We start from the raw sequence: 144,179 nt of genomic DNA on the forward strand, positions 1-144,179 counted from the left end.
TCAAGAGTCTCTATAGGAGCACAAGTATGCAGAGAAATTGAAGACCTTAAACTCCTCAAATGAAATGGTTTCCAGTTCTGGATAGAAACTGACAGAAAGTAAGGAAGAGAGGTAGGTGGTGAGCAAGAAGTCAGACTCGTTATCAGCAAAGCTTTTAAGTTGTGAGTTGGCACTGGGGAAGTCTCAATATGAACCCAGTGTTGTGAAGTATCTCCCCTCCACCAGTACTTTAACTGAGAGATCTGTGTATCTAAATAATAATGATGTAAGTTTGGTAAGCTCAGACCCCCAACCTTCTTGCCTTTGTTCAGTTATTCTAGCCGCAATACGGGGTTTACCTTTTTTCCAAATGTAAGAGTTAAGTAATTTATTGGCGGTAGTAAAGAAAGAGGAAGGTAGCTTTATCGGTAATGTGCGAAATAAATATAATAATTTAGGGAGTACAAGCATTTTAAAATGCTACTACTCTGCCTATCCATGAGACGCTAGACTGGACATATCCGGTTCCATTATCGATAGCATAGGGAAATAATTTGCCTGATACAGACCGGAGGTCTTGGAGGTAATATTAATCCCTAAATATTTAATTTGGTCTTGTTGCCAATCTAGAGAGAAGCGATTCTGCAAAGACCTCAAATCTACTGCAGAGCAATGTAAAGGCAAGGCCTGCGACTTACCCCAATTAACTTTGTATTGTGAGCGCTAAATTTCTCTGAGGGTAAAAGCCGCCAATGATTGTTCCGGATTCCCCACTATCAGTATTATATCATATGCATATAAAGATATGCAGTGGGAGCAATCTCCTATCCTAATACCATGTATCTCAGAATGTCTTCTAATGGCCTGTGCCAGCGGTTCTAAAGAAAGGACAAAAATTAAAGGGGATAGTGGGCAACCCTGTCTGGTCCCATTCGTTATTGAGAACTCATCTGAGATGGTCCCATTTACAAACACCTGTGCTGAGGGAGAAGCATATAGGGCTTTAATGGCATTTTTAATAGAACCTCCAAATCCCATCTCCTCTAGGACCGAGAATACAAACGACCAATTCATGCGGTCAAATGCCTTCTCGGCATCCAGCGTTACCACAACAGCCGGCATCTTACCAGCTATCAAATGATCTACAATATTAAGGATTCTCCTTGTGTTGTCCGGTGCTTGTCGACCCTTCACAAATCCCGCCTGATTTTGGTGCACGAGGAAAGGTATTATGGGTGCCAGGCGTCTGGCCAAAATGTTACCAAAAATTTTTGTCAGAATTAAGGAGGGATATTGGTCTGAAGTTTTGAGGTGAATCCGGTGTTTTGCCTGGTTTAGGGAGCGTTATTATGACTGCATTCAACATTTCTTTAGGGAAGGAACCCTTTACTATGGCATGTTGTAAGGTATTATATAAATGGGGCAAGAGAGACTCTTCAAAAGTCGTGTAGTATAATCCCGAAAAGGCCGTCTGGGCCAGGTGCTTTATGTAGCGGGAGAGAACGGATTGTCTCGGAAATTTCCGTTTCTGTAAGGGGAAGGTTTAAAGCATTTAATGGATCCGACGAGAGTCTTGGGAGATCTAAAGTAGTTAAGAAATCTTTAATGGACTGATGAAGGGCTTGTGTGTCTAAAGGTGAAGGTTGTAAGTTATAGAGGGAGTTATCATATTCCATGAATTTATTCGCTCTGTCTCTAGGGGCATAAAGTTTAGTGGGTGCGGGAGAATTAGTAAGGAATGGGATTTTACTCTCTACTGCCCTCTTCTTTACTCTCTGAGCCAAAAGTTTGCCGGCTTTGTCTGGAGAGTAATATTGCGCTTTGACAGATCTTAGGTTTTTCTCATATTTATACAATAAGCAATCTTTAATTTGAATACGAAGAATTCGTATTTTCTCTGTTAGCCAAAGAAACAGCGGATTTATTGATAGCTTCCAAAACACGAAGCTGTGTTATTAAGCCAAATCATTTTTATCAAAGCAGTTTGGCTGTGATCGAAAGTGGAAAGTCTTGAGTCGACTGCGCTATTGATGCCATCAAAACAACGGAACCCTTTCACAACAGTGAGAAACGGAAACCATTAGCAAAGTATCCGTCACCATTGAAATCAATGGTGATGCAAATGGAAGCTAAGGTTTCAGTTTGCCTTTCTGTTGAGGGGTCCCCCCCCCAGGAAAGCTCAGACTGAATCCCTCAACGGAAAGCAACGCTGATGTGAACACAGCCTAATTCTTTGGTATACTCAGTATACCAAAGTATTATTGCTTGTCAGTGTAAAATAGACAGGCAATCTATAAGGCAATGCCTCCTCAGGCATGGCCTAATAGGCATATAGCCAAGGCAAGACTGGGGGCCTTTGTTAGGCCTCCGGTTGCCTTGGCAACCGATCGTCTCGCGATCATGTCACAGGGAATCGATGGGGTGGCAAAGAGAGCCCAATAGCCCACAATTAGGGAGTAATGGTAAGCCGATTCGTGCGACTGTTTCAAAAACCAAAACCCCAATAAACCGCTACACATACTAGTTTGGTTTTGGATGTGTGGCTTGGTTTGCCCCTTGCTGACATTTGACGTATACTTCCGTCATAATCGCTAACATGTGGACCTCACAAATGCTCTTTTGGCTGAATGGGCACAAATTCCCACAGACACTCTGAAATCTTGTGGAAACCCTTCCAAGAAAAGTGGAAGCTGTTATATCCACAAAAGGGGACCCAACTCCATGTTTTTGTAATGGGATGTCCAGCAAGCTCCTATAATGTAGGGGTGGATTCACACGCAGATTTTGTTTCAGATATTTCTGCCACTGAAAATCTGTTCTTCTGATCTAAATGGAGCTTGCAGAAGAAATCTACATGCTTGCTGCAGAAAATCTCATTCAGATGAACAGAACAGATTTCTGCAACATAATTTGCCGCGTGTGATTGCTCCCTAGGTGTAATGGTCAGACGACCATGTACTTTTGCCTATAAAGTGGACCTCAAATGAGTGCTAGATGGTATGTTTCATCATAATAATAATAAATTAATTTAAAAAAATGGCATGTTGTCCCCCCTATTTTCAGATCCAGGAAAGGAAAACCAACAGCAGTAGTGTGATATCAGGATAGGAGGGTCCATTCCCGTCCTTAAAATACCAGCCTGCGGCCATCCCAGGGGCGTTCCATCGCATCAGGTGGGCTGCTCCTGATAGTTCCCGGCCCTCCTAGTGTGTGTTGGGTACCAAGGTAATCGTTTGAATGGTTTAGTGTCAGCGAGAGGTGTGCTATTTCACCTTTGGCAGACACCAAGCCCTAGCGATAGTAATGGAGGTGTCTGACCGAAACCTCCATTGCTAACGCTGTTATAGAGTAAAAAAAAAAGACAAAACACTTTTTGAAATAATGCCCCACTACAGCTTTCACCATTTTATTTCAAATAAATCCCACGACAATCCAACATAGTCCAACGCAAAAAGCCCTTTTTTTTTTAATATAAAAAAAGACAATAAAATATTGTAAATATACTTACAATGTACAATATACCTCCAGAAGAAGGTGGACGATATACTTACCTCCAGAAGAAGAGTCCTGATGTCCCAAGTGCTGTCTTCACTCCTCTCTCTTCACAGACACTTCTCTAGCCAGAACCCCTGCAAGGTAACCAGCAGGGGAAAACTCAGTAGCGATGGAAAATTTTGGATCATTGACCACATACCTATACATCGGAGGGGTGGGGATCGAGTCTTGAGACTCAAACGCAGGGCGCTTGAATGGATTTTCAAGTTAAACTCCCTATCCCCACAGGGTTTAAACATTGATTTTAAGGTTGGTGCGGCTATGAAGTGATGATATTACTTCTTGGACTGCTATTTTGTAGCCTTGCGGTATTTTGTTTGATCTATATGCGCCATCTCTGTTTGTATGTGAAATTTGAACACATTTTGAATATATTTATATTATAATATAAAACATATTTTTAACATATATAATTACTATCTTTCATGGTCATTTGTAGATACATTTTGCGGATTGGACTATCTCCTCGGTTTTTGGGGGCCTTCATACATCTATCCATGCAGAGTATATTCACTGCTTGGTTCATATCTCGTATGTTTTTTCCTCTTTGAAGTGGGATAATATTTTGGATACATGTGTACTTATACCATTTTATTGCTATAAAAAAAAGTATTTGGGGAATTGGTGCATGTATCTGGATGTTTATACATCAGTTTATATTCAGCATTCCTTGACCTATAGTCATGCAGTGTAGTGGTGGGATTCATTTAACCATTGTTCTTTCCTTCCCTGTATTCCCCTCCTCTTTTATTCTATGGTGTGAAATTGATCTTGTAGTGTGATTTTCCTTGGTGTTGCTTTGCAGCTAATCAGGGATAACGAGTTTGCCAACACTTGGATGATCCTTTTGCCATCTTTCAGGATGGTTGCCGCGAGAGTCATTGATTGGCCGCGCATGCGCGAGAATTACATAGCGTAATCTCGCGGGATTTCGGCACACTCACTGATTAGATATGTCTCTCACTCACATGTGGGACATACGCAGCTGATATACAGGGACGCCGAAACACACAAGGAGTTTGTCCTTCCGCCTTCTACAACTGACAGTATGTAATTCCTTTTTTAATATATACACCTGGGTGATCTAATAACAATGAATTCACTGTTTACATTTGGACTGCTTATTGTCAGTACCAGTCCCTGATTAAATTGTATGTATACACACAGTTTTCACCCTTATACATGCCTGTAACTTGTAAATGAACTATTTGATACACGTATTTAAAGAGGCTCTGTCACCAGATTTTGAAACCCCTATCTGCTATTGCAGCAGATAGGCGCTGCAATGTAGATTACAGTAACGTTTTTATTTTTAAAAAACGAGCATTTTTGGCCAAGTTATGACCATTTTTGTACTTATGCAAATGAGGCTTGCAAAAGTCCAAGTGGGTGTGTTTAAAAGTAAAAGTCCAAGTGGGCGTGTATTAGGTGCGTACATCGGGGCGTTTTTACTACTTTTACTAGCTGGGCGCTCTGATGAGAAGTATCATCCACTTCTCTTCAGAACGCCCAGCTTCTGGCAGTGCAGACACACAGCGTGTTCTCGAGAGATCACGCTGTGACGTCACTCACAGGTCCTGCATCGTGTCAGACGAGCGAGGACACCGGCACCAGAGGCTACAGTTTATTCCTCAGCAGCATCAGCGTTTGCAGGTAAGTAGCTACATCGACTTACCTGCAAACGCTGATGCTGCTGCAGAATCAACTGTAGCCTCTGGTGCCGGTGTGGCCGACACGATGCAGGACCTGTGAGTGACGTCACAGATCTGCACTGCCAGAAGCTGGGCGTTCTGAAGAGAAGTGGATGATACTTCTCATCAGAATGCCCAGCTAGTGAAAGTATTAAAAACGCCCCGATGTACGCACATAATACACGCCCACTTGGACTTTTACTTTTAAACACACCCACTTGGACTTTTGCAAGCCTCATTTGCATAAGTACAAAAATGGTCATAACTTGGCCAAAAATGCTCGTTTTTTAAAAATAAAAACGTTACTGTAATCTACATTGCAGCGCCTATCTGCTGCAATAGCAGATAGGGGTTGCAAAATCTGGTGACAGAGCCTCTTTAATGTTTTTTACTTGATCACTGCTTTTATTGTTAATTCACTCTGCGAGTCCTTAAATATTTCGATTTTGATGTGTTTTACTATGCTTGAGAAAGGTCCTGGTGGACTGAAACGTTGCATGGGTGATTAAAGGCTGTTACATTTTTGGAAGTGCTGCCTCCTTGTCCATTTTTGTTTGCCGGATCAGCGCTGATGTCATCAGCGCTGGTCCATCAGAGGACCATGAAGGAGGAGGGGCATGTCCCTTTGCAAGTCTGAGGCATCAATGGCCATTTTGGATAGAAGGTAACAGACAGAGAACAAGGCAACAGCGGAAGAAGAAAGAAAGAGATGGACACCAGGTAAATTAAAGGCTGTGTAAAGCTTTGAAAGTGAATTATTAATTTTTTTTTAAACAAAAACATGCATCAGTGTGTTTTGTGCAACCTTTAAGTTAGTTTTTATTAAAAATAATTTTTACTTTGAGATACAGCTGCTCTGTATTCTCTATACAGAGCAGCTGCATATTTCGAGAAGGCCTGAATCTGTCAGTCCTGGGAGATTGGCTGGTTCAATATCAGCGGCTCCTGCGTGTGATCCACCTGTAATCCATCACAAAGGTATGAACTTAGGCCTCATTCACATCTGCGTTGGGGTCCCGTTCTGACGTTCCGTCAGAACGGGACCAGAGGTTTCCGTTTCCATCACCATTGATTTTGCCTCTGTTGTGCACCAGACCCAACGGATCCGATGCACAACAGAGAAAAACGGAAACCATGTGCACCGGATCAGTCACCATTGAAATCAATGGTGATGGAAATGGAAACCTCTGGTTTCCGTTTGTGTCTGTTCAGGATCCCGTTCTGACGGAAAGCTCCGACGGAACGTCCGAACGGGACCCCAAAGCAGATGTGAACGAGGCCTTAGATGTGATAGATTACAGGTGGATCCCGCGTGCCAGAGACATGTAGGCCCTGTTTTCGCTGAATCAGTCAGTCCCGCAGACTTGACGGGTACAGGATTCAGCGGAGCTGTATCTCAAAGTAAAAATATTTTTTTTATATAAAAACTAAAATGTGAAAGTTGCACAAAACAGGCATTTTTATTAAAATTTTTCACTTTCAAAAGGTTTACATAACCAAATATTGTTTCTTAGAGGAAAGCATTATCTTCCTCACTTTCTAGCAGCTTTTAGTTTCCTTTTCCACGCATGCGGGCGCTCTATAAATATACATATATATCTTCAGTCACCAACAAAATCAATAGAAAAGTGCCTTCCTTAACCCCTTCAGGACCAAGCTCATTTTGGCCTTCAGGACCAGCCACGTTTTTTCAAATGTGACATGTCACTTTATGTGGTAATAACTTCGGAATGCTTTCACCTATCCAAGCGATTGAGATTGTTTTCACGTGACATATTGTACTTTGTTAGTGAAAAAAATTGTGTCGATAAATTCAATATTTGTGAAACACAAATTTTGAGAAAATGTGCATTTTTCTAAATTTAAAAGTATCTGCTTGTAAAACAGATAGTAACTATTTTGTGTGGTATTACTATTTCACATATCCCATATGTCTACTTTATGTTTGCATCGTTTTTTGAACATTTTATTTTTCTAGGACGTTACAAGGCTTAGAACTTGCGCAGCAATTTCTCACATTTTCAAGAAAAATTCAAAAGGCTATTTTTTCAGGGACCAGTTCAGTCCTGAAGTGGCTTTTAGGGCCTTATATATTAGAAAGTCCCCATAAATCACCCCATTTTGAAAACTGCACCCCTCAGTATTCGAAACAGCATTTAGAAAGTGTTTTAACCCCTTAGGTGTTTCTCAGGAATTAAAGCAAAGTAGAGATGAAACTCACAAATTTCTTTTTTTTTGCCAAAATTCATTTGTAATAAATTTTTTCTGTAACACAGAAGGTTTTACCCAAGAAATGCAACTCAATATTTATTGCCCAGATTCTGCAGTTTTTAAAAATATCCCACATGTAACCCTAGTTTCCTAATGGACCGAAATACTGGCCTCAGAAGCAAAAAGGAGCACCTGGTGGATTTTGGGGCCCCCGTTTTTAGAATATATTTTAGGCACCCTGTCAGGTTTGAAGAGATCTTATGGTGCCAAAAGAGTGGAAACACCCCAGAATTGACCCCATTTTGGAAACTACACCCCTCAAGGAATTTTTCTAGGGGTATAGTTAGCATTTTGACCCCACAGGTTTTTTGCTGAATTATTGGAATTAGTCTGTGAAGATGAAAATTTACTTTTTTCCTGCAAAAAAAATAAAATGCATTTTCTAATTTTTACAAGCAATAAAAAAGGAGAAAAAGCACCCCAACAATTGTAAAGTAAAGGAACCAAAACAGTAGAAACCCCCCAAAAGTGACCCCATTTTTGAAACTACACCCCTCAAAGAATTTTTCTAGGGGTGTGATCACTTTTTTTTAACCCAAGTGTTTTTGCAGAATTTTGTGGAAATCTGGCATGAAGAATAACATTTTTATTTTTTTTCACAAATGCGTTATTTCTAGGACATATTTTTCCAACATAGTACATGAAACACACTCCAATATTTATTACCTAGTTTCTCCTGTGTCCAGAAATACCCCCACTTAGGCCGTAATCTGCTGCATGCCCACACAGTGTGGCCCCAAAGCAAAGCAGCACCCTTTGGCTTTTCAGAACATAATTTTAGCTTGAATGAGTTGATAGACCCCACTCCATGCCTTTAAAGGATTTGATCTGGCAGAACGATCGGACACCCCTAGATGTGACCCCATTTTGAAAACTGCACCCCTATTCACCTAGTGGTTTAATGAGTGTTTGTACCACTAGGTTTTCATAGCCAGAATCATGGTATTTAGGTGGTCATTTTTTTTACCAAATCTATTATTTTTGGGGCAAGTGCATTTGCCAGTGTATGTAACTATGTTGTGCCAACAAAGCAGATGACCAACAAATGTGCCAGTCCATAGCTGTTAACAACAGTTAAAGCAGGGAGAATTAAAATTAGAACTGTATTGGACTGAAAAGGCAATATACTTGAGGACTGGAGGAAAAGTTTTAGAACTTGAGCACGTTCACAGGATGAAAGAACAGGGCTTTATAACGTCACTTCTTTTTTTCAAAGGGACTGGTCATACAACATCTATATATGAAAAGATTCAGTGTTCAGATCACTCCTCTTTATATATAAACTTAGAAAGAGACCTCCTGCTAGTTTTAGATAGACTATACTTATGGGCCTTGAAACCCTTCTCCCCAAATTCCACATGTTCTAGTGTTTTACTTAAAAGGTACTATTAGTGTGGCAAGATGTTAATGCCTCTTGTCCTCTTCTTTCTAAGACCTATCCACTAATGCCGCTGGGTCTTCGGCCCTATTTGATAGACCCTGTAAGGCCTCCTCAGTCTTCCTTTTGGAACCTCCTGAATGATACCTTGCTTTCATCCTTTTTCAATGTGGACATACAAACTGTAAAGGGAAGTGGTTATATATAGGAGTCCTTTTTCACAAACAAACTTCGCTTTATTACTTAGAAAGACGGGTTTAATCTTGAAGGACTTTATACAAATTTACGACTTTCAGACTATATGTTTTAAATATGTCGCCAGGTTTACCACCCCAACTTCCTTCTCACCCTTTGAAATTCAATTGCAAAGTCCAATGGTCCAGAAAGGTGCCTTAGCTAATTTATATGATTAAACGGTCTCTTGAGAGGAACTTCTTTCTAAATGGGAACGGGACTTGCAACTCTCATTCTCCGAGGAGGATCAAAGAATTATTTTGAAACACTCACATGGGTTTTCGCGTTGTATAAAAATAAGAGAAAATTCCTATAAGATTATGACACGCTGGTACAGAGTTCCCTCCTGATTGCACATGATTAATCCTGAAATTTGTTGGCGCTGCCATAGGGAAGAAGGCACCATGTTTCACATCTGGTGGCAATGCACTGAGACACAGGCCTATTGGCAGGACATTTTCACGGAGACAAATATTATATGTTCCTCTAAGGTTCCCTTTTCACCTCAAACTATCTTATTGTGGTTGCACTCTGATTCCTTCATACCCAAAAGGAATGACTTGGCAACTTTCTTCTAACGGCTGCGAAGTTATTGCTTCCTTTGTTTTGGAAATCAGATTCTATCCAAACTATGGATTTATGGGTTGCGAAGGTCCAGGAGATTTATAGACTGGAAGAATTGGTACATTGGGAACTCCGTACTAGGAATACATTTTTACGCATTTGGTCACCTTGGTTGTCTTATCTCAAGAGATCCCCTCCAAACTGTTGAATGGCTTCATAATGTGGAATCTGTTACTTGACCTGTTTTATATCTGTATTAGTCCTATATCTTTTTACATGGCATATCCAGATTGCTATATTTACATAATTGCTCCTGTGTACTTTGCTAATCCCACAGGATTATTTTTACCCCCCCCCCCCCCGGTTTTCCTTTTCTTTCCCTCCACTTTCTCTTTTCTAGTTTCTTTGTATATTATATGCATATATCAAGGTACTTATATGCGGTTTACGTATTTTCTTGTGTATACTGAAAAATCTGAGTGATATTTGCAAAATGTTTTGTTATTATTTTGCCAACTCAATAAAAATAGTTTGAAAAAATAAAAATTACTCCGTTTCAAAAATCTATTTAGAATGTCCAATTTGTAAAGTGAACGGGTGTATAAATAAAATAATCTAAAACTATGTGGAGGTATGGTCAAGTTTAAATCAATCATTGATGCATAGGCCTGGCATTGTGGGGCATGTCGCACACTGGTGGATAGTGTCTTTCCTAAAGCCTTTTTTGGAACACACTCGACAGTTTCTGGGGTCTTGTTTTCTTCAGTGGTGGGTATTACTGAGGGAAAGTGCTGGCCTGGGATTATACGGCAACTGTAATCTCCCAAAGAAGTGCCCTCCCCTTCTGGGTTGTCAAACAAAAGGGCCTTTATAATGGTCTCCGGAAATTGGAGAAATTTATTTCTATTGGCTGTGTATCTGGACACCACAAATGCGTTATACATTGCCATTTGGGTGAGTTGGACTGCCAGCTTCTTGTACCAGGTCTTACTTTTCCACATGGCACTATACAGATTTATGAATTGATCAGATAGATCCACCCCACCCATAAAGCGGTTATAATCCAGTACGCAGGCAGGCTTGGCAGTTGTGGTGCTGGAGCCACGAACTGGAACGTGGATGCTGCTATCCTTATGGATGCTGGTTAGAATGTGGACATCTTTCTTCTCCCTATATTTCACTAGTAACATTCTCGCTGCACATTGCTTTGCTTTCTCCGTTTGGAAATGTCTGGCCCAGGAGAGTTTTGTGCAGGCCCTTAGAATTTTTTTTTTTTATCGTGCCACAGGCCACGGTCGCTCTTGCCAATGTAATACACTCAGATGCTCTGTGGAACGAGTGAGCCGGCCGTAACATTATCAGTCTTACTTACAAAAGCCACCAGGGGACAGACAGTTGCGCCTGCTCAGTAGTGCAAAAGCGGGCCAGATGTCATAATAGACAAAACCCGCTAGAAGCTATGGAGAAGCCCCTATCCTGTTCCAGCATGATGGAGTCCAAATCTGATCCACTTTGCTGCTACTGTAATATTCTGCAGATTTTCCGCAATGAAACCTGTTGCGGAAAATTCGCAGCTAATCCACCCCCCGTGTGAACATACCCTTAGTGTGGTCTAAATACCAAATCAAAAACAGACCAATATTTTGTAGTTATTTACTCTACTTTAATACTCAATAAAAAGGTCATAAATTAAACATTTGCTGTACAATTTAATCTTAGCAGATAAAAACACATAACCAACCCAGTTAAAGTTAAAAATTATCTCAATGCAATCTAAGCATAAATGTATTGATCTTTATTCCCCTTCATACTTTGTATTATTTTATTAAATCCTTCTTCTTGGATTGATTTAAGCTACATTCACAGTTTATGGAAACAGTCACGTATGTAGGCTACGATATACATGGTGATTCAGGTAAATCACAGCACTGCACAGCAGTACTGTATAGATGTGATACCAAGGAACAGCAGAATTTAAAGATTATAAATTACCTTGTGCTCACGAGTTATCGGCTTCATATAGATGGAGTGCAATGGTTGACACAGTATGGCTGGGTTCACACGACCTATTTTCAGGCGTAAACGAGGTGTATTATGCCTCGATTTACGCCTGAAAATACGTCTCCAATACGTCGGCAAACATCTGCCCATTCATTTGAATGGGTTTGCCGACGTACTATGCAGACGACCTGTCATTTACGCGACGTCGTTTGACAGCTGTCAAACGACGACGCGTAAAATGACTGCCTCGTCAAAGAAGTGCAGGACACTTCTTTGGACGTAATTTGAGCCATTTTTCATTGAATTCAATGAAGAACATCTCTAAATTACGGCCGTCAATGATGCCTCGCAAAATGCGAGGACGAGCAATTACGTCTGAAATTACGGAGCCGTTTTCTCCTGAAAACAGCTCCGTAATTTCAGATGTAAATGCAGTTTACGTGTGCACATACCCTAAGGCTACGTCGGCATTGGAATTATTTGCGTGATTCACTATTCTGCATAGCAACAGAGTGGAAACTAAAATGGAGGCCGAACTGGTAGTTCGGTCATTAGAATCAAAGTCTCGTGCAGACAGCTGTATTACACCTCCACAGGCTCAGCTGTAATATGGCACCCATAGAATTCTATGGGTTTATACTGTACTTCCACATGACTCCAATTCTATACAGTGGCACACAGTTGTTTTCTGACGGATTTATTCGTGCCATACTCCATAGGATGCACATTACAGCAATAATCTCCCTGTAAGCATTTCTTCTAAGGGAGAATACTCCTATAATAAGGTGCCGTACAGAGTCCCATATACACATGGCTCTGCTGTGTGCATGAGCCCTGAAAAGCAGACGGATGGTGCAAAGCAAAACATAGAAGTAAATTTTGCCACATATTAAATTTTGCTTTATAATAAATCTTAGGCTATGTTCACACAGAGTTTTTTGACCCGGAAACCACGCCAAAAAAGGCCCGAAAATGCCTCCCATTTATTTCAATGGGAGGCGTCTTTTTCCCGCGAGCGGTAAAACCGCCTTGCGGGAAAAAGCGACATGCCCTATCTTCGGGCGTTTACGCCTCTGACCTCCCATCGACTTCAATGGGAAGCAGAGAAATCGTATTTCACGGCATTTGATGCCTGCGGCGCTCAATGGCGTGCAGGTAGAGGAAAATCTGCCTCAAACTTCCAAACGTAATTTTGAGGCAGAAATTCCGCCTGCAAAAAACTCTGTGTGAACATAGCCATGAGTGGCAAAAGGTCATAAATCTGCAGCTCTAGCTCTAACGAGTGACCAATTCTTTGTAAAATCACCAATTTAATAAATAGTTTCCAGACTTCTGACCAATGGTTTAGCCAAAAATGAAGCTGCAATGTTTACAGGACATGATCACTTCATAAAAACATGGAAGCAATGGGAACTGGAGTATGACTATTTTATGTGCACGCTTGCCCGGTCTTCAAAAAACATGGAAGAAGAAGAAATGATCAAATGTTCATCAGCATATTACCCACAGTCATACAGAGCAGACACTTCTCAGTCCAATGTTCAGCTATCGCCTCTACGTATCCATCTGAACGTGCTAAGGTCTCATAAGGCATTACACTCTTGCTGTGATTTATTATTCAGTCTCTAGTAAGGCTTTAAAATGTAGAACAACAAGGTTAAAAAAAAACAAAAAAAAACAGACAAGATTTAGAAAGAAAAAAAAAAAAGAAGAAGATGTAAAAAAGGGTCTTCAATTTTGCATCGGTGTGTTAAACCAATCTTCAGTTCTCTAATAGATCTGCGTTCTGGTCCATCTTAAGGCATCTTATGGTGAGAACCAATCCAAGTCTGGTAAATAGTTTAAAAGGCGGGGTCAGTACATTATTTTAGTAGTGGATCATCGACCTCCTCTGCCGGTTGGTCAATTGCAAGTTCATTCAATTCATTTCCACTTTTCACTCCTATGAAAGAGGGAAAAAAAGTCAGTGAAACATCCTGAATTATTAGAGAGAAGTACTAATAATCATGCTGGGCCAATCTGTTCATAAAAGCAAACGTGCAAGTTCTAGCCCCGAATATCACGTAGGAAGAGGAGGATTTGAAAGACTGGGTTCAGACAGGAGTTTTAAATAAAGATGAGAAATGCATCTAAAATGTAGGGTTTGTAAACATGTGCACGCAGTTTTGGTTAGAAGCTGAAAACGACAACTTCCTCAGGACTGATGCTTCGCCCTCATGCACTTCTTATGGATCAGTGTTGTACAGATCCAGGGGCGTAGCTAAAGGCTCATGGGCCCCGAAAAGTTCTTCTTGGGGTGGATAAGTATATGGTTACTGTAATAGGGGCCCGTGTAGTTTATTACACATGCCCCAGTTACTACAGTAAACGTAGGTACACGTGGTGCGGGGGGCATGGGCACTCCTGACTCCAGGGCCCAGCCTAAAGCCACTGTACAGATCTGTAATACAGCTGCCATAGCCTGCTATGGACCCATAGTGTACTACTAAGTTTACACAGGGGCACATGGAGGTTTCATACAGAAGGTATCCCAAAAAAATATTGCATGTCCCATTGCATTCCAGAGATATTCTTTCCTAGGAGAATTGCTTCAGAGAAAATATGGCACCTCATGGAACCGCTCTCTAAGGCCCCATGCACATGACCGTGCCCGCAATCACGGCCCGAGATTGCGGGCAAGGGCGGCCGCTGACTGACAGCCGCATTTTCGGGCCGTGCTCCCATACAAAGTATGGGAGCACGGCCCACAAAATGCAAAAGAACGGACATGTTCCATAATTCCCAGAACATTTCCACGGCACTGACACCCTTCCGTAGTGCTACGGAAAGGTGTCAGCGTTCAATGAAAGTGAATGGCTCCGTTTTTGCGGACCGCAGTTGCGGTCCGCAAAAACGGAGGTTTTTTGCTGACGTGTGCATGGGGCCTTACAGAGAGCTTCTATTACAACTTTTTTTTCTTTTGTGAGGAAAAAGTTAAACATTTTCTATTTTGCGATGTTTATAGGCTACTGTTTTTTGTTTCATGATTAAACTCCTCTTTAAAAAAGACAAATGTTAATAAAACACGTGCGCTTTCAGGTGTTCCAACACGTTCCAATTCTGCTGTAAATGACGCTGGCAAGAAGCAGTGAAGCCGGCAGCTCAGTGCATATGGCTGGCAAGTTCCTCAGCTCTGCTCCATGCGATTGGATTTACTCGGCAAATGATACACGAATAAGCAATCATTTCAGTTTGATTGAAAACACAGGAGAAAGACCCCGTGAGTGTAGACATTTATGAGGAGGCTGCAGAATACGGGCCTACCTCTCAGACTCTGATCATTAGCTCGCAGCTCCACTTGTTTATCCGTCTCAGACTCCGCTTCATTTGCTTCATCTCCATTGTAATCATTTGGTTTTTCTTCTACCTCGCTTTGTTTTGGAACTTAAAAAGGAAAAAAAAAAGTCCATTTACATTTTCTATACTGCACTTACATTATTTCTGTTGGGAATGAGACAAAATTGGTTTTCGAATACAATGCCAGTTTAGGACCAAGAGCAACGTAAACATTGGCTTCTTCCCGTATCCCAAAACAATGGCCCAACATTTATCAAAAGTAGCATCATTTTAGCCAATTTCTAAAGTTAAAGCTTGGCTACTTTATTGACGTATGTGGAGACTCCTTCCGGATAAATCTGCCACGACATACGTCACTTCCATTAACCCTTTCGTCTACCCCAGAGTCTGTGTGGAATAGGATGCAAGATTTTTCCTCATTTACAACTTTTTATTGCGACTTTAGATTAAGACACAATTGGGAAATACAATCTTTTCATAGTCAAGCAGTAAACCACGCACACTTTATACGCTGATTTTTCAAACTGACAAGCATGGCGCAAATTCTGGCACTAATCGTTAATAAATAGGTCACTCAAAAGATAAAGACACAATTTTGAAGTAAAATGCACCAAGAAAAAAAAAAGCGCAAATACATTGACAATTGTGGGCCAACGTGTGAGGCCGTTGGCGTTTGCACCCTTAGAGCTTACCAGCCAGCTTACATTTCAGTCACATATGACGTATTTGCCCCCTATTTCCAAAGCGTAAATATACACTGAGGAAAACTTTATAACGTAATCCTATCAGAAAAATATCCTGCAACTTAGACAAATTTCTCAATTGCATGAGATGCAGAATCGGTTTCCTTTCGGATTACATTGTAAAGTTTTCCAAAGTGTATTTTTACGCTGCAGAAATACGCCACGTGTGACTGTGCCAGATTAGTGCAGGAGCAAGAAATTAAAGGGTCCACCTGCAAACCCCATTTTACAGTTCATGTGTAGATACAACCAAAATGGAGTAACTTTGTACATTGACAAATACAATTGGACAATCCGGTCCAGTTGGTCAATTCATGCATAGGATAGATGTACTACCGTTCTAACCTCGCTCTTCTTCTGCCTGACCATCCATGTTTATAAGGTTTTCTCGCTCAACCTCCTCGTTTTCAGGTTGCTTATTAGGATCTTCAACATCTTCTACTTTGGGCTCATCATCCTCTACATCTGCATTTGCAAGGTTAGGTTTAACCTCATTGATGGCCTCCTCCTCCTCTTCCTCATCCTTCTCCTCTTTGGGCTGTGTAGGCGAAGGACTAGGTTTCTTTTCTTCCACAAAAACATCAACTTTCTTGGTTTGATCTGGAAATGAAGCACGTTATATCATCTCTATAGAAGATAGAAATGCAAACCGTTCTTGATCATAATAACCATGTTAAGAAATCGGGCCTGTAATTTAATATTCATCTGTCATTAGAGGGACACTGTAAAAATAATTTTTTTTAGTTTATCGTGCGGTATAAATAATATCTCCTGGCACGATCACCAGGAGATATTATGTCCCATTGCCGTTAGGAAGTAATCCTATGTTTGTTTATTTTTCCACCATTAACAGCAATTTACAGTTTACATATAGAATGAATCTACATAAAAAGTTGAGGAATGCTGTAAATATATTGTAAAGTGTATCTAGATTATGAATTATAAATTCTGAACTGTATTCAAAATTCTGCTGGATTCAGAGCTGAAATCTCGCAGCATGCATTTGATTCTCCTTGTCTGCACAGAGCTTCTCTGGAGTGTAGTCTTTTACACCAAACACTATACAGTAATCTGATGGAGGAAAAGCGAACGGTCTCACTGCATTATAGGAGCCCAGGTTAGCAGTCAGGGATGTGTCTGTGTTGTTCGACGGCTTCCAATAATAACCAGTAGAATTGTGAATGTGACCCTGGAAGAGGCTTCTGCACAAGGTATTTACAGATTCTTATCAAATTGTACATCGATTTTGCAGTGAAATGTTAAACAAAGATGCATTTTTACACTTCCTTGCTACAACCAATGAGGTCAAAAGGCTAGAGTTCCACAAAGAAGAAAATACGTCACTGGCAATGTGGATAGCTCAGAAAACTCCTTTCAATTATCTTCTAATAATCTTATAAATGACCAAAAGATTTACTGTGTCTTGCAGTAGAATACTTTCTAACTTTATATTGGCCTGAATAGATTTTATTCATGCCACTGCTGGCATCTGTCCCACGTGAGCCGGAGTAGTGCGAGGGAGAACCACTGGCCTCAGAGTACTTTGCAGATACGGCTTCCACTTACTACATCTACCTCGAATGGACCAGCATATTGAAACGTTCCCATATGAAACAGGTGTAGTAATGTTTGGATCCAGATAATCCAGATAGGAAGTATACAGATTTGTGGATTAATTTACTAATGTGTTGTCAGTCATAAAACCACAAGAGAAACTAGGTAAACAGAGTGTGACGTGACCAGCGCAACACTGTTTACTCTGGGATTCTGACATTTCGTACTTTGGTCATGTAACCTTCAGGCAGGCAGTTGTCCCCCAAGACAGCACTGTCACCTATCACGTATGCCTGATGCCTGCGGGCTGTTTGTTTGGTCTCCACTATCTGTGCAGTCCCAGGCACGTGTGCAGATAAAGACGAGATTCTACTTTTTTCTGTGCATGCAGAACTTTATATTCTGGAGACAGCGGGTAGCTAGTGGAGGGTATAAAATGCATGGAATGCCAGGATATGTAGTTTAAGTGGGTTCATACTGGAACTGAAGTCCCACCTACAAGCTGGGCATAAGCCCCTTGTAAACAGTAAGGGCGGGCAAAGATCACCGTATTGCCTAAAAATGATTTCATTCATTTGACACTGCCGAGGCACCTCTGTTCACAGGATAAGACTATGGCCAGTGTTTCAATAAGAGGATACCTTTGTTTTCTGCCAGAGGAACATCACCCTCCTTCTTGGAGTTCTCGGATGGCTTCTCCCCAGCAGTTGATACAACACTCTTGTATTTCAGTTCTCTGATATCAATGTCCTTCTGGTTAATATCTTGGTTTGATGTCACAGGCTGGATCGAAACACAAACATTACATTATAAGCAAGAGCTGCACTTACAACTACATTATATATACAATCGTTACAGGTCTTCAGTAAAACCCCTGAAGTTATCATTTTTAATGTACACATGGATAATAGATCTGTATAGAAATCACGCAAATAAAATTCCATCCTACCTTTAGCTCGTCAGACGTGGTTCTAATTCTATCATTTTCTTCATCTTTATTGGCAGTTTTTGCATCTTTTGCTCTCAATCTGCGGATCTTCTCTTCACATTGCTCATTTACCTCTGCTATCTTATTGCTGCACTGTGTCCTGGAAATAGCAATAGTAACATCGAGATAAAAGCGATGCGGTAAAGTGCAGTGATACCGTACAGTAAAAGTAAATAAACAGACTAGAAAATAACAATATTTGGCTCTGTTCACACTTGCATTGCGATATCCGTTTAGAACGCAAGACACAACGCAGTACTGGATCTGTCGTACAACAGATACCACCGGTGCCCAAAGGAGCCTATTGACTTCTAATGGGGTCTGTCGGGTTCTGCCATGCTATAAACAGACACCTTGATGCAAATGTGAACAGAGCCTTAAATAGGTGTAAGAGAGACTTGAGCTAGACAAGATGCTACACTCATAATGAAATTTGCTCTTAAATAGTGATGAAACTCCAATCCGAAATGGTCTTTTTATGGATTATTTTTTTATATAATCATCTGTTTTCATTCCATTTGGGGTATATAATTGGCATCAGGGCCGGTGTCCGCAACTGGCGAACCCGGGCAAGTGCTGGAGCCCACTACCCTGGGGTGGAACTCAGTCGCCAGGTGCTTTACCTTGTTACGACTTTTACTTCCTCTAGATAGTCAAGTTTGATCATCATCGCTCCTCCAGGGGCGGAATCCCCGGCCAGAGCGTTGCCAAAGCTCTTGCCAGGGATTCCGCTCCTAGAGGGAGCCCTTGTCTAGGAGCAGAATCCCCCAGTGCGTTTGACAATCTGGCTGGAGATTTCGCTCCTCGAGAAGCCACGGGCGTCACTATTCATATATGGACAGTGATGTCAGGGGTTCCTCCAGAAGAGGATTCCACACCTAGAGGGAGCCCCAATGGCGCGATCTACAGAGGGGCGTGGGGTTGGCACTATCTACAGAGGGCACTGTATATACGAGGGCACAAACTGGCAGCCTAACTTCTTTATGTGGGCATAGAGGGGGCCTAACTTCTATACGGGGGCACAAACTGCCATTCTACTGCCACCGTGAGTTCCCCCGCAAAGGGGCCCACATAAACCTAGAGCCGACCCGGATTGGCATATATGTTTTAAGTGTGCTGCTGAACTTACAATACGTGGTAGAAACACGCAGGCGGAAGTCTGCCGGTCAAAACGTACATCGGGTGGACATTCATTTTGGTAGAAGTTTGGATAATAAACTTCTATAGGCATGTATGCAAATACTGCTTATACGTTGGGATCTAGTCACGATGTGTATAGGACCCAAGTGCAGTGTGAACAAAGCCTTAGCATTAACCCATTGCCAAGCCAAAATAAGAACGTTATTAAATCAAATGCTTAACCCCTTAGTGACCAGCCCATTTTAGGCCCGAATGACCAAGCTATTTTATTCGTTTTTCTATAGTCACATTCAGAGAGCTATATCTTTTTTATTTTTTCGTCTACATAGCTGTATGAGGACTTGTTTTTTGCGGGATTAGTTGTACTTTTTAATAGCACCATTTTTGGGTACATATAATTTTTTTATTAACTTTTATTAACTTTTTATCGGGGATTATAAAAAAAAAACAAAAAACAAATTCCGCCATTGTTCTATGCGTTTTTTAAATTGACGCCGATCACTGAGCGACGTAAATAACATGTTACCTTTATTCTATGGGTCGGTACGATTACGGCGATACCACATATGTAGAGGTTTTTTATGTTTTACGACTTTTGCACAATAAAAACACTTTTGAACTAAAATTATTTGTTTTTGCCTCGTCGCTTTCCAAGAGCCGTAACTTTTTTATTTTTCCATCAATGTAGTGATTTTTTGGGCTTGTTTTCTGAGGGACGAGACGTAGTTTTGATTGGTACTGCTTTGGGGTGCATGGGACTTATTGATTCATTTTTATTTTGACTTTTTTGGGGGATAATGGAAAAAAATTGCAATTTCGCCATTGTTTTTTGTGGTTTTTTTTACGGTGTTCACCTTGCGGTTTAAATTACATATTAACTTTATTAATGGAGTCACTACGGTCGCGGCGATACCATGTATGTGTGTACTTTTTATTTAGTAAAAGTGTAAAAATAAAATAAACCACTTTTTATGGAAAAAAATGGTTTTATTTTTTTACTGTAATTTTTATTATTAATCTTTATTTCACATTTATTATATATTTTATTAGTCCCACTAGGGGACTTTACTGTGCGATCTTCAGATCGCTGCTATAATGCTCTGGTATACTTCGTATACCAGAGCATTATTGCCTGTCAGTGTAAATCTGACAGGCAATCTGTTAGGACGCGCCGGAGGCACGTCCTAACAGGAATATGTCCAGGGCAGACCTGGGGGCTTTTATCAAGCCCCCGGCTGCCATGACACCCCATCGGAGACCGGCGATTGCATTTGCAGGCCGCCGATGGGTGACAGAGGGAGCGCATCTCCCTCTGTAAACAAGTTAAATGCCGCGGTCACTATTGACGGCGGCATTTAACGGGTTAAACGGCCGCGATCGAAGTAAACTTCGATCACGGGCGTTGGAGCAGGAGCTCAGCTGTCATCAGACAGCTGAGCCCTGGCTCCAGCCTGCACAGGAGACCCGTGCAGGACTTAGGCTAGGCCGACGCCTTTTCACGTTCACCTTGTCTAAGGCCCCTTAGTGACTCACGTGAAAAGGTGTATTGATGGTCACTAAGGGGTTAATTATTCAGATTTCCTACTTGTTCAATAGTTTTCTTCTGGTCTTAAAAATTCATAGCGGTTAATGATTAAGATTAAATTTAAGACTGAAGTAAAATAGTCCAAATTTTCCTTTGGAGTTCTGGTCAGTAATACTTTCTGTTATTTAGACACAGTGTTAAACGTCCAATGGTTGGCAGAACAGCAGTTCTGACAGTATAATAGTCATTACTGCCAAGAATAGCAGTATTACTGTACTAGTCCTATATCACTAAGTACAATTTTAGAAAACCACCTAGTGTTGAATCAAAGTATCTTGGCTGGTTTAACAACCACTAGTTTAAAAAAAATAACACTTAATTAACCCCTTCCTGACCACCTCATTTAGATTAACGGGCTGGAGAACTGGTCCTTGTGCCTGCAGCCCGTTAATCTAGCAGCCTTAATACTGGGGGAAAACAATCAGGTCGGATGACAGACGTGATCCCCGCCGATTAACACCTTAAATGCGGCGGTCAATAGCGACCGCCGCATTTAAGTTGTTATAACATTGGCACCACGCGGGGAAATTGCCGATGGTTGCTATGGCAACCGGAAGCCTAACAAAGGCCTCCGGGTCTGCCATCTATTGAAGGCGATTAGGTCCTGCCAGAGGCAGTGTGAAACTGACAGGTATAATACCCTAAAATACTTATGGGTTGCAGGGTATGTGAAAGGAAATGTATTTTCCAAAGTGTTTTATACCTACTGTATGCCTTATATACTCATATCCTGATATGTTTGTACAAGTTAGTATTATTAGAAGGTGGATGCTCTGCAGATACTCTGCAGAGCTGGGACTTTAAGGCAGTAGTGCCGTGTGCAATACACTACAGGGCGTAACCACCAACGCAGCACTAATAGACTAACATGGGGGAATCACGTGCTACGATTCATGATAGCAGGAGGGAACGGCCCCTCTAAGAACCAATTCAGTTGTGGGACTATGCCTAAACTTTATGACTCATTTGTTATGGTCCGTCTATAAATGTTCGCTGCTGATAAGAGTAAACTAGAAGTATTTCCATAGAGTAACGTGTGTCTGTGTGTATTTGCTTCTCCGAGCTGCTCATATTCAAAAATTTATTCTTAAAAGCGAATTTGGAGTGGATGGAACTCAAGGCGTAGTGGGTTGCTAAATTGCGCTCACAGGTATTATAAACAACGATCCAACAATTGGATCTTCAAATCCCTAGTGGTACTAAAAAGTTAAAAAAAAAAAAGAAAATTTACAAAACGTAAAATTTCAAAATAATTAAAATTTAAAAAATAGAAATCTCTTTTTCCCTTATAAAGTACTTTATTTTTTTCTGATAATAAACTATGCATAATTGGTATTGCCACGTCCGGAGCGGCCTGAACTATAAAAATATAATGTAATTTTTCCTGCACGGTGACGGCCCAAAAAAAATAATAAAAAAAACAAATACCAGAATCACTATGTTTAGTCACTTCAGCTCCCAAAAAAATTTAATAAATAAGGATCAAAAAGTCAAATGTACCCAAAAAGAATAAATTAAATGTCATTTATATTGCACAGTGAATGCCGTAAAAAAAAAAAAAAAAAAAAGAAGAATAAAACAAAAACGATAGAAGTTTTCACGGCCTAATTACACTAAATTCCGCAAATAAACTATGGAATCAAAATGCTCACTATACCCCTAGATAAATTATTTTTAGGGCTGTAGTTTGCCAAATGGGGTCACTTCTGGGGGGTGTCCACTGTTTTGGTCCCTCAGGGGCTTTGCAAATGCGACATGACACCCGAAAACCAATCCAGCACACTTGAGCTCCAAAAGCCAAATAGCACTCCTTCCCTTCTGAGCCCTGCCGTGTGTCCAAACAGCTGTTTATTACCACATATGGGATATTGCTGTAATCAGCAGAAATTGCTTTACAAATCTTGGGGTGCTTTTTCTTCTTTATTTCTTGTAAAAAGTTATAATTTCTAAGTTTTATTGGAAAAAAAAATTGGATTTTCATTTTTACGGAGTAAATTCAGCAAAAAACCTGTGGGGTCTAAATGCTTACGTTGATAAATTCCTTGAGGGGTCTAGTTTGCCAAATGGTGTCTTTATGGGGGTGTTTCTACTGTTTTGGCACCACAAGACCTCTTCAAACCGGACATGGTGCCTAAAATATATTCAAACAAAAAGGAGGCTCCAAAATCCTCTAGGTGCTCCTATACTTCGGAGGCCGGTGCTTCAGTCTATTACCACACTAGGGCCACATGGATATCTCCAAAAACTACAGAATCTGGGCAATAAATATGGAGTTGTGTTTCTCTGGCAAAACCTTCTCTGTTACAGAAAAAAAAAATGGATTAAAATTGATTTTCTGACAAAAAAAAAATAATTTCCCTTCTACTTTGCTTTAATTCCTGTGAAAAACCTAAAGGGTTAAGAAACTTTCTAAATACTGTTTTGAAAACTTTGAGGGGTACAGTTTTTAAAATTGGGTGACTTATGGGGGTTTCGAATATATATATATGGCCCTCAAAGCCACTTCAGAACGGAACTGGTACGTATAAAAATAGGTTTTGGAAATTTTATTGAAAATGTGTGAAGATGGTGCAACTTTAGCAGCAATTTCTGAGTTTTCTTAAAGAGGCCCTGTAACCAGATTATAAACGCCCTATCTCCTAAATAATCTGATCAGCGCTGTAATGTAGATAACAGTGGCTTTCATTTTGAAAAACGATCATTTTTTAGCAAGTTATGAGCAATTTTAGATTTATGCTAATTAGTTTCTTAATAGACAACTGGGCGTTTTTTACCAACTGGGCGTTGTGAAGATAAGTGTATGATGCTGACCAATCAGTGTCATACACTTTCCATTGTTCCAGCCCAGCCTATCACTGCACACACAGCGTGATTTGGCATGTAAATGACAGCACAGCGTGATCTCGATGTGCTGTGTGAGTGACACACAAACCTTACCGAAGTGTCGGGATTGTGAATAGACATCGCGTCCTGGCTGGAAGGGATGTCTATTCACTCTCAAGACACTTCAGTAAACTTAATGTGTGAGTATGTGATTGTCATATCATAAAAAGGTCCAAGAAATGAATAGCAACCAGAAGCGTTTAACGAAACTCTGTTGGAAATTTTTTTATGAAGGGTTAACACAACTTGAAAACATAGTACACGTTTGACCAAGTGGCTTAAAGGGACATGAGGGGCACTACTTTGCTGCCCACAAGTCATAACCTCTGTTTCTTTATACTTACAACTCAAAAGAAGACTTCTTGGCCTGCCTTTCCTGCAGTTCCTTAAGTTCCAGCTTGGCGTCTTCCAACTGTTTCTGAACATTAGCTACTTCAGCTGCATAAGGAAGAAAAGTTAACAAACTGACATACACAGCCATATTCCAGTAACCCAACTATTAACAGGACCCAGACTAGCAGATGCTAGATTACAAGGATTCTTACTGCACTTGCTCGTCCATTTTCCCTAAGGCCTCACGCACACGACCGTAGCCATGTGCACGGCCGTGATTTTCGGGTCGGCCGGGGGCAGAGTGTCACCGGCGAGACTCCAGCAAATCGCGGACCGTGCACATGGCCGCAGCCATTATTTGCTATGAGCCTGGACCGCAGAACACGGCCGTAATAAGACATGCCCGTTTTCTGCGGCCCGGGCTCTGGGGCCATGGACAGACCATGGAAACCACGGTCGTGTGCATGGCTCCATGGGAATGAATGGGGCCGCAAATCTCCTGTGGATTTTCGGGGGAATTGTGGCAGCAAAAGCACGTCCATGTGCATGGGGCCTTAGCCCTTAAAGGGCTTGTACAGAATTAGAAAAACATGGCTGCCTGCCTCCAAAAGCAGTGTCTGACAAATGCTGCCAACTGACCTGCCTGGAAAACTGGATTGTGCATGGGTTTTGTGTGGTATTACAACTCAGCTCCATTCACTTCAATAGAAAGGAGCTGCATACAAGACACAACCCGCGGACATGTATGGTACACAATCCTTGGAAGAAAGCAGCCATGTTTTTCTAATCCTGGATAAACCCTTTAACCCCTTAAAGACCAGGCCAATTTGAGTCCCCCCCCCCACCTTCCAAAAGCCATAACTTTTTTTATTTCTTCGTCGACATGAGGGATTGTTTTTTGCCTGGGGGGCATTTTCAAGCTGCTTGAAAATGCTTCCATTGAGGAAGCGAAACATTGCACTGGTTGGGTGAATAAACGTCACTTTTTTTTCGTGAGTGCTGCTTCCATGCTCTTGATAGAATATATATATATATATATATATATAATCTATCTATATATAGATATATATCTATATATAAAATAATTTTTTTCCGCGTTCACCGAGCAGGTTAAACTACGCTATATTGTGATAGTTCATACTTTTATGGACGTGGCAATACCAGTTGTTATTTTTTTTTTTTAACATTGCCTTAGGGAAAAAAAATTAAAAAAAAAAAAAAGGGAAAAGGGGGGGGTTCTTTAAACTTTTAATATTTTTATTAGCCTCCCTGGGGGACTTGAACCAGCAATCGTTGGATCACTTGCATGATATACTGCAATACTAATGTATTGCAGTATATCGTGATACGGACAGTCTCCTTTGAAGCCCAGAGGCAGGGCTACAAAGATGGCAGACCTGGGGGCCTTCTTTAGGCCCCCAGGCTGCCATAACAACCATTGTCACTCACCGACCGCATCCTGGGGGGCAGATGACTAGTTGGAGGGGGGCACCCCCCTGATTCTAACAATTTAAATGCTGCGGTCGCGATTGAAGCGATCTTTGATTCCGCCCGTTCCAGTGAGGTGTCAGCTGTATAACACAGCCATCACCTGCTGCGTATGGAGCGCGTTAAGCCCGTGAGCCCGCTCCATACTTCCCCCTAAAGGCTGTCACTTACTAGTTAGAAAAAAATTATAATAATCCTAACTGCCATGTTTGAACAAGACCTGCATGGCCTTATTCACACGACAGTGAAAAACTGCCATGTGACGGCCGTCCTTTTAACGGCCGTTTTCAGAACAATGATGTCCTATGGGTGTATTCACACGGCCATTTTTTTTTTTTTTTAACGGCCATGAAAAACCGTCAGTTGATCAGTTTTTAGTGGACATTGAGGTCAGTTGCTTCCCCAGAGTTCCGGAGCAGAGCCTAGACTAGTGCTCTGCTCTAGGACACCGGCTCTGGGGTTGCCCCTGACTTCTCATTCCGGTCACTGTGTATAGCATCTGCAGAGGGCACGGTGGCAGAATTATCTGCAGAGGGCACGGCGGCAGAATTATCTGCAGAGGGCACGGCGGCAGAATTATCTGCAGAGGGCACGGCGGCAGAATTATCTGCAGAGGGCACGGCGGCAGAATTATCTGCAGAGGGCACGGCGGCAGAATTATCTGCAGAGGGCACGGCGGCAGAATTATCTGCAGAGGGCACGGCGGCAGAATTATCTGCAGAGGGCACGGCGGCAGAATTATCTGCAGAGGGCACGGGGGCAGAATTATCTGCAGAGGGCACGGCGGCAGAATTATCTGCAGAGGGCACGGCGGCAGAATTATCTGCAGAGGGCACGGCGGCAGAATTATCTGCAGAGGGCACGGCGGCAGAATTATCTGCAGAGGGCACGGCGGCATTATCTAAAAAGGGGCTACCTAATCTTGACATTTGTGTGTCTGACAAATGCTGCCAACTGACCTGCCTGGAAAACTGGATTGTTGAAATAAGCACGTGGAGAAATCTCGCAAATTTCCGTGTAGTACTATGTAGTGTTGTAATGTAGTAGTAATAATGTAGTATTGTTATAGTAGTGTAGTATTATTATAATGTAGTATTATAATAGTTCAAATAACTAATTGATTAACAATAATTTTGTATGGATCAAATTTGAAAGTAATGCGGCACATGAACTTCACATTTTTTTCTATGTGCGGCCCATTTACCCGGCCGAGTTTGAGACCCCTGCTGTAGATGATGCCACACAGCCCCGATGTAGATTAGGCCACACCCTCCCTGTAGGAATTTTCAGGTATTGTCTCTGTAAACTCTGGACAGTCCTGGAAAATTCACTACAGTTAACCACTATGTACAATGCCCCCTGTACTAGCGCCACACTACCCTTGTAGTGAGTGCAACAATACACTAAATGTAACTTTCGGCTGCCCTACATACTCACTGATGCAGCGCCGTCTCCCGTCTTCTTCAGGTGTGGTCTCATCTGCACGGGATCTGCCGAGGCGGTGCGATGATGCCGTCGCAGAACCCGTGAAGACAAGCGACCACACCTGAAGAGGATGGCGCTGCATCGGTGAGTATGCTGTTGATAGCCAGCAAGGGAACTATGAAGTGAAAAGATGATCGAATGGTAGAAATATAGAAATTGTATTACATAAAGACAAACAGGTTAAAATAAGATGGAATAAAAAGATGAGTCACACAATGGATAGGCGTCAGCCTATGCTAGACCAGAGCAAAAAATGGCTTGTTTACACATATTAATAGCAGATTGCAGACACAATATGTATAGAAGGTCTTAAAGAGAGGCAATTAGTAGATGTAATAATAAAAACAGTGTTTGATAAATATGCCAGATTAGAGAAAAATTATACGGATGTACTGCAAAGGGCTAAATCCTGTCAGAAATACCAGTATAAGATAACTGACAGATGTGAAGAGTAGTTACATACCAAGAGACATGGTCGCACACAGGAGAGACGCTCGCACCAGACGCGCGTTTCGGCAAATGCCTGGCGTACTTGCCTTGTATTTCTGTAGCGTAAACAAACTGTGGAAAACTTTACAATGTAAGCCTATGGGAAAAATATTCTGCAACGTAGCAAGTTATTGAAAAGTCTGTCTCGTATTGCGGAATATTTTTCCCATTGTAAAATTTTCCTCAGAGTATTTTTATGCAAGTATGCCACATGTAAGAGCACCCTTATCCACGTAAAAAAAATCTGTAGCATTTCCGTATAAATCCAGCCTAATGTTGCTAAGGCACAGCCCACTTGAACCTTGTATTTTCCATAAAGCGGACCTGTCCGCTCAATATGCTGGCTTACGTAAGGGCAACATATTACAGGGACAGGTCTGTTCTCCTATTAGCCAAATCGACACAAAAAAAATAAAATGGTGTGCCGCATCGCTAGTAGGAGCAAACAAAGAATAAACCGCAGGACCATGACGGCAGTATAGTGAGGTGACAAATCCGCTTTGAGAAGGATTTTTTTTTTTCCATTTTAGCATGAGTTCATTGAAGTGTAGCTGTGCAAATAATTCAAGACAAAATGCAAACACAGAAATAGCTACAAAGTATGAGATTATTTACCTTGAAGATTCTCTGTAAGACCGTCTTTACTTGTTATATTGTTAAGTAAATTCTCCTGTTAAAAAAAGAAAAAGATTGGCAATTTATTGTAAAGTGAAATCACATCTCCATGACACGCCTTCACAACATTCAAAGAACAACATTTAACTTAAAACGTATCTAACCTTTCAGAATAAGCCGTCATATGTGTGTACATGAGAATTAACAGTATTTCTAGACATTATATGACCTGTATCCTGCATTTATCAACAGTTTTCCCCTCTGCAGGCTCTATCCTATAATTCTCAGATAAATCTCAGGTCTATCAAGAGTATTAGTAACATGGAGGACATTATACAGCAGTAATGAGAAGTTGAGTTGTGACTTCAGCACTGGGGTGAGATAGAACACTTACTAGAAGCTACAGCAGCATCTGTGCCTCTCTCCTTTGTCTACCTCCAGCAGCTCCCTCCGCCTCCCTCCCCTCCCAATCGAATTTTATGGGCAGCAGCTATAACCTGATCTCTCAGTATACAGATTCCAGTGTATGGAATCTAGTGAGTAAACATTTAAAGGAGGTGTGTGGGGGGGGGGGGGGGGGGGACACGACAACACAGAGAAGTGGAGAATGAGGCATTTTTCTGTAATACTATATATTAAAAAGTTTTTTTTTTACATTCGCTTTTACTATTGATCAAATAAATAAATAAATGTTACTAAATAATAGTTAAAAATACACAAATACTTTGAGCCCTGCTAATAGTCTTGCTGCAACAGGATGTGTGTGATGCTTTCAATGTGGTGGGGCATTGTGTGGTGATGCGCCTGGCTTCGCCCTTGTGTGATATATTGCCTCTCAATCTCACCTGTGACTAAGATTTAACGTGACGCAACAACGAAATTTGCCTCTTGCTGCCTTTGTTAATATCTTAGATCGGAAACAAAATTGACCAGAATGAATGATAAAGTGATCCCGGGTCACAGACGGATATGGAGCATTGCGAGCACAGAAGAGGGACTGAAAGAAGGTGCAGGGTGGTACAAAGGAGTCAGATATAGCTGTATTTATCAGGAGCGATCCAGGTCCAGATGTTCTGGGGGTATCATGATACCGTATTACTAGCTGTAAGACCCATCCTGCATTCAGTGCTGTGACTGCAAATGTAACCCCACAGAGACCTGCTAATCCAGAGAGGGCAATCTCAGACTTCTTCAGGTAAGGACACACACAGTATATGGATATATTCTGTTTTTATCCCACTTATTCAGCTGTACAATAATAAAGGAAGATTTGCAGTTCATATTTCCAAACCAATAAAAACAATAGCACAAATGCAAAAAAAAACAAAACTAGAAATGGTTGGTCTTTCTGTCAGTGCGATTAATTTCTGTGGCCTCTTCCTAATGTAAGGATTGGACAGTTTAAATTCTGATCCTCTGCTCTCTGGGAAAGAAGGGGCAGCAGATGTGCTTGAGCAGTCACTTATGACTTGTCCCTGGGAAATAAACATGTATACTTGGATCCAGGTTTGAAGGAAAGTTGAGAATTTACTAAACTTTCATATTTGGGTTAGGTCTATGCATAAAGTATAAATGTAATTTAAAGACAACCTTTCACCTCCCCATACATGTGCAGCTGAGTGCTGCACAAACCCTGGGGCACTTCACATTTTTTCCTATCCTTTTCCGTTATTTAGATATCGGTGCGTTTATATTTGGCACCCGATATTTCAATAACCCCCTGAACTGTCAATGGGGATGTAATTGGCAAGGGGGCGTGTTACTATGACTGACACGGTCCAATCAGTTACAGACATTGTCACAGCAAGAGCTGGGGCGAGGAGAGTGTGTGTGCAGCTCCGCCGCCACCACTGAACAGAAGAGGAGAAGAAGGTGAATTCTTCTGTTCCGTCGGCGGGAGTATAGTCAGCATCGGCGTCGGAGCTGGGCGTGCATGCATGCTCTCACTCTTCAGCTCTCGGCAGACAAGGACGACAAGACTGTGTTGCTTACGGTAAAACCCAGACATCCTAACGGAAATCCAATGGAACACAAAGTCAATGGCTTCCGTCGATGGTGCCGGTGTTGTCCATCGTACAATGGAATCGCCACTTCCAGTATTCTCGCTGTTCTGCTCCTCTGACGGAGCAAAACAATGGAAACACCAACGCAGGTGTGAACCTGCCCTTACCCTACAAAGTTATAAAAAGCAAAAAGTTTAATATAATAACAAATTCAGCTCTGAAGTCTGAAGGATGTACGCAGCTCTGGACTATAATATGGGCTGCGACATTGGATTAGCGCAGTAAGCAAATAAATGTTAATAGACTGTAGATTATATCTGTATGCAAACTGCAGGAAGTTGTTCAAAGTTGACATGGACTATAACCCATTAAAAAAAATACTCTGTATATTCCTGATCAGTGTTCCTAGCAACAATGCTGCAATTAAACAATGTCCTAAAGACATGCATTTACAAAGTCGTAAGTTACAAAGTCCAAACCTATTTCTTTATGACCGATAATAAAACAGAATTTATGAGGAGCTGCATATAAAAAGAATGAATGACAGGAAGCAAATTATTCAGGTTTGGAGAACAGCCTTAGGCCTCATGCACACTACCGTATTTTTGTCCACCCGTAAATACGGGTCCTTGGTCACACGTATTCTACCCGTATTGCACCAGTATTTACGGGCACGTTTTTGGCTGCAAAATTACACTGCACTAACCGGCAGCCCTTCTCTCTATCAGTGCAGGATAGAGAGAAGGGACAGCCCTTTCCGTAGTAAAAGTAAAAGAAATTCATACTTACCCGGCCGTTGTCTTGGTGACGCGTCCCTCTCTTGACATCCAGTCCGGCCTCCCTGGATGACGCAGCAGTCCATGTGACCACTGCAGCCAGTGATTGGCCTGTGATTGGCTGCAGCGGTCACATGGGCTGTAACGTCATCCCAGGAGGCCGGACTGGAGGAAGAAGCAGGGAGTTCTGGGTAAGTATGAACGTCTTTTTTTTTTTTACAGCTTTATCTATATTGTGATCGGTAGTCACTGTCCAGGATGCTGAAACAGTTCCTGCCGATCGTTTAACTCTTTCAGCACCCTGGACAGTGACTATGTACTGACGTCGCCTAGCGACGCTCCCTTAATTACGGGTGCACACACGTAGTCACCAGTAATTACGGGAGCCCCATAAACTTCTATGGGCTGCCAGTGCCGTAATTACGGCCTGAAATGGACATGTTCTATCTTTTTCAACGGCATGGGCACCTTCCCGTAAGCATACGGGGAGGTACCCGTGGCCAATAAAAGTCTATGGGTCCGTAATTACGGGAGTTTTTACGGTCGTGTGCATGGGGCCTTTTATAGTGGTAAATTGGATTTAAAGTAAAACACAAGCAATAGTGATATCAAAACACAAGAAAGGCTTTCTTTAACCCCTTCCCTCTTTAGCCACTTTTGACCTTCCTGACAGAGCCTCATTTTTCTAATCTGACATGTGTCACTTTATGTGGTAATAACGTCGAAATGCTTTCACCTATCCAAGCGATTCTGAGATTGTTTTCTCGTGACACATTGGACTTTAAGATAGTGGTAAAATTTGGTCGATACATTCAGTATTTAATTGTGAAAAACACGAAAATATAGTGAAAAATTGCAAAAATTAGCATTTTTCTCAATTTAAATGTATCTGCTTGTAAGACAGGCAGTTATACCACACAAAATTGTTGCTAATTAACATCCCCCATGTGTCTACTTTAGATTGGCATCGTTTTTTGAACATTCTTTTATTTTTCTATGACCTCACAAGGCTTAGAACTTTAGCAGCAATTTCTCACATTTTCAAGAAAATTTCAAAAGGCTATTTTTACAGGGGCCAGTTCAGTTGTGAAGTGGTTTTGAGGGCCTTATATATTAGAAACCCCCAAAAAGTCACCCCATTTTAAAAACTTCACCCCTCAAAGTATTCAAAACAGCATTTAGAAAATGTCTTAACCCTTTACACATTTCACAGGAATTAAAGCAAAGTAGAGGTGAAATTTACAAATTTCATATTTTTTTACAGAAATACATTTTTAATACAATTTTTTTTATAACACAGAAGGTTTTACCAGAGAAATGCAACTCAATATTTGTTGCCCAGTTTCTGCAGTTTTAGGAAATATCCCACATGTGGCCGTAACGTACTACTGGACTGAAGCACCGGCCTCAGAAGCAAAGGAGCACCTAGTGGATTTTTGGGCCTTATTTTTGTTAGAATATATTTTAGGCACCATGTCAGGTTTGAAGGGCTCTTGCGGTGCCAAAACAGTGAAAATCCCCCAAAAGTGACCCCATCTGGGAAACTAGACACCTCAAGGAAATTATCTAGGGGTGTAGTGAGCATTTTGACCGCACAGGTTTTTTACAGAAATTATTGGAAGTAGGCCGTGAAAATTAAAATCAACATTTCTTCAAAGAAAATGTAGGTTTAGCTAATTTATTCTCATTTCCACAAAGACTGAAGGAGAAAAAGCACCATAAAATTTGTAAAGCAATTTCTCCCGAGTAAAACAATACCTCACATGTGGTAATAAACGGCTGTTTGAACACACGGCAGGGCTTAGAAGGGAAAGAGCGCCATTTGGCTTTTGGAGTCCACATTTAGCAGGAATGGTTTGCGGAGGCCATGTCACATTTACGAAGCCCCTGAGGGGACAAAACAGTGGAAACCCCCAACAAGTGACCCCATTTTGGAGACTACACCCATTGAGGAAATTATCTAGGGGTATAGTGAGCGATTTGACACCACAGTTTTTTTGCAGAAAATATTGGAAGTAGGCCCTGAAAATAATAATTACATTTTTTCAAAAAAAATCTAGGTTTAGCTAATTTTCTCTCATTTCCAGAAGGACTGAAGGAGAAAAAGCAACACAAAATTTGTAAAGCAATTTCTCCCGAGTAAAACAATACCCCACATGTGGTAATAAACGGCTGTTTGGACACACGGCAGGGCTTAGAAGGGAAAGAGCACTATTTGGCTTTTTGAGATCACATTTAGCAGGAATGGTTTGCGGAGGCCAGGTCACATTTGCAAAGCCCCTGAGGGGACAAAACAATGAAAACGCCCAAAAAGGGACTCCATTTAGGAAACTACACCTCTTGAGGAATTCATCTAGGGGTGTAGTAAGCATTTTGACCCCACAGATGTTTCATAGAATTTATTAGAATTAGGCAGTGAAAATAAAAAGAGTCCTTTTTCTTCAATAAGACATAGCTTTAGCGCAAATTTTTTCATTTTCTCAACAAATAAAGGAAAAAAAGAACCCAAAATTTGTAAAGCAATTTCTCCCGAGTACGGCAATACCCCATATGTGGTCATAAACTGCTGTTTGGGCAAACGGCAGGGCTCAGAAGGAAAGGACCGCCATTTGGAGTGCAGATGTTGCTGGATTGGTTTCTGGGCGCCTGTGGGCCCAAAACAGTGGAAACCCCCCAGAAGTGACCCCATTTTGGAAACTACACCCCTCAATGCATTTACCAAGGGGTGTAGTAAGCATTTTAACCCTGCAGGTGGTTTGTAGAAATTAGTGTTCACTCGATGTTGCAGAGTGAAAATGGCATTTTTTTCCATAGATATGCCAACATGTGGTGCCCGGCTTGTGCCACCATAACAAGACAGCCCTCTAATTATTATGCGGTGTTTCCCGGTTTTAGAAACACCCTACATGTGGCCCTAATCTTTTGCCTGGACATATGACAGGGCTCAGGAGTGAAGAGTACCATGCGGAGTGGAGGCCTAATTTGGCGATTTACAAAGTATTGGTTCACAACTGCAGAGGCTCAGATGTGAAATAATAAAAAGAAACCCCTGAGAAGTGACCCCATTATGGAAACTGCACCCCTCAAGGCATTTATTAAGAGGTGTAGTGAGCATTTTCACCCCACAGGTCTTTTCCATAAATGAATGCACTGCGGATGGTGCAAATTAAAAATGTATATTTTTCCCTAGATATGCCATTCAGTGGCAAATATGTCATGCCAAGCTTATGACACTGGAGACACACACCCCAAAAATTGTTAAAAGGGTTCTCCCGGGTATGACGATGCCATATATGTTGAAGGAAACTGCTGTTTGGGCACGCTGTAGGGTTCAGAGCCGAGGGAGCACCATTTGGCTTTTGGAGAGCGGATTTTGCTTGGTACTAAATTTGTTTGAGTATTGCTGGTGTTTTATAATGTGGGGGTACATGTAAGCGGGGCGGAGTATATAAGGGGCATAGTCAGGTGGTATGAAAAAAAATTAATAATCCATAGATGTGTGTTACGCTGTGAAGCAATCCTTTCCGCACAGGCCAGTGTCGCACTGATAAATGGTGTCATTTCTTATCCCCCTTTTGGTCCACACTCTGCACCTTTGTAGTTTGAGGAATTTTGCTGGGAAAGTGTTGTCCTGGTATAATACAGGCACCGTCGCTTCCAGCGGATATGTTTGGGCCCTCCCTTTCCTGGTTCCCTAATTTTAGGTCCTTGATAAATCGCCTCTTCAAACTGAAGAAATGTTCCCCTCGGGCACAACTGCATATTTTTTTATTTCCTGACTTATTGGAGCCATAACTAATTTTATTTTTCATAGACGTAGCGGTATGAGGGCTGGTCTGTTGTGGGACGAGCTGTAGTTATTATTTGTACCATTTTGGGGTACATGCGACTTTTTGATCACCTTTTATCCTATTTTTTGGGATGCCAGGTAAACAAAAAAAATGCAATTCTGGCACAGCTTTTTTCGTTTTTTTTTTATACAGCGTTCACCATGCGTTATAAATTACATGTTAACTTTATTCTGTGGGTCAGTACGATTCCGGCGATACCTAATTTATAGCACTTTTTTATGTTTTACAACTTTTTTCACAATAAAATTACTTTTGTAAAAAGAATGTATTTTTTTTCTGTCGCCAAGTTGTGAGAACCAGAACGTTTTAATTTTTTTGTCGACGGAGGAGTATGAGGGCTTGTTTTTTGCGGGACGAGCTATAGTTTTTATAGGTACCATTTTTGGATACGCGCGACTTTTTGATCACTTTTATTCTAATATTTGTAGGGCAAAGTGACTAAAAAACAGAAACTCTGGTAACGTTTTTTTACGGTTTTTTTTACGCTGTTCACCGCGTGCAATAAATAATACAATATTTTGATACCTCAGGTCGTTACGGTCGTGGCGATACCAAATACATATGGTTTATTATTATTTTTCAATAATAAAGGACTTGATAAGAGTAAAAGGGGGATTGTGTTTTATTTGATTACTTGAAACTTTTATTGTTTTCAAACTTTCATTATTTGCACTTTTTTTTTTACACTTTTTTATACTTTTTTTACACTTTTCTTCAAGTCCCACTAGGGGACTTGAAGGTCCAACGGTCAGATTTTTTTTATTCTAATACATTGCACTACCTATGTAGTGCAATGTATTAGATCTGTCAGTCATTCACTGACAGCAAGCCGATTAGGCTTCGCCTCCCGGCGGGGCCTAAATCGTCTTCCGTAATGGCAGAGCAGGAGAACATTGTGTCTCCTGTTGCCATAACAGCAGTCGCCAGTCCCGATTGCCTGTCAGGGCTGGCGATCTGCTAGTAACCGCTACGATGCAGCAATCGCTTTCGATTGCTGCATTGAAGGGGTTAATGGCAGGGATCAGAGCTAGCTCCGGTTCCTGCCGTTACAGGTGGATGTCAGCTGTACAGTACAGCTGACTTCCACCGCTGATGACGCCGGATCAGCTCCTGACCCGGCGCCATCTTGCCGGCAGCTACGGAAGCCGATCAGGCTCCGCCGCCGGGCGGATCTTGACCGGCTTCGGTGCTAGGCAGACCGGGGGGCCAGTATTAGGCCTCCGGTTGCCATTGCAGCCACCGGAACCCCGGCAATTTCATTGCTGGGGCTCCGATGAGCTGCAAACACCTTAAGTGCAGCGATCGCGTTTGAGCGCTGCACTTAAGGGGTTAATGGCGGGGATCGAAGCTAATTTCGGTCCCCGCCGTTACAGTCGGATGTCAGCTGTAAGATACAGCTGAGATCCGGTGATGATGGCACCGACTCAGCTTTTGAGCCGGTGCCAAACATTTGACGTACATGTACGGCATTTTGCGGGAAGTCAATGCTTTCCATGACGTACATGTACGTCAAATGTCGGGAAGGGGTTAAAGGCTATGTAAACCTTTGAAGCTTAGAGGTGATCGGTTTTAGGGTTTTCCTGTGTGTAAGAGGCACACAGGAGCCGTTGTCAGCTGAACCAGCGGTCCAGCTGACTGATTTGGCTTACAGGGACGCTATGCAGCTTACATAGAAACTGCATCGCAAAAACGAAAGAAAACATTTAATAAATGTCAACTATACAGTACATACATTTTTAATGAGAAAAAAACAAGACAAAAAGGTTTACATAGTCTTAAAAAGACGCTGTAAACCTTCGAAAATGATTTTTTTTAAGTAAAAATAGTGTGATTTGTGCAAATTGCAAATGATTAAAAATAATTTTTAACTTTTTGAGAAACAGCTGCTCTGTATCCTGTATACAGAGCAGCTGTATCGTTCGCGAAGACCTGTAACTTAGATGTAATAGATTTCAGGTGAATCCTGTGTGTCAGAGACACGCAGGACCCGCTGACACTGAACCAGTCAGGTCCACAGGACTGACGGATTCAGGTTTTAGCGAAAGATACAGCTGCTCTGTATAGAGAATACAGAGCAACTATATCCCAAAAAATAAAAATAATTTTTAATAAAAACTAATATGAAAGTTGCACCAAACACTTTTTTTAAAAAATAAAAATAAAAATGTCAATTACACACGCTAGCTACCTTTTACGTCTGAAATTACAGACTGTTTTCAGGAGAAAACAGCTCCGTCGTTTCAGACGTAATTGCTCCTCCTTGCATTATGCGAGGCGTCTTTGACGGCCGTAAATTTGAGGTGTTCTTCATTGAATTCAATGAAAAACTGCTCAAATTACGTCCAAAGAAGTGTCCTGCACTTCTTTGATGAGGCAGTCATTTTACGCGTCGTCGTTTGACAGCTGTCAAACGACGACGCGTAAATTACAGGTCGTCGGCGTAAATGAATGGGCAGATGTTTGCCGACGTATTGTAGTCGTATTTTCAGGCGTAAATCGAGGCATAATACGCCTAGTTTACGCCTGAAAATAGGTCGTGTGAACCCAGCCTCATCGGAAAAAAAATGCATATTATTTCAATCAGGTTTTTATTATAAACATTTCCGGTTTTCTGCAGCTCACTTGTCAGCTTTGCTGTGTAGACTGGGACAGGTCAGTAGAGGGTGGGGAATTTGATGGCAGCCCTATTGTTCTAGAGGCCAGGATTAGGCAAAAAAGAAACACTAAACATAAAGATAAGGCTCTGTATACATCTCCTGTGTCACTCTCTGGGAAAAACAAAATAGTAAAAACCATGCATAGTATCCGTCCTGGAACCCGCAGCACATACTGTCCGAAAAATCACATTGTGGTGTGGTTTTTCGGCCGGAATTTCCGCTGCGGTAAGCAGCGTTGAAATAATAATAAAAAAAACAAAAAACAAGAATGCCCATACTTACGCTGTTGTCATGGTGACGCGTCCCTCCATGACTGTCCAGTCCAGCCTCCCCGGATGACGCTAAAGCCCATATGTGACCGCTGCATCCCAGGAGGCCGGACTGGAGTAAGAAGCAGGGCGTTCTGGGCAAGTATGTTTTTTTTTTTTTAAGTTGCGATTTTTGCAATGGAATCGCTCCGATTCTGCCGCAGAAGTCGCAGCACTTTGCTTTCTGTTGCGGGTTTTGCAACCCCATTGAATTCAATGGGGAAAACCCACAACAGAAAACCAACAAAAACGCAGCACAAATTGACATGCTGCGGATTTAAATTCCGCACCGCAGGTCAATTTATTAACGTTTTCGCTGTGGGTTATCTTCCGCAGCGTGGGCATGAGATTTTCAAAATCTCATCCACTTTGCTGCTACTGTAAATTCTGTGGAATTTCCACACCGAATTCAGTTACGGAAATTCCGCAGCGTTTACACTACATGGGAACCCGGCCTTAAAGAGGCTCTGTCACCACATTATAATATCTTCTACATGAGACCGGCGCTGTAATGTATATTACAGCAGTGTTTTTTTATTTAGAAAAACAATAAATTTTGACCAAGTTATGACCTATTTTAGATTTATGCTAATGACTTTAATGCCCAACTGGCCGTTTTTTAGCTTTTGACCAAGTGGGCGTTGTGGAGAGAAGTGTATGACGCTGACCAATTAGCGTCATACACTTCTCTCTATTCATGTAATCAGCACATAGTGATCCTGCGTTGTTCGCGATGTGCTTTCACTTACTCACACATTAACATTACTGAAGTGTCTTGAGAGTAAATAGACATCACCTCCAGCCAGGACGCGATGTCTAACCACAATCCTGACACTTCGGTAGAGTTTGTGTGTGACTTAATGATAGCAAGCGTGATCTCGCGATTTACAACAATCCCCATTTACAATAATCAATTTCTATGAAAGTCCCTGCTTATACAAAGTCTGTCCTATTCTAAATTATTTCTCAGAAAAGATTTTACTATGCTTCCAGTGAACCTATATCTTTTGATAAGTCCAGTAATTGTGCTTTCTGCTACAGGTCACAGTTTAGATCTGCATAAAAGGTTTAGCAATGTTACAGATACTTTACTACATTATTACTACATTTTAGCCATTTCATGTTTTTTCTCCATTTATACACAAAAGGGGGAAATGTATTATTGGTTTTACTTTTCTACCCTCTAGTCACAAAGTTGGTGGGGCTAGCCAGGGGAAGGGCCACCAATGCACAAGACGATTACCAAGCTAAAAATTTGTGTAAATTATAGCACAAATCTACGCCTGCTTAGTAAATTACCCCCATTGTTTCTTTAAAAATATTTAATGCAAAAGTTGTATTATTCAAAATATAGATCTAAAAAAAATTGTTCAAACCCAAAATACACAAATTCCCTAAGATGTCTTTGATATGAATGATAACATTTTTATCAGCTAGATAGTTCTATTGCAATCAGATTTCAGCATATATAAAATAAAATAAAACACTTTTTCCACTTCTTATGCCAAGTTCACAAAGTGCAGTTTTCAATGTAAAGCCAGGAGTGGATCCTCGAGAGGAATAGTCAAGACTTTTCTTATCTCTTTTGGATTCAATACCAGTTTGGGTTTAATAGGGTTATCCAGTTTTAAAAAAAAGATATGCAGATGGTTAAAGAGGCTCTGTCACCAGATTTTGCAACCCCTATCTGCTATTGCAGCAGATAGGCGCTGCAATGTAGATTACAGTAACGTTTTTATTTTAAAAAAACGAGCATTTTTGGCCAAGTTATGACCATTTTTGTAGTTATGCAAATGAGGCTTGCAAAAGTCCAAGTGGGTGTGTTTAAAAGTACAAGTCCAAGTGGGTGTGTATTATGTGCGTACATCGGGGCGTTTTTAATACTTTCACTAGCTGGGCGCTCTGATGAGAAGTAACATCCTCTTCTCTTCAGAACGCCCAGCTTCTGACAGTGCAGATCTGTGACGTCACTCACAGGTCCTGCATCGTGACGGCCACATCGGCACCAGAGGCTACAGTTGATTCTGCAGCAGCATCAGCGTTTGCAGGTAAGATCGACTTACCTGCAAACGCTGATGCTGCTGCAGAATCAGCTGTAGCCTCTGGTGCCGATGTGGCCGTCACGATGCAGGACCTGTGAGTGACGTCACAGATCTGCACTGTCACAAGCTGGGCGTTCTGAAGAGAAGAGGATGTTACTTCTCATCAGAGCGCCCAGCTAGTGAAAGTATTAAAAACGCCCCGATGTACGCACATAATACACACCCACTTGGACTTGTACTTTTAAAAACACACCCACTTGGACTTTTGCAAGCCTCATTTGCATAACTACAAAAATGGTCATAACTTGGCCAAAAATGCTCGTTTTTTAAAAATAAAAACGTTACTGTAATCTACATTGCAGCCCCTATCTGCTGCAATAGCAGATAGGGGTTGCAAAATCTGGTGACAGAGCCTCTTTAACATGCAGAAGATATATCACGGACTAATGTACTGCCTGTAGGTGAGATGCCTAAGTAAGCCAGTCTCGCATGTAGTCACATGACCATGCACCTAGTGTTCATCTCCTGCTTGTGCGGTGTCTTGTATTCTGAACCCATGGTTATCTATCCCACCTTCGTCCCCTAACTCCCTCTCTAAAGAAGGAAACATCAGATAACGCTTATCTCCACTGCTCCCTCCCTACTTCCCAGTCTCTGGAGGGATGAGATTCACAGATCTGCGTTACACCTTGTAATAGAGGGGCATGGGGACAGCTGCAAATAGAAGCAATATCTGTGAGAGGAATCATGGGAACTGTAGTCCTTTATATGGTAATCCCGAAAGAAGGAAGGAAAAAAGGAAAGGAGAGAGAAAAATGCTGCAAAAGAGCTGGATAAGATAATGAAAAATTATTGTTTCTGTGCTATAGCCACCTATAGATGCCTTATAGAAAAAAAATTGGGCAACATATTTTAAAAGGGTAACTAAACGTTCAACAAACTACTGACATATCATAGTGGCAAAACTCAAAGAGCTGTATGTATAATATTAATAACAACCATCTTTATTTATATAGCGCTAACATATTCCGCAGAAGGGGCATCTACACAGATGTGACTATACGGATTAACAATTCACACAAGAGCAGTGAGGACCCTGTTCAAAATGTAAAAACTGCTTGTTCAGTACAATGGTCCAGCCATCTTTTATACACATGGGATAGTACACAAAGCTGCATGAGCCAGTCACCAGCCAGTATCCGTGTATGACGGACATGAAGGGCATTAGAGTGCAAGGAATGTGGGGGATACGGCTGAATGATGGTCAGGTTCTGATAACTAATGCAATGGGGGGGGGGGGGTTAGATTAGCGAATAGGATAAACTTGCTTAAAACTGTGGATGTTGGGAATTAAAAATCGTATTGTCCGCGGTAGAACATTCCAGAGGACTGGTGCAGCACGAGAAAAATCTTGGAGCTGGAAGTGGGAGGTTGGGAAAATATATATTATTGGCAGAGGGAAAATAGAAAACCTTTGCTTCAGAAAAAAAAATAAAAAAAAATAATAATTTTAAATAAAACCACTGTAATGAGAAATACAACCTGTAAACGAATGGGGCACATTTATCAATGCAGTTATGCATTATTTTTTTTGCGTTTATCAGCCATGAAAACAATGCCACTCAGGCTGAACATCATATTTATTAAACTCTTTGCCACATTTTCTGACACCCGACGTCTCAACAAACGGGCCGTGCCCTGAAGGGGCACATTATGGGACTCATTTACTAAAGATTTAAATAGCTCAGTAGCTGTGCTGCATTCCTTAAATCGACATACATTGTGTTGAGGAAGACGGCACATGCTACACTCAAATTCCATACTGGAATAAAGCTTGGGCGTACTCCAGTATTAGCAAATATGCCCAAAACGTGTGAACCTCTAATGGACGCATCTAGAATGTGGCAAGCTGATCACCACTAAACTACTATAGCATCTGGGTAATCCCTACCAGTGATCAAAACCTTTGAAATTCTACTTTTTACAACAGTGGATTTATAGATCGGGCACAGAGCCCGCTGCAAAGCAATCTTTGTGAAAGTTTATTTACCCACTTTGTTTCATTTTTGGTTTTTTTATGAGAGTTTCTCAAATAAAAAAAAGATATTATGGCAGCCTATATGCTTGACACAAATATGACAGATTGCTTACCATGTATACATTAGAAAACAATACATCAGTAAAGCAATTACGGAGAAGTCAGAGTACGGTTCACATAATGTGGGTGTAAAAGGGATTAAAAAGGGACATGGGGGAAGGATAGCGTACCAAAGATAGGAGGAAAACGTACCTTCTCGCTTTTACATAGCAGCTGCACATTCTGCATCTGGGAGTCGTGCAAGGACTGAATGGCATCAATTTGCTTTTTCTGCTTCATCAGCATGTCTTCAAATTCATTCTTTTTCATCTCAACTGCCCCTCTCTCTGCTGCTGCCCGGCGAATTCTGCCCTCCAACTCCATGACTCGGCTCTAAAGTTATAAAGCAGAGCCTGATCAACACAGGAGGTAAAGCTGAAGCATCATGGAACATGGAATATACAGAACTTTTTTTTTTTTTTTAAGCAAAGACAACCCGTGGGCAATGCTCATATACTTGATCAAGAAATGCAAATACAAACCCATGAGCGCTTTTGAGGTCTACAAGCAGTATTCCACACATGTGGATAGAGCTTCTGTGCAGAAGTGTGGATGTAAATAAAAAGACCAGTGCTGTGCTCAAGATCTCATTCGGGGACCCGATTGCAATAGAATTAAAAATTATATAACTCTGATCAATCACCTGTTTCAAAAAGGTACAGAACCCTTTAAATGTAGGTATATTAAAAGGCTATGCAAAAAAAAAACAAACAAAAAAAAAAAAAAACACCAGGTCAGTGTGTTGTGTAACTTCAGAATTACACTTTATTAAAAATTTGTTTTACTTTTTTTTTTAGATACAGCTGCTCTGTATTCTCTATACAGAGCAGCTGTATCTAGCACTAAATCCAGTTCCGTCAGGTCAGTGGGACTGGTGGGTCCTGTGTGTCCGACACGCAGGATCCACCAGTAATATATCACATCTAAGTTCTTATATATATATATATAAGAACAGGTGGACCCTGTGTGGGACACACAGGACCCACCAGTCCCACTGACCTGACGGGAACAGGGTTTAGCACTAGATACAGCTGCTCTGTATACAGAGCAGCTGTATCTCAAAAAGTTAAAATAATGCTTCACCAAACACACTGATGCCCAATCAAAGGTTTACATAGCCTTTAAAGAGGTTCTGTCACCACATTATAAGTGCCCTATCTTGTACATGATGTGATCTTGAAAGTACACAGGGCGATTGCTCACTAAATTCACAGAAGAAATCCTAAAAAACAATAACACAAATGTTGATTAACCCCTTAAGGACACAGCCTATTTTGGCCTTGTGGACACAGCCGATTTTTGCAAATCTGACATGTGTCACTTTGTGGTAATAACTCCAGAATGCTTTTGCCTATCCAAGCGATTCTGAGATTGTTTTCTCGTGACATATTGTACTTTATGATACTGAAAAAATTTAGTCGTTAAATTCAATATTTATTTGTAAAAAACACCAAAATTTTGAGAAAATTTGCAAAAATCGGCATTTTTCTAAATTGTAATGTATCTGCTTGTAAAACAGATCGTAATACCGCACAAAATATTTACTAGTTAACATTTCCCATATGTCTACTTTATGTTTGCATCGTTTTTTGAACGTGCTTTTATTTTTCTATGACCTCACAAGGCTTAGAACTTTAGCTGCAATTTCTCGCATTTTCAAGAAAATTTCGAAAGGCTATTTTTTCAGGGACCAGTTCAGTTCTGAAGGGGCTTTGAGGGCCTTATATATTAGAAACCCCCTATAAAACACCCCATTTTAAAAACTGCACCCCTCAAAGTATTCAAAACCACATTCAGAAATTATTTTAACCCTTTAGGCATTTCACAGGAAATAAAGCAAAGTAGAGGTGAAATTTACAAATTTCTATTTTTTTTTTACGAAATTCATTTGTAATACAGTTTTTTCTGTAACACTGAAGGTTTTACCAGAGAAACGCAACTCAATATTTATTGCCCAGATTCTGCAATTTTTAGAAATATCCCACATGTGGCCCTAGTGTGGTAATGGACTGAAACACCGGCCTCAGAAGCAAAGGAGCACCCAGTGGATTTTGGGGCCTCTATTTTATTAGAATATATTTTAGGCACCATGTCAGGTTTGAAGAGGTCTTGTGGTGCCAAAACAGTGGAAACCCCCCAAAAGTGACCCCATTTTGGAAACTACACCCCTCAAGGAATTTTTCTAGGGGTATAGTGTGCATTTTGAGCCTACACGGGTTTTGCTGAATTATGCCGTGAAATTGAAAATCTAAATTTTTTCTAGTAAAATGTAGTTTTAGCTCAGATTTTTTCATTTTTACAACAGATAAAGGAGAAAAAACACCCCAATATTTGTAAAGCAAACTCTTCTGGGCACAGCAATACCCCATATGTGGTAATAAACTGCTGTTTGGACACATGGCGGAAGTTAGAAAGGACGGAGCGCCATTTGACTTTTGGAGCTCAAGTTTTCCTGGAATGGTTTGCGGCCCCATGTGACATTTGCAAAGCCACTGAGGGGGCAAAATAGTGCAAACCCGGCAAAAGTGACCCCATTTGGGAAACTATACCCCTCGTGGAATTTATCTAGCGGTATAGTGAGCATTTTGACTCCACAGTTTTTTGCTGAATTATTGGGATTATGAAGTGAAAATGAAAATCTACATTCTTTCCACTAAAATGTTGAATTGTTTTCATTTTCACAAGGAATAAAAGGAGAAAAAGCGCCCCAACAATTGTAAAGCAATTTCTCCCGAGTACGGCAATACCCAAGGATACACCGCAAGGCTCAGAATGGCAGGAGTGCTACTTGGCATGTAGATTTTGGTGGATTGTTTTTTGGGCGCCATGTCGCATTTGCAGAGCCCCTGAGGTACCCGTACAGTAGAAACCCCTGAGAAGTGACTCCATTTTGGAAACTTTACCTCTCAGGGTAATCTAGGGGTGTACTGAGCATTTTGATCCCACAGGTGTTTCATAGATTGTATTAGAATGAGGCAGTGAAAATGAAAAATTATTTTTTTTACCAAAAATATGTCGTTTTGCACCAAATTTTTTTCCCCACAAGGGGTAATAGGAGAAAAAACAACACATAAATTTGTTACAGAGTACGGCAATACCCCATGTGTGGCCCTAAACTGCTGTTTGGGCACATGGCAGAGCTCAAAATGGAAGGAGTGCCATGTGGCTTTTAGAGCACAGATTTTGCTGGACTGGTGTATGGGCGCCATGTCGCATTTGCAGAGCCCCTGAGGTACCAGAGTAGAGTGTAAAACCATGAGAAGTGACCCCATTTTGTAAACTACACCCCTCAAGGCATTTATCATTTGCCTGGACATATGACAGGGCTTAGGAGTGAAAGGCGCATGTGAGACCTATTTTGGTGATTTTCGCAGCATTAGCCCACAACGGCAGGGCTCTGGGGTCAAATAGTAAAACAAACCCCCAAGTAGTGACCCCCATTTTGGAAACTGCACCCCTCAAGGCATTTTGACCACACAGGTTTTTTTTTTCTATTAGAAATGAATGCTCAGTGGATGGTGCAAAGTGAAAATTGCAAATTTCCACAGGTATGCGCCATTTTAGTGCACAATATTTTGTGCCCAGTTCGTGCCACTGAAGACAAATACCTCAAACTGTTAAGCGGGTTCTCCCGGGTATGGCGATGCCATATATGTGGACGTACACTGCTGCTTGGGCACGCTGCAGGGCGCACCATTAGGCTTTTGGAGCGTGGATTTTGCTCGCTAGTTGTTTTGTTTGGGGTGTTGCTGGTATTTCAGTTATGATGTGGGGGCATATGTAAGCTGTGCGGAGAACATCAGGGGTATAATGAGAGAGTATAATAATGGGGTGAATAAATAATTATCCACAGATGTGTGGCCGGTGTCGCACTGATAAATGGCGCCCAATCTTATCCGCTTTTGGACACTTTGCATCGCCATATTCTGAGAGCCAAAACGTCTTTATTTTTTCTCCACCGGAGCCGTGTGAGGGCTTATTTGTTGCGGGACAATCTGTAGATTTCATTGGTACCATTTTGGGGTACATGCGATTTTTTTATCACTTTGTATTTCATTTTTTTGGCAAGCAAGGTGACCAAAAACCTGCAATTCTGATGTTTTTAATTTTTATTTTTTTTTACGGCGTTCGCCATGCGCTATGAATGACAATTTTACGTTATTCTGTGGGTCGGTATGATTACGGCGATACCAGATGTATATAGTTTTTCTTATGCTTTGAAGCGTCTGCACAATAAAATCACTTTTGTTTCAAATAATTTATTTTTGGTGTCACCATATTCTGAGAGCCATAACTTTTTTATTTTTCCGTCAAAAAAGCGGTGGGAGAGCTTGTTTTTTGCGGGACAGGCTGCGTTTTTTAATGGTATAATTTTGGGGTACATGCAACTTTTAGATCCCTTTTTTTATTCTGTTTTGCGAGGGGTAGTGACTAACAAACAGCGATTCTGGAATAGTTTTTTATTAAAAATTTTTACGGTGTTCACCGTACGGGTAAAATAGCGTGATATTTTTATAGTTTGGGTCGTTACGGACGCGGGGATACCACGTGTGTACTTTTTTTATGTTTTTTCCTATAATAAAAGACTTATTATAGGAAAAAAGGCTGTTATAGTGTTTAACATGAAACTTATTTACAACATTTTTATTAACTTGTTTTAACTTTTTTTTTGTCCCACTAGGGAACTTGAAGGCATGAAGCCCTGATCGCTATTCTAATACACTGCACTACCTACATAGTGCAGTGTATTAGAGCTGTCAGCTATTCACTGACAGCAAGCCTATTAGGCTTCGCCTCCCGGCGGGGCCTAATAGGCTTCCGTACTAGGAAGCGATTGTTAGGGTATGGTTGCCATAGCAACCATCGGAACACTCGCGGGTGCCGATGGTTGTTATTAGAAACCATAGGGTACAATCTAATCACTTAGACCATCGTGGTTGCCGACAGGCTACAAGCCACTTCGATGCATCGATCACGTTGATCGATGCATCGAAGGGGTTAATCGGCCGGATCGGAGCCTAGCTCCGGTCCTGGCCGTTGCAGAGGGGCGTCGGACAGATGATTCCCGGCGGTGATAACGCTGGCTCAGCTTCTGAGCCAGCGTCATCACATACCCACGTCATAGAGCTGTGATTGGTCAGTCTGGTTTGACTGACCAATCACAGCGATCGCCGGCAGGAGACCGCTGTGAATGGTCCCCTGCCGTCTTACTGTGCCGGTCAACTGTCATAAACAGTTGACGGCACAGTTCTGTCACCTTGTCCTTTGACAGGGTGACAGTTTTTAGCCAGGACGCACCGGTACGTCCCTGTGCCTTAAAGCACTTCAATGCAGGACGTACCGGTGCGTCCTGGTGCGCTAAGGGGTTAATATGTGCAGAAAAAAACCAAACTGATTTAGACTGGCAACAAAAGTTATTTGACAAAACCTTTGCTTATATATTAGATTACTTAAAGAGGATCGGCGCTGTAAAGTAGATTACAGCAGTTTTTTATTTAGAAAAACGATCATTTTTGACGGAGTTATGACCTATATTAGCTTTATGCTAATGAGTTTCTTAATGAACAACTGGGCGTGTTTTACTTTTTGGCCAAGTGGGCGTTGTACAGAAGAGTGTATGAGGCTGACCAATCAGTGACCAATTAGCGTCATACACTTCTCTCCATTCATTTACACTGCAGATAGTGATATAGCTATATCGCTATGTGCAGCCACATAAACACACTATAACGTTACTGCAGTGTCCTGATAATGAATATACATTACCTCCAGCCATGATGTGATGTGTATTCACAATCCTGACACTTCGCTAACACAATCCCGACACTACAGCACAGGAAGCGTAATCTCGCGAGATTACGCTGTAAACTGTCATTTCAAAACGAGATTACGCTTGCTGTGCTGTAGTGTCGGGATTGTATTAGCGAAGTGTCAGGATTCTGAATACACATCACGTCCTGGCTGGAGGTAATGTATATTTATTGTCAGGACACTGCAGTAATGTTATAGTGTGCTTATGTGGCTGCACATAGCGATATAGCTATATCGCTATGTCCTGTGTAAATGAATGGAGAGAAGTGTTTGACGCTGATTGGTCAGCGTCATACACTCCTCTGTACAATGCCCACTTGGCCAAAAGTAAAAAACACGCCCAGCTGTCCATTAAGAAACTCATTAGCATAAAGCTAATGTAGGCCGTAACTGTCAAAAAATGATTGTTTTTCTAAATAAAAAACACTGCTGTAATCTACATTACAACGCCGATCACATCATGTACAAGATAGGCCACTTATAATGTGGTGACAGAGCCTCTTTAAGCGTTTAGTAACCAGCCTAGTTTTGGCCTTAATGGACCAGGTGATTTTTTTCAGTGTCACATTTAATGTAATGTACAGGACAGTTGTCCTGCAGCGAGGCAGGGAATCCTAGCATCGTACATCACTATGATGCTAGGAGCCCGGCTCCCTGCACTGTGTTCGGTCCGGGTCTTCCGGCCGAAATACGTTCCGTACATTGCGGACGTAACATGGTCGTGTGAACCCAGCCTTACAGGTAAAGCCCAGCTGTCTCTAGACAGCCAAAAGCCCACTGTAACCAGGACGGGACTCCAGTGCCAGGCTTATGATACAGCGCGGTGAAAAATCAGCACTGTGACATTAGTCCCCTTAATGCCCACCGTGAAAAGGCGTATTGGCGGTCATTAAGGTATTAACAATAGCGAAGCTCATAGAGAATTGCTTACCCCACTGATATGAACACAAGTCTGGTCCATTTTTCAACAGTTGGGTCTCTTGTATAAGCCCTAAACAAATCGAAGGGGGTGCCCCACTATAACAACTTATCACCTACAAAACAGACTGGATACTAAGAGTTTGACACCAATCACGAGTCCCCTGTTTAAATGCAGCAGCAGTGCTGAACTTGGCTTGGTCAGTCCCATAGAGAATGAATAGAGCAGCAGCACACGAGCATGACCATCTATTCAAACAACGGACTCGGGACTCTTGTTTCCGTGATAGTCGGTTCCAGCGGTTGGGACTCCAGCGATCAATCACTTATGACATATCCTGTGGGTAGGTGATAAGTTACGGTCGGACGACCCCTTTAATCCATGCTAGTAAAATGCGCTATCCTGCTCACTTTGCCATTTTATGACTGGAAACATGAGCCATGGGATAAAGAGATCTCATGAGCAGAGTGTGACAAGGCACAACCATGAAAAAATAAAAACCGCACATTGGTGGCCAATCCAATAAACAGGCCACCAATGTTAGTTCCCATAAAACCCATTCAGATGAAGTGTATTTAACGGGATTGTCTTAACATGACAACCCCTTTCTATATGGCAACCGACCCAGCAATCAGATGATCACTGTGGATCCGGCTTCATAAACCACCCGATCAGCTGTTAACACACTCAGCGGTGGATGTCAGCTGTATGTTACAGCTGACATTCACCTGTAACGGCAGGAACCGGAGCTAGCCCAGATTCCTGCCATTAACCCCTTAGATGCAGCGATCGAAAGCGATCGCTGCATCTTAGAGGTTGCTAGCAGATCGACAGCCCTGCCACGCAATCAGGGCTGCCGATGCTGCAATGGCAACAGGAGGCCTAACAATGGCTTCCTCTGCCATTATGGAAGGGAGGTGAAGCCTAATAGTCTTGATGTCAGTGAAGGACTGACAGATCGAATACATTGCACTACATTGGTAGTGCAATGTATTAGAAAAACAATAAAAATCACAGACAGTTGGACCTTCAAGTCCCCTAGTGGGACGTGAAAAAAACCACACGTCTTAAAACCTTATAAAAACTTCAAATAAAAAAACACAATAATACAATCTCCCTTTTCCATTATCAAGTCATTTATTATTGAAAAAAATTGTTATTTATTCTACGCGGTGAACGGCATAAATAAAAAAAATAAATAAAATTTTAAAAAAAGGAAAAAAAAAATATACCCCAGAATTTCTGGATTGGTCACTTTGCCCTACAAATATCGTAATAAAAAGTGATCAAAAAGTCGCATGTATCCAAAAACGGTACCGATATAAACTATAGCTCGTCTCGCAAAAAACAAGCCCTCATACAGCTCAGTCAACGAAAAAGTTAAAACGTTAAAACGTTATGGTTCTCACAACTTGGCGACAGAAAAAAATACATTATTTTTACAAAAGTAATTTTATTGTGCAAAAAAAAAGGTGCTATAAATTAGGTATCGCCGGAATCGGACTGACCCGCAGAATAAAGTGAACATGTAGATAACGCATGGTGAACGCTGTATAAAAAAAAAATAGGATAAAACGTGATCAAAAAGAGTTGCATTTAGCCCAAAATGGTACGAATAAAAACTATAGCTTGTCCCGCAAAACAACAGCCCTCATACCACTAAGTCTATGAAAAAATAAAATTAGTTAAGGCTCCAATAAGTCAGGAGAGAAAGAATATGCAGTTGTGCAGATCAGAGGGGAACATTTCTTCTGTTTCAAGAGGCGAATTATCAAGGCCCTAAAATTATGGAACCGGAAGGGGAGGACTCATACATATCTTCTGGAAGCGAGGGCGCCCTTATTATACCAGGACAACACTTCCCAGCAAAATTCCCCAAACTGCAAAGGTGCGGAGTATGGACCAAAAGGGGATAAGGAAGGACATCAGTGCGACACTGGCCTGTGCATAAAGGACTGCTTCACAGCGTAACGCACATCTATGGATTATTTTACAGTTTTTTTTTTAACCCAATTATTATACCACCTCCTGACTATGCCCCTGACGTACTCTGCCCAGCTTACATATGGCCCCACGTTAAACGGAAACAAACACAAGCAATACTCAAACAAAACTACTACCAAGCAAAATCTGCGCTCCAAAAGCCAAATGGTGATCCCTCCCCTCTGAACCCTACAGCGTGCCCAAACAGCTGTTTACTTCCACATATATGGCATTGCCATACCCGGGAGAACCCTTTTAACAATTTTTGGGATGTGGCACAATCTGGGCACAACATATTTGCTACTGAATTGGCATATCTAGGGCAAAATTTAAATTTTTACTTTGCACCATCCGCAGCACAATCATTTATGCAAAAGTCCTGTAGGGTGAAAATGCTCACTACATCCCTTTATAAATGCCTTGAGGGGGTGCAGTTTTCAAAATGGTCACTCCTCAGGGCTTTCTTTTATTTTTTTTTTAACATAAAGAGCTCTAAAATTGAGGCCTAATTCGGTGATTTACAAAGTATTGGTTCAGAATTGCAGACGGTACTCTTTCACTCCTGAGCCCGGTCAAATGTCCAGGCAAAAGATTAGGAACACATGTAGGGTGTTTCTAAAACCGGGAAACACAGCATAATAATTAGAGAGCAGTCTTGTTATGGTGGCACAAGCTGGGCACCACAAATTGGCATATCTATGGGAAAAAATCCCATTTTCACTCTGCAACAGTGAGGGCACATTCATTTCTGCAAAACACCTGTGGGGTTAAAATGCTCACTACACCCCTAGGTGAATACCTTGAGGGGTGTAGTTTCCAAAAGGAGGTCACTTCTGCAGGGGGGGGGGGGGGGGTTCCACTTTTTGTGTCCCACAGGGACTTTGCAAATGCAACATAGGGCCCAGAAACCAATCCAGCAGAATCTGCACTCCAAAAGTCAAATGCCGCGCCTTCCCTTCTGAGCCCTGCCATGTTCCCAAACAGCAGTTTATGACCACTTATGGGGTATTGCCGTACCCTGGAGAAATTGCTTTACAAATGCTGGTGTTCTTTTTTTCCTTCATTTGTTGAGAAAATGAAACACTTTTAGCTAAGGGTATGTTCACACGGCGGGGGTCCGTAACGGCTGAAATTACGGGGATGTTTCAGCCTGAAAACATCCCCGTAATTTCAGCCATACCGGCATGTGCAGGCGCTTGAACGCCGCGTCAATTACGGCCGTAATTAGCGCTGCTATTCATTGGAGTCAATGAATAACGGCTCTAATTACGGCCAAAGAAGTGACAGGTCACTTCTTCTACGCGGGCGTCTATTTACGCGCCGTCTTTTGACAGCGGCGCGTAAATATACGCCTCGTGTGAACAGACAAACGTCTGCCCATTGCTTTCAATGGGCAGATGTTTGTCAGCGCTATTGAGGCGCTATTTTCGGGCGTAATTCGGGGCAAAAACGCCCGATTTACGTCCGTAAATAGGCCGTGTGAACATACCCTAAAGCTACGTCTTATTGAAGAAAAGGGATTGTTTTTATTTTCACTGCCCAATTCTAATAAATACTATGAAACACCTGTGGGGTCAAAATGCTCCGTACACCCGTAGATGAATTCCTCAATGGGTGTAGTTTCCAAAATGGGCTCACTTGTGGGCTGTTTACACTGTTTTGTCCCCTCAGGGGCTTTGCAAATGCGACATGGCCTCCGCAAACCATTCCTTCTAAATTTGAGCTCCAAAAGCCAAATGGCGCTCTTTCCCTTCTAAGCCCTGCCGTGTGTCCAAACAGCAGTTTATGACCACATGTGGGGTATTGTTTTACTCGGGAGAAATTGCTTTACAAATTCTGGTGGTGGTTTTTCTCATTTAGTGCTTGTGAAAGCGAGAAAAAAATTAGCTAATCCTACATTTCCTTTGAAAATTTTTTAGATTTTAATTTTTACGGCCTACTTCCAATAATTTCTGTAATAAACCTGTGGGGTCAAAATGCTCACTATAACCCTAGATAAACTCCTTGAGGGGTGTAGCTTCCCAAATGGGGTCACTTTTTGGGGATTTCCACTGTTTTGTCACCGCAAGAGCCCTTCAAATCGGACATCGTGCCTAAAATATATTCTAATAAAAAAAGACCCCAAAATCCACTAGGTGCTCCTTTGCTTCTGAGGCCGGATACTTCAGTACATTACCACACTAGGGCCACATGTGGGATATTTCCTAAATCTGAAGAACCTGGGCAATAAATATGGAGTTGAATTTCCCTGGTAAAACTTTGTGTTATAAAAAAAAAAAAAAAAATGGATAAAAATAACAATTAATTGCTGCTAAAAAAATAAAAAATTCAATTTGTACAATTTCACCTCTACTTTAATTCCTGTTAACAGTCTAAAGAGTTAAGAAACTTTCTAAATGCTGTTTTGAATACTTTGAGGGGTGGAGTTTTTAAAATGGGGTGACTTATTGGTGGTTTCTAATATATAAGGCCCTCAAAGCCACTTCACAACTGAACTGGCCTATGTAAAAATAGTTTTTTGAAATTTTCTTCAAAATGTGAGAAATTGCTGATAAAGTTCTAAGCCTTGTAACGTCCGAGAAAAATAAAAGGATGATCAAAAAATGATGCAAACATAAAGTAAACATATGGGGGATGTTAATTAGCAGCAATTTTGTGTGGTATAACTGCCTGTCTTACAAGCAGATACGTTTAAATTTAGAAAAATGCTAATTTTCGCTAAATTTTGGTGTTTTTCACAATTAAATACTGAATGTATCGAGCAAATTTTGCCAGTAACAAAGTCCAATGTGTCACGAGAAAATAATCTCAGAATCACTTGGATAGGTAAAAGCATTCCGAAGTTATTACCACATAAATTTAAACATGTCCGATTTGAAAAATGGGGCTGTGTCAGGAAGGTCAAAAGTGGCCAAAGAGGGAAGGGGCAAAGTAAAAAATAAATAAATTCCATAGTGCAATAAAGGGAAAAAAAAAAAAAAGTTGAAGAATTGTTATCTTTGCACGCCCACCCCAAAAAATGTTTTCAAACACCAAGTTATATGTACCCCGCAATCGTCATAAGAAAAAAATAAAAATACAGCTCCTGCCACAAAGAAATACTTATGGGGTTAAAAGAGGTTTTGCCCAATATTAATGCATAATGAAGAATTTTGAAAGTTTCTAAAATACTTTGTAATCAGTTCACCATTTGTGATTATTTTTTTTTTCAAATACCATCATTCTTGTTCTATCCTAAGGGCCCTTTTACATGGGCCAATTATCGGGCTCCTTCATCGGCTGACCGTATCATTTAGTCAGCCTAAAATATCGTTGTCGGCAGATATAAATGTATTGGGATGAACAATCGGAGTACTGAGTGCTCGTCCCCATACATAGCTCCTTGTGAAAAGGAGCAAACTAGCGCCGATCAGCGCTCAGTTACATGTCCAAAATGTCCTTAAAGTGTAGCTAACTGTTCGATAAACTTCTGACATAGCCGAACAGACACGAAGAAGCTGAGCGCTCACACGAGCACTTCAGCTGCTTCGTTCTAGCGATTGGTAGGGGTCTCCGTGCTCGGACCCCACCAATCCAAACTGCTGACATTTCACTATGACACGTTAGAAGTTTGTTGAACGTTTAGCTACGCTTTAACCCCTTCCCGACATTTGCCGTACATGTATGTCATGGAAAGCATTGACTTCCCGCATCTTGCCGTACATGTACGCCGAATGTTTGGGACCGGCTCAGAAGCTTAGCCGGTCCCATCATCACCGGATCTCAGCTGTATCTTACAGCTGACATCCGGCTGTAACGGCGGGGACCGAAATTAGCTTCGATCCCCGCCATTAACCCCTTAAGTGCAGCGCTCAAACGCGATCGCTGCACTTAAGGTGTTTGCAGCTCATCGGAACCCCAGTAATGAAATTGCCGGGGTTCCGGTGGCTGCAATGGCAACCGGAGGCCTAATACTGGCCTCCCGCTCTGCCTAGCACCGAAGCCGGTCAAGATCCGCCCGGCGGCGGAGCCTGATCGGCTTCCGTAGCTGCCGGCAAGATGGCGCCGGGTCAGGAGCTGATCCGGCGTCATCAGCGGTGGAAGTCAGCTGTACTTTACAGCTGACATCCACCTGTAACGGCAGGAACCGGAGCTAGCTCCGATCCCTGCCATTAACCCTTTCGATGCAGCAATCGAAAGCGATTGCTGCAATCGTAGCGGTTACTAGCAGATCGCCAGCCCTGACAGGCAATCAGGACTGGCGACTGCTGTTATGGCAACAGGAGACACAATGGTCTCCTGCTCTGCCATTACGGAAGCCGATTTAGGCCCCGCCGGGAGGCGAAGCCTAATCGGCTTGCTGTCAGTGAATGACTGACAGATCTAATACATTGCACTACATAGGTAGTGCAATGTATTAGAAAAAAAAAAATCTGGCCGTTGGACCTTCAAGTCCCCTAGTGGGACTTGAAGAAAAGTGTAAAAAAAGTATAAAAAAAGTGTAAAAAAAAGTGCAAATAATGAAAGTTTGAAAACAATAAAAGTTTCAAGTAATCAAACACAATCCCCCTTTTACTCTTATCAAGTCCTTTATTATTGAAAAATAATAATAAACCATATGTATTTGGTATCGCCGCGACCGTAACGACCTGAGGTATCAAAATATTATATTATTTATTGCACGCGGTGAACAGCGTAAAAAAAACAAACTTAAAAAACGTTACCAGAGTTTCTGTTTTTTAGTCACTTTGCCCTACAAATGTTAGAATAAAAAGTGATCAAAAAGTCGCACGTATCCAAAAATGGTACCTATAAAAACTATAGCTCGTCCCGCAAAAAACAAGCCCTCATACACCTCCGTCGACAAAAAAAAAATTAAGAAGTTATGGTTCTCACAACTTGGCGACAGAAAAAATACATTCTTTTTACAAAAGTAATTTTATTGTGAAAAAAGTTGTAAAACATAAAAAAGTGCTATAAATTAGGTATCGCTGGAATCGTACTGACCCGCAGAATAAAGTTAACATGTCATTTATAACGCATGGTGAACGCTGTATAAAAAAAAACAAAAAAAGCTGTGCCAGAATTGCGTTTTTTTGTTTACCTGGCATCCCAAAAAATAGGATAAAAAGGTGATCAAAAAGTTGCATGTACCCCAAAATGGTACCAATAATAACTACAGCTCGTCCCGCAACAAACCAGCCCTCATACCACTAAGTCTATGAAAAATAAAATTAGTTATGGCTCCAATAAGTCAGGAAATAAAAAAATATGCAGTTGTGCCCGAGGGGAACATTTCTTCTGTTTGAAGAGGCGATTTATCAAGGACCTAGCTGTCTTGTTATGGTGGCACAAGCCGGGCACCACATATTGTGCACATATCTGTGGAAAAAATCCCATTTTCACTCTGCAACATCGAGTTCACACTAATTTCTACAAAACACCTGCAGGGTTAACATGCTCACTACACCCCTAGGTAAATGCATTGAGGGGTGTAGTTTCCAAAATTGGGTCACTTCTGGGGGGTTTCCACTGTTTTGGGCCCACAGGCGCCCAGAAACCAATCCAGCAACATCTGCACTCCAAATGGCGGTCCTTCCCTTCTGAGCCCTGCCGTGTGCCCAAACAGCAGTTTATGACCACATATGGGGTATTGCCGTACTCGGTAGAAATTGCTTTACAAATGTTGGGTTCTTTTTTTTCCTTTATTTGTTGCGAAAATGAAAAAATTTGCGCTAAAGCTACGTCTTATTGAAGAAAAAGGATTGTTTTTATTTTCACTGCCCAATTCTAATAAATTCTATGAAACATCTGTGGGGTCAAAATGCTCACTACGCCCCTAGATTAATTCCTCAAGAGGTGTAGTTTCCTAAATGGTGTCACTTTTTGGGCGTTTTCATTGTTTTGTCCCCTCAGGGGCTTTGCAAATGTGACATGTCCTCCGCAAACCATTCCTGCTCAATGTGATCTCAAAAAGCCAAATAGTGCTCTTTCCCTTCTAAGCCAAGCCGTGTCTCCAAACAGCCGTTTATTACCACATGTGGGGTATTGTTTTACTCGGGAGAAATTGCTTTACAAATTTTGTGGTGCTTTTTCTCCTTCAGTCCTTGTGGAAATGAGTAAAAATAAGCTAAACCTACATTTTCTTTGAAAAAATGTTGATTTTTATTTTCAGGGCCTACTTCCAATAATTTCTGCAAAAAACCTGTGGAGTCAAATTGCTCACTATACCCCTAGATACTTTCCTCAATGGGTGTAGTTTCCAAAATGGGGTCACTTGTGGGGAGTTTCCACTGTTTTGTCACCTCAGGGGCTTTGTAAATGTGACATGGCCTCCGCAAACCATTCCTGCTAAACTTTAGCTCCAAAAGCCAAATAGCGCTCTTTCCCTTCTCAGCCCTGCCGTGTCTCCAAACAACCGTTTATTACCACATGTGGGGTATTGTTTTACTCGCGAGAAATTGCTTTACAAATTTTACGGTGCTTTTTCTCCTTTAGTCCTTGTGGAAATGAGAAAAAAAAAAAATCGCTAAACCTACATTTTCTTTGAAGAAATGTTTGATTTTAATTTTCACGGCCTACTTCCAATAATTTCTGTAAAAAAACTGTGCAGTCAAAATGCTCACTGTACCCCTAGATAATTTCCTCAATGGGTGTAGTTTCCCAGATGGGGTCACTTTTGGGGGATTTTGACTGTTTTGGCACTGCAAGAGCCCTTCAAACCTGACATGGTGCCTAAAATTTATTCTAACAAAAATAAGGCCCCAAAATCCACTAGGTGTTCCTTTGCTTCTGAGGCCGGTGCTTCAGTCCAGTAGCACACTAGGGCCACATGTTGGATATTTCCTAAGACTGCAGAAACTGGGCAACAAATATTGAGTTGCATTTCTCTGGTAAAACCTTCTGTGTTATAAAAAAAATTGTACTAAAAATTTATTTCTGCAAAAAAAATATGAAATTTGTACATTTCACCTCTACTTTGCTTTAATTCCTGTGACATGTGTAAAGGGTTAAGACATTTTCTAAATGCTGTTTTGAATACTTTGAGGGGTGAAGTTTTTAAAATGGGGTGACTTTTTGGGGGTTTCTAATATATAAGGCCCTCAAAGCCACTTCACAACTGAACTGGCCCCTGTAAAAATGGACTTTTGAAATTTTCTTGAAAATGTGAGAAATTGCTGCTAAAGTTCTAAGCCTTGTGAGGTCATAGAAAGATAAAAGGATGTTCAAAAAACGATGCCAATCTAAAGTAGACATATGGGGGATGTTAATTAGCAACAATTTTGTGTGGTATAACTGCCTGTCTTATAAGCAGATACATTTAAATTGGGAAAAATGCAAATTTTTGCAATTTTTCCGCTAAATTTTGGTGTTTTTCACAATTAAATACTGAACATATCGAGCAAATTTTGCCAGTAACTTAAAGTCCAATGTGTCACGAGAAAACAATCTCAGAATCGCTTGGATAGGTAAAAGCATTCCGGAGTTATTACCACATAAAGTGACACGTCAGATTTGAAAAATGAGGCCCGGTCAGGAAGGTCAAAAGTGGCTAAAGAGGGAAGGGGTTAAGGATATACATGAAATGACCGGAGAAAGCTTTATTAATGTAAGGCCAGATAACCTATTAGTACATTGTCTGTTTAGTTGGCCCTTTTCTCTAAAGTACAAATAGATTTATAGTCCAACACATGTATAAATGTCCTTTGATGTCTACTCCAATGCTTGTAGCTACCGAAAAAGAAATACTGTATAGTGTACTGAATAGCACAGATGCCACATCATCTGCTGGCAGCATTACATTTGCTGGCTCTACAGAACAGGATATGCATTTGCCAGGGGCAGAGGATGAAAAACAAAAGCAAAGCTGCCTTTGAATATGGTTTGTAAAAGCACAAGATAAAAAAAGCTCAATAAAATAAACCCATATATTGTATATTGCACAATGAGAATGTGTACCTGTAATTCCACACATCGAGTGCTCGTAATCCAGTAATTTATTCCCAGGACAAACACACATGCTAAAAGCACAGCTATAAAAAGCGGTGGGGACTTCATTGCTCTGCGGCCACTTCCCAATCCCATAATATGTAGTGCAGTTGCTGAAACCTGCGGATAAAATGAAAACAGTGTTTATCAACCATCTACAAGTTCTGGTTGTCGGAAAACAAATATTACAAGAACAGGCTAGAGGCCGAGAGATAGCCTTCACATTGTGATGACAATTCACATTTTGTTTCCAGGATCCTACACAGATGGGAAAAAAAAAAAAAAGCCTTTATTTTTCCTTAACCTTTTTTTTTTAAAGATAAAACTATTTTTTTTTTACTTTTCTGGACAGGCAAGCATAATAATATGCCACAAGTACTTGAGACTTTAGAAGCCAGTTAAACATCTGGAGACATTTTTCGACTTAGGCTGGGTTCACACAACCTATTTTCAGACGTAAACGAGGCGTATTCTGCCTCGATTTACGTCTGAAAATACGGCTCCAATACGTCGGCAAACATCTGCCCATTCATTTGAATGGGTTTGCCGACGTACTGTGCCGACGACCTGTCATTTACGCGTCGTCATTTGACAGCTGTCAAACGACGACGCGTAAATTGACTGCCTCGTCAAAGAAGTGCAGGACACTTCTTTGCAACGTAATTTGAGCCGTTCTTCATTGAATTCAATGAAGAGCAGCTCAAGATTTACGAGCGTCAAAGACGCCCCGCAAAATGCGAGGAGGAGCTTTTACGTCTGAAACGACGCAGCTGTTTTCTCCTGAAAACAGTCTGTAATTTCAGACGTAAAAGCAAGTTCTCGTGTGCACATACCCTTAGACAGGATAAGGCCCCATGCACACGACCATAAAATACCTCAATTTTTGCGGACCGCAATAGCGGTCCACAAAAACGGACCCATTCACTTCCATTGAACGCAGGCTCCTTTTAGTATCGCTACGGATGAGTGTCCGTGCCGCAGAACTGTGCCGGGAATTATGGAGCATGTCCGTTCTTGGTCCGCAATTGCGGCACGGACTCCTTCATAGAAGTCTATGAGGAGGGGGGGGGGAAGCCAAAATTGTGAATGGCTACGGAGGTGCATCCGCAAATACGGATAGCCATCAGCAAATACAGAAGTGTTGCTAAGCAACACAAAGGGGATTTCCCATCAACCAGGCCTCTTTTTTTGCGGATCCGTATATACGGATGAAATACGGATGCACTACGGACCGTATTTGCGGATACCACTCAGCAGAAGTGGGTACGTTGCGGATGATAATAAAGCAATACGGAACCGTATTTACGGTCAGTATTTGCAGATACGGTCGTGTAAGGCCCCATGCACACGACCGTAAAAAGACCTCAGTTTTTGCGGACTGCAATTGCGGGCCACAAAAATGGACCCATTCACTTTCATTGAACGCAGACAATTTTCCGTAGCGCTACGGATGGGTGTCCGTGCCGTAGAACCGTACCGGGAATTATGGAGCATGTCCTATTTTTCGTATTTTACGGGCCGTGCTCCAATACTTTGTATGGGAGCACAGCCCGAAAATGCGGGTGGAGGCCGGCCGTGCCCGCAATTGCGGGCACGGTCGTGTGCATGGGGCCTAAGACCTCAATAGAAAACAACCCCAAAAGCTAAGCACCACTAGATAATTTCTAGGCCAACTGGCTCCCGAGATCTGGTTAGCTTTGTACTGCTTCTTGCTGTCGAACAGCATTACAATATTTTGCAAAATTACAACTTCCACATTACCCTGACAGAGCATGTTGCGAGTTATAATTTCTCAAGAACTGGAGGGACAGAGGTTATAGAGACCATGGTTATACATTGTATTCTAGGTTGTTAATAAATATCTTTTGTTCCATAAACTGAAGGCATCAGAAATAAGTGAAATAGAACTTAGCAGGATAAAACACAGAAACATCAGTCAAATAATAACTTTGTTAAGCAGTGAGTTAAACTACATTTTGTCTTGCAGGTAATCTATTAGTACATTAACGCATGGAAGTAAATAATAGACCAGTACATTTCGTCCATGTTCACACTGAGGTTTTTGCAGGCAGAAATTCTGTCAAAAAAACTCCATGTGAACTGGCCCTTAGAACAGTCTATTTGAAAGATTTAATAAAAACAATCAACTTGTTGTAAACCGAGACATGTTGTAGGAAAAGCTCTTACTTCTCAATAAGAGATTAGTCAATAACAAGTCTTTGAACACAACAAAAATGACAACAAAATGTTATAATTTATAAGATTTGATTTTTGCTCTTTCAATGCTCGATTCAAAAATAAAAAAGCTCATACAGATGTATTGTCATTTAAGAATAGCCAGGAAAAAGGCCTTTCAGATAACTGATCATGCTGGCAGAGATATGCTGCACGAAGCTCTATCTTGGTGTAACCAAGTCGGGAACGTCAAAAGGGTTGTACGAGAGTGAATGGGACTGAACTGCAATACCAGACATGGCCAACGGACAGGAGTGCCTCTGTTTCTAGAAGAAAACAGCCATGTTTTTGTGATCTTAAAGAGAACCTTTCACCTGCCCATACAGGTGCACCATGTAATAGGCAGGGCTTCACAAACTCTCACTTTAAAATAAAAATGTCTATCCTACTCCGTTATTTAGATATCGGTGCCGTTATATTTGGTGCCCGATATGTAAATAACCCCCTGAATTGTCAATGAGGGAGTTTCTTTATTTCTAAATGGCATGGGGGCATGTTACTTATCGCTCTTACACTGTCCAATCTGTCGCGAGATCACACAGTTTTGTCGTGCTGCAGAACAAGAGACAAGTGTGATCTCACGAGAGAGATCACACAGCACAAGGCGCCTTGACAGTGTCAGAGCGATAAGTTAGAGTCCATTGCGGACAGCGATAAGCTTAGTGCAAGATATAGGATTAGGTCTTTGAAGAGTAAAGTGCTAGCGGCTGCAGAACGCAACACTCAACCCACAGTTAAATTCTAAAGAGTCAGCAGGACTAGTATTTAAAATGGAGGTAGAAGCCCCCCCGACATGTTTCACTACGATGTAGCGTCTTCAGGGGTATAGGGGCCAATGACCAGTCCTGCTGACTCTTTAGAATTTAACTGTGGGTTGAGTGTTGCGTTCTGCAGCCGCTAGCACTTTACTCTTCAAAGACCTAATCCTATATCTTGCACTAAGCTTATCGCTGTCAGCAATGGACTCCAACTTTTAAATTTTATGTAGTCTGTCCTTGTTGCAAATTTAATAAAGACTTTGTTATTTTCGTTTGATAATTGGAAAACAGGGCTTTCTTTGCCGGCAGGCAAAAAATCTTTTGAATGTAACTAATACGCCCACCAATTATTGGGGTCCTTCCCCTTTGTGTTTATAGAGCGATAAGTAACACGCCACCATGCCATTTAGAGATCAAGAAACGCCCCATTGACAGTTCAGGGGGTTATTTACATAATCGGGCGCCAAATATAACGGCACCGATATCTAAATAACGGAGTAGGATAGAATTTTTTTTTAAAGTGAGAGAGTTTGTGAAGCCCTGCCTATTACATGGTGCACTCAGCTGCACGTGTATGGGCAGGTGAAAGGTTCTCTTTATGGCACTTTTACACGGGCCAGTGATCGGGCAAACAAGCGTTCTATGCCCTGTCTAAACAGGGAAACAATCAGCCGATGAACGAGCTCGCTTTTTTATGCGGCCAATAAAATGCTCACTAGTCGGCAGCACATCTCCCTGTGTAAACATGGGAGCTGCCGCCATGATGAAAGTGTATGGGGGCGAACGATCGTTGTAATAATTAACCGATGATTGCTACTTGTTAAAGGAGCAAATAAGTGTAGATAGACGAGCTGTTTTGTCAATCAGCGCTAGTTTTTACTAGGATCTTTATACCACATCTGAAGGCACCATCCCTGAAGACCAGTACATTTCGTTCAAATCATGATTTTTAGTGGTCACAGGTTTGACAGTGGGATAAATCATTATGTTTGATGAAGTTTCTGCCATCACAAATTATCTTAAAGTTTTCACCTTACTATAACAAGATCATCTCCATGTTCAGTGTAATAGTATGCTTAGAGTGGAGCTACAGGGATTCATGTAAAATAATAAATCAACTTTAACCTCTTGCCGACAGGACGAGAATACCCGTCCTGAGTGGCGGGTGCTTGCCGCATTAGGACGAGCATTCGCATCCTGCAGTTGAACGGTCACAGCATGTAAACACGCTGTGACAGAACAGTGACTTCAGCTGTCATAGACCGCTGATAGTCACATGTTAGTGGCGGGACCGGTCGCAGCTGTCCCCGCCCGGAGATGGCTGTGATTAATCAGTCAATCCAGACTGACCAATCACAGCCAAAATGTGAAAAAACCGCCTTCCCCAGCTCCGATCTCCTCATTCCTGTCACAGTTGTGAGGAGATCGGAGAGAACAGCTATAATTTAGTGTGTCGCAGTGTCAAAATTAGAAATAAACCCCCTAGAGATCTCTATAATCCCCCTGAACTGCTCCTTGACCTTTGGGGAGCTGTTTAGGAGTTGTCAGTTAGTTTGTCCTGTTGAAAAAATATATATAAAAAAGGAAAAAATCTAAAAGAAAAAATATATAGTGTTAGTGATATATATCCAGTAATAAAGCAATTACTGTTAGAAGACCGGGCAGAAGAGGGTACAAGCACATCCCATTGAAGTCAGGCCAGCAGAGTTGTACAGGGACAGCACGTCCCAGCAGAAATTCCCTGCACTGAAAAAAAGACGGACCTACAAAAAATGTTGCGATTGTTACAAAAATTTACTTAGAAAAGACACTGGTTATCATTGCGACACTTGTCCCGATAAAGCGGGGTTGTGCATCAAAGAATGTTTTCGTTCTCTAAAATATTAAATTTATTCATTCTCTCATTTTGTTTTAACCCCTTTTGCTCTTTTCATATAGACGTACAGATACTTTATCCCTATTTCCATTACATTAGTGGCCATTTAAAAATTGGAATTATACCTCAAATAAAAGAAACTATTTCATTATACCCCTAGATGAATACTGGAGGACGGTGTTTTCTGCTCTGTCACTTTAGAACATTGTGCCTGGAATTTATCTCACTAGGCCCAAAAAGCCACAAGGCACTTCAGTTTTATACTCTCCCATAATTCTAGCTAAAAACATATGGTCAACATAATCCCCATACCCCCTAGATGAATACTTTCAGGATCTGATTTAAAAAATGGGGTCACTTCTGGAGGTGTTACATTGTTCTGCCAGCTTAAATCCTCTGTAAGTGGAAGCTATATTCTGAAAACGACAGGGTATTCCTTTGCTTTTGAGCCCTACCATGTTGACAAAGATAAGATTTCGGCCTAATTGGGGGTAATTTTGAACATTGGGGTACATTTCCTTAGTTTCATGTACTGGATACGAACAAAAATAGGTCCTATAAATCTATAGATCTAAATTTTATTTTAACACCGGCTATAAATTAATTCCTCCAACAAAACGTAGGCTCAAACTACCGACTACAACCATGAATACATTCCTTGAGGGTGTAGCTTCCAAAATGGGGTCACTTCTTTGGGGTTTCTGTGCAAAATCCAAATGGCACTCCTCACATTCTAATCCCTGCAGTGGGTCCAAACAGCAGTTTATTACCACATATGAGGTATTCCTGTAATCAGGAGAATTTGCTTTACAAATGTTGGGGTGCTTTTTCTCCTTTATTCCTTGTAAAAAATTAAAAACTTCTATGTTTATCTAAAAAAAAAAAAAATGATTTTCATTGCCCAACTCCAATAAATTCAGCATAAAACCAGTAGGAACAAAATGCTCACTGTACCCCTAGAAAAATTCCTTGAGGGTGTAGTTTCAAAATGGGGTCACTTTTGGGGGGTTTCCACTGTTTTGGCATTACAAGACCTCTTCAACCCTAACATGGTGCCTAAAATATATTGTAATAAAAAGGAAGCCCCAAAATCCACTAGGTGCTCCTTAGCTTCTGAGACCTATAGTTCAGTCAAGTAACACACTAGGGCCACATCAGGGCAATAAATATTGAGTTGCGTTTCTCTGGTAAAACCTTCTGTGGTACAGAAAAAAAATTTTTTTTATTGCAAATGAAATTTGTACATTGCTTTAATTCCTGTGAAACACCTAAAGGGTTCAGAAACTTTCTAAATTATGTTTTGAATACTTTGAGCGGTGCAGTTTTTAAAATGGGGTGATTTATGGGGACTTTCTAATATATAGGCCCCTCAAAGCCACTTAAGAACTGAACTGGTCCATAAAATAAAATAAAAAAAGGAGGCTTTTGAAATTTAATTGAAAATGTGAGAAATTGATGAAAGTTCTGAGCCTCGAATCGGCCTAGAAAAATAAAAGAACGTTCAAAAAACTATGCCAACATAAAGTAGACATATGGGAAATGTTATCTAGTAACTATTTTGTGTGGTATTACTATCTGTTTTGCAAGCAGATACATTTAGAAAAATGCTAATTTTTGCAAATTTTCCCTAAATTTTGGTGTTTTTCACAAATAAATATTGAATTTATCGACCAAACATAACATCACTAACATAAAGTACAATATGTCACAAGAAAACAATCTCAGAATCGCTTGGATAGGTAAAAGCATTCCAAAGTTATTACCACATAAACGGACACGTCAGATTTGAAAAAAAACAGCTGTGTCCCAAAGGCCAAAACATGTGTCCTTAAAGAGGCTCTGTCACCACATTAGAAGTGGCCTATCTCCTACATAATGTGATCGGCGCTGTAATGTAGATTACAGCAGTGGTTTTTATTTAGAAAAACGATCAATTTTGACCAACTTATGACCTATTTTAGATTTATGTAATGACTTTCTTATTGCCCAACTGGGTGTTTTTTAGCTTTTGACCAAGTGGGCGTTGTAAAGAGAAGTATATGACGCTGACCAATCAGCGTCATACACTTCTCACCATTCATGTACTCAGCACATAGTGATCTTACGTTGTTCACAATGTGCTGTCACATACACATTAATGTTACTGAAGTGTCTTGAGAGTGAGTAGACATTTCTTCCAGCTGGGACGCGATGTCTATTCACAATTCCGACACTTTGGTAACGTTTGTGTGGGACTTGTAGCACAGCAAGCGTGATCTCGCTGTAAGCGGTAATTTACAGCGTGATCTCACGAGATTACGCTTGTTGTGCTGTAAGTACTACACAAACGTTACCGAAGTGTCGGGATTGTGAATAGACATCCGGTCCTGGCTGGAAGCGATGTTCATTTACTATGTAGGTGAGAAAAATGAAAATGCGGCACTCACCAGTTTGTATTTCTTCTGAACTTTAATATAGCATCTTGGCAAAGATAAAAACCTACAACTTGCTGTCCTCCCTGTAACGCTTTTTATCTTTGCCAAGATGCTATATTAAAGTTAAGAAGAAATACAAACGGGTGAGTGCCGCATTTTCATTTTTCTCACCTACATGGTATTGCAAGACTGTCTCTTTTTATGCTGAGCACCACCCGAAGTTTGTTTGACTAGGGTAGCCTGACTCCATTTGCATCTACATACAGTGAAGGATATAAGTATTTGATCCCTTGTTGATTTTGTAAGTTTGCCCACTGTCAAAGACATGAACGGTCTAGAATTTTTAGGCTAGGTTAATTTTACCAGTGAGAGATTATATATATAAAAAAAAACAAACTGAAAATCAGTCAAAATTATATATATTTATTTGCATTGTGCACAGAGAAATAAGTATTTGATCCCCTACCAACCATTAAGAGTTCAGCCTCCTCCAGACCAGTTACACGCTCCAAATCAACTTGGTGCCTGCATTAGGGTATGTGCACACACACTAATTACGTCCGTAAGTGACGGACGTATTTCGGCCGCAAGTCCCGGACCGAACACAGTGCAGGGAGCCGGGCTCCTAGCATCATACTTATGTACGATGCTAGAAGTCCCTGCCTCACTGCAGGACAACTGTCCCATACTGAAAACATTATTACAGTACGGGACAGTTGTCCTGCAGCGAGGCAGGGACTCCTAGCGTCGTACATAAGTATGATGCTAGGAGCCCGGCTCCCTGCACTGTGTTCGGTCCGGGACTTGCGTCCGAAATACGTCCGTCAATTACGGACGTAATTAGTGTGTGTGCACATACCCTTAAAGACAGCTGTCTTAAATGGTCACCTGTATAAAAGACTCCTGTCCACAGACTCAATTAATCAGTCTGACTCTAACCTCTACAACATGGGCAAGACCAAAGAGCTTTCTAAGGATGTCAGGGACAAGATCATAGACCTGCACAAGGCTGGAATGGGCTACAAAACCATAAGTAAGACGCTGGGTGAGAAGGAGACAACTGTTGGTGCAATAGTAAGAAAATGGAAGACATACAAAATGAATGTCAATCGACATCGATCTGGGGCTCCATGCAAAATCTCACCTCGTGGGGTATCCTTGATCCTGAGGAAGGTGAGAGCTCAGCCGAAAACTACACGGGGGGAACTTGTTAATGATCTCAAGGCAGCTGGGACCAGTCACCAAGAAAACCATTGGTAACACATTACGCCGTAATGGATTAAAATCCTGCAGTGCCCGCAAGGTCCCCCTGCTCAAGAAGGCACATGTACAGGCCCGTCTGAAGTTTGCAAATGAACATCTGGATGATTCTGAGAGTGATTGGGAGAAGGTGCTGTGGTCAGATGAGACTAAAATTGAGCTCTTTGGCATTAACTCAACTCGCCGTGTTTGGAGGAAGAGAAATGCTGCCTATGACCCAAAGAACACCGTCCCCACTGTCAAGCATGGAGGTGGAAACATTATGTTTTGGGGGTGTTTCTCTGCTAAGGGCACAGGACTACTTCACCGCATCAATGGGAGAATGGATGGAGCCATGTACCGTCAAATCCTGAGTGATAACCTCCTTCCCTCCACCAGGACATTAAAAATGGCTCGTGGCTGGGTCTTCCAGCACGACAATTACCCGAAACATACAGCCAAGGCAACAAAGGAGTGGCTCAAAAAGAAGCACATTAAGGTCATGGAGTGGCCTAGCCAGTCTCCAGACCTTAATCCCATCGAAAACTTATGGAGGGAGCTGAAGATCCGAGTTGCCAAGCGACAGCCTCGATATCTTAATGATTTACAGATGATCTGCAAAGAGAAGTGGGCCAAAATTCCATCTAACATGTGTGCAAACCTCATCATCAACTACAAAAAACGTCTGACTGCTGTGCTTGCCAAAAAGGGTTTTGCCACAAAGTATTAAGTCTTGTTTGCCAAAGGGATCAAATACTTATTTCTCTGTGCACAATGCACATACATATATAATTTTGACAATGTGATTTTCTGTTTTTTTTTTTTTATATAATCTATCTCTCACTGGTAAAATTAACCTAGCCTAAAAATTCTAGACTGTTCATGTCTTTGACAGTGGGCAAACTTACAAAATCAGCAAGGGATCAAATACTTATTTCCTTCACTGTACCTGTTCCATACTGTGGAAACAAAGAGTGGTGCCAACTTTCCTCTATTGTGCCTGATGTCTATTTACTGTCAAGACACTTCAGTAACATTAATGTGTGAGTATGTGACAGCACATAATGAACAACGCAGGGTCACTATGTGCTGAATACATGAATGGAGAGAAGTGTATGACGCTGATTGGTCAGCGTCATACACTTCTCTCCACAACGCCCACTTGGTCAAAGGTAAACACACACCCAGTTGGGCATTAAGAAAGTCATTAGCATAAAGCTAAAATCAGTTATAACTTGGTCAAAATTTATTGTTTTTCTAAATAAAAAGCACTGCTGTCACCTATATTACAGCGCCGATCACATTATGTAGGAGATAGGGCACTTATAATGTGGTGACAGAGCCTATTTAAGGGGTTAAGTCAGGCACACAAACTTTTCATTGAATACAACCAAATAGGTAACTTGGCAATTATCACTTTATATAAATATGGAAAAATACTTACAAAAGACAGTGAGTCAGTGAAGGAAATGTATCCTGGTATTGTATGTAAATTTATAAGCGACGGTCTTTGATAAGCCAACAAAGAATAGACGTGTCGTCAGGCCAGGATGGAAACTTAAAGGAACAGTGTCGTCACAATTTTTTTTTAAATATGTTAAAGATGTTAGTGCTTTATTAAAAACGTTTATATTTATTTGTGTGTTTGTGTTTTACTTTTTCTTATTTTTACACTTTTTCTTCCCTATGGGGGCTGCCATTTTTTTTTCCATTTCTGTATGTGTCGATTAACGACACATACAGACATGGAATTCGGCAGCCACAGTCCCATAGGGACTGAGAACGGGGCCCGTTCCATCCACTAACATGTACGCCGTCTGTGTGGGAACTGCGCATGCGCCGCTCCCACACAGTCCAATTTGACCGGAAGTCGCGGCCGGACAGTAAGATTACTACTTCCGGTCGCGGCTTCCGGACTTGTGCACTTGGACCAGCGGCAGCAGACGGAGCGGACGGGCCGGAGGGAGCCGCGGCGGCAGGAGCAGGTAAGAGATTTCTATGTATGTTCGTGTTTGTGTACGTTTACTACTGTATGTAAACCTACTACACTGTGTGTTAGCTCAAAAAATGGCGACACACAGTGTAGGAGGTTAGACCGTTCAAACCCCTCGTTTATCCCGGCACTAGCCAGGATAAAAGGAGGGGGGGATGCTGAGAGCGCACTAGAGCGAGGGCTTTTTACCCAATTTTGCAATGCTGCAATTTTGGGAATAGCTCCATCTAGTGACCAGCAATGGGAAATATTATAAATTAGAATTAATTTATAATATTTCCTGACTCGTGAAAAATATAAAAAAAATTTGAACAATGTTTAATCACCTACACACTAAATGTTTAATTTAAAAAAATAAATAAAATGTTTTTCTGGCAACACATTCCCTTTAAAGGACCAGTGTCACGAAAAAAATATTTTTTATATCAATTTGCTTTTAGTATTTTATTAAAACATTTTTTATTTATTTGTGCGTTTGTGTTTTACTTTTTTTTATTTTTTCACTTTTTCTTGTCCATGGGGGAAACCATTTTTTTTCCAATCTCTGTATGTGTCGATTAACGACACATACAGACATGGAATACGGCACATACAGTCCCATAGTGAATGCGAACGGGGCCCGTTCCATCCACTATGATGTACGCCGTCTGTGTGGGAAATTGAACTGTGCGACGTCCGATTAAGATTACTACTTCCGGTCGCGGCTTCCGGACTTGTGCACTTGGAGCGGAGGTAGCAGACGGAGCGGACGGACCGGCGGCGGCAGGAGCAGGTAAGTTAAGTCTGTGTATGTACGTGTTTTACTGTGTGTTTACTACTGTATGTTAACCTACTACACTGTGTGTTAGCTCAAAAAATGGCGATACACAGTGTAGGAGGTTTGACCGTTCAATCCCCTCCTTTCTCCCGGCACTAGCCAGGATAAAGGAGGGGGGATTCTGAGAGCTCACTAGAGCGAGTGAGTTTTCTCAAATTTTGCAGCATAAAGCAATGTGGTTGCTTTACCACATGCCAATGCTGCAATTTTGGGAATTGCTCCATCTAGTGACCAGCGCTGGGAAATATTATAAATTAGAATCTAATTTATAATATTTCCTGACTCGTGAAAAAATTAGAACAATGTTTAATCACCTACAAACTAACTGTTTAACAAAAAAAAAAAAATTTTCTAGCGACACATTCCCTTTAAGTGGCCGCATAAACAAGCCACGTTGGCAGTTCGAAGCAAGATCAATTAGGGTATGTTCACATGGGCTATTTTCAGCCGTTTTTTGGGGGCTGAACACGTCTAAACATCTTCCCATTGATTTCAATGGGAAAAAACGCGTTCCGTTCCCACGGGGCGTTTTTTACGCGGCCGTTTTTAAAAATGGGCGTGTAAAAAAACGCCTCGTAAACAGAAGTGCATGTCACTTCATGAGCTGTTTTTGGAGCCGCTTTTCATTGACGCAATAGAAAAACAGCTCCAAAAACGGCTGAAAGATCAGAAGCGGTTTTCCCTTGAAAACAGCTCCGTATTTTCAGCCGTTTTTTGTTAAGCGTGTGAATATAGCCTTATAGTCTCTGGAATGCAGGTTGAAATTCAAAGAGAAAGTACTGGCTTACTGAAGAACAAAGCGAAATGCAGGTTTATTTTAATGGGGGGGGGGGGGAATAGGCCGCTGTCAGATACCTCTGCGTCAGGGCTCCGTTCCGACGGAGCTTTCCATCGAAACGCAGCCTTGATACAAACTGAAACCATAGGTTTCCGTTTCCATCACCATTTATTTCAATGGAGACGGATCCGGTGCCAATAGTTTCCGTTTGTGTCTGTCAGGGCTCCGTTCCGACGGAAAACGCAGACGGAACGGAGCCCTGATGCAGATGTTAACCCCTTAAGGACGCAGCTTTGTTTTGGCCTTAAGGCTCAGAGCCCATTTTTCAAATCTGACATATTTCACTTTTTGTGGTAATAACGTCGGAATGCTTAAACCTATCCAAGAGATTCTGAGACTGTTTTCTCGTGACACATTGGGCTTTATGTTAGTGGTAAAATTTGGACGATATATTCAGTGTTTATTGGTGAAAAACTGCAAAATTTAGAGAAAATGTATAAAAAAAAATAGCATTTTTCAGAATTTAAATGCATCTGCTTGTAAAACAGACAATTATACCACCCAAAATTGTTACTAGTTCACATTTCCCATATGTCTACTTTAGATTGGCATCGTTTTTTGAACATTTTTATTTTTCTTGGACGTTACAAGGCTTAAAAATATGAGAAATTGCTGTTTATGTTTTAAGAAAATTTCAAAAGCCTTTTTTTTTTTTAAGGTACCGGTTCAGTTCTGAAGTGGCTTTGAGGGGCCTATGTATTAGAAACCCCCATAAAACACCCCATTTTGAAAACTAGACCCCTCAAAAGTATTCAAAACAGCATTTAGAAAGTTTATTTAACCCTTCAGGCATTTCACAGAAATTAAAACAAAGTAGAGGTGAAATTTGCAAATTAAATTTTTCTTGCGGAATTTCAATTGTATTCAATTTTTTTCTGTAACACAGAAGGTTTTACCAGAGAAACACTACTAAATAGGTATTGTGCAGATTCTGCAGTTTTTAGAAATGTCCCACATGTGTCTCTAGTGTGCTCGTGGACTAAAACACAAGCCCCTAGGAGCAAAGAAGGACCTAGTACATTTTGAGGCCTCTTTTTTTTATTAGAATATATTTTAGGCAGCATGCCAGGTTTGAAGAGGTGTTGAGGTGCCAAAACAGTAGGAATCCCACAAAAGTGACCTCATTTCGGAAACTACACCCCTCAAGGAATTTATGGTTGTTGTTACCATTTTGAACCCACAGTTTTTACACAGCACGTATTTGAATTGGGCTGTGAAATTAAGAAAATTAAATTTTTTCCAATAAGATATCATTTTTGATAAAAATTTCTTAATTTTCACAGGGAACAAAATACCCCATTTTGTTGCCCAATTTCTCCTGAGTGCAGCAATAACCCATTTGTGGTGATAAACTGCCGTTTGGGCCAATGGGTGGCCTCAGAAGGGAAGGAGCGCTGTGTGTTCTTTGGAGTGCAGATTTTGCTGGATTGGTTTTCGGGTGCCATGTCGCATTTGCAGAGCCCCAGAGGTATCAAAGCAATGGAAACCCACCAGAAGTGACCCCATTTTGGAAACTACACCCCTCAAGGAATTCATTTATTGGTGTTGTGACCATTTTGACCCCATACTTTTTTCACATAACTTATTTGAATTGGGCTGGGAATTCAAACAAAATTAATTTTTTCCAATATGTAGTTTTGGCTGAAAATTTATTTTCACAAGAAATAAAATACCCCATTTTGTTGCCCAATTTGTCCTGAGTGCGGCAATGCCCAATTTGTGGTGATAAACTGACGTTTGGGCCCATGGGAGGGCTCAGAAGGAAAGGACCACTATTTGGCCTACTGGGGATTTTCTGGTGCGAAGTCATGTATGCAGAAGACTTTGAGGTACCAGTACAGTTGAAACCCCCAAGAAGTGACCCCCGTTTTAAAAACTACACCCCTTAAGGCATTCATCTAGAGGTGTAGTGAGCATTTTTACCGGAGACCTACACCCCATAAACTGTAATGTGGGTTCTCACGGGTATGGCAATACCCTACATGTGGCTATTATCTGTTGCCTGGGCACACGGCAGGGCTCAGAAGGGAAAGATGAGCGGGATAAGATGTGCGGAGTGCATCAGGGTAAGTAAAACAAACTGGGGTAGATTAAAAATCAAGTCATTTATGATACATTTTGAAGCACTCTTGCATACGGAGCCTTAGTTTTTCGGGACACGTGTCACATTGATATATTGTGTCCTCCCTTATCCCCCTCTTATAGCAGACTTTGTACCTCTTTTGACTTTTTCCTTTCTTGCCAGTTTGGGGAACTTCTCCTGGAAAGTGTTGCCCTGGTACGATGCGTGTGGCCTCGCTTCCAGAAGTACTGGGTGCCCCCCCCCCCTTCTTGGTCCCTAAAAATTTGTTTCTTGATAACCACCTCTTGAAATTCCAGGAAATTTCCCCTCTGGCCTGCATATCGACGTAGCACGTACACATTGTAAAATGCCATCTGTATGACGTGCACGGCCAGCTTCTTATACCACACCGCATGGCGCTGAAGGGCTGCAGGACTTGATCTGACAAGTCCACCCCTCCCATGTACCTACTGTAGTCCAGGATGCAGTCTGGTTTGGGGGTCTCTGTACTGGTACCTCATACAGGTACATGGGTACTGGTGTGGCATCTCTCGTCTTGTACTTGACACACAATACGTTGCTGCTAGATTGTGCCCCGCTCTCACCCCTTCTGAGTGTTTGCCCAAGCAGAGTCTGAGGGAGGCCTCTCAGATTTCTTCTAGCAGTGCTGCATGCCGCAGGACTTCTGGAAGCGAGGCACTTTGAGTGGAACGCTGGTATAAAACTTATCCAGGTAGAGGTGGTAACCCTGGTCCAGCAGTGGGTGCACCAAATCCCACACAATTTTTGCATTAACTCCCAGTAAGGGGGGGCATTCTGGGGGCTGAATACTGGTGTCCTTCCCTTCATATATCCTAAATTTGTAGGTATACTCTGATGCACTCTCGCACAGCTTATACATCTTCACACCATACCTTCCACTCTTATTCGGCAGGTACTGGCGGAATTGAAGCCTCCCTTTAAGATGTACCAAGGACTCATCAATAGAAATACACTTCTCGGGGGTGTATGCTTGGGCAAACCGGGCACTGAAACAGTCTAATAGGGGTTCTCAGTTTATACAAACGGTCAAAACTGGGGTAGTCTTGGAGTAGGCAATGCTCATTAGGAGAAGAGAAGTATTGCCTCGTTTTTTTTAGGTTCCAGTTCAGTTCTGAAGTTGCTTTGAGGGGCCCATATATTATAAACCCCTATGAAACACCCCATTTTAGAAACTAGACCCCTCAAAGTATTCACAACAGCATTTAGAAAGTTTATGAACTCTTTAGGTGTTTCACAGGAATTTAGAGCAAAGTAGAGGTGAAATTTACATATTTATTTTTGTCAGAAAATCCTTTTTATACCATTTTTATTAGAACACAAAAGGATTTACCAGAGAAACGCAACTCAATACTTATTGCCCAGATTCTGCAGTTTTGAGAAATATCCCACATGTGGCCCTAGTGCGGTAATGGACTGAAGCACCGGCCTCCGAAGTGGATTTTGAAGCCTCTTTTTTATTAGGCACCATGTCCGGTTTGAAGAGGTCTTGTGGTGCCAAAACAGTGGAAACCCCCCAAAAGTGACCCCATTTTGGAAACTAGACCCCTAGAGGAATTCATTGTAGTTTTCATGGGGTGCATGCGACTTTTTGATCAGTTTTTATACTATTTTTAGGTGGCGTGAGGTCTAAAAAACAGCAATTCTACTATTGTTTTTTTATTCTATTTTTTTTACAGCGTGCACCGTGCGCTATAAATGACATATTCACTTTATTCTGCTGGGCGATACGATTACGGCGATACCAGATGTTTATAGTTTTTTTTATGTCTTATGGCGTTTGCACAATAAAATACTTTTTGTAAAAAATCATTTACTTTTTGTGTTACCTTATTCTAAGAGCAAGAACTTTATTATTTTTTCCATCAATAAAGCTGTCCGGGGACTTATTTTTTTGAATAACGAACTGTAGTTTCCATCAGTACCATTTTTCGGTACATGCAACATTTTGATCTCTTTTTATTCAATTTTTTGGGAGGTGAAGTGACCAAACAATTGTGATTGTGGTACGGTTTATTATTATTTTCTTTTACGGCGTTCACCGCGCGGGATAAATAACGAAATAATTTTGTAGTTCAGGCCATTAGACGCAGCGATACCAATTATGTATAGTTTATTTGTTTATTTATCTATTTGTATTAATAATAAAGGACTGATAAGGGAAAAAGGGGGATTTTTACTTTTAAATCTTTTATTTTCACACATCTTTTTTTAACTTTTTTTTTAACTTTATTACTTTGTGCAGTGTATTACAGCTGTCAGCTACTCACTGACTTTGTCAGGACCCACTAGGCTTCCGTTGATGGCATAGCCGGACGCCATTGTTTGGTGTCCGGTTGCCATAGTCACCATCGCCAGCCGCTATCGTGTAGCAGGCCGGCGATGGTAGCTTAACCCCTAAAAAGCTGCGATCTCTATTGAACGCGGTTTTTAAGAGGTTAATCAGCGGGGACACAGCGATCGGTCCCCTCTGTAGGAGCTGCGGCAACTGCTGTACGAGACAGCAGCTGTCACAGCTCCTGCATGTGTCGGGGGGACGGCCGAAATGGCCGTTACTCCCGTGACGTACTATTCAGTCATGGAGCGCGAACAGGGCGGTTTCCATGACGGAATAGTACGTCACTGAGCGTTAAGGGGTTAATGTAGCCTTTAGGGTACCCACAGCCTTAGGCTGGATTCACACGAGCATGTTTGGTCCGTAAAGGAGGGAACGTATTTCGGCCGCAAGTCCCGGACCGAACACACTGCAGGGAGCCGGGCTCCTAGCATCATAGTTATGTACGACGCTAGGAGTCCCTGCCTCTCCGTAGAACTACTGTCCCGTACTGAAAACATGATTACAGTACGTGACAGTTGTCCTGCAGCAAGGCAGGGACTCCTAGCGTCGTACATAACTATGATGCTAGGAGCCCAGATCCCTGCAGTGTGTTCGGTCCGGGACTTGCGGACGAAATACGTTGCGTCCTTTACGGACCGAACATGTGTGAATCCAGCCTTAGGCCTCCTCCACCCAGGGTCTTTGTTCTGAATTTTAAAACACATGTTTTAAAAAACCTGCGGTTTGTACAAATTATTTTTTTTTTTTTTAGAAAGTAACTTATTTGTTATATTATTTTTTGGTGTATACTTTTTCCTTCCACAAGGTGGGAAATATTAAAAAAAACGTAATAATAATTTTACATGTTTCCCTATGTTGGCCACCAGAGGGAGCCCATAATTACAGCAAGGTGAATCAGGCACAGCAACCTGACTCACAGATGGGCGAGAGACTCTCCCTACTAGGACAACACTTACCACCCCTCCCTAGTTTTGGCTACAAGTCAGGAAGAGGTGTCTTCAAATTGACTAGCACTGTGCAGCGCCATTTTGTGAGTGACTGTACAATGGTAGGACATGCTGATCACTGCAGTACGCACCAAAAGGCTGAGAATGATGAAAGTCAAGAGGAAGGCCCTGTGGTGGATAACCTTGCAGTTGACAGGTAGCAGAGTTACATAAAGGGGAATTATTTTTTATTGACCTCTAGTTTCTATTGCAGCACAGGGGAGAAGAAATAAGACAGAAGTCTGCTGTAGGTGAGCATAAGCGCTGGTTCCCCTTTATTCCCTGCTCCTACTGTGAATCGCCGACCAGCTTGTTGCAGCGGTTCACAGTGTATTTACGCGTGGACAAAAATACGGTCGTGTGCATGGGGCCTAAGGCCTCATGCACACGACCTTATTTTTGTCCACCCGTAAATACGGGTCCTTGGTCACACGTATTCGACCCGTATTTTCGGGCACATTTTTGGCTGCAAAATTGCACTGCTCGGCAGCCCTTCTCTCTATCAGTGCAGGATAGAGAGAAGGGACAGCCCTTTCCGTAATAAAAGTAAAAGAAATTCATACTTACCCGGCCGTTGTCTTGGTGACGCGTCCCTCTTTTGACATCCAGTCCGACCTCCCTGGATGACGCGGCAGTCCATGTGACCGCTGCAGCCAGTGATTGGCCTGTGATTGGCTGCAGCGGTCACATGGGCTGTAACATCATCCCAGGAGGCCGGACTGGAGGAAGAAGCAGGGAGTTCTGGGTAAGTATGAATGTCTTTTTTTTTTTTTTTTTTACAGCTTTATCTATATTGTGATCGGTAGCCACTGTCCAGTGTGCTGAAACAGTTACTTGCGATCATCGTTTAACTCTTTCAGCACCCTGGACAGTGACTATTTACTGACGTTACGTAGCAACGCTCCTGTAATTACGGGTGCACACACGTAGTCACCAGTAATTACGGGAGCCCCATATACTTCTATGGACTGCCCGTGCCGTAATTACGGCCTGAAATAGGACATGTTCTATCTTTTTCAACTGCACGGGCACCTTCCCGTAAGCATACGGGGAGGTACCCGTGGGCCAATAGAAGTCTATGGACCCGTAATTACGGGAGTTTTTACGGTCGGGTGCATGGGGGCCTAACTCCAATAAATATAGCAAAATACCTGTGGGGTCAAAGTGCTAACTATACCCCTAGATAAATTCCTTGAGGGGTCTAGTTTCCAAAATGGGGTCACTTTTGGGGAGTTTCCACTGTTTTGACACCAGACCTCTTCAAACTCGACATGGTGCCTAAAATATAATCTAAAAATAAGCAGGCCCCAAAATCCACTAGGTGCTCCTTTGCTTCGGAGGCCAGGGTTTCGGTCCGTTAGGACACTAGGGCCACTTGTTGGATATTCCTAAAAACTGCAGGACCTGGGCAATAAATATTGAGTTGCATTTCTCTGGTAAAACCTTCTCTGTTACACAATTTTTTTTTATTACGAATGAATATCAGCAAAAAAAAAAAAAAAAAAAAAAAAAAAAAAAAAAAAAAAAAAAAGAGAAATTTGTCAATTTCCCCTCTACTTTGCTTTATTTCCTGTGAAAGGGTTAAGAAACTTTCGGAATGCTGTTTTGAATACTTTGAGGGGTGCAGTTTTTAAAATGGGGTGATTTATTGGGGGATTCTAGTACATAAGGCCCTCAAAACCACTTCAGAACTAAACTGGTCCCTGTAAAAATAGCCTTTTGAATTTTTCTTGAAAATGTGGAAATTGCTGCTAAAGTTCTAAGCCTTGTAACGTCCTAGAAAAATAAAAGAACGTTCAAAAAACGATGCAAACATAAAGTAGACATATGGGAAATGGTAACTAGTGACTATTTTGTGTGGTATTACTATCTGTTTTACAAGCAGATACATTTAAATTTAGAAAAATGAACATTTTGGGAAATTTTCTCAAAATGTTGGTGTTTTTCACGAATAAATATTGAATTTATCGACCACATTTTTCCACCATCATAAAGTACAATATGTCACGAGAAAACAATCTCAGAATCGCTTGGATAGGTAAAAGCATTCCGGAGTTATTACCACATAAAGTGACACATGTCAGATTTGAAAAAAAAAAAAAATCAGGCTGTGCCACAAGGCCAAAACAGGCTCAGTCCTAAAGGGGTTAAGGCCCCATGCACACGAATGTGCTTTTGCAGCCACAAAATCCACGGGAGAATTGCGGCCCCATTAATTTCTATGAGCCTGGACCGCAGAAAGAGCGGATGTCTTATTACGGCCTGTGTTCTGCGGTCCAGGCTCATAGAAAATAATGGATGCAGCCATGTGCACAGCCCACGATTTGCGGGTAGCTCGCGGGTGACACTCCGCGGCCGGCCGACCTGAAAATCACGGCCGTGCACATTGCTACGGTGGTGTGCATGAGGCCTTAGGCTTTTGCACACGACCGTGTGCGCCACCAGAGTCCTGTCCGTGATCCGTGGAAAGATAGGACATGTTCTATCTTTCCATGGTCAGTCAGGTCCGTTTTCACACACCAGATTCACCCATTGAAGTGAATGTGTCCGTGAAAACTATTGGGTGCCGAGACACATACACCTGTCATAATAAAGATGGCTGCCCCCACAAAAGTAAAAATACGGTCATCAATAAAGTTACATTAGGGAACACATTAAAATAATTAAGAAAACAAATAGGCCCCTAGCTTAAACCACAAATAAAAAAAAATAGGGACTCCTTTCCTTTAAGGCCTAATTCTCATGAGCGCCTGTTTTGCGCACGTAAAAAACACTGTATTCCCTGCGTTGCAGTTCCGTGTGGCAGCAGTGTACGGTGCGCGCCTGTGTTTTTTTACACGCGTATGTCACACTTTTTTTACGTCAGCCAAAAAAAAAAACGAAGGAGGGGTGTTGTTTCTCCATCATTTTTTTAGCAACTGGTGCGTGAAAAACACGGACAGCATACGGATGACGTCCGTGTGCTGTCCGTGTTTTTTTCACGCCCCAATTGACTTCAATGGGTGCGTGATGTGCAAAAAACGCACAAGAATAGGACATGCAGTGAGTTTCACACAGCGGACACATGCGGTGTGAAAAACACAATGTCTGAATGGCCCAATTGAATTTCATAGGTCCGTGTGACGGCCGTTGTTTTAACGCATCACGGACCCATTAAAGTCAATGGATGCGTGAAAATCACGGACAGCACACAGACGTACATCCGTGTGCTGTCTGTGATTCACGCAACAGTTGCTAAAGAAATGATGAGAAAAAGAAAAAAAAACACATCCTTCAGTTTTTTTTGCGGACGTAAAAAACGGATGACATACGCGCGTCTCCGTTTTGATGCTGCGTCAAACAGTTCTCTCCACAATGCCCACTTGGTCATATATTAAAAACACGCCCAGTTGTCCATTGCAAACTCATTAGCATAAATGTAATATAGGTCATAACTCCGTCAAAAATGATTGTTTTTCTAAATAAAAACACTGCTGTTATCTACATTACAGCGCCGATCACATTATGTACAATATAGGGTACTTATAATGTGGTGACAGAGCCTCTTTAAGGGGGTTTTTTGACACGCGTCTTTATTGGTGGTTTTAAGTTTGTACGAACATTTATTTTCAGACACGTTCCAACGCACTACCTAGAGCATGCTGCGTTTAGGTAAAAATCGCCTCTAACCCCCAAAATGCCCCAAACCAAAGCGGTTAAAAAACAGCCCTATAGTTGAGAGCCTGTTACATATATTCTCAGTTCAGGGAAAATGGATCTGTAGCGCTCGCTCTTCCAAGAATATGCATAGAAACACCATTTTTTTAAACTTTGCATATAGGGAATAAAGCTGGCCATACCCTTTAGAGAAAATAGTTGTTGAACTGTCAATATTGGTGGCATCTACCGATGATCTAATTATGTATTGGGGCAACCCAACAGCGCGCTTATTGGAGATGCAGTGTTTTGACTACAGCCGATTCCACTCTCAAAAAAAACAAAACATGTAATGTGTATGTCTAGTTTAAAGCGGATTTGTTAATTTTGTGCCATTTGAGTCTCACGAGTGATGAAATTATACAGGTGGCACAAAATTGTTTTGCGCCGTTTTGGCTAATTGGAGTTCGGACCTGTAGCGGATATATTTTGCCCTTACATAGGGGAGCATATTGAGCTGACCGATCCGCTTTTAAAGGAACCTGCTGCTGACAGGTCACTTGTGTATAACTGGAATATATACTACCACAAACATGCAAATCTGATACCCTTCACATAATGACATGTAAAAAGGACATGTATTTTCAGCTTCAATTCTGCCCATGCCACACCTTTCATGCTTGACCTGCATGAAAAATAGCATCGGTGACCCAAATAAAAACTATAAATACACATAATCCGAACAAAGCCTTGGGCTGCATTTCAATTATTCATGCAGCTTACAATATCAATTAAACCTTTTGATCTCACAGGGATGGATCTGATTACCTTTATTTTATGGACGTTGTGGTGTCTTCATGTACGCACAGGGAAATGCTGCAAAGTTACAAGAATCAGCAGTATCTCTCACATTGTTTGCACTCAGCATATTCAGATACATAGGAGGTGGAAGGGGAGGACATTTCAAGTTCTTGGATTTTTCAGCAAGGTGACAACCTTCCAGGTGGAAAGGAGGCATGGCCTTATGTAAAGGGGGTGGGGCAAATTCAGTATAATTTACACCAGAGAACTGCCGTAAATTAAAGTGAAAATCACTCTATGAAAGTAGATTTCACTCTATGGGGCATAGCAAGGTAGAGGCCCGTGCTGGACCCCTACCTTGCCAACACCCAACCAGACTACCCCTCACTCCTTCCATTAGAAGTTAAATAAATAAAATGTAAAAAAATAAAAATTATACTCTATGCTCGCCTCTAGTGCCAGTTACACATGGACCGGACGCCGGGCAGCATCAGGACATTGCATTGCATTTTTACTTCATCCGAAAGGGAGGGAAACGTATAGTGTGTGGACGCAGTAGTCACGCCGCAATTGCGGTGTATGACCCGGACGAAAGATGCAACACATTAAGAGGCTTTTTGCCTCTTAACAAACGTGAAATGCCAGTCCTAAAGGGGTATTCCGGTTTCAAGTTCAAGTTCCGGAGTGGCAGAGTACAATGTTCGGCTATGTCCGGTGCTGCTATAGGGAATGAACGGAGCGGCAGTGCGCTCAAGCGTCCTGCCGCTCCGTTCAGACAAGAGGTAGGAGACACCCGTTCTCGTAAACGGTTGGGGTCCCAGCTGTCAGACACCCACCGATCAGCAAGTTACCCCTACCCTACGGATGGGGTGTAAGTTGCTGTAACTGGAATACCCCTTTAATAAATTCCCCCCAAGTTATATTAGAAAGTTGTACAGCATTTCTTGGTAATGCTTCCATTGCAGTTGGTTTACATTTGTGTCCGTTCCGCGTAGTCGACTACTCTTGGTTTTTTATTACAAATACGGATACAAAATACTGATCATAGTCTTGCAGTGTGTACGTGGGGTTCCAGAACCTCCCCCCAATGATTTTATGGCGCTGTCTATATTATTTGTCAGATGTCCCACGACGACAACCCCTTGATCGCCACTGGTATGTCTTCTCGAACACCTAGCGATCAGCTAATACATGTGGAGGGAGCCGCAGGGGCAAACGCAGGATTTCAAAAAGGGGGGGGGGGGTTTCCAAACACGTATTTTTAAAAATCACGTAAAAAAAATAAAAATTGCTCATTTTCTCTTTAACCCCCTTCCCGCTGCAGTCATTTTTCACTTTCGTTTTTTTCCTCCCCACCTTCCAAAACTATTTTTTTTTCCATCGATATAGCCTTTGCGGGACGAGTTGTGGATTTTCACGGCACCATTTATTTTACCTAATAATGTAGTGGGAAACTCGAAACTTTGTGGGGTAGAAAAGGAAAAAACAGCGATTCATCAGTCTTTAAGGGGGTTTCACTTTTACGGCATTCACCGTGGGGTAAAAACGGATTAACAACTTTATTCTGCTGGTCAATACAATTACGGCAACACCAAATTTATATAGTTTTTTTATATGTTTTACTGTGAAAAAAAACGGATTGTTAAAAACAAAATTTAAATTTTAATCGCCATATTCTGAGAGCCATAACCTTTTTTTTTCCCCGTCGATTGAGCGGTGTGAGGGCTTATTTTTTGTGTCTCGAGCTGTAGTTTCTTTTGGTACCATTGTGGTACATAAGACTTTTTGACCACTTTTTATTCCATTTTTGTGGGAGATTAAGTGAACAAAAAAAGTGACTGGTGGTTTAATTTTTTAAGACGTTTACTGTGCGGGCTAAATAGTGTTATAAATGTTGCGATACCAGTTATGTTCATTTTCTTAATTTCTTTTGTGACATTGTGCTTGGGGGAAATTTTTTTTTTTTTAAAAATGTTGAATATATTTGTATATATATAAAAAAAAAAAAAACACTTTACTGCATTGAACGGTTTCTTTTTTTACATTTATTTTTACTTGTCCCTCTTGGGGACATGAACCAGTGATCGTTAGATCGCTTGCATGATGTACTGCAGTACTAATGTATTTCAGTATATCGTTATACTGCCACTCCTATGAGTACAGTGTTGCCAAAGTTCACCAGGCCCCATGCTGCCATCGGTATCCCCCATGATCGAGTCTCAGGGGGCCATTGCAATGTTACAAGGGGCCGCCTCCGGTTTCTAACTCCTTAAATGCTGTGGCCCATATTGACCGCGGCATTTAATGGGGCGATCAAGTGGGATCATTACACTGAAGTGTCGGCTCGTTCTATGGAGCAGGCTCAGCTCGTGAGCTCGCTCCGTACTCCCCTACCAGACGTGCGCCATATATATGGCGGATGTCAGGAAGGGGTTAAAATTCAATGTGACCCAATTCCATTCTACGCTTATGTAATCCAATGAACTCTGCTAACACTTAATAAAAAAAAAACCTCCTGATGTGGATTATGTATATGAAGCAGGGGCGTTGCTAGGGTCTTAACCCCTTAGTGACCACTAATACGCCTTTTTACGTCGGTCACTAATGGGCTTTAGGCTAGGCTGACGCCTTTTCACGTCAGCCTAGTCTAAGTCCTGCACGGGTCTCCCGTGCAGGCTGGAGCCGGGGCTCTGCTGTCTGATGACAGCTGAGCTCCTGCTCCAACGCCCGCGATCGAAGTTTACTTCGATCGCGGCCGTTTAACCCGTTAAATGCCGCCGTCAATAGCGACGGCGGCATTTAACTTTGTTTACAGAGGGAGTGCGCTCCCTCTGTCACCCATCGGCGGCCCGCGAATGAAATCGCGGGTCTCCGATGGGGTGTCATGGCAGCCGGGGGCCTGATAAAAGCCCCCAGGTCTGCCTTGGACATATGCCTGTTAGGACGCGCCGGAGGCACGTCCTAACAGATTGCCTGTCAGATTTACACTGACAGGCAATAATGCTCTGGTATACGAAGTATACCAGAGCATTATAGCAGCGATCGGAATATCGCACAGTAAAGTCCCCTAGTGGGACTAATAAAATAAGTCATCAAAGTGAAATAAAGATTATTAATAAAAAGTACAGTAAAAAAATAAATAAAACCATTTTTTTCCATAAAAAGTGGTTTTATTTAGTAAAAGTGTAAAAAAAAAAAAAAAGTACACATATGTGGTATCGCCGCGAACGTAATGACTCCATTAATAAAGTTAATATGTAATTTAAACCGCAAGGTGAACACCGTAAAAAAAAAACGCAAAAAACCATGGCGAAATTGCAATTTTTTTCCATTGCCCCCCAAAAAAGTCATATTAAAAATGAATCAATAAGTCCCATGCACCCCAAAACAGTACCATTCAAAACTACGTCTTGTCCCGCAGAAAACAAGCCCAAAAAATCACTAGATTGATGGAAAAATAAAAAAATTACGGCTCTTGGAAAGCGACGATGCAAAAGCAAATAATTTTAGTTCAAAAGTGTTTTTATTGTGCAAAAGTCGTAAAACATAAAAAAAACTCTACACATGTGGTATCGCCGTAATCGTACCGACCCATAGAATAAAGGTAACATGTTATTTACGCCGCATAGTGAACGGCGTCAATTTAAAAACGCATAGAACAATGGCGGAATTTCAGTTTTTTTTTATAATCCCCCCCCAAAAGGGTTAATAAAAGTTAATATAAAAATTATATGTACCCAAAAATGGTGCTATTAAAAAGCTCAACTAATCCCGCAAAAAACAAGTCCTCATACAGCTATGTAGACGAAAAAATAAAAACGTTATAGCTCTTTGAATGAGACTATAGAAAAACGAATAAAATAGCTTGGTCATTAGGGCCTAAAATGGGCTGGTCACTAAGGGGTTAAAAGATCAGTTTGTGCATTTGTGTTTATTTACAGGTTCTGTCATTGGACTACGTCAGATTTGAGGACTACTTCGATGACTGCTTTTTTTATTCTCAATAAAATAGTTAACGAGGGTTGCGTAGGGTTTTTTATTTCAATGAAGTATTTTATTATGTCCTTGTATTTTTTTTAAACTTTATTACTACCGCCTTATTAATAGCTGCTGGCTGATTGACAACCTCCATTACTAAGGCGGGGCTTAGCGTTAGCCGATGCAGAGGCCAACACTAACCCCCATTATTACCCCGGTACCCACCGCCACAAGGGGTGCCGGGAAGAGCTGGGTACGATCCAGTACCTGATCATCTGTAGTGAGGTCGAGGAATGGGGCGGCCGCAGGCTGGTATCATTAGGCTGGGAAAGGCCCAAAACAGTGGTCCTTACCACCCTGGTAATGCTAGCCTGCTGCTGCTATGTTGAAGCAGCAAAGCGCCTATTAGATTAGTTAGGCGATAAGGATTTAATAAAACTAGTGACAGAGTTCCTTTAAGTCTTTTCCTTTTAGCTTCAGGACACTCAACTGTAATTGCGTCCTCAACAGAAGTCCATAGTTTTGGATGGGAGACAAAAAATGTAAATACTCTGTCAACAGCACTAAACATATTTTTACCATGGAAATCTGGGAAGCAATACGTATACACAGCTTTAGGCCGGATTTACACGAGCGTGTGCGTTTTGCGCGCGCAAAAGGCACTTAACAGCTCCATGTGTCAGCCCCGTATGATGCGTGGCTGTGTGATTTTCACGCAGCTGCCATCATGACACTCTGTTTGTATGTTTGTAAACAGAAAAGCACGTGGTGCTTTTCTGTTTTCATTCATACTTTTTACTGCTGTTGCGCGAATCATGCGCGTCACACTGAAGTGCTTCCGTGTGCTGCGCCTGATTTTCACGCACCCATTGACTTCAATGCGTGCGTGATGCGTGAACAACGCACAAATATAGGACATCTCGTGCGTTTCACGCAGCGGACATACGCTGCGTGAAAATCACGGACTGTCTGAACGGCCCCATTGACTAACATAGGTCTGTGCGAGGCGCGTGAAAATCACTCGCCTTGCACGGACGTATTACACGTTCGTCTAAATAAGCCCTTAGAGTACTGCTGAGAAGTGCTGCAGCATCTTTCAGTTTCCCTGCCATCGATCCTGCTCGATCATATTCCAGAACTCAGAAAATAAAAACCACGGTAATCTACATTACAGCGCCGATCAGATTATGTAGGAGATAGGGCACTTAGAATCTGGTGACAGAGCCTCTTTAAAGAGGCTCTGTCACCACATTATAAGTGGCCTATATTGTACATGATGTGATCGGCGCTGTAATGTAGATTACAGCAGTGTTTATCATTTAGAAAAACGATCATTTTTGACGGAGTTATGACCCATATTAGCTTTATGCTAATGATTTTCTTAATGGACAAGTGGGCGTGTTTCACTATATGTCCAACTGGGTGTTGTACAGAGGAGTGTATGACGCTGACCAATCAGTGACCAATCAGCCTCATACACTTCTCTCCATTCATTTACACTGCAGATAGCGATATAGCTATATCGCTATGTGCAGCCACATAAACACACGATAACGTTACTGCAGTGTCCTGACAATGAATAGACATTACCTCCAGCCAGGACGTGAGGTCTATTCAGAATCCTGTCACTTCTGTAGCGTCTCTGAGTTACAGCACAGCACAGCGAGATCTCGCTGTAAGTCACAGCTTACAGCGTAATCTCACGAGACTACGCCTGCTATGCTGTAACTCACAGAGAAGTGGTCAGGATTCTCAATACACATCACGTCCTGGCTGGAGGTAATGCATATTCACAGTCAGGACACTGCAGTAATGTTATAGTGTGTGTGTATGTGGCTGCACATAGCGATATAGCTATATCGCTATTTGCAGTCTAAATGAATGGGGAGAAGTGTATAACGCTGATTGGTCACTGATTGGTCAGCGTCATACACTCCTCTGTACAACGCCCACTTAGTCAAAAAGTAAAACACGCCCAGTTGTCCATTGAGAAACTCATTAGCATAAAGCTAATATAGGTCATAACTCAGTTAAAAATAATCGTTTTTCTAAATAAAAAACACTGCTGTAATCTACATTACAGCGCCGATCACATCATGTACAAGATAGGCCACTTATAATGTGGTGACAGAGCCTCTTTAAGAAAGTAATAGAAAAAAAACTGAGGCTTAGATCAATAAATTACAAATTATACTTAGTCTTTTCTGAGAAAACAATATTTCCATCTTCCTAGAAAATCCTGCTCTGCAACATGCTGCCTGAAGATCAGACTACATGTTCAACGTGACAGGTTCCCTTTAAATGGGCCAGTAGAATAACCTGTTTTTAGAATTCCGTGCCTCTGATTTCCAGTGAAGTCACTAGCTGTAAACAGATACAAGCAGGTCAAAGTAACACACAAGCCATACGTGTGGTATACGACTAAGGAAATAAAGGACAGTAAAGACATTGCACCCTTATATGCATAATCCCAGAAAGACACCAGTAGAATGGCTACAAAACCATAAATCTGCTCTATTGTTAAAAAATACCTGCCGGGAATGTGGCTTGACAACACAATGCTGTATTTATAGGTCTAAACTGACAAGTTAAACTGCCTTGTGTGACAGGCCTTGGCAGAAGACTCCCCTGTCCTAGGACGGAGCAAAAAAGCAGATGTAAACCTACACAAAAATCTGCAAGAAAAAAAAAAAAATATGCACAGATTTCAGAATTTGAAATCCATATCATGCTTTCTGCTGGATTCACATATCGATTGCAGCTTTCAATGGCGATTTTATAACCAGATCTAGGAGGAAGGAGAAGTATGCGGTTTTTTCTTTCTATTTCCTATTTCTTTTAAAACCAATTCGGACTGCCTCAAAAACCTTTAACAAAACCTGCAACATATACGCGATGTGTACATGGGCCCTAAGGCTCGATTCACACGACCGTAGAATTCATCCGTGATTACGGACCGTAAGTGAACAAATCTTATCAACACACTGCGTAAAAAATCCTCTGAAAAAAGGTTCATAAATTGACCTGCGTTTTTTTAATCCGCACCATGTCACTTTATGCTGCGGAATCGCTGGCTTTCTGTTGCAGGATTTCCCCTATTGAATTTAATGGGGAGGTAAAATCCGCAACAAACAGCAGATGGTGTGATTTTTTTGCGGCAAAAAAGCTGCAAATCCTCCGCAAAAATCGCAACTCCAAAAAACCGAGTTATACTTACCCAGATCTCTATGCTTCTGCATCCAGGCTGGCCTCCTGGGATGACATTTCATCCCATGTGACTGCTGCAACCAATCACAGGCTGCAGAGGTCACCAGACGCAGCATCATCCCAAGAGACTGGGCTGAAGGACGTCAGAGGGATGCGTCGCCACGACTAGGGATGTCACGATACCAGAATCTGGACTTCGATACCGATACTTTGTGTATTATTGCGATTCTGGATACCAAAATGATACTTTGCTAACAATAATAAAAAAAGAAAAAAGTTCCTCCATTTTCTGATGGTGTGATGAATTTTGAACCTCCATGTGACACACATTCATAGTAATTAACCCCACAATAAAATTTGTAAAAATTTAATAAAATCAGCAAAAATACAAAATGAACGGCAGGTGGCCAAGGATAGTAAAACAATTCCCCAAAAATTCTTCAAGCATATAAATGCAAAAAAGCCAAGGTCTGAACATGTAGGACCCCTAGATAGTGGTAACGGGGAGTTGGTGACAGGGGATCAAGAGAAGGCAGAGTTACTAAATGGGTTCTTCTCATTAGTGCAGCAGCGGCCACGTAACATTCTGCGGACCGCGTGCGCACACTTGTCAGGAGCGGGGTAATGGCCGTATTACAGTCGCAGCCCCGCTCTCACAACATTCATGCGTTACAATACATGAATAAACAGTATTGAACCATTTGAAGGTACACGGCATCTAACTAAATAGTATCGACATTTCGATGCATCGTGCAACCCTAGCCGTGACTACAGGCAAGTACAGGCTTTATTTTTTTTCTAGCTGCCGTTCTCAGGCAGCGGACATCCCGGTTGAAAAACTGCACCACAATTTGGTGCGTGTTTTTTTCTCCGAAATGCCCTGCGAGGACCAGGGCGCATATGCGATATACTTTAACGCAGCGTATCCGCCCTGTGTAAGACCCACTGCAGAAACAATCCCATTCAGACGCAGGGAACTGATTTTCGATCGCAGAAATTTCTGCAGTGTGTGCAGGGGGCCTAAGGCTGGAATCACACGTGCAGTTTTAGTCTTTTTTTTTTTTTTTTTTTTTTCACAAAAGCGAGGAAAAAGTATAAACTATAGACTAGTTCTCCTTTGTGTCCACTTGCAGTGACTATTAAAAAAATCGCTAATACGAATATTTGCTCATGTAAATGATCGGACATATGTACAAAGACTATAGATACGATCTCTGAAGTCAGTATCCACGGCACTTAAAAGGACACTCAGGCCAATCTTATCTGGCATGGCCGTCCATTTGACTACAATCTATTGTTCCCTGTTATCAGACATGTCAGACAGTGGAGAGGCGGCCTGTAGTGTTGATCAATGGGATTACTGATCAGTCCAGACGATATCTGCGCCCATGATCTCTACTTTCTGCATATCTCCACCTCTGAGAACCGGATCCATTTACAGCAGACAACTTTTCGGATACCTCAGCGCTCCTTTGATATATACCCACCTCTAAGGATAGATGGGTGTAAAGGGAAGGCTACAGTCACACGAGCGTGTCAAATTTACTCATGTAAAAAACATGCGTAAATCTGGTCCGTGTGTGTCGCGTTATGCATCAGTGTGCTTTGCGAGTGGCATGCGTTATTCACGCATCAATACGTGAGTTTAAAGAAGCGGACTCTCGAAGCGTGAAAACTCACGCACGCGTGAACGGCCCTATTGAAATCAATGGGTCCGTGTGCGGTGCGTGATTTCCACGCACAACACACGGACCAGATTGTTGGTGTGAATGGGCCCGAACGCATACAGCACGGCGAACTCCCCCCCCCACCGCAGTAAGACCGATGCCGCGGTGTCTCTTAACGCCGGCTATTTCACTGGAAGCACATAAACAGGGAACCGGTGCACATATCCTGGTTAACTATTAACCCGCTGTAAATTGTGAAACAAGCCAACAAATCAGTATATTTATGACTGTGACCAATGTATAGATTATATAGGAATATACCACACCTCGATTACCAGCGGAGCCAGGATGACCGCCGCTTACACCCACATCTGACAGAACACCCCAGAACCTTCCACACAGAATACAGCGCCGCAAACATCATTCACAATGACATATAGAAATGTGGCACAGTAGGGATAATGGGGAAAATATTCCTGTCAGCAATTCCATTGCATAGCTCTACAACCAGTTTGATGTGGCTGATACCAGGGAACAATAGACTACCTTCTAGCGCACCGTACATGAAATTCTACGGGTATATAGAAAGTATATGGAGCAGTATAGGGTCATGCACTCCGGTGACACTTGGCCAATCAGCGCGGAGTAAAACGTGAAGAAGGAGGAGGGGGGTCACACAGCTTCCACATCTCACACAGGCCGTCTATTATCCCCTCATTGAGCTCTATAGCTACAAAGTACGAGCGTCCCAGCCTAAACCCGCCCGCAGCACTCACCTCTGGCCGGCGTCTTGGCGGCCAGCTCCTTATTACCAACACCCTCAGTGACCTGCGCTCTGTACGTGTGTGACAACACCAATGTAAACGTGTACTCACTGCCCCGGGACTGTGCGCTAGCCGGGGCTCCTTACTTCAAGGCGTTGCCTGGCAACCAGCAGTCAACCAGCCAGAGAAAGGGCGGGACAGGGAGGAAGAGGAAGTCAAAAGGGTGGAAGAAGGCGGGGTGTTGGTTGGTCGGTAGGTTGGTGCGTATTCAGGTACGGGGCAGGGTGAAGCCATAGGACATACACGTCATATGTGCCTCGGAGGAAGCAGAAAATGAGGAATCTGGGAAGCACTTGTGTGGATCTGGTCAATGTAAAATGATGTACAGAATAAAGTTAGGCTCTATGCACAATAGTGCGCCCCCTTCTGACCAACCATAGAAAGTACAGAAGAGGACAGACGTGTTAATACGTTTGCTGTTTGTTTCTGGCTGAAGGCAAAATATAGTGACTCGTAGCAGAGGGCTATGTTGTGTGTGTGTGGTGTTTTTTTCTAAATATATATATATATATATATATATATACCACAGCTTTCTCTAGCTGCTGTAGTTACATAAAATTAGCTTTTTTTTCCCCTCTCTGTGAATACAATGCTGAAGACTGCAACCTCGTTAAAAACGGCAAAATATCACTGAAGATAAGCGGGTAGAAAACTCCCGGTTGTATAGTGCTGTGGTGTTATATAAAGGGCTAGTCCGCAATTTTAGGCCCTGTTCATACAGAGTTCACCTGTTTTTTGAGGCGGAAACCGCGTCGGAAAACGCTCCAAAAAAATGTCCGAAAATGCCTCCCATTGATTTCAATGGGAGGCGGACGCGTTTTTTCACAGCGAGCAGTAAAACCGACTCGCGGCAAAGAGAAGCGACATGGCTTATCTTTGGGCGTTTACATCTCTGACCTCGCATTGACATCAATGGGAGGTAGAGGTAGAGAAAGCGTTTTTCCCAATGGCCGCGGGTGAAATACGGCGTGCGGACAGATCAAAATCTGCATCGAAATTCCAGACAGAATTTTCAGCCTTCAAAAAAACTGCTAAGGGTATGTTCACACGAGGTCATTACGTCCGTAATTGACGGACGTATTTCGGCCGCAAGTACCAGACCGAACACAGTGCAGGGAGCCGGGCTCCAAGCATCATAGTGATGTACGACGCTAGGAGTCCCTGCCTCGCTGCAGGACCACTGTCCCGTACTGTAATCATGTTTTCAGTACGGGACAGTAGTTCCACGGAGAGGCAGGGACTCCTAGCATCGTACATAACTATGATGCTAGGAGCCCGGCTCCCTGCACTGTGTTCGGTCCGGTACTTGCGGCCGAAATACGTCCGTCAATTACGGACGTAATGACCTCGTGTGAACATACCCTAACAATGTTCCCATTAGATCAGAAACACACGCAGTTTTTGTTTTTTTTTTTTTTTGAGCCAAAGCCAGAAGTTGACCCAAAAGAAAGGAAAGGTATAAAGAAAAGAGTAATTCATCTTCTTTAACCCCTTAACGCACCTTGACACACCTGTACGTCATGGTTTGCACTGCATTAAGGCACCATAAAGTACAGTTACGTCATGGTGCTTCCCTGTCACCATGTCCAAAGACATGGTGACAGAACAGTGACATCGGCTGTCATAGACAGTCGATAGTCACTGTGACTCGTCGGGGGAACAATTGCGGCGCTGCCAGCAATCGCTGTGATTGCAGCATGGTTACCGGGCTAAAAGAGCCGGATAGCCACGCTAGCCGATCGTCTGTTGGCAACAGGAGGCCTAACAATGGCCCTGTCTGCCAAGTACGGCGGCCTGTTAGGCCCCCGCCCAGAGGCTGGGCTTAAAAGGCTTCCGGTCGCAGATGAAAGATGGCGGCAAGGTCAGAAGCTGAGCCTGCGCCATCAGCCGAAGGGTGTCAGCTGTATGTCACAGCTGACATCCTGCTGTAATGGCAGGGAACGGAGCTAGCTGCGCTCCCTGCCATTAACCCCTTAGATGCCGCGATCACGGCATCTTTGTGGTTTCCAGGAGATCGGCATCGCTGCGATGTGGACGCACGGATGATGATCGTTGCTATGGGAGCTGGAGACCAACAGTGTCTTCCTGTTCTGCCACGTACGGAAGCCTAAAAAAAGTTATAAAAAAAGTTCAGCTAAAGTGTAAAAGTTCTAAGTTAAAAAATTAAAAACTGCCTTTTTTCCTATAATAAGTCTATTATTATAGGGGGAAAAAATGAAACCGTTAAAAAAGTACACATATTTGGTATCACCGCGTTCTTAACAACCCAAACTATAAAACTATAATGTTATTTTTCCCGCACGGTGAGCACCGCAAAAGATAAAAATAAAAAACAATGCCAGAATCGCTATTTTTTTGGTCACCATCCCTTGTAAAGTATAGAATAAAAAGTGATCAAAAAGTCGCACGTACCCCAAAATAGTACCAATAAAAACTACCTTCCCGCAAAAACAAGCCCTTACACAGCCTTGTCAATGCAAAAATAAAAAAAGTTATGGCTCTTAGAATATGGGGACACAAAAAATAAATTATTTTTCAAAAATGGGATTTGTTTGTGCAAACGCTGCAAAACATAAAAAAACTATATATACATGGTATCGCCATAATCATATCGACTCGCAGAATAAAGTAAAATGTCATTTATAGCGCACGGTGAACACTGTTTAAAAAAACAAAAAAAACATTGTCAGAATTGTTGGTTTATGGTAACCTTGCTTGACAAGAAGATGGAATAAAAAGTGATTAAAAAAACCTACAGATTGTCCCGCAACAAATAAGCCCACACGCAGCTCCGGTGGTGAAAAAATAAAAAAGCTCTGGCTCTCAGAATATGGCGACGAAAAATATGCAGAGTGTTCCAAAAGCGGATAAGATTGGGCACCATTTATCAGTGCGACACTGGCCGCACATCTATGAATTATGTATTTCCAGTACATCCCTCATGACAGCACCACAGGAGGTTGCCCTATCGGGGAGTCCGTGCACTCTCCCTTCTATTCCCCCTATGTGCCTAGGCTAATTACCTCTCTAACGAGAGGTCCCTTAGCTCCCAACCACAGCACCTACCTTACAAATCCTAGGCAGGGTTCCGGTAGTGTGCGGGGTTCGGGATTCCCAAGCCAGGCTTCGGCCGAGGCTGAGTGACCATTCAAGGACCGGCAGCTCCATAAGGTTGGTAGCGCAGGTGATATCCTTGTGAGCGGATATCCATCTCATGGTGTAGCCGCGGCCGGAAATGGCGCTGGGCTACTTCCGGTCCGCGGCCATCTTGGAAGGCATGAAATTCAAAACGCCCACATTTAAAGGTATGTAGTTAGAGCTAATACCTCTAACGTCGAATTATATATACAGCCTTAGGCCGGATTTACACAAGCGTGTGCGTTTTGCGCGCGCAAAAAACGCGGCGTCTTGCGCGCGCAAAAGGTACTTAACAGCTCCGTGTGTCAGCCGCGTATGATGCGTGGCTGCGTGATTTTCGCGCAGCCACCATCATTATGACACTCTGTATGGTTGTAAACAGAAAAGCACGAGGTGCTTTTCTGTTTTCATTCATACTTTTTACTGCTGTTGCGCGAATGACACGTGTCACACGGAAGTGCTTCCGTGTGGTGCGCGTGATTTTCACGCACCCACTGACTTCAATGGGTGCGTGATGCGCGAACAACGCACAAATATAGGACATGTCATGAGTTTTACGCAGCGGACACACACTGCGTGAAACTCACGGACATTCTGCACGGCCCCATAGACTAACATAGGTCCGTGCGAGGCGCGTGAAAATGTTCACGCGCGTTGCACGGACCTATTATACGTTCGTCTGAATAAGCCCTTAAGCACATATCTTGTGGAATCGGATATTGTATTTGACTGTTGCTTGTTTGGTGATGGAACTACCTCGTTCTGACGGAATTCCAGATATGTCCCAGGGTCATGTGAGTCTCACCCTTGGGTTACAACTCTGTATGTAAGTACACCTTACTTTACCTGCCATTTGTTTTCTCTAGGATAAAGATTCCTCTCAGAGACAAACTGACCCTAAAAAGAAGGTTAAAAAATGTGCGACTTGTGGGAAAAACCTGCTAGAGTCACATAAGAAACAATTGTGTCAAGACTGTATCGCAAAGCTACTAAAAGAAGAACAGCCGACGTTTATATCTGAACTTAGGGCTATGATTCACGAGGAAGTGAGTCAGTCAGTAGCCTCCCTTGCCCCTCCTCAAGAAACTCCGTCACACTCCCGGGCAAAAAGGCCACAGACTGAAGTGGAACAAAAATGGTGCCCGCCATCTCAGGGGTCTGACTCTGAGCAGGAGTGTTATTACTTATCAGAGGGTGAATTAGAAGGAGATGAACTCTTACCTTCAACCTCATCTACACAGGAGAAAAAACATTTCTTCTTTTCTGAGAAGTCCAATACATTAATCCAGGCAATACGGGAGACAATGAATATCCCTGAAGAAGACCAACCCCATACCATCCAGGATAAAATGTTTGGGGGCCTGACAGAGAGGAAAACAAAGATTTTTCCGGTAAATGAGAATCTCAAAAAAATGGTACCGATGGAATGGGAGGATTCAGAAAAAAGACTATTCATTTCAAGATATTTTAAAAATAGACTTCTCTTTGATCCAGAAGACACGAAACCTTGGGATGAGATCCCAAAAGTGGATGTTCCAGTGACTAGGGTTGCTAAAAAAAGACGCAAGATTAGAAGATTCCTCTCAGTTAAAAAACCCCATGGACCGGAAGGCAAATGGGCTGCTGAAAAGAGTTTGGGAATCTTCATCCGCTTTAATCTCTACAAATATCACGGCCACATCTGTAGCAAGATCAATGTTTATTTGGTTAAACCAACTGGAGACCCATTTAATGATAAAAACATCAAGAGAAGATATATTAGAATCTCTACCTTTACTAAAAATGGCAACCGGATAAGTTAGATTGATAATATAGCCGGTTGGCACTGTTGTGTGCTTTTTGAGGTCTCCCAGCGTGTGCACGGCACTAATACACTGGCCGTGCACACGCTGGAAAACCTCAAAAAGCATGCAACAGTGCCAACCGGCTATATTATCAATCTAACTTAATCCCTGATGACGTACCCCATAAACTGGGGGTACTGTAACACGTTGGATTAGATCATTTGTGGCAAGGGTTTCAGAGAGAGTCTATACTATAAGGGGAGTGTATTATCAGTGGGTGGACATATGTCCTAATACCTACTGATACCTCTCATACCTCTGACCGCTTGCTTGTACCTGCATTTAGGATATATTGGGCATAAGTGCCCTATCTCCTACATAATCTGATTGGCGCTGTAATGTAGATAACAGCAGTGGTTTTTATTTTGAAAAACGATCATTTTTGAGAAAGTTATGAGCTAGTTTAGATTTATGCTAATGAGTTTCTCTTTTTTTGTGGATCATGCTGGGCTGGAACAATGAGAAGTGTATGACACTGATTGGTCACTGATTGGTCAGCCTCATATACTCCTCTGTACAACACCCAGTTGGTAAAAAGTAAAAACACGCCCAGTTGTCTATTGAGAAACTCATTAGCATAAATCTAAACTAGCTCATAACTTGCTCAAAAATTATCGTTTTTCAAAATAAAAACCACTGCTGTTATCTACATTACAGCACCACTCAGATTATGTAGGAGATAGGGTACTTATAATCTGGTGACAGAGCCTCTTTAAGAGCCAGTTTTTAGAATTTAACTAATAAAATATCAGTTTTTTAATCGTTCTTTCAGGCTGTAACCAACTTTCCATTATAGGAACGAAACTATCTCAAAATCAAACACAGTGAATACAGGCATTTTCAAGGCATATGGCCTGTTCAGATAAAGATTATGTCCTCAAACTTCAGAGAACTAAAAGCTGTATGGGAAACATTCGTAAAAGCTTCACCCATCATAAAAGGGATGCACGTAAGAATCTTATCGGACAACATAACGACAGTGTCCTTCGCCATCAGGGGGGAACAAGACACACTCATCTTCAGGCCCTCTCTGCACAAATTTTCAGTTGGGCAGAAGAAAATGTCCTATCGGTCTCCGCGGTCCACCTACAAGGCTCAGAGAACCTATCGGCAGACTTCCTAAGTCGGGAAAAAGTAGACCCCGGAGAATGGTCCCTGAACAAGGACATTTTTCTGTCCTTAACCCTAAGATGAGGTTATCCCCAAATAGACCTTTTTGCCACGAGGAAAAAAACCCAGGTAAAGACATTCTTCTCCCTAAATCTCAAAGACAACCCGTTGGGAGTAGATGCATTATCCCAACCCTGGGACATGTATCTGGCCTATGCCTTTCCTCCGTTTCCTCTAATACCAGTGGTATTAAGAAAAATCCAGGAAGATTTGACAAAAGTTATCATTCTTCCCTATTGGCCAAAAAGAAGCTGGTTTCCAATCCTAAAGTACCTAGCAATGGAAGACCCTATCATGCTCCCAGTCAAGAAGAACCTTCTCTCCCAGGGTCCCTTATTCTTTCAAGGAATAGAAACTCTGAAGTTGTCAGCTTGGATCCTGAAAGGCAGATCTTGAGAAACCACGGTTTGTCAGACGAGGTAATTTCAACTATCTTATTAAGCCATAAAAAAGTTACCTAGAAAATCTATAAAAAAATTTGGAAGAAATTCTGTTCCTGGTAAGGAGATCCGGCACCAGACCCCTTTCTTCCCAACATCGCGAAGATCCTAGATTTCTTACAATCAGGATTCAAAAAAGGGCTTATCCCTAGTACCTTAAAAGTGCAGATCTCAGCCTTAAAGAGGCTATGTCTTTCATGTAATTGTCACGGACACAGGATATGTGGAAACACTAGGCCGCTCCGCCGTAGCGGGGAGGCAGCTGACCAGGTCACAGTCTATGCGGAAGTCAATGGCAGACAGTAATGCTTGGGTACCTGAAATAGTCCGGACGGTGGCTGTGGCTTCAGCGCGGATGGAGGCAGATGCGGCAGGTGGCGCCAGACGTGGCAGGCAGTATCCGATGAAGCGGAAGACACTTGCATTTCCTAGGAGGGAGACGGAGACCAGCGCTCACAGATCCATGGCTGCGGGCGTCGGGAGGTGAGTAAACCCCGCGGCCATGGACGCTACAGTATCCCCCTTCTTTTTTTAAAAAATATCCTTTTTATTGTCAATTTTCACATTTTCTTACAAACATTTCACGTAAAAGTTACATCATGAGTGCGCAGCACTCAACTGTCATTGAATTCACTTTGAATTAAATTCAACATAACATAACATATAAACATAGCATAAATGTCGATCTTCATATGGACCGAAAACATGACTTCCCCCAACCCCGGCACGACTTAGGTCATCAATGAGTATCTACTTATCATTTATCCCCCAACTAGCTCAAAGTTGCAACCCCCCTAAAGTGTCTGTCAAGAGCTGTGTGCAGTACCACTTTGTGTGCTGGAAAGGCTTAACAATTTCCGCTATTTCGGCTGCTGTACATTGCGATTCTATGAATATTTGCCACTTATCAAATAGCTTCTTAGTTCCCGTTTCCTTCCGCCTTTCCACCTCCACCCTCTCAAGAACTAACAACTGTTTCAGCCGTGACACAATCAGTTCTAACCCCGGCGTGTCTGCCTCCAACCATTTACTCAGCAGGCATCTCAAGGCTACCAGTAAAATCGTGTGCACCAGCGCTGGAGGTGATCTCACTCCTCGAGCACCCTCTTCCTCTGGCGGCCGCGCCTGATGGAATAGTAGCGCTTCAGGCGTCGGTGGGAGGTTCGCTTTCCAATGATCCTTAAAGGAACAGTGTCATCACAAATTATTTTTTTATATGTTAAAGATGTTAGTGAAAAAAAAAAAAAAAAAAAAAAAAAAATTCACTGTATAAATTGATATAAATATAATTGTGCTCCCACAATATGAGAAAATTAGAAGGTTCACTGAAATGACAATTGAGTAAAATATACCTTTTATTAGTAACTCATTTTAAAAACAGGGGTAACACACCACTGTGAAATAAGCCCCACCGTGATAATTTAAAAACGTATTAAACAGAAAACACTGAGTCATTATGATAGATATATCTCAGTGTTTGTAACAATGTTTCACTGACAACAGCATTTGACCTGGGCACAACAGTAGTACAATCCCCAAAATGCACCAGTGTCCGTGAACAAAACACCGGAACTCCTAGCGCTGGGTGTAAACAATGCTACTGTCCCCTATGCAGACATTCAGTGTACAATGAAAGACCCTACGCGTTTCAGATACTCATCCTCAGGGGTCCGTATCTTGGTCACTCTGGCCTCATCACCAGCGATAATGGTATTCAACAGCAGATATTCTGCTGTGCGTCACGGGAAGATGCTCGTATCGATGTCAACGGCATACTTCATTACAGGCGCTAGGTTACTATAAGCCCCAAACTCCACCCCTCGTTTTGGCGGCGATACATAAACTGACCAATCACAACACCCTCTCGATTCGTGACACCTGCCCATGTGACCCCCCGCCGTCAGCTGACAGCCAGGGGTCATCATCGGCCGCATCAATCCGAACGCGCAGGCGCAGTGGGAGCCAGGGACGTATCGCCCGGACTGCCAAGCAGGAGGAAGGTAAGAGCAAGCCGATAATTTGTTTGTGAGTATGTCTTGCGGGACAGTTACCCACCGCAAGTGGACTGCCTCAAAAAAGCAACTCTTTAGTTTAAAAACACATATTAGGTGGACGAGATAGCGGAATCCCTCCCATTTGAAATATTTAAACACAAGATCTCTGAATATGTTAAGGGGCCAATATGGCCATATCAAACATAGTGAACTATGCAAGATACCACCCACCCAAAAGGCCACCCAAGGTGAATATTGGCCGTCTAAGGTGGAGGAATAGTATAACATATTAAATAAAACAAGTATAATTAGTCTGCTCGTTTAAACCCGCTGGTTGTATGCATGCCAATCTATGGATCCATTGGGCTTCTTTGCGTAGAATAAGGTTGTCCCAGTCACCTCCTCTTTTGGGGGGTCTAATAAGTTCAATTGCTTGAAAATTTAAACATGCTGCTTGGCCTTGGTGTTTGGCATGCACATGCTTAGATATTGGGGTGTCCCTAGCATGGATAATATCTCCAACATGCTCCCTTATCCGGCGCCGAAATTGTCGCGCCGTTTTTCCCACATAATTAAGGGGGCATGGGCATGTAATGAGGTAAACCACCCCCGCTGTTTTGCAATTGACAAAATCCCGAATGATGTATTTCTCCTGTGTTGCAACACTGGTAAAGCTATTCCCTTTGAGAATGAAGTCACAAGCTTTACAGCTACCACATCTGAAAGTGCCTGGTATTTGTCTATCCAGCCACGTACCCCTAGGTAAAATGGGGTCAAAACAGCTATGCATGACTCTATCCCTGATGTTTTTCCCTCTCCGATACGTAACAGAGGGCCACTGTGTGATCTGATCAACCAAATCTGTGTCAGAACTGAGAATACGCCAATACCTTTTCAGGATTTGCATGATATCATTTTGTTTAGAATCATATGTGCCTATGAGTCTCGTAACTTGTTCTTGTTTACGTTTTTTAGGAACCAGAAGACTTTGCCTATCTGCGTCCCTTGCTCCCTCATAGGCCTTTCTGATTACACCCTTGGGGAAACCTCTATCCTTCAATCTTATCTTGAGTTCCTGAGCCTGGAACTCAAAATCACCCATGGAGCTACAATTCCTGCGTACTCTCATAAATTGGCCTTTTGGAATGCCACGTTTGAGGGGATAGGGATGACAGCTGTTCCATTGCAAGAAACTATTGGTTGCTGTTTCTTTCCGGTGTACCTTTGTACGAATTGTACCTTCTCCTGTTTTTATAATTTTCAAATCCAGAAAAGACAATTCTTTTTCACTGATCTCACACGTGAACCTAAGCCCTATATCATTTGTGTTGAGGGCTGCTACAAAGCTATGGAACTCCTCTGCTGTAGAGTTCCAAAGAAGCAGCACGTCATCAATATATCTAATCCATAGTCCAATGGACGAAGTCCATTTTGTAAAATTGTCCCCAAAGACAATCGTCTCCTCCCACCAGCCAAGAAATAAATTTGCATAGGTGGGAGCGGCAGGACTCCCCATTGCAGTGCCACATTGCTGATGAAAGATCTTGTCTTCAAAGATAAATATATTTTTTTCAAGAACGAATTGTAATAACTGCAAAACAAATTGGTTATGGGCTGCAAACTGAGTGCCCCTTGATCCAAGGAAGTACTCGATCGCCTTGTAACCCAATTTGTGAGGTATGGATGAATACAACGCCTCAACATCCAGGCTAGCCAACAGTGTGCCTCTCTCCAAAGAAATACCATCAATCTGTTTCAGAACATCCATAGTGTCACGTACATATGACGTGAGACTCAAAACAAAAGGGCGCAACACCTGATCAACATATGTACTCACATTTTGAGTTAGATTATTAATGCCTGAAACAATAGGTCTGCCACGTAAGGGGGGATACCCTTTGTGGATTTTGGGCAGGCTATAAAAACATGCCATGATGGGAAATTGTGGAATCAGGAACCCAAACTCACTAGCACTGATCAGAGATCTGCTCTTTGCATCACTCAGAATGCCCAGCAACTCTTTCTTGAACAGTGCTGTGGGGTTATCCTTCAAAATGGTGTAACAGTCAGGGTTAAGTAAAATGTCCTCACACATTTTTTTATAATCATCTCTGCCCATGACCACGATATTCCCACCTTTATCAGATGCCTTTAGAACGATACTTTGTTTTTTCTCTAAGGTGGTCAGAGCTACTCTTTCGGACCAGGACAGGTTGTTGTCTACGCCCCTAATGTCCTGACTGAGATTTTTGATTTCATCTCCCACCATTTCCACAAATAAATCCACATTGGTAAAATCTCCTATAGGTGGCAGCTTTCTACTCTTCAATTTAAGATCGGTGAAAGGACCTAAACCTGGGGTTCTACCAGATTCCTCTAGTAACCCCTCTAAGGCCACCAGGCCTTCCATATCAGATTCTTCTAACCCTAATTCAATACATTTTTTCCTATTATGGTGTTTGAAGAATTTGATCCATTTGAGTTTGCGAGCAAACAAATTAAGATCCTTTATCCAAGAAAATAAGTCAAATTTAACAGTGGGGACAAAGGAAAGGCCCTTTTCTAGCAACGTGTTCTCTGATGCACTCAGATTATAATCAGATAGGTTAATGATTCGTAGTCTATCCATATTTCCCTTCACTAATCCTTTTGTCCCCTCAGCATGTAGCGGGAAATGGGGGGATTGTTGGCTAAAAAATTATTGCCACTATTGGAAGAGGTTCTAGCACGGCCTCTATTCCTACCTCTAGCTCCTCCCCTATATTTTTGTTTCCCACCACTACCACCAAAGAAAGGGCCCACTCTTTCAGAGTCTGTTGTTTCACTCTCTGATGTGGAAGGGTCAGTATCCCTCGGCCCCCTATTAGTCTGTTGATATTGCTGTTGTTGGGTATTAACAAAGTCGTAAGCTTTTTTCTCCCTAAATTCCTGTAGATCTCTCTGGAACTGGAAGTGTTTACGTTCCTTTAAATGATTAGTGAACCTTTCTAGCGTTTGTTGTAGGATTTTATCTTTTTTATCAAAACCAGGGGTATCTACCAAAGACTTAGCGGCCTCGATCTCTTTTTTGAGCTCCGCACTAATAGAGTCAAACTGGACTTTCTCTTCCTCCAATAGAATCTGCATAAGCCTAAGTGAACTCCCTGTGATCTCCTGTTCCCACCTTTCTTTTATATTAGTGGTTTTTAATCTTGATGCTGGAACAATGGGGACCCTCAGGCCTCTGGGAACTATATTGTTTTTAAGATAGTTCTCCAAACTCTGGATCTCCCACCAGCTTCTAGTATAATCCTTATGTAGTCTATTAAGGTTTTTAAAGGTAGTTTTAAGAGACGCACCCTGTGCTGTATACATCAGTTCACATTCAGAAAAGACACTTTTAGCCTCACTCATCCACCCTTCCGTGTTTAAATCAGAGAGTGCAAAGGCTGCCATACCCAGATATATTGAAAATAATAACTGTATGGATTAAATATAAATTCACTGTATAAATTGATATAAATATAATTGTGCTCCCACAATATGAGAAAATTAGAAGGTTCACTGAAATGACAATTGAGTAAAATATACCTTTTATTAGTAACTCATTTTAAAAACAGGGGTAACACACCACTGTGAAATAAGCCCCACCGTGATAATTTAAAAACGTATTAAACAGAAAACACTGAGTCATTATGATAGATATATCTCAGTGTTTGTAACAATGTTTCACTGACAACAGCATTTGACCTGGGCACAACAGTAGTACAATCCCCAAAATGCACCAGTGTCCGTGAACAAAACACCGGAACTCCTAGCGCTGGGTGTAAACAATGCTACTGTCCCCTATGCAGACATTCAGTGTACAATGAAAGACCCTACGCGTTTCAGATACTCATCCTCAGGGGTCCGTATCTTGGTCACTCTGGCCTCATCACCAGCGATAATGGTATTCAACAGCAGATATTCTGCTGTGCGTCACGGGAAGATGCTCGTATCGATGTCAACGGCATACTTCATTACAGGCGCTAGGTTACTATAAGCCCCAAACTCCACCCCTCGTTTTGGCGGCGATACATAAACTGACCAATCACAACACCCTCTCGATTCGTGACACCTGCCCATGTGACCCCCCGCCGTCAGCTGACAGCCAGGGGTCATCATCGGCCGCATCAATCCGAACGCGCAGGCGCAGTGGGAGCCAGGGACGTATCGCCCGGACTGCCAAGCAGGAGGAAGGTTAGAGCAAGCCGATAATTTGTTTGTGAGTATGTCTTGCGGGACAGTTACCCACCGCAAGTGGACTGCCTCAAAAAAGCAACTCTTTAGTTTAAAAACACATATTAGGTGGACGAGATAGCGGAATCCCTCCCATTTGAAATATTTAAACACAAGATCTCTGAATATGTTAAGGGGCCAATATGGCCATATCAAACATAGTGAACTATGCAAGATACCACCCACCCAAAAGGCCACCCAAGGTGAATATTGGCCGTCTAAGGTGGAGGAATAGTATAACATATTAAATAAAACAAGTATAATTAGTCTGCTCGTTTAAACCCGCTGGTTGTATGCATGCCAATCTATGGATCCATTGGGCTTCTTTGCGTAGAATAAGGTTGTCCCAGTCACCTCCTCTTTTGGGGGGTCTAATAAGTTCAATTGCTTGAAAATTTAAACATGCTGCTTGGCCTTGGTGTTTGGCATGCACATGCTTAGATATTGGGGTGTCCCTAGCATGGATAATATCTCCAACATGCTCCCTTATCCGGCGCCGAAATTGTCGCGCCGTTTTTCCCACATAATTAAGGGGGCATGGGCATGTAATGAGGTAAACCACCCCCGCTGTTTTGCAATTGACAAAATCCCGAATGATGTATTTCTCCTGTGTTGCAACACTGGTAAAGCTATTCCCTTTGAGAATGAAGTCACAAGCTTTACAGCTACCACATCTGAAAGTGCCTGGTATTTGTCTATCCAGCCACGTACCCCTAGGTAAAATGGGGTCAAAACAGCTATGCATGACTCTATCCCTGATGTTTTTCCCTCTCCGATACGTAACAGAGGGCCACTGTGTGATCTGATCAACCAAATCTGTGTCAGAACTGAGAATACGCCAATACCTTTTCAGGATTTGCATGATATCATTTTGTTTAGAATCATATGTGCCTATGAGTCTCGTAACTTGTTCTTGTTTACGTTTTTTAGGAACCAGAAGACTTTGCCTATCTGCGTCCCTTGCTCCCTCATAGGCCTTTCTGATTACACCCTTGGGGAAACCTCTATCCTTCAATCTTATCTTGAGTTCCTGAGCCTGGAACTCAAAATCACCCATGGAGCTACAATTCCTGCGTACTCTCATAAATTGGCCTTTTGGAATGCCACGTTTGAGGGGATAGGGATGACAGCTGTTCCATTGCAAGAAACTATTGGTTGCTGTTTCTTTCCGGTGTACCTTTGTACGAATTGTACCTTCTCCTGTTTTTATAATTTTCAAATCCAGAAAAGACAATTCTTTTTCACTGATCTCACACGTGAACCTAAGCCCTTTATCATTTGTGTTGAGGGCTGCTACAAAGCTATGGAACTCCTCTGCTGTAGAGTTCCAAAGAAGCAGCACGTCATCAATATATCTAATCCATAGTCCAATGGACGAAGTCCATTTTGTAAAATTGTCCCCAAAGACAATCGTCTCCTCCCACCAGCCACCTAATATGTGTTTTTAAACTAAAGAGTTGCTTTTTTGAGGCAGTCCACTTGCGGTGGGTAACTGTCCCGCAAGACATACTCACAAACAAATTATCGGCTTGCTCTTACCTTCCTCCTGCTTGGCAGTCCGGGCGATACGTCCCTGGCTCCCACTGCGCCTGCGCGTTCGGATTGATGCGGCCGATGATGACCCCTGGCTGTCAGCTGACGGCGGGGGGTCATATGGGCAGGTGTCACGAATCGAGAGGGTGTTGTGATTGGTCAGTTTATGTATCGCCGCCAAAACGAGGGGTGGAGTTTGGGGCTTATAGTAACCTAGCGCCTGTAATGAAGTATGCCGTTGACATCGATACGAGCATCTTCCCGTGACGCACAGCAGAATATCTGCTGTTGAATACCATTATCGCTGGTGATGAGGCCAGAGTGACCAAGATACGGACCCCTGAGGATGAGTATCTGAAACGCGTAGGGTCTTTCATTGTACACTGAATGTCTGCATAGGGGACAGTAGCATTGTTTACACCCAGCGCTAGGAGTTCCGGTGTTTTGTTCACGGACACTGGTGCATTTTGGGGATTGTACTACTGTTGTGCCCAGGTCAAATGCTGTTGTCAGTGAAACATTGTTACAAACACTGAGATATATCTATCATAATGACTCAGTGTTTTCTGTTTAATACGTTTTTAAATTATCACGGTGGGGCTTATTTCACAGTGGTGTGTTACCCCTGTTTTTAAAATGAGTTACTAATAAAAGGTATATTTTACTCAATTGTCATTTCAGTGAACCTTCTAATTTTCTCATATTGTGGGAGCACAATTATATTTATATCAATTTATACAGTGAATTTATATTTAATCCATACAGTTATTATTTTCAATATATCTGGGTATGGCAGCCTTTGCACTCTCTGATTTAAACACGGAAGGGTGGATGAGTGAGGCTAAAAGTGTATTTTCTGAATGTGAACTGATGTATACAGCACAGGGTGCGTCTCTTAAAACTACCTTTAAAAACCTTAATAGACTACATAAGGATTATACTAGAAGCTGGTGGGAGATCCAGAGTTTGGAGAACTATCTTAAAAACAATATAGTTCCCAGAGGCCTGAGGGTCCCCATTGTTCCAGCATCAAGATTAAAAACCACTAATATAAAAGAAAGGTGGGAACAGGAGATCACAGGGAGTTCACTTAGGCTTATGCAGATTCTATTGGAGGAAGAGAAAGTCCAGTTTGACTCTATTAGTGCGGAGCTCAAAAAAGAGATCGAGGCCGCTAAGTCTTTGGTAGATACCCCTGGTTTTGATAAAAAAGATAAAATCCTACAACAAACGCTAGAAAGGTTCACTAATCATTTAAAGGAACGTAAACACTTCCAGTTCCAGAGAGATCTACAGGAATTTAGGGAGAAAAAAGCTTACGACTTTGTTAATACCCAACAACAGCAATATCAACAGACTAATAGGGGGCCGAGGGATACTGACCCTTCCACATCAGAGAGTGAAACAACAGACTCTGAAAGAGTGGGCCCTTTCTTTGGTGGTAGTGGTGGGAAACAAAAATATAGGGGAGGAGCTAGAGGTAGGAATAGAGGCCGTGCTAGAACCTCTTCCAATAGTGGCAATAATTTTTTAGCCAACAATCCCCCCATTTCCCGCTACATGCTGAGGGGACAAAAGGATTAGTGAAGGGAAATATGGATAGACTACGAATCATTAACCTATCTGATTATAATCTGAGTGCATCAGAGAACACGTTGCTAGAAAAGGGCCTTTCCTTTGTCCCCACTGTTAAATTTGACTCATTTTCTTGGATAAAGGATCTTAATTTGTTTGCTCGCAAACTCAAATGGATCAAATTCTTCAAACACCATAATAGGAAAAAATGTATTGAATTAGGGTTAGAAGAATCTGATATGGAAGGCCTGGTGGCCTTAGAGGGGTTACTAGAGGAATCTGGTAGAACCCCAGGTTTAGGTCCTTTCACCGATCTTAAATTGAAGAGTAGAAAGCTGCCACCTATAGGAGATTTTACCAATGTGGATTTATTTGTGGAAATGGTGGGAGATGAAATCAAAAATCTCAGTCAGGACATTAGGGGCGTAGACAACAACCTGTCCTGGTCCGAAAGAGTAGCTCTGACCACCTTAGAGAAAAAACAAAGTATCGTTCTAAAGGCATCTGATAAAGGTGGGAATATCGTGGTCATGGGCAGAGATGATTATAAAAAAATGTGTGAGGACATTTTACTTAACCCTGACTGTTACACCATTTTGAAGGATAACCCCACAGCACTGTTCAAGAAAGAGTTGCTGGGCATTCTGAGTGATGCAAAGAGCAGATCTCTGATCAGTGCTAGTGAGTTTGGGTTCCTGTTTCCACAATTTCCCATCATGGCATGTTTTTATAGCCTGCCCAAAATCCACAAAGGGTATCCCCCCTTACGTGGCAGACCTATTGTTTCAGGCATTAATAATCTAACTCAAAATGTGAGTACATATGTTGATCAGGTGTTGCGCCCTTTTGTTTTGAGTCTCACGTCATATGTACGTGACACTATGGATGTTCTGAAACAGATTGATGGTATTTCTTTGGAGAGAGGCACACTGTTGGCTAGCCTGGATGTTGAGGCGTTGTATTCATCCATACCTCACAAATTGGGTTACAAGGCGATCGAGTACTTCCTTGGATCAAGGGGCACTCAGTTTGCAGCCCATAACCAATTTGTTTTGCAGTTATTACAATTCGTTCTTGAAAAAAATATATTTATCTTTGAAGACAACATCTTTCATCAGCAATGTGGCACTGCAATGGGGAGTCCTGCCGCTCCCACCTATGCAAATTTATTTCTTGGCTGGTGGGAGGAGACGATTGTCTTTGGGGACAATTTTACAAAATGGACTTCGTCCATTGGACTATGGATTAGATATATTGATGACGTGCTGCTTCTTTGGAACTCTACAGCAGAGGAGTTCCATAGCTTTGTAGCAGCCCTCAACACAAATGATATAGGGCTTAGGTTCACGTGTGAGATCAGTGAAAAAGAATTGTCTTTTCTGGATTTGAAAATTATAAAAACAGGAGAAGGTACAATTCGTACAAAGGTACACCGGAAAGAAACAGCAACCAATAGTTTCTTGCAATGGAACAGCTGTCATCCCTATCCCCTCAAACGTGGCATTCCAAAAGGCCAATTTATGAGAGTACGCAGGAATTGTAGCTCCATGGGTGATTTTGAGTTCCAGGCTCAGGAACTCAAGATAAGATTGAAGGATAGAGGTTTCCCCAAGGGTGTAATCAGAAAGGCCTATGAGGGAGCAAGGGACGCAGATAGGCAAAGTCTTCTGGTTCCTAAAAAACGTAAACAAGAACAAGTTACGAGACTCATAGGCACATATGATTCTAAACAAAATGATATCATGCAAATCCTGAAAAGGTATTGGCGTATTCTCAGTTCTGACACAGATTTGGTTGATCAGATCACACAGTGGCCCTCTGTTACGTATCGGAGAGGGAAAAACATCAGGGATAGAGTCATGCATAGCTGTTTTGACCCCATTTTACCTAGGGGTACGTGGCTGGATAGACAAATACCAGGCACTTTCAGATGTGGTAGCTGTAAAGCTTGTGACTTCATTCTCAAAGGGAATAGCTTTACCAGTGTTGCAACACAGGAGAAATACATCATTCGGGATTTTGTCAATTGCAAAACAGCGGGGGTGGTTTACCTCATTACATGCCCATGCCCCCTTAATTATGTGGGAAAAACGGCGCGACAATTTCGGCGCCGGATAAGGGAGCATGTTGGAGATATTATCCATGCTAGGGACACCCCAATATCTAAGCATGTGCATGCCAAACACCAAGGCCAAGCAGCATGTTTAAATTTTCAAGCAATTGAACTTATTAGACCCCCCAAAAGAGGAGGTGACTGGGACAACCTTATTCTACGCAAAGAAGCCCAATGGATCCATAGATTGGCATGCATACAACCAGCGGGTTTAAACGAGCAGACTAATTATACTTGTTTTATTTAATATGTTATACTATTCCTCCACCTTAGACGGCCAATATTCACCTTGGGTGGCCTTTTGGGTGGGTGGTATCTTGCATAGTTCACTATGTTTGATATGGCCATATTGGCCCCTTAACATATTCAGAGATCTTGTGTTTAAATATTTCAAATGGGAGGGATTCCGCTATCTCGTCCACCTAATATGTGTTTTTAAACTAAAGAGTTGCTTTTTTGAGGCAGTCCACTTGCGGTGGGTAACTGTCCCGCAAGACATACTCACAAACAAATTATCGGCTTGCTCTTACCTTCCTCCTGCTTGGCAGTCCGGGCGATACGTCCCTGGCTCCCACTGCGCCTGCGCGTTCGGATTGATGCGGCCGATGATGACCCCTGGCTGTCAGCTGACGGCGGGGGGTCACATGGGCAGGTGTCACGAATCGAGAGGGTGTTGTGATTGGTCAGTTTATGTATCGCCGCCAAAACGAGGGGTGGAGTTTGGGGCTTATAGTAACCTAGCGCCTGTAATGAAGTATACCGTTGACATCGATACGAGCATCTTCCCGTGACGCACAGCAGAATATCTGCTGTTGAATACCATTATCGCTGGTGATGAGGCCAGAGTGACCAAGATACGGACCCCTGAGGATGAGTATCTGAAACGCGTAGGGTCTTTCATTGTACACTGAATGTCTGCATAGGGGACAGTAGCATTGTTTACACCCAGCGCTAGGAGTTCCGGTGTTTTGTTCACGGACACTGGTGCATTTTGGGGATTGTACTACTGTTGTGCCCAGGTCAAATGCTGTTGTCAGTGAAACATTGTTACAAACACTGAGATATATCTATCATAATGACTCAGTGTTTTCTGTTTAATACGTTTTTAAATTATCACGGTGGGGCTTATTTCACAGTGGTGTGTTACCCCTGTTTTTAAAATGAGTTACTAATAAAAGGTATATTTTACTCAATTGTCATTTCAGTGAACCTTCTAATTTTCTCATATTGTGGGAGCACAATTATATTTATATCAATTTATACAGTGAATTTATATTTAATCCATACAGTTATTATTTTCAATATATCTGGGTATGGCAGCCTTTGCACTCTCTGATTTAAACACGGAAGGGTGGATGAGTGAGGCTAAAAGTGTCTTTTCTGAATGTGAACTGATGTATACAGCACAGGGTGCGTCTCTTAAAACTACCTTTAAAAACCTTAATAGACTACATAAGGATTATACTAGAAGCTGGTGGGAGATCCAGAGTTTGGAGAACTATCTTAAAAACAATATAGTTCCCAGAGGCCTGAGGGTCCCCATTGTTCCAGCATCAAGATTAAAAACCACTAATATAAAAGAAAGGTGGGAACAGGAGATCACAGGGAGTTCACTTAGGCTTATGCAGATTCTATTGGAGGAAGAGAAAGTCCAGTTTGACTCTATTAGTGCGGAGCTCAAAAAAGAGATCGAGGCCGCTAAGTCTTTGGTAGATACCCCTGGTTTTGATAAAAAAGATAAAATCCTACAACAAACGCTAGAAAGGTTCACTAATCATTTAAAGGAACGTAAACACTTCCAGTTCCAGAGAGATCTACAGGAATTTAGGGAGAAAAAAGCTTACGACTTTGTTAATACCCAACAACAGCAATATCAACAGACTAATAGGGGGCCGAGGGATACTGACCCTTCCACATCAGAGAGTGAAACAACAGACTCTGAAAGAGTGGGCCCTTTCTTTGGTGGTAGTGGTGGGAAACAAAAATATAGGGGAGGAGCTAGAGGTAGGAATAGAGGCCGTGCTAGAACCTCTTCCAATAGTGGCAATAATTTTTTAGCCAACAATCCCCCCATTTCCCGCTACATGCTGAGGGGACAAAAGGATTAGTGAAGGGAAATATGGATAGACTACGAATCATTAACCTATCTGATTATAATCTGAGTGCATCAGAGAACACGTTGCTAGAAAAGGGCCTTTCCTTTGTCCCCACTGTTAAATTTGACTCATTTTCTTGGATAAAGGATCTTAATTTGTTTGCTCGCAAACTCAAATGGATCAAATTCTTCAAACACCATAATAGGAAAAAATGTATTGAATTAGGGTTAGAAGAATCTGATATGGAAGGCCTGGTGGCCTTAGAGGGGTTACTAGAGGAATCTGGTAGAACCCCAGGTTTAGGTCCTTTCACCGATCTTAAATTGAAGAGTAGAAAGCTGCCACCTATAGGAGATTTTACCAATGTGGATTTATTTGTGGAAATGGTGGGAGATGAAATCAAAAATCTCAGTCAGGACATTAGGGGCGTAGACAACAACCTGTCCTGGTCCGAAAGAGTAGCTCTGACCACCTTAGAGAAAAAACAAAGTATCGTTCTAAAGGCATCTGATAAAGGTGGGAATATCGTGGTCATGGGCAGAGATGATTATAAAAAAATGTGTGAGGACATTTTACTTAACCCTGACTGTTACACCATTTTGAAGGATAACCCCACAGCACTGTTCAAGAAAGAGTTGCTGGGCATTCTGAGTGATGCAAAGAGCAGATCTCTGATCAGTGCTAGTGAGTTTGGGTTCCTGTTTCCACAATTTCCCATCATGGCATGTTTTTATAGCCTGCCCAAAATCCACAAAGGGTATCCCCCCTTACGTGGCAGACCTATTGTTTCAGGCATTAATAATCTAACTCAAAATGTGAGTACATATGTTGATCAGGTGTTGCGCCCTTTTGTTTTGAGTCTCACGTCATATGTACGTGACACTATGGATGTTCTGAAACAGATTGATGGTATTTCTTTGGAGAGAGGCACACTGTTGGCTAGCCTGGATGTTGAGGCGTTGTATTCATCCATACCTCACAAATTGGGTTACAAGGCGATCGAGTACTTCCTTGGATCAAGGGGCACTCAGTTTGCAGCCCATAACCAATTTGTTTTGCAGTTATTACAATTCGTTCTTGAAAAAAATATATTTATCTTTGAAGACAAGATCTTTCATCAGCAATGTGGCACTGCAATGGGGAGTCCTGCCGCTCCCACCTATGCAAATTTATTTCTTGGCTGGTGGGAGGAGACGATTGTCTTTGGGGACAATTTTACAAAATGGACTTCGTCCATTGGACTATGGATTAGATATATTGATGACGTGCTGCTTCTTTGGAACTCTACAGCAGAGGAGTTCCATAGCTTTGTAGCAGCCCTCAACACAAATGATATAGGGCTTAGGTTCACGTGTGAGATCAGTGAAAAAGAATTGTCTTTTCTGGATTTGAAAATTATAAAAACAGGAGAAGGTACAATTCGTACAAAGGTACACCGGAAAGAAACAGCAACCAATAGTTTCTTGCAATGGAACAGCTGTCATCCCTATCCCCTCAAACGTGGCATTCCAAAAGGCCAATTTATGAGAGTACGCAGGAATTGTAGCTCCATGGGTGATTTTGAGTTCCAGGCTCAGGAACTCAAGATAAGATTGAAGGATAGAGGTTTCCCCAAGGGTGTAATCAGAAAGGCCTATGAGGGAGCAAGGGACGCAGATAGGCAAAGTCTTCTGGTTCCTAAAAAACGTAAACAAGAACAAGTTACGAGACTCATAGGCACATATGATTCTAAACAAAATGATATCATGCAAATCCTGAAAAGGTATTGGCGTATTCTCAGTTCTGACACAGATTTGGTTGATCAGATCACACAGTGGCCCTCTGTTACGTATCGGAGAGGGAAAAACATCAGGGATAGAGTCATGCATAGCTGTTTTGACCCCATTTTACCTAGGGGTACGTGGCTGGATAGACAAATACCAGGCACTTTCAGATGTGGTAGCTGTAAAGCTTGTGACTTCATTCTCAAAGGGAATAGCTTTACCAGTGTTGCAACACAGGAGAAATACATCATTCGGGATTTTGTCAATTGCAAAACAGCGGGGGTGGTTTACCTCATTACATGCCCATGCCCCCTTAATTATGTGGGAAAAACGGCGCGACAATTTCGGCGCCGGATAAGGGAGCATGTTGGAGATATTATCCATGCTAGGGACACCCCAATATCTAAGCATGTGCATGCCAAACACCAAGGCCAAGCAGCATGTTTAAATTTTCAAGCAATTGAACTTATTAGACCCCCCAAAAGAGGAGGTGACTGGGACAACCTTATTCTACGCAAAGAAGCACAATGGATCCATAGATTGGCATGCATACAACCAGCGGGTTTAAACGAGCAGACTAATTATACTTGTTTTATTTAATATGTTATACTATTCCTCCACCTTAGACGGCCAATATTCACCTTGGGTGGCCTTTTGGGTGGGTGGTATCTTGCATAGTTCACTATGTTTGATATGGCCATATTGGCCCCTTAACATATTCAGAGATCTTGTGTTTAAATATTTCAAATGGGAGGGATTCCGCTATCTCGTCCACCTAATATGTGTTTTTAAACTAAAGAGTTGCTTTTTTGAGGCAGTCCACTTGCGGTGGGTAACTGTCCCGCAAGACATACTCACAAACAAATTATCGGCTTGCTCTTACCTTCCTCCTGCTTGGCAGTCCGGGCGATACGTCCCTGGCTCCCACTGCGCCTGCGCGTTCGGATTGATGCGGCCGATGATGACCCCTGGCTGTCAGCTGACGGCGGGGGGTCACATGGGCAGGTGTCACGAATCGAGAGGGTGTTGTGATTGGTCAGTTTATGTATCGCCGCCAAAACGAGGGGTGGAGTTTGGGGCTTATAGTAACCTAGCGCCTGTAATGAAGTATGCCGTTGACATCGATACGAGCATCTTCCCGTGACGCACAGCAGAATATCTGCTGTTGAATACCATTATCGCTGGTGATGAGGCCAGAGTGACCAAGATACGGACCCCTGAGGATGAGTATCTGAAACGCGTAGGGTCTTTCATTGTACACTGAATGTCTGCATAGGGGACAGTAGCATTGTTTACACCCAGCGCTAGGAGTTCCGGTGTTTTGTTCACGGACACTGGTGCATTTTGGGGATTGTACTACTGTTGTGCCCAGGTCAAATGCTGTTGTCAGTGAAACATTGTTACAAACACTGAGATATATCTATCATAATGACTCAGTGTTTTCTGTTTAATACGTTTTTAAATTATCACGGTGGGGCTTATTTCACAGTGGTGTGTTACCCCTGTTTTTAAAATGAGTTACTAATAAAAGGTATATTTTACTCAATTGTCATTTCAGTGAACCTTCTAATTTTCTCATATTGTGGGAGCACAATTATATTTATATCAATTTATACAGTGAATTTATATTTAATCCATACAGTTATTATTTTCAATATATCTGGGTATGGCAGCCTTTGCACTCTCTGATTTAAACACGGAAGGGTGGATGAGTGAGGCTAAAAGTGTCTTTTCTGAATGTGAACTGATGTATACAGCACAGGGTTCGTCTCTTAAAACTACCTTTAAAAACCTTAATAGACTACATAAGGATTATACTAGAAGCTGGTGGGAGATCCAGAGTTTGGAGAACTATCTTAAAAACAATATAGTTCCCAGAGGCCTGAGGGTCCCCATTGTTCCAGCATCAAGATTAAAAACCACTAATATAAAAGAAAGGTGGGAACAGGAGATCACAGGGAGTTCACTTAGGCTTATGCAGATTCTATTGGAGGAAGAGAAAGTCCAGTTTGACTCTATTAGTGCGGAGCTCAAAAAAGAGATCGAGGCCGCTAAGTCTTTGGTAGATACCCCTGGTTTTGATAAAAAAGATAAAATCCTACAACAAACGCTAGAAAGGTTCACTAATCATTTAAAGGAACGTAAACACTTCCAGTTCCAGAGAGATCTACAGGAATTTAGGGAGAAAAAAGCTTACGACTTTGTTAATACCCAACAACAGCAATATCAACAGACTAATAGGGGGCCGAGGGATACTGACCCTTCCACATCAGAGAGTGAAACAACAGACTCTGAAAGAGTGGGCCCTTTCTTTGGTGGTAGTGGTGGGAAACAAAAATATAGGGGAGGAGCTAGAGGTAGGAATAGAGGCCGTGCTAGAACCTCTTCCAATAGTGGCAATAATTTTTTAGCCAACAATCCCCCCATTTCCCGCTACATGCTGAGGGGACAAAAGGATTAGTGAAGGGAAATATGGATAGACTACGAATCATTAACCTATCTGATTATAATCTGAGTGCATCAGAGAACACGTTGCTAGAAAAGGGCCTTTCCTTTGTCCCCACTGTTAAATTTGACTCATTTTCTTGGATAAAGGATCTTAATTTGTTTGCTCGCAAACTCAAATGGATCAAATTCTTCAAACACCATAATAGGAAAAAATGTATTGAATTAGGGTTAGAAGAATCTGATATGGAAGGCCTGGTGGCCTTAGAGGGGTTACTAGAGGAATCTGGTAGAACCCCAGGTTTAGGTCCTTTCACCGATCTTAAATTGAAGAGTAGAAAGCTGCCACCTATAGGAGATTTTACCAATGTGGATTTATTTGTGGAAATGGTGGGAGATGAAATCAAAAATCTCAGTCAGGACATTAGGGGCGTAGACAACAACCTGTCCTGGTCCGAAAGAGTAGCTCTGACCACCTTAGAGAAAAAACAAAGTATCGTTCTAAAGGCATCTGATAAAGGTGGGAATATCGTGGTCATGGGCAGAGATGATTATAAAAAAATGTGTGAGGACATTTTACTTAACCCTGACTGTTACACCATTTTGAAGGATAACCCCACAGCACTGTTCAAGAAAGAGTTGCTGGGCATTCTGAGTGATGCAAAGAGCAGATCTCTGATCAGTGCTAGTGAGTTTGGGTTCCTGTTTCCACAATTTCCCATCATGGCATGTTTTTATAGCCTGCCCAAAATCCACAAAGGGTATCCCCCCTTACGTGGCAGACCTATTGTTTCAGGCATTAATAATCTAACTCAAAATGTGAGTACATATGTTGATCAGGTGTTGCGCCCTTTTGTTTTGAGTCTCACGTCATATGTACGTGACACTATGGATGTTCTGAAACAGATTGATGGTATTTCTTTGGAGAGAGGCACACTGTTGGCTAGCCTGGATGTTGAGGCGTTGTATTCATCCATACCTCACAAATTGGGTTACAAGGCGATCGAGTACTTCCTTGGATCAAGGGGCACTCAGTTTGCAGCCCATAACCAATTTGTTTTGCAGTTATTACAATTCGTTCTTGAAAAAAATATATTTATCTTTGAAGACAAGATCTTTCATCAGCAATGTGGCACTGCAATGGGGAGTCCTGCCGCTCCCACCTATGCAAATTTATTTCTTGGCTGGTGGGAGGAGACGATTGTCTTTGGGGACAATTTTACAAAATGGACTTCGTCCATTGGACTATGGATTAGATATATTGATGACGTGCTGCTTCTTTGGAACTCTACAGCAGAGGAGTTCCATAGCTTTGTAGCAGCCCTCAACACAAATGATATAGGGCTTAGGTTCACGTGTGAGATCAGTGAAAAAGAATTGTCTTTTCTGGATTTGAAAATTATAAAAACAGGAGAAGGTACAATTCGTACAAAGGTACACCGGAAAGAAACAGCAACCAATAGTTTCTTGCAATGGAACAGCTGTCATCCCTATCCCCTCAAACGTGGCATTCCAAAAGGCCAATTTATGAGAGTACGCAGGAATTGTAGCTCCATGGGTGATTTTGAGTTCCAGGCTCAGGAACTCAAGATAAGATTGAAGGATAGAGGTTTCCCCAAGGGTGTAATCAGAAAGGCCTATGAGGGAGCAAGGGACGCAGATAGGCAAAGTCTTCTGGTTCCTAAAAAACGTAAACAAGAACAAGTTACGAGACTCATAGGCACATATGATTCTAAACAAAATGATATCATGCAAATCCTGAAAAGGTATTGGCGTATTCTCAGTTCTGACACAGATTTGGTTGATCAGATCACACAGTGGCCCTCTGTTACGTATCGGAGAGGGAAAAACATCAGGGATAGAGTCATGCATAGCTGTTTTGACCCCATTTTACCTAGGGGTACGTGGCTGGATAGACAAATACCAGGCACTTTCAGATGTGGTAGCTGTAAAGCTTGTGACTTCATTCTCAAAGGGAATAGCTTTACCAGTGTTGCAACACAGGAGAAATACGTCATTCGGGATTTTGTCAATTGCAAAACAGCGGGGGTGGTTTACCTCATTACATGCCCATGCCCCCTTAATTATGTGGGAAAAACGGCGCGACAATTTCGGCGCCGGATAAGGGAGCATGTTGGAGATATTATCCATGCTAGGGACACCCCAATATCTAAGCATGTGCATGCCAAACACCAAGGCCAAGCAGCATGTTTAAATTTTCAAGCAATTGAACTTATTAGACCCCCCAAAAGAGGAGGTGACTGGGACAACCTTATTCTACGCAAAGAAGCCCAATGGATCCATAGATTGGCATGCATACAACCAGCGGGTTTAAACGAGCAGACTAATTATACTTGTTTTATTTAATATGTTATACTATTCCTCCACCTTAGACGGCCAATATTCACCTTGGGTGGCCTTTTGGGTGGGTGGTATCTTGCATAGTTCACTATGTTTGATATGGCCATATTGGCCCCTTAACATATTCAGAGATCTTGTGTTTAAATATTTCAAATGGGAGGGATTCCGCTATCTCGTCCACCTAATATGTGTTTTTAAACTAAAGAGTTGCTTTTTTGAGGCAGTCCACTTGCGGTGGGTAACTGTCCCGCAAGACATACTCACAAACAAATTATCGGCTTGCTCTTACCTTCCTCCTGCTTGGCAGTCCGGGCGATACGTCCCTGGCTCCCACTGCGCCTGCGCGTTCGGATTGATGCGGCCGATGATGACCCCTGGCTGTCAGCTGACGGCGGGGGGTCACATGGGCAGGTGTCACGAATCGAGAGGGTGTTGTGATTGGTCAGTTTATGTATCGCCGCCAAAACGAGGGGTGGAGTTTGGGGCTTATAGTAACCTAGCGCCTGTAATGAAGTATGCCGTTGACATCGATACGAGCATCTTCCCGTGACGCACAGCAGAATATCTGCTGTTGAATACCATTATCGCTGGTGATGAGGCCAGAGTGACCAAGATACGGACCCCTGAGGATGAGTATCTGAAACGCGTAGGGTCTTTCATTGTACACTGAATGTCTGCATAGGGGACAGTAGCATTGTTTACACCCAGCGCTAGGAGTTCCGGTGTTTTGTTCACGGACACTGGTGCATTTTGGGGATTGTACTACTGTTGTGCCCAGGTCAAATGCTGTTGTCAGTGAAACATTGTTACAAACACTGAGATATATCTATCATAATGACTCAGTGTTTTCTGTTTAATACGTTTTTAAATTATCACGGTGGGGCTTATTTCACAGTGGTGTGTTACCCCTGTTTTTAAAATGAGTTACTAATAAAAGGTATATTTTACTCAATTGTCATTTCAGTGAACCTTCTAATTTTCTCATATTGTGGGAGCACAATTATATTTATATCAATTTATACAGTGAATTTATATTTAATCCATACAGTTATTATTTTCAATATATCTGGGTATGGCAGCCTTTGCACTCTCTGATTTAAACACGGAAGGGTGGATGAGTGAGGCTAAAAGTGTCTTTTCTGAATGTGAACTGATGTATACAGCACAGGGTGCGTCTCTTAAAACTACCTTTAAAAACCTTAATAGACTACATAAGGATTATACTAGAAGCTGGTGGGAGATCCAGAGTTTGGAGAACTATCTTAAAAACAATATAGTTCCCAGAGGCCTGAGGGTCCCCATTGTTCCAGCATCAAGATTAAAAACCACTAATATAAAAGAAAGGTGGGAACAGGAGATCACAGGGAGTTCACTTAGGCTTATGCAGATTCTATTGGAGGAAGAGAAAGTCCAGTTTGACTCTATTAGTGCGGAGCTCAAAAAAGAGATCGAGGCCGCTAAGTCTTTGGTAGATACCCCTGGTTTTGATAAAAAAGATAAAATCCTACAACAAACGCTAGAAAGGTTCACTAATCATTTAAAGGAACGTAAACACTTCCAGTTCCAGAGAGATCTACAGGAATTTAGGGAGAAAAAAGCTTACGACTTTGTTAATACCCAACAACAGCAATATCAACAGACTAATAGGGGGCCGAGGGATACTGACCCTTCCACATCAGAGAGTGAAACAACAGACTCTGAAAGAGTGGGCCCTTTCTTTGGTGGTAGTGGTGGGAAACAAAAATATAGGGGAGGAGCTAGAGGTAGGAATAGAGGCCGTGCTAGAACCTCTTCCAATAGTGGCAATAATTTTTTAGCCAACAATCCCCCCATTTCCCGCTACATGCTGAGGGGACAAAAGGATTAGTGAAGGGAAATATGGATAGACTACGAATCATTAACCTATCTGATTATAATCTGAGTGCATCAGAGAACACGTTGCTAGAAAAGGGCCTTTCCTTTGTCCCCACTGTTAAATTTGACTCATTTTCTTGGATAAAGGATCTTAATTTGTTTGCTCGCAAACTCAAATGGATCAAATTCTTCAAACACCATAATAGGAAAAAATGTATTGAATTAGGGTTAGAAGAATCTGATATGGAAGGCCTGGTGGCCTTAGAGGAGTTACTAGAGGAATCTGGTAGAACCCCAGGTTTAGGTCCTTTCACCGATCTTAAATTGAAGAGTAGAAAGCTGCCACCTATAGGAGATTTTACCAATGTGGATTTATTTGTGGAAATGGTGGGAGATGAAATCAAAAATCTCAGTCAGGACATTAGGGGCGTAGACAACAACCTGTCCTGGTCCGAAAGAGTAGCTCTGACCACCTTAGAGAAAAAACAAAGTATCGTTCTAAAGGCATCTGATAAAGGTGGGAATATCGTGGTCATGGGCAGAGATGATTATAAAAAAATGTGTGAGGACATTTTACTTAACCCTGACTGTTACACCATTTTGAAGGATAACCCCACAGCACTGTTCAAGAAAGAGTTGCTGGGCATTCTGAGTGATGCAAAGAGCAGATCTCTGATCAGTGCTAGTGAGTTTGGGTTCCTGTTTCCACAATTTCCCATCATGGCATGTTTTTATAGCCTGCCCAAAATCCACAAAGGGTATCCCCCCTTACGTGGCAGACCTATTGTTTCAGGCATTAATAATCTAACTCAAAATGTGAGTACATATGTTGATCAGGTGTTGCGCCCTTTTGTTTTGAGTCTCACGTCATATGTACGTGACACTATGGATGTTCTGAAACAGATTGATGGTATTTCTTTGGAGAGAGGCACACTGTTGGCTAGCCTGGATGTTGAGGCGTTGTATTCATCCATACCTCACAAATTGGGTTACAAGGCGATCGAGTACTTCCTTGGATCAAGGGGCACTCAGTTTGCAGCCCATAACCAATTTGTTTTGCAGTTATTACAATTCGTTCTTGAAAAAAATATATTTATCTTTGAAGACAAGATCTTTCATCAGCAATGTGGCACTGCAATGGGGAGTCCTGCCGCTCCCACCTATGCAAATTTATTTCTTGGCTGGTGGGAGGAGACGATTGTCTTTGGGGACAATTTTACAAAATGGACTTCGTCCATTGGACTATGGATTAGATATATTGATGACGTGCTGCTTCTTTGGAACTCTACAGCAGAGGAGTTCCATAGCTTTATAGCAGCCCTCAACACAAATGATGTAGGGCTTAGGTTCACGTGTGAGATCAGTGAAAAAGAATTGTCTTTTCTGGATTTGAAAATTATAAAAACAGGAGAAGGTACAATTCGTACAAAGGTACACCGGAAAGAAACAGCAACCAATAGTTTCTTGCAATGGAACAGCTGTCATCCCTATCCCCTCAAACGTGGCATTCCAAAAGGCCAATTTATGAGAGTACGCAGGAATTGTAGCTCCATGGGTGATTTTGAGTTCCAGGCTCAGGAACTCAAGATAAGATTGAAGGATAGAGGTTTCCCCAAGGGTGTAATCAGAAAGGCCTATGAGGGAGCAAGGGACGCAGATAGGCAAAGTCTTCTGGTTCCTAAAAAACGTAAACAAGAACAAGTTACGAGACTCATAGGCACATATGATTCTAAACAAAATGATATCATGCAAATCCTGAAAAGGTATTGGCGTATTCTCAGTTCTGACACAGATTTGGTTGATCAGATCACACAGTGGCCCTCTGTTACGTATCGGAGAGGGAAAAACATCAGGGATAGAGTCATGCATAGCTGTTTTGACCCCATTTTACCTAGGGGTACGTGGCTGGATAGACAAATACCAGGCACTTTCAGATGTGGTAGCTGTAAAGCTTGTGACTTCATTCTCAAAGGGAATAGCTTTACCAGTGTTGCAACACAGGAGAAATACATCATTCGGGATTTTGTCAATTGCAAAACAGCGGGGGTGGTTTACCTCATTACATGCCCATGCCCCCTTAATTATGTGGGAAAAACGGCGCGACAATTTCGGCGCCGGATAAGGGAGCATGTTGGAGATATTATCCATGCTAGGGACACCCCAATATCTAAGCATGTGCATGCCAAACACCAAGGCCAAGCAGCATGTTTAAATTTTCAAGCAATTGAACTTATTAGACCCCCCAAAAGAGGAGGTGACTGGGACAACCTTATTCTACGCAAAGAAGCCCAATGGATCCATAGATTGGCATGCATACAACCAGCGGGTTTAAACGAGCAGACTAATTATACTTGTTTTATTTAATATGTTATACTATTCCTCCACCTTAGACGGCCAATATTCACCTTGGGTGGCCTTTTGGGTGGGTGGTATCTTGCATAGTTCACTATGTTTGATATGGCCATATTGGCCCCTTAACATATTCAGAGATCTTGTGTTTAAATATTTCAAATGGGAGGGATTCCGCTATCTCGTCCACCTAATATGTGTTTTTAAACTAAAGAGTTGCTTTTTTGAGGCAGTCCACTTGCGGTGGGTAACTGTCCCGCAAGACATACTCACAAACAAATTATCGGCTTGCTCTTACCTTCCTCCTGCTTGGCAGTCCGGGCGATACGTCCCTGGCTCCCACTGCGCCTGCGCGTTCGGATTGATGCGGCCGATGATGACCCCTGGCTGTCAGCTGACGGCGGGGGGTCACATGGGCAGGTGTCACGAATCGAGAGGGTGTTGTGATTGGTCAGTTTATGTATCGCCGCCAAAACGAGGGGTGGAGTTTGGGGCTTATAGTAACCTAGCGCCTGTAATGAAGTATGCCGTTGACATCGATACGAGCATCTTCCCGTGACGCACAGCAGAATATCTGCTGTTGAATACCATTATCGCTGGTGATGAGGCCAGAGTGACCAAGATACGGACCCCTGAGGATGAGTATCTGAAACGCGTAGGGTCTTTCATTGTACACTGAATGTCTGCATAGGGGACAGTAGCATTGTTTACACCCAGCGCTAGGAGTTCCGGTGTTTTGTTCACGGACACTGGTGCATTTTGGGGATTGTACTACTGTTGTGCCCAGGTCAAATGCTGTTGTCAGTGAAACATTGTTACAAACACTGAGATATATCTATCATAATGACTCAGTGTTTTCTGTTTAATACGTTTTTAAATTATCACGGTGGGGCTTATTTCACAGTGGTGTGTTACCCCTGTTTTTAAAATGAGTTACTAATAAAAGGTATATTTTACTCAATTGTCATTTCAGTGAACCTTCTAATTTTCTCATATTGTGGGAGCACAATTATATTTATATCAATTTATACAGTGAATTTATATTTAATCCATACAGTTATTATTTTCAATATATCTGGGTATGGCAGCCTTTGCACTCTCTGATTTAAACACGGAAGGGTGGATGAGTGAGGCTAAAAGTGTCTTTTCTGAATGTGAACTGATGTATACAGCACAGGGTGCGTCTCTTAAAACTACCTTTAAAAACCTTAATAGACTACATAAGGATTATACTAGAAGCTGGTGGGAGATCCAGAGTTTGGAGAACTATCTTAAAAACAATATAGTTCCCAGAGGCCTGAGGGTCCCCATTGTTCCAGCATCAAGATTAAAAACCACTAATATAAAAGAAAGGTGGGAACAGGAGATCACAGGGAGTTCACTTAGGCTTATGCAGATTCTATTGGAGGAAGAGAAAGTCCAGTTTGACTCTATTAGTGCGGAGCTCAAAAAAGAGATCGAGGCCGCTAAGTCTTTGGTAGATACCCCTGGTTTTGATAAAAAAGATAAAATCCTACAACAAACGCTAGAAAGGTTCACTAATCATTTAAAGGAACGTAAACACTTCCAGTTCCAGAGAGATCTACAGGAATTTAGGGAGAAAAAAGCTTACGACTTTGTTAATACCCAACAACAGCAATATCAACAGACTAATAGGGGGCCGAGGGATACTGACCCTTCCACATCAGAGAGTGAAACAACAGACTCTGAAAGAGTGGGCCCTTTCTTTGGTGGTAGTGGTGGGAAACAAAAATATAGGGGAGGAGCTAGAGGTAGGAATAGAGGCCGTGCTAGAACCTCTTCCAATAGTGGCAATAATTTTTTAGCCAACAATCCCCCCATTTCCCGCTACATGCTGAGGGGACAAAAGGATTAGTGAAGGGAAATATGGATAGACTACGAATCATTAACCTATCTGATTATAATCTGAGTGCATCAGAGAACACGTTGCTAGAAAAGGGCCTTTCCTTTGTCCCCACTGTTAAATTTGACTCATTTTCTTGGATAAAGGATCTTAATTTGCTCGCAAACTCAAATGGATCAAATTCTTCAAACACCATAATAGGAAAAAATGTATTGAATTAGGGTTAGAAGAATCTGATATGGAAGGCCTGGTGGCCTTAGAGGAGTTACTAGAGGAATCTGGTAGAACCCCAGGTTTAGGTCCTTTCACCGATCTTAAATTGAAGAGTAGAAAGCTGCCACCTATAGGAGATTTTACCAATGTGGATTTATTTGTGGAAATGGTGGGAGATGAAATCAAAAATCTCAGTCAGGACATTAGGGGCGTAGACAACAACCTGTCCTGGTCCGAAAGAGTAGCTCTGACCACCTTAGAGAAAAAACAAAGTATCGTTCTAAAGGCATCTGATAAAGGTGGGAATATCGTGGTCATGGGCAGAGATGATTATAAAAAAATGTGTGAGGACATTTTACTTAACCCTGACTGTTACACCATTTTGAAGGATAACCCCACAGCACTGTTCAAGAAAGAGTTGCTGGGCATTCTGAGTGATGCAAAGAGCAGATCTCTGATCAGTGCTAGTGAGTTTGGGTTCCTGTTTCCACAATTTCCCATCATGGCATGTTTTTATAGCCTGCCCAAAATCCACAAAGGGTATCCCCCCTTACGTGGCAGACCTATTGTTTCAGGCATTAATAATCTAACTCAAAATGTGAGTACATATGTTGATCAGGTGTTGCGCCCTTTTGTTTTGAGTCTCACGTCATATGTACGTGACACTATGGATGTTCTGAAACAGATTGATGGTATTTCTTTGGAGAGAGGCACACTGTTGGCTAGCCTGGATGTTGAGGCGTTGTATTCATCCATACCTCACAAATTGGGTTACAAGGCGATCGAGTACTTCCTTGGATCAAGGGGCACTCAGTTTGCAGCCCATAACCAATTTGTTTTGCAGTTATTACAATTCGTTCTTGAAAAAAATATATTTATCTTTGAAGACAAGATCTTTCATCAGCAATGTGGCACTGCAATGGGGAGTCCTGCCGCTCCCACCTATGCAAATTTATTTCTTGGCTGGTGGGAGGAGACGATTGTCTTTGGGGACAATTTTACAAAATGGACTTCGTCCATTGGACTATGGATTAGATATATTGATGACGTGCTGCTTCTTTGGAACTCTACAGCAGAGGAGTTCCATAGCTTTATAGCAGCCCTCAACACAAATGATGTAGGGCTTAGGTTCACGTGTGAGATCAGTGAAAAAGAATTGTCTTTTCTGGATTTGAAAATTATAAAAACAGGAGAAGGTACAATTCGTACAAAGGTACACCGGAAAGAAACAGCAACCAATAGTTTCTTGCAATGGAACAGCTGTCATCCCTATCCCCTCAAACGTGGCATTCCAAAAGGCCAATTTATGAGAGTACGCAGGAATTGTAGCTCCATGGGTGATTTTGAGTTCCAGGCTCAGGAACTCAAGATAAGATTGAAGGATAGAGGTTTCCCCAAGGGTGTAATCAGAAAGGCCTATGAGGGAGCAAGGGACGCAGATAGGCAAAGTCTTCTGGTTCCTAAAAAACGTAAACAAGAACAAGTTACGAGACTCATAGGCACATATGATTCTAAACAAAATGATATCATGCAAATCCTGAAAAGGTATTGGCGTATTCTCAGTTCTGACACAGATTTGGTTGATCAGATCACACAGTGGCCCTCTGTTACGTATCGGAGAGGGAAAAACATCAGGGATAGAGTCATGCATAGCTGTTTTGACCCCATTTTACCTAGGGGTACGTGGCTGGATAGACAAATACCAGGCACTTTCAGATGTGGTAGCTGTAAAGCTTGTGACTTCATTCTCAAAGGGAATAGCTTTACCAGTGTTGCAACACAGGAGAAATACATCATTCGGGATTTTGTCAATTGCAAAACAGCGGGGGTGGTTTACCTCATTACATGCCCATGCCCCCTTAATTATGTGGGAAAAACGGCGCGACAATTTCGGCGCCGGATAAGGGAGCATGTTGGAGATATTATCCATGCTAGGGACACCCCAATATCTAAGCATGTGCATGCCAAACACCAAGGCCAAGCAGCATGTTTAAATTTTCAAGCAATTGAACTTATTAGACCCCCCAAAAGAGGAGGTGACTGGGACAACCTTATTCTACGCAAAGAAGCCCAATGGATCCATAGATTGGCATGCATACAACCAGCGGGTTTAAACGAGCAGACTAATTATACTTGTTTTATTTAATATGTTATACTATTCCTCCACCTTAGACGGCCAATATTCACCTTGGGTGGCCTTTTGGGTGGGTGGTATCTTGCATAGTTCACTATGTTTGATATGGCCATATTGGCCCCTTAACATATTCAGAGATCTTGTGTTTAAATATTTCAAATGGGAGGGATTCCGCTATCTCGTCCACCTAATATGTGTTTTTAAACTAAAGAGTTGCTTTTTTGAGGCAGTCCACTTGCGGTGGGTAACTGTCCCGCAAGACATACTCACAAACAAATTATCGGCTTGCTCTTACCTTCCTCCTGCTTGGCAGTCCGGGCGATACGTCCCTGGCTCCCACTGCGCCTGCGCGTTCGGATTGATGCGGCCGATGATGACCCCTGGCTGTCAGCTGACGGCGGGGGGTCACATGGGCAGGTGTCACGAATCGAGAGGGTGTTGTGATTGGTCAGTTTATGTATCGCCGCCAAAACGAGGGGTGGAGTTTGGGGCTTATAGTAACCTAGCGCCTGTAATGAAGTATGCCGTTGACATCGATACGAGCATCTTCCCGTGACGCACAGCAGAATATCTGCTGTTGAATACCATTATCGCTGGTGATGAGGCCAGAGTGACCAAGATACGGACCCCTGAGGATGAGTATCTGAAACGCGTAGGGTCTTTCATTGTACACTGAATGTCTGCATAGGGGACAGTAGCATTGTTTACACCCAGCGCTAGGAGTTCCGGTGTTTTGTTCACGGACACTGGTGCATTTTGGGGATTGTACTACTGTTGTGCCCAGGTCAAATGCTGTTGTCAGTGAAACATTGTTACAAACACTGAGATATATCTATCATAATGACTCAGTGTTTTCTGTTTAATACGTTTTTAAATTATCACGGTGGGGCTTATTTCACAGTGGTGTGTTACCCCTGTTTTTAAAATGAGTTACTAATAAAAGGTATATTTTACTCAATTGTCATTTCAGTAAAGATGTTAGTGCTTTATTAAAAACGTTTATATTTATTTGTGTGTTTGTGTTTTACTTTTTCTTATTTTTACACTTTTTCTTCCCTATGGGGGCTGCCATTTTTTGTTCCATTTCTGTATGTGTCGATTAACGACACATACAGACATGGAATACGGCAGCCACAGTCCCATAGGGACTGCGAACGGCTCCCGTCCCATTCACTTGTGTGTACGGCGTCTGTGTGGGAACTGCGCATGCGCCGCTCCCACACAGTCCAATTTGAAATTGGCGCCGTCCGGCGCCATTTTCCTGTGGACCGGAAGTCGCGGCCGGACAGTAATATTACTACTTCCGGTCGCGGCTTCCGGACTTGTGCACTTGGACCAGCGGCAGCAGACGGAGCGGATGGGCCGGAGGGAGCCGCGGCGGCAGGAGCAGGTAAGAGATTTCAATGTATGTTCGTGTTTGTGTGTGTTTACTACTGTATGTAAACCTACTACACTGTGTGTTAGCTCAAAAAATGGCGACACACAGTGTAGGAGGTTACACCGTTCAAACCCCTCGTTTATCCCGGCACTAGCCAGGATAAAGGAGGGGGGATGCTGAGAGCTCACTAGAGCGAGGGCTTTTTACCCAATTTTGCAATGCTGCAATTTTGGGAATAGCTCCATCTAGTGACCAGAAATGGGAAATTTTATAAATTAGAATTAATTTATAATATTTCCTGACTCGTGAAAAAAATAAAAAAAATTTGAACAATGTTTAATCACCAACACACTAAATGTTTAATTTAAAAAAAAACAAACATGTTTTTCTGGCAACACATTGCCTTTAATATATTTTTGTACCATCCCCCAAAATCGTTTCGTATGTACGCACCCCCACACTCCATGCCATAAATTCGTCAGAGGTGTATTGCATTTGGGGCAACACGTAATGCGGTCAGGGAAGGATTGTGAAGGCAAAATATTAAAGCCATATATAGCTGAATGCATCAACTTAAAATAGGTTTCCCTCCAGCTCTCATTTATAACACTCTTCCGTACCGTCTCCCAACCCCCCAGTATGATCTCTCCTATACCTGGATCTTGGGTCCACCGTTCCCAGATTTTGAAACTAACCCTTGATTGCGGACGAACAAAACCATCTCTCAGTGCTCTATACAACCCTGAAATGGTCTCCCGCCCAGTTGTTGGACCTATGACCTCATCTAGAGTGTGCGAGGTAGCTTCCTTACTCAAATCCCTGAGCCTGGAGGTGCAAAATGCTCGTACCTGAAGTATTTGTAAAAAATTGACCCTACCTTCTATGGGTCTGAGTTTAGTGGTAATTTCCTCCCCAGTTAACCACCTCCTTTCCTCTATGTGCATAAGATCCCCTGCGTTGTCAATGCCTACCATCCCCCATGAGGCAAATCCGTCCCCCTTGCCTACTCCCGGTAAAAATTCTGGGTGTCCGCTCAACGGCATATATTTCGATACCAGGTGAGGTAACCCAAACTGCTTACGTACCACTTTCCAAGCTAGGACTGTATCTCTCAATACAATGGAGGTTTTGAGACGGCACTGGAGAGAAGCAACTCTACAATGTAACAAAGTTTTCAGGTTCCAGGGTGAGGCATACTCCCCCTCCAGATCTAAGTTGGAATAATTGCTCGTTTCGTGAAGCCAATCTACTACATGACGAAAAAGACAGGCCACGTTATAACCCCTGACATTCGGAAAGTTCACACCCCCTTCTTGTTTGCCCATCATGAGCTTGGTAAGTGCGATGCGAGGCCTTTTTCCTGCCCATATAAATTTAGTGAATGAGGCCGTCAGTTTAGAGACATCCACATGCTTCAATAAGAGAGGGATTTTTTGAAAGGGGTATAGCAATCTGGGGAAGCTAACCATCTTAATCAGGTGGCACCTTCCCAGGAGGGACAACGGCAATTGGCCCCATCTAGTGAGTTCCGCTTGTATTTTTTTAATTAACGGGGGATAATTTAGGCCATACAGGGTGTCCGGCACCCTCCCTATTCTGATACCCAGATAAGTAATGCAATGTTCAAAATATCCCACACCCCAAGGATTGCCAAAAGGTCTTAGGCAATGGCCTGCCCAACTCCAGCAGTTCGCTTTTAGCTAGGTTGACTTTATATCCCGAGCATTGCCCAAATTCCTGCAAAAATTGAAAAACCGTCCTTAAATGTTCTTGAGGATTTGACATAAAAAGTATAACGTCATCAGCAAACAGGGCTAACTTCACTGCCCGAGACCCTACTTGAATGCCTCTGAACATATCCGATTCATCCAGAAATCTAGCCATAGGTTCCAATGCGAGATTGAATAACAGGGGCAACAGGGGACAACCCTGTCGTGTTCCTTTATGTAGTTGGAAGGGATCCGACAGGAACCCTGAGGAGTGAACACGTGCCTGCGGGTTATTGTAGACACCCTTCAGGAAGACCCGGAAGTCTCCCTGAACGTTCATTTTGTCCAGCACCATCCCCAGCCATTCCCATTGTATGTTATCAAAGGCTTTCTCTGCGTCTAACGCTAATAGTGCCGGCCTGGTACCTGGCTGGGGATCGTGCCTGACTTTTTCTAGCACCGTCAACACTTTGCGTAGATTCGGCACTGCTGCCCTGCCCTTTACAAACCCTACTTGGGATTTTCCCACCAGTGTGGGTAGATACATAGCCAGCCGATTGGGCAAAATTTTTGTGAGCAATTTCTGATCTTGGTCTATCAGTGAAATGGGACGGTACGACCCCGGTTCAAGAGGATTCTTCCCCTTCTTGGGTAACACCTTTATATGCGCTACTTTGGCCTCTGCTGGTAAAGCACCCGTCCTTAGTAAAATATTATAGTATGCCACCAAGGTAGGGCTGATTTCTTCTCTCAGAGATTTAAAAAACTCTCCTGTGAATCCATCTGGACCCGGGGCCTTTCCGTTAGATAAGGTCTTAATGGCGCTCCAAACTTCCTCTAATGTAATCTCTGCGCTCAAGTGACCGTTCTGCTCCTGAGTGAGCCCTGGCAGCTTCACCTTCTCCAGAAATTCCCTCCCTTTTTGGAGATCTATGGGTGTTTCTGAGTAAAGGGCTTGGTAGTATTTACTTAATATGGTGTGGATTTTTTTTGGGTCTGAGGTAGAAGATCCATTAGATTCGTTAAGTGTTGAAATGTGTGACGGTGCATACCTCCCCTTCGCTAATCGCGCTAATAATTTGCCCGCTTTATTGCCGAAACGCATTAGATCGCCATCAAATTGGGACCGGTAAATACTCTCTCTTTTGTCTAACCACTGATCAAACTGTCGCTTGGCTTCCCTCCATTTCTCCCCCAATGGCGGTGATGGAGAATGTAGAAATGCTGTGTATGCACACCGTAATCTGTCGCTCGCTGCCTTGTATCCTTCGGTCGTTTTGCGTTTAAGATTAGACATAAATTGCATAACTTTCCCCCTTATTACCACTTTGGCTGTACGCCAATACAATGATGGTTCCGAACGATGCGATACATTATCAACATCAAATTCCATCCACCACCCCTTAAGCTTCTGTATAAAGCCCTCATCCTTTGCCAGAAAGGCGGGAAACCTCCAGATAAAATCCGTTCCTCTAGCTACTGTGTCGGCCAAGGTAATGGTAACCGGGGCATGGTCCGAAATAACTAGATCTTCAATCGCCGCTTCACGTAATCGTCGCGATAATGCGTCATTAACTAGCAAGTAATCAATATGCGACCATGACTGATGAACATGGGAGAAATGTGTATATTCCCGCGCATCTGGGTGTAGACTCCTCCACGCATCTATTAGGGCCGTGTGTCTTAAAAATTTGGGCAAGATCCTATCTCTATTTCTCTGCGAACTAGTCCCTGCGCTCCTATCTTCCCTTGAAGACCTCACAGTGTTAAGGTCTCCCCCCAGAATCAAAAACCTAGTGCGATCCTGCTGGAGTTGGGTTTCCAAATGACCAAAAAACCCTGTGTTAATCGTATTTGGGCCATACACATTATGAATACTGATAGTTTCCCCTGCATGCTCCATCACTAGATGGATCCAACGGCCCTCGTCATCCCGTTCCTGGGACACCAGCGTAAACGCAAAATTTTTATGTATCAAAATTATAACTCCCGCCTTAACCTCCCTTGCCGACGAGCCAAAAACCTGACCCACCCAGAATTTTTGCAAATACTTAAACTCTGGCTCGGTAAGGTGAGTTTCCTGTAATAGGGCCACATCTGGGTGCAATCGTTTCATGTGTCGCAAAAGTTTGGTCCGTTTCTGTGGGGATCTCAGCCCTTTAACATTCCAAGAGACTATTTTCATGTTATTGGGTCGTGCATAAGATGAGCTAAAATGCCTAAAAGTCGTGATAGGTTCGGGGAGTCAGATCCGCCTTTTTCCAAGAGCCATGTATAAACATTAATAACATAACCAAAACCCGGCTTATAAACCAGAACCAAACTCCATGTCAAGGCCATCCGGCCCTTATCTAACAACACCATAAAATCACCTACGGCAAGGGTTATCAGCCCCTTAATACCCACTGGTGTTAGTGACTTCACTTTTTTCTGTTGTGTCAAAACACGCCCCTCCCTCCCCCTCCCCCCCAGACCTGCATATATGTCTCCTTCAATGAGGAAGCAGCACCTGCCCTTACCACCTCATTACCCCTTTGTCGCCTGTGCACACATTTATACATTCTCATACCGTCGGTTTAACAACCTAGAGTCCGTTTGGATTATATCCTCACATAACCACATAAATCTTGTTTCGCCTCTAGGTTTCCCTGCCTCCTTTTCCCAGATCTCCTACCGCAACTTCTCCCAGTATGCCATCTGTGGCAGATATAACTAATCCCTTGTGTAGGGGAGGCATTGTATCATTCCCGGTCGATCCCGCCCACAAGGAAAAATCTCAGAACCTGATGTAACTCCCTCACTAATCTCCTGTAGCGAGAATGCAGGGAAATATCAAAAATGCATACATTTCAACATTGTAACATTATAACATTAGGTCAGCTGTTGACCGGTACAGAGTGCCGTATAAGACCGCCAAATATCGCCCTCAAAACTTTCAAATTATCTGCAAACTTATCTGTAGCCGGTCGGAATCTGCAATTGGTCTACAACGTCCACAAAATCATCATCACATCAGCTTAAATAAAATGGTGCTGAAAAGAACTTCGTCCGTCAATCAGGAGACGTAGATCGGGTGCGGTCCCGCGTTCGCCTCTGCGGCTTCGGAGAGTCCCCTCCATTTCCGGCTCGACCCCCCCGGGATCTTCCTGGTGTGGGCATTAAAGCTTCTGCCCAGGTTCGCTCCATATTTTGTCGGTTCCGTTTGGCTTCTCTTGACTTGCGATTTGGACTGTATGCTGGACTGTGACGCTCCTCTTCTTGCTGGGGTCTGTGCCTGCAAAGCTCTGTAAGTGCGTCCTCCGCTTCCTGTGGAGTGGTGAAAACCTTGTTCCGCCCGTTCTCTTGAAACACCCGTAAGATGGCTGGGTACTGTAGGTTAAAGCGTATTTTCGCTTGGAACAGCGCGGTGCAGATCTTGCTGAAGGCCCGCCTTCGTTTTGCAACCTCCACAGAGAAATCCTCAAAAAGTAGCACTTTCATGCCCATTATTTCCAAAGGACGCGATCTGCTGCGGAAAGCTTTCATGAGTGCCACCTTGTCATTGTAATCCAACAGCTTAAAGATTACTTGTCTGGGACGAAGCGAACTGTGGTCATCTGTTGCTGGGAGGTTTCTGGGGTCCGGCCCCACTCTGTGCGCCCTCTCCACCCGGCAGGGACGGGGAAGACCTAAAGCTGCTGGCAATGTCCTCTCACATAGTCGCTGTAAATCAGAAGATATCACCGCTTCCTTCAGCCCCACCAGTCGCAGGTTGCTCCTCCTGGAGCGGTTCTCCAGATCCTCCACCTTGTCCCCCAACTGCGTAGTAACAGACAGCACCCCTTTCAGTTTGGATTGCAGACGCTCATTTTCATCCTCCAGCAGCGTCATACGGTGTTCTAACTCATCAGCTCTGGTAGTGACTTGTGCCAGCTCCGCCTGCACGCAGTTTAGGGAATCTTGCACCGTTTTTTCCAGCGCCTTTTGCAGTTCTGGCGCTATCTGTTTGGCTACTTCACGGGCCAGGGCTACATAATCAATGGCTGCAGGATGAGAGGACATTATGTGTTCTGCCGGGCTTGAAAGCTGGGACTGATGGTGTTGCAGCTCATCTTCCTGTGTGTATAGCAGGGTCGCAGTGGCGGGAAGCGCCGCCATCTTACCTCCCTTTACCACGGCCGCGGCTGAATCTTCCATGGCTGGCTTCTGCGCGCTTCTGAGGAGGTACCTGTCCATACAGGCACCACCGGGTATGTTTCCGTGTGCAGGGCTGGTGGCTTCACCGCTGATTGTCATCGCCGAAGCGACTATTGCGATCAAACAGGCTGGACGGGAGCGGGAGCTCAGTCACTCGCGTCCTGCAGCGCCGGAACCGGAAGTCTCGTATCCCCCTTCTTACGCCCCCTCTTCTTGGGGCCAGAGTGAGAGAGGAACTTTTTAATAAGAGCAGGGGCGCTGAGGTTCTCTTCTGGCTCCCAGGACCTCTCCTCAGTACCAAACCCTCTCCAGTCCACCAAATAGAAAGTCCTTCCTCCTACCCTTTTGCAGTCCAGGATCTCCTTTACCTTGAATACATCAGAAGGACCGCTGGGAGTAACTGTGGAACTAGAAGTCTTGCTGTAGCGGTTCAGGACCACTGGTTTCAGGAGGGACACATGGAAGGAGTTAGGGATTCTGAGGGTAGGAGGCAGCCGCAGCTTATAGGAGACAGGGTTAATTTGTTGCAGGATCTCGAAAGGACCAAGGAACCTGGGAGCAAACTTGTATGAAGGCACCCTCAAGCGAATGTTCCGAGAGGACAGCCAGACTTTAGTCCCAGGAAGATACTGAGGCGGCTCTCTTCTCTTAGTATCCGCCTTTCGCTTCATGCGATCTACCGCCAGCAAAATAGAGGACCGGGTCTGTTGCCAGATTTGCAGGAAGTCCCCATATGCAGAGTCAGCAGCGGGTACCTGAGATGAAGTTGATACAGGAAGAGGAACTCTGGGATGTTAAAGCAAAAAAGAGATCTTGATATCATGCAATTATTTAGTCAAAATACAATTTAATTTTTATTTAAATACTTTACAATTTATTATACATCAATACAAAAATAACCCCCCTCCCAAGTATATACTATAGACATGTAAAAATATATAAAAGAAAACCAGGTGACCTCAAGTATGATGTCATAAATCATGAATGGTATAAACTCCTCATGAAAGTGCAGTTACACCTCAGGTGAAGCGAGTAGCATGTATTCCTATAAAGCACGATCAACATGGCAATATGATGACATAAATCTTGAATGATATAGATTTCTCATGAAGTCGATTACACCTCAGGTGAAGTGAATAACATATATTCCCATAGAGCACGATCAACATAGCAATTGAAGTCACAGTGCGATAGGTTTATTTAAATAACACATCCACGCTGGTAATCCTGCTAAGGGCAATACAAGAAAAATAGCACTACAATTGGCTACAGTAATTACAAAGGAACAACCAATGTTAAAAATAGAGCATACCTGAGGAGGACATAGTGAATATATGATAGGGCACCTGGACACCGAGCACCTCGAGGCGCGTTTCGCAACCTTCGTCAGGAGGTGTAGTAGCTACTCTGACAGCTTCGATTTAAATACACAAACAAAAAACCCCTGTAACCAATGGCGCGCCGCGCACCGCTCACACCCACCGACGTCATCCCGTCAGCGTCATGACGAGCACCTCTGAACGCAAAGCATAATAGAGATGCCCGTCATGTCAAGACAGCTTCTGGTCTGAGGACGGTGAGTGCAAGAGAGCGCACGCGCGCACATCGCGGACATAATTCGTATATAGAGAGTTCCTTAATAAAAAGGGGAATGTGGACAAAACATTAATTCAAAGATATTTAGATCTCTGGATTATCAGTGTTATACTAATCCAGACCCATACGATGCCATTTTCAGTGTACATCGCCAATTACACGATGTATATAAATGTGTTCTCAAAAAATGCGTATATATATATTTTTCGATGAGATCTGATGTCAACTGTACTATATCAGTATACACACACTTGGCAATGCCATATATACACATCCCAAACATCCCATACAATTGGGCTAAAAGATAACATATACGGAGGGGAAGAGATGAGGCCGTAGCCTAAAATGCACCGTGCATTGATTGAGAAATCCTCTACATGCTCTGGGGTCACCGTCGTAGCGAGGAGGAAGGGGCAGAGGAACTGAGGATCCGGAACAAACAGGGGGAGCAACAGGCAGTGGCACGGCAACAGCTTCAGGAGGAAGAACCGGAGGTGGAACAGCGAGTAGATCCAGGTGGACCAGGATAGAATTCACCGCCTCAAGGAGTTGATCCTGACATGTGCGTAGGTCATGCATCTCTGTCTGAATCTTCTGTACTGGGGTCTTGGGCTGGCCAGCGGGTTCCATGGCCTGAGCGTACTGTCACGGACACAGGGTATGTGGACCCACTAGGCCGCTCCGCCGTAGCGGGGAGGCAGCTGACCAGGTCACAGTCTATGCGGAAGTCAATGGCAGACAGTAATGCTTGGGTACCTGAAATAGTCCGGACGGTGGCTGTGGCTTCAGCGCGGATGGAGGCAGATGCAGCAGGTGGCCTTGAGGACAGAGCAATTTTTTTTACATTTCCCTCTTTGCATCCCGACGCTCATAACGCTTTTATTTTTTGTACAACGTAGTTGTATGAGACTTTGTTTTTTGCGGGACGAGTTGTACTTTATGTACGTACCATTTTTTGGTACAAATACATTATGGTTTAATTTCTATACATTTTTAATTAGATTAAAATGCAGAAAAAAAGCAGTTGCGCAGCAGTTTTAATATTTTTTTTTTACACCATACACCGATCATCATAAATAATGTTATACATTTGTTGTACAGGTCGTGGCGATACCAAATATGTCTATATTATTTCATGTTTTGGGACTTATATTTTAAAAAGTTTATTTATTATAAAAAATGTGTGTTTCTGTGTATTTTATTTACTATTTATTTATTTACCATTATTTTTTTTGTTACATTCATTTAACTTTTTTTTTTAATCCCATAAAGGGATTTATAATTTTGATTTTGATTTTGTAACTGTAATGTACTGGCATAGATCTATATGCCAGTACATTAGCCTGTGTACTGATTGGTCCGTTTCTGTGGGGATCTCAGCCCTTTAACATTCCAAGAGACTATTTTCATGTTATTGGGTCGTGCATAAGATGAGCTAAAATGCCTAAAAGTCGTGATAGGTTCGGGGAGTCAGATCCGCCTTTTTCCAAGAGCCATGTATAAACATTAATAACATAACCAAAACCCGGCTTATAAACCAGAACCAAACTCCATGTCAAGGCCATCCGGCCCTTATCTAACAACACCATAAAATCACCTACGGCAAGGGTTATCAGCCCCTTAATACCCACTGGTGTTAGTGACTTCACTTTTTTCTGTTGTGTCAAAACACGCCCCTCCCTCCCCCTCCCCCCCAGACCTGCATATATGTCTCCTTCAATGAGGAAGCAGCACCTGCCCTTACCACCTCATTACCCCTTTGTCGCCTGTGCACACATTTATACATTCTCATACCGTCGGTTTAACAACCTAGAGTCCGTTTGGATTATATCCTCACATAACCACATAAATCTTGTTTCGCCTCTAGGTTTCCCTGCCTCCTTTTCCCAGATCTCCTACCGCAACTTCTCCCAGTATGCCATCTGTGGCAGATATAACTAATCCCTTGTGTAGGGGAGGCATTGTATCATTCCCGGTCGATCCCGCCCACAAGGAAAAATCTCAGAACCTGATGTAACTCCCTCACTAATCTCCTGTAGCGAGAATGCAGGGAAATATCAAAAATGCATACATTTCAACATTGTAACATTATAACATTAGGTCAGCTGTTGACCGGTACAGAGTGCCGTATAAGACCGCCAAATATCGCCCTCAAAACTTTCAAATTATCTGCAAACTTATCTGTAGCCGGTCGGAATCTGCAATTGGTCTACAACGTCCACAAAATCATCATCACATCAGCTTAAATAAAATGGTGCTGAAAAGAACTTCGTCCGTCAATCAGGAGACGTAGATCGGGTGCGGTCCCGCGTTCGCCTCTGCGGCTTCGGAGAGTCCCCTCCATTTCCGGCTCGACCCCCCCGGGATCTTCCTGGTGTGGGCATTAAAGCTTCTGCCCAGGTTCGCTCCATATTTTGTCGGTTCCGTTTGGCTTCTCTTGACTTGCGATTTGGACTGTATGCTGGACTGTGACGCTCCTCTTCTTGCTGGGGTCTGTGCCTGCAAAGCTCTGTAAGTGCGTCCTCCGCTTCCTGTGGAGTGGTGAAAACCTTGTTCCGCCCGTTCTCTTGAAACACCCGTAAGATGGCTGGGTACTGTAGGTTAAAGCGTATTTTCGCTTGGAACAGCGCGGTGCAGATCTTGCTGAAGGCCCGCCTTTGTTTTGCAACCTCCACAGAGAAATCCTCAAAAAGTAGCACTTTCATGCCCATTATTTCCAAAGGACGCGATCTGCTGCGGAAAGCTTTCATGAGTGCCACCTTGTCATTGTAATCCAACAGCTTAAAGATTACTTGTCTGGGACGAAGCGAACTGTGGTCATCTGTTGCTGGGAGGTTTCTGGGGTCCGGCCCCACTCTGTGCGCCCTCTCCACCCGGCAGGGACGGGGAAGACCTAAAGCTGCTGGCAATGTCCTCTCACATAGTCGCTGTAAATCAGAAGATATCACCGCTTCCTTCAGCCCCACCAGTCGCAGGTTGCTCCTCCTGGAGCGGTTCTCCAGATCCTCCACCTTGTCCCCCAACTGCGTAGTAACAGACAGCACCCCTTTCAGTTTGGATTGCAGACGCTCATTTTCATCCTCCAGCAGCGTCATACGGTGTTCTAACTCATCAGCTCTGGTAGTGACTTGTGCCAGCTCCGCCTGCACGCAGTTTAGGGAATCTTGCACCGTTTTTTCCAGCGCCTTTTGCAGTTCTGGCGCTATCTGTTTGGCTACTTCACGGGCCAGGGCTACATAATCAATGGCTGCAGGATGAGAGGACATTATGTGTTCTGCCGGGCTTGAAAGCTGGGACTGATGGTGTTGCAGCTCATCTTCCTGTGTGTATAGCAGGGTCGCAGTGGCGGGAAGCGCCGCCATCTTACCTCCCTTTACCACGGCCGCGGCTGAATCTTCCATGGCTGGCTTCTGCGCGCTTCTGAGGAGGTACCTGTCCATACAGGCACCACCGGGTATGTTTCCGTGTGCAGGGCTGGTGGCTTCACCGCTGATTGTCATCGCCGAAGCGACTATTGCGATCAAACAGGCTGGACGGGAGCGGGAGCTCAGTCACTCGCGTCCTGCAGCGCCGGAACCGGAAGTCTCGTATCCCCCTTCTTACGCCCCCTCTTCTTGGGGCCAGAGTGAGAGAGGAACTTTTTAATAAGAGCAGGGGCGCTGAGGTTCTCTTCTGGCTCCCAGGACCTCTCCTCAGTACCAAACCCTCTCCAGTCCACCAAATAGAAAGTCCTTCCTCCTACCCTTTTGCAGTCCAGGATCTCCTTTACCTCGAATACATCAGAAGGACCGCTGGGAGTAACTGTGGAACTAGAAGTCTTGCTGTAGCGGTTCAGGACCACTGGTTTCAGGAGGGACACATGGAAGGAGTTAGGGATTCTGAGGGTAGGAGGCAGCCGCAGCTTATAGGAGACAGGGTTAATTTGTTGCAGGATCTCGAAAGGACCAAGGAACCTGGGAGCAAACTTGTATGAAGGCACCCTCAAGCGAATGTTCCGAGAGGACAGCCAGACTTTAGTCCCAGGAAGATACTGAGGCGGCTCTCTTCTCTTAGTATCCGCCTTTCGCTTCATGCGATCTACCGCCAGCAAAATAGAGGACCGGGTCTGTTGCCAGATTTGCAGGAAGTCCCCATATGCAGAGTCAGCAGCGGGTACCTGAGATGAAGTTGATACAGGAAGAGGAACTCTGGGATGTTAAAGCAAAAAAGAGATCTTGATATCATGCAATTATTTAGTCAAAATACAATTTAATTTTTATTTAAATACTTTACAATTTATTATACATCAATACAAAAATAACCCCCCTCCCAAGTATATACTATAGACATGTAAAAATATATAAAAGAAAACCAGGTGACCTCAAGTATGATGTCATAAATCATGAATGGTATAAACTCCTCATGAAAGTGCAGTTACACCTCAGGTGAAGCGAGTAGCATGTATTCCTATAAAGCACGATCAACATGGCAATATGATGACATAAATCTTGAATGATATAGATTTCTCATGAAGTCGATTACACCTCAGGTGAAGTGAATAACATATATTCCCATAGAGCACGATCAACATAGCAATTGAAGTCACAGTGCGATAGGTTTATTTAAATAACACATCCACGCTGGTAATCCTGCTAAGGGCAATACAAGAAAAATAGCACTACAATTGGCTACAGTAATTACAAAGGAACAACCAATGTTAAAAATAGAGCATACCTGAGGAGGACATAGTGAATATATGATAGGGCACCTGGACACCGAGCACCTCGAGGCGCGTTTCGCAACCTTCGTCAGGAGGTGTAGTAGCTACTCTGACAGCTTCGATTTAAATACACAAACAAAAAACCCCTGTAACCAATGGCGCGCCGCGCACCGCTCACACCCACCGACGTCATCCCGTCAGCGTCATGACGAGCACCTCTGAACGCAAAGCATAATAGAGATGCCCGTCATGTCAAGACAGCTTCTGGTCTGAGGACGGTGAGTGCAAGAGAGCGCACGCGCGCACATCGCGGACATAATTCGTATATAGAGAGTTCCTTAATAAAAAGGGGAATGTGGACAAAACATTAATTCAAAGATATTTAGATCTCTGGATTATCAGTGTTATACTAATCCAGACCCATACGATGCCATTTTCAGTGTACATCGCCAATTACACGATGTATATAAATGTGTTCTCAAAAAATGCGTATATATATATTTTTCGATGAGATCTGATGTCAACTGTACTATATCAGTATACACACACTTGGCAATGCCATATATACACATCCCAAACATCCCATACAATTGGGCTAAAAGATAACATATACGGAGGGGAAGAGATGAGGCCGTAGCCTAAAATGCACCGTGCATTGATTGAGAAATCCTCTACATGCTCTGGGGTCACCGTCGTAGCGAGGAGGAAGGGGCAGAGGAACTGAGGATCCGGAACAAACAGGGGGAGCAACAGGCAGTGGCACGGCAACAGCTTCAGGAGGAAGAACCGGAGGTGGAACAGCGAGTAGATCCAGGTGGACCAGGATAGAATTCACCGCCTCAAGGAGTTGATCCTGACATGTGCGTAGGTCATGCATCTCTGTCTGAATCTTCTGTACTGGGGTCTTGGGCTGGCCAGCGGGTTCCATGGCCTGAGCGTACTGTCACGGACACAGGGTATGTGGACCCACTAGGCCGCTCCGCCGTAGCGGGGAGGCAGCTGACCAGGTCACAGTCTATGCGGAAGTCAATGGCAGACAGTAATGCTTGGGTACCTGAAATAGTCCGGACGGTGGCTGTGGCTTCAGCGCGGATGGAGGCAGATGCAGCAGGTGGCCTTGAGGACAGAGCAATTTTTTTTACATTTCCCTCTTTGCATCCCGACGCTCATAACGCTTTTATTTTTTGTACAACGTAGTTGTATGAGACTTTGTTTTTTGCGGGACGAGTTGTACTTTATGTACGTACCATTTTTTGGTACAAATACATTATGGTTTAATTTCTATACATTTTTAATTAGATTAAAATGCAGAAAAAAAGCAGTTGCGCAGCAGTTTTAATATTTTTTTTTTACACCATACACCGATCATCATAAATAATGTTATACATTTGTTGTACAGGTCGTGGCGATACCAAATATGTCTATATTATTTCATGTTTTGGGACTTATATTTTAAAAAGTTTATTTATTATAAAAAATGTGTGTTTCTGTGTATTTTATTTACTATTTATTTATTTACCATTATTTTTTTTGTTACATTCATTTAACTTTTTTTTTTAATCCCATAAAGGGATTTATAATTTTGATTTTGTAACTGTAATGTACTGGCATAGATCTATATGCCAGTACATTAGCCTGTGTACTGATTGGTCCGTTTCTGTGGGGATCTCAGCCCTTTAACATTCCAAGAGACTATTTTCATGTTATTGGGTCGTGCATAAGATGAGCTAAAATGCCTAAAAGTCGTGATAGGTTCGGGGAGTCAGATCCGCCTTTTTCCAAGAGCCATGTATAAACATTAATAACATAACCAAAACCCGGCTTATAAACCAGAACCAAACTCCATGTCAAGGCCATCCGGCCCTTATCTAACAACACCATAAAATCACCTACGGCAAGGGTTATCAGCCCCTTAATACCCACTGGTGTTAGTGACTTCACTTTTTTCTGTTGTGTCAAAACACGCCCCTCCCTCCCCCTCCCCCCCAGACCTGCATATATGTCTCCTTCAATGAGGAAGCAGCACCTGCCCTTACCACCTCATTACCCCTTTGTCGCCTGTGCACACATTTATACATTCTCATACCGTCGGTTTAACAACCTAGAGTCCGTTTGGATTATATCCTCACATAACCACATAAATCTTGTTTCGCCTCTAGGTTTCCCTGCCTCCTTTTCCCAGATCTCCTACCGCAACTTCTCCCAGTATGCCATCTGTGGCAGATATAACTAATCCCTTGTGTAGGGGAGGCATTGTATCATTCCCGGTCGATCCCGCCCACAAGGAAAAATCTCAGAACCTGATGTAACTCCCTCACTAATCTCCTGTAGCGAGAATGCAGGGAAATATCAAAAATGCATACATTTCAACATTGTAACATTATAACATTAGGTCAGCTGTTGACCGGTACAGAGTGCCGTATAAGACCGCCAAATATCGCCCTCAAAACTTTCAAATTATCTGCAAACTTATCTGTAGCCGGTCGGAATCTGCAATTGGTCTACAACGTCCACAAAATCATCATCACATCAGCTTAAATAAAATGGTGCTGAAAAGAACTTCGTCCGTCAATCAGGAGACGTAGATCGGGTGCGGTCCCGCGTTCGCCTCTGCGGCTTCGGAGAGTCCCCTCCATTTCCGGCTCGACCCCCCCGGGATCTTCCTGGTGTGGGCATTAAAGCTTCTGCCCAGGTTCGCTCCATATTTTGTCGGTTCCGTTTGGCTTCTCTTGACTTGCGATTTGGACTGTATGCTGGACTGTGATGCTCCTCTTCTTGCTGGGGTCTGTGCCTGCAAAGCTCTGTAAGTGCGTCCTCCGCTTCCTGTGGAGTGGTGAAAACCTTGTTCCGCCCGTTCTCTTGAAACACCCGTAAGATGGCTGGGTACTGTAGGTTAAAGCGTATTTTCGCTTGGAACAGCGCGGTGCAGATCTTGCTGAAGGCCCGCCTTCGTTTTGCAACCTCCACAGAGAAATCCTCAAAAAGTAGCACTTTCATGCCCATTATTTCCAAAGGACGCGATCTGCTGCGGAAAGCTTTCATGAGTGCCACCTTGTCATTGTAATCCAACAGCTTAAAGATTACTTGTCTGGGACGAAGCGAACTGTGGTCATCTGTTGCTGGGAGGTTTCTGGGGTCCGGCCCCACTCTGTGCGCCCTCTCCACCCGGCAGGGACGGGGAAGACCTAAAGCTGCTGGCAATGTCCTCTCACATAGTCGCTGTAAATCAGAAGATATCACCGCTTCCTTCAGCCCCACCAGTCGCAGGTTGCTCCTCCTGGAGCGGTTCTCCAGATCCTCCACCTTGTCCCCCAACTGCGTAGTAACAGACAGCACTCCTTTCAGTTTGGATTGCAGACGCTCATTTTCATCCTCCAGCAGCGTCATACGGTGTTCTAACTCATCAGCTCTGGTAGTGACTTGTGCCAGCTCCGCCTGCACGCAGTTTAGGGAATCTTGCACCGTTTTTTCCAGCGCCTTTTGCAGTTCTGGCGCTATCTGTTTGGCTACTTCACGGGCCAGGGCTACATAATCAATGGCTGCAGGATGAGAGGACATTATGTGTTCTGCCGGGCTTGAAAGCTGGGACTGATGGTGTTGCAGCTCATCTTCCTGTGTGTATAGCAGGGTCGCAGTGGCGGGAAGCGCCGCCATCTTACCTCCCTTTACCACGGCCGCGGCTGAATCTTCCATGGCTGGCTTCTGCGCGCTTCTGAGGAGGTACCTGTCCATACAGGCACCACCGGGTATGTTTCCGTGTGCAGGGCTGGTGGCTTCACCGCTGATTGTCATCGCCGAAGCGACTATTGCGATCAAACAGGCTGGACGGGAGCGGGAGCTCAGTCACTCGCGTCCTGCATCGCCAGCGCCGGAACCGGAAGTCTCGTATCCCCCTTCTTACGCCCCCTCTTCTTGGGGCCAGAGTGAGAGAGGAACTTTTTAATAAGAGCAGGGGCGCTGAGGTTCTCTTCTGGCTCCCAGGACCTCTCCTCAGTACCAAACCCTCTCCAGTCCACCAAATAGAAAGTCCTTCCTCCTACCCTTTTGCAGTCCAGGATCTCCTTTACCTTGAATACATCAGAAGGACCGCTGGGAGTAACTGTGGAACTAGAAGTCTTGCTGTAGCGGTTCAGGACCACTGGTTTCAGGAGGGACACATGGAAGGAGTTAGGGATTCTGAGGGTAGGAGGCAGCCGCAGCTTATAGGAGACAGGGTTAATTTGTTGCAGGATCTCGAAAGGACCAAGGAACCTGGGAGCAAACTTGTATGAAGGCACCCTCAAGCGAATGTTCCGAGAGGACAGCCAGACTTTAGTCCCAGGAAGATACTGAGGCGGCTCTCTTCTCTTAGTATCCGCCTTTCGCTTCATGCGATCTACCGCCAGCAAAATAGAGGACCGGGTCTGTTGCCAGATTTGCAGGAAGTCCCCATATGCAGAGTCAGCAGCGGGTACCTGAGATGAAGTTGATACAGGAAGAGGAACTCTGGGATGTTAAAGCAAAAAAGAGATCTTGATATCATGCAATTATTTAGTCAAAATACAATTTAATTTTTATTTAAATACTTTACAATTTATTATACATCAATACAAAAATAACCCCCCTCCCAAGTATATACTATAGACATGTAAAAATATATAAAAGAAAACCAGGTGACCTCAAGTATGATGTCATAAATCATGAATGGTATAAACTCCTCATGAAAGTGCAGTTACACCTCAGGTGAAGCGAGTAGCATGTATTCCTATAAAGCACGATCAACATGGCAATATGATGACATAAATCTTGAATGATATAGATTTCTCATGAAGTCGATTACACCTCAGGTGAAGTGAATAACATATATTCCCATAGAGCACGATCAACATAGCAATTGAAGTCACAGTGCGATAGGTTTATTTAAATAACACATCCACGCTGGTAATCCTGCTAAGGGCAATACAAGAAAAATAGCACTACAATTGGCTACAGTAATTACAAAGGAACAACCAATGTTAAAAATA

General features: G+C 42.6%; 1 protein-coding gene across 2 annotated transcripts; it reads right to left on the reverse strand.

Annotated features, from left to right (window-relative positions):
* Nucleotides 1-12,672: 12,672 nt before the first annotated feature.
* Nucleotides 12,673-90,609, reverse strand: GOLM1 (golgi membrane protein 1). 2 transcript variants are annotated; one of them, XM_075852324.1, is made up of 10 exons: nucleotides 90,527-90,609; nucleotides 58,738-58,887; nucleotides 42,240-42,419; nucleotides 28,313-28,367; nucleotides 24,247-24,340; nucleotides 18,256-18,394; nucleotides 17,948-18,089; nucleotides 16,098-16,352; nucleotides 14,977-15,096; nucleotides 12,673-13,615 (listed from the first exon to the last, which is right to left on the reverse strand). In XM_075852324.1, exons 2-10 carry the CDS (start codon nucleotides 58,861-58,863, stop codon nucleotides 13,536-13,538), a joined length of 1,191 nt encoding a protein of 396 aa, XP_075708439.1. In that variant the 5' UTR covers nucleotides 58,864-58,887; nucleotides 90,527-90,609; the 3' UTR covers nucleotides 12,673-13,535. The 2 variants fall into 2 exon arrangements, with proteins under 2 accessions (XP_075708439.1, XP_075708429.1); XM_075852314.1 differs by having other exon boundaries at nucleotides 90,428-90,608.
* Between the last annotated feature and the right edge of the window lie 53,570 nt (nucleotides 90,610-144,179).

Source organism: Rhinoderma darwinii, chromosome 1 (genome assembly GCF_050947455.1).
Source record: "Rhinoderma darwinii isolate aRhiDar2 chromosome 1, aRhiDar2.hap1, whole genome shotgun sequence".
NCBI classification, from domain to species: domain Eukaryota; kingdom Metazoa; phylum Chordata; class Amphibia; order Anura; family Rhinodermatidae; genus Rhinoderma; species Rhinoderma darwinii.

Excerpts from the sequence above, each read along its gene's own strand:
- GOLM1 (XM_075852324.1), bottom strand. The coding sequence starts at position 58,863 with ATGGGATTGGGAAGTGGCCGCAGAGCAATGAAGTCCCCACCGCTTTTT. Across the intron at positions 28,368-42,239 it reads TGCTATGTAAAAGCGAGAAG|GAGAATTTACTTAACAATAT; the intron begins GTACGTTTTCCT and ends TTTTTTTAACAG. Across the intron at positions 24,341-28,312 it reads TCTTACAGAGAATCTTCAAG|CTGAAGTAGCTAATGTTCAG; the intron begins GTAAATAATCTC and ends TTCCTTATGCAG.